The sequence below is a fragment of the Myotis nattereri genome (genome assembly GCF_964212035.1).
Source record: "Myotis nattereri genome assembly, chromosome: 3".
NCBI classification, from domain to species: domain Eukaryota; kingdom Metazoa; phylum Chordata; class Mammalia; order Chiroptera; family Vespertilionidae; genus Myotis; species Myotis nattereri.
This window is the reverse complement of record NC_138077.1, coordinates 131,134,554-131,256,377: the sequence shown is the minus strand read 5'-3', so window position 1 is coordinate 131,256,377 and position 121,824 is coordinate 131,134,554. Positions and strand designations below refer to the sequence as shown.

Genomic DNA, 121,824 nt, shown 5'->3' with positions numbered 1-121,824 from the left:
TGCCAGCCTCTCAGCTTCACTCTAAGCAACTATGTTACAAAAATAGAAGCTAAACAAAACCCCGGGCTTCAGCCAGCAGGACCGCAACATTGTTTCAAATACAGAAGGGTAAACAAAGGCCAGAAACCTGCTTTCAGCAGTGGAAGTCTCATAGCTGGAGCCGAGCCTCAGAGTTAAAGCTGGCCCAGAATGAAAAAAAAAAAGGAAAAAAGGAGAGGTTGGGAGCTTCAGTCACCCATCAGCCTGAAAACGGCCCTCAGCCCCTCACCCAGGCTGGCCAGGCACCCCAGTGGGGACCCCCACCCTGAAGGGTGTGTGACCAGCTGCAAACAGCCATCATCCCCTCACCCAGGCTGGCCAGGCACCCCAGTGGAGACCCCCACCCTGATCCAGGACACCCTTCAGGGCAAACCAGCCGGCCCCCACCCGTGCACCAGGCTTCTATCCTATATAGTAAAAGGGTAATATGCCTCCCAGCACTGGGATCAGCGGAGCCGCGAGGCCTCCCAGCACCAGGATCAGTGGTGCAGCGAGGCCTCCTGGCACCGGGATCAGTCTGACAGGGGCAGCGACCAAACCCCCCTGATCGCCCTGCTCTGTGTGTGACAAGGTGCAGCGCCCCAATCCCTCCCCGCCCCCCACGGGCCCTGCTCTGTGACGGGGTAGAGCCATAACCTCCCCATCGGCCCTGCCCTGAGTGTGACAGTGGCGGCGCCCCAACCCCCTGATCCGCCCTGCTCTGTGACAGGGGGCGGTGTCCCAACTCCCCTATCGGCCCTACTCTGTGAGTGACAGGCAGGAGCTCCCCAACCCCCTGATCGACCCTGCTCTGTGCGTGACAGGGGGCGGTGTCCCAACTCCCCAATCGGCCCTGCTCTGAGCCTGACCAGGGGCTGCACCTAGGGATTGGGCCTGCCCTCTGCCACCCGGGAGCGGGCCTAAGCCAGCAGGTCGTTATCTCCCGAGGGGTCCCAGACTGCGAGAGGGCACAGGCCGGGCTGAGGGACCCCCCCCCCCCCGCCCCGAGTGCACAAATTTTTGTGCACCGGGCCTCTAGTAAATAATAATTGTGCATTATGTGTAACCATGATAAATATGTAAGTATACATTTTTAAATCACTTCTAAAACAGAATTAAATTTTGTGATAAGTAAACAAATATAAACTGATAAAACAGAGAAATAAAATTTGGAAATGTATCCACCACAATGTCAACACTTGTGAACTCTTGCAAGAGGGACTACTCTAAGTGACTGGCTCTTCCCTTTTTGCTCAGTCTATTTTCTGGTTTTTGTACGAGGATCATATATTCATTACCAGATATTTCAAGACTAACTATTTATATAGAAGACTCTTTAAGAGTTTTTTAATTATCTCACCAATATTGTCTTTCTAAATTTTCCCCACTGCTGTTTGAGATCTTGAAATGATCTCATCAAAAGCAAAAACTAACTTAATGAGCTACATTCTACTTCCCTCAGTGTTTAGTTTGATTTGCTGAGCACTGAGAGCCACTAGGCTGGCTAATAATATTTAAAATCACTAGGGATAGAAAGAGCATTGCTTTGGTTGTAACCGAAATAATGCAAAAGAACTCTCTCCATTGAACACTTACTTAATCGTTTTATGTTTCCTTCTTGAGCCCAGAATTGAACATACCAGTCAAATTCAACTGAGGAACAGGCAATGGTTGCACTGGGACAGGATGGTATGAAAACAAGTAAAACCTTCTTAGTCCTACCTGAAGGGCCACAGTTCACTGACATAACTGAAACAACCTATAATTAAAATTAAACCCAACATGTCAATAATTTTTAAGCCAAAATAAAAAAATGGGAATGTGATCTGTAGCAAATATTTCACAAAGAAAGCTTGCTGTGTAAGATGAAGTCACATCACGTCAATCCATACAAACATGTGGCTGAATCGCCCATAGGCGGTCATTCTCATGTTAATACTCTTGCTCTGAGGGGAGACACATTTTCTTTTTTTCTTTTTTTTTTCTTTTTATTTATTGCTTAAAGTATTACAAAGGGTATTACATATGTGTCCATTTTATCCCCCCGCCCTAGACAGTCCCCTAGCCTCCCACATTTTCTAACTTTTGATTTCTATTTGGTTCGAATGAAAACCAGCTGGTCTATAAACCAAGCCAACACTCCCCAGGTATCCACCAAGGGAAACCTAAAGGTCAACACTAACTGAATTTTAAGTTTTACTTCATTTTAGTTCATGTAAATTTAATTTTAAGAAGTTTTATGTAGCTAGTGGTAATCATATTGGAGAGAGTAAAGATACTAGCAAATAGGCTGAAAATAGGCATCCCTGAATGTCAGGATACCTTTCCTCCACAAGTCCACACAGAAGACATTTACAGGACCATAGCGCCCATCGTATAAACAGGAGGACCACTTTCCCACGGCCATTCCCTGACTCATCCTCGTGGGCAGAGGCGGCCTCCTTTAGTAGCAGTTTGGTGCTCAACTGACCATGTCGCTCACAGTTGGGACACTTGTGGTCATGGGCTTGTGAACGTCTCAGAGATGATTTCCAAGACAATATTTTCCTCCCTGAGAAAAAGAACAATAATAAAGAGAAGACTTATTTCCTTTCTTTGATGCTGGGTGCTGTGCCACCTTTCTGTTGCTGGCAGCTATATTGTGACCATGAGTGAATAGTGAAGAGAATGAGCAGCTGAATTCAATCCTAGATCCACCCACCTATGGGTTTGTTACTTTGTAAGAAAAACAAATCCCTCCTGTGAAAACACTTTCATCAGGATTCCCTTGCTTAAAATCCTCAGCTTCCACAATGAATGAGATACTTACAACTCCTGAATGTGGGCAAGGTTGTATCATTTCTTGGTATTGCAAGAAACGGGTAAGTGTGGGAGCAGAGAGGACAAGGAAAGATGGGAGATGTTAAAAAGAAGTATCTACAGTCTTCCAACTATTCCAGAGGGCAACTCTGGGCGCAAGGCATGACACAGCTCTAAGCTGTGGTAGGAAAGTATGATGCCAATGAGGATCGCAAAGTGTGACCAGAGGAAAGGAGTGAAGGAGCAACAAGACTGGAAAAATAAGCAAAGGTCAGCATATGGAGGGCCTGGAGGGATATGCTAAGGATTTTAGACTTACTTCTAAAGGCCACAGAAAACCACTGTCAGTTTTAAATAAAACACATGATCATATTTACATTTTCAAATATCTTTCGGGCAATATTAGAGGTTGACAGACCAGACAGAACACATCCTATCAAGAGACCATGATGTCAACATGGCTTAAGACTCTCAATGCTAACTTCGACATGTGGGAAAGAGAAGTGCACTCCCACTCTAGCAGCAATTCCTGCCCCTTTCCTTAGCACAGAGACACCCTAATCAGAATCAAGTCAACACCTGTGGGAACCAGCCACCTCACATTCACTCCAGGGTCAAACCTGCACTGACCTTGATTTGTTTGCCTGAGAAACCAACAGGCTTCAGAGAGCTTGCCTTGGGGAGCCGGCCACAGTAAACACACACACACACACACACACACACACACACACACACACACAGATGAGGATTACAATTCTGTAGAGACCTCACTCTATAAGTTGGCTCCTCCCTCCCAGCTAAGCAGAGTAAACAAAGCTAGCGTAACCCCCAAAGGTGACTTAAAAGACTAAAAAAATTCCTCTCAGGGAAGAGAAGGAACACAGATGGCCTCAGGCAAGGAGCCCCTCTTCCCAGTTCCATACTGATGGAGACAAACCCGCCAAGTGCAAAACCTGTGCCCCACTCCCACCCCCTCTCCTACCTACCCACACCCACTGTACCATACAAAACTTCCCGAGACAGCTCAAGAACATACCTATTCACTGCACAGTATGGACAATTGGAGAACTACTTCCAGTTCCCGGCAGTTGGTCTTTCTGCCTGAAAAGGGGAGGATTTGTTTATTATTAAACAAATTTAATAATACCGTCTTTTATTCCTTCAGCCAGCTTCCTAGGTTAGGTCAAGTGTAATGATGTTAAAACACACTATATGCCCGTAGTCTGACTTTTTCAATGTTCTGGTACATGGGGAGAAGGGAACATAGAAGGAAGCAAGACGGTGGAATTGAGGACAAGGACCAGTCTCTTGTCAATGGATCCTCCCCACCTGGCTGAGTATCTAGTTTACAATAAATGCTCCTGATGTGTCACATGAAGGTCAGGATAAAGGCACGTGAGGGCCACTGTCACAAGAGCAGACGAGATCTTCAGAAGACAATAATGCACCACTTAGGATGCAGATAGAGGGGACAAGATAAGGGCAACTGCTGTCATCTGGCCCTGGGCAGAGCCTAAATGGGGCAAGCTGGCAGGTCAAAGGGAAGGGTCAGCTCTAAGAACATTCCAAAGGTGGAACCAACAAGACTTAGCACATAACCTACCCCGATAATCTTATACAAGTGCGTAAAGGAATCCAACTCACAAAGTGCTAGAGGACAACATGGCCTTAGATGGAGCAAGGGATACCCCCCGGAGAGAGCAATTAAGTACATAGATATGTTCAATAAATGTGTGGATTTTAATTTGTTATCTCACTTGCAAAGCATCTGGGACCAGACTCTCCTCCTCCCCGCTCTAGCCACGTTTCTGGTGACCCTACCAACCGTCTGACATTGCTGGGCACTCAATAAATACCTGGAAAACAAATTAAATGAATAAATCAATGTTGAAGAACAGAAAATGCAAAATTCAAGTAGTGTTGGCATCTCAGGAAAGAATGTTGGTAGGGAAAATGGGTGCCACTGAGATTGATAACCCTAAAAAGCCAATGGAGATCTCCACAGGATCACCTGGTAACTTCTTGGAATAATGTAGCTGGAATCGGATGGTTTGGGGCTTTAGCCTGAGGGGAGGGCTTGCAGATTTTTACTTAAGCAAATATATAATTATAAAACAAAGGTCAGGGAGACATGTGCACTAAATATTAATGTAAACAGGTTAATACGAATACTAAGATATGGTCCTTTTCTTTATTTTACTTGTCCATTAGCTATCCACTTTATCCAGGTATTTTGAAATCTCAGTTTATTGTCCCAATTTTTCAGCTGAGGCACTGAATCCTAAAAGTAGAGCCAGATTACACAGTTTGCATTAACTCTGTGAATTCCCATAGAAAATCCTATTGCTAATCAGACTTGGAATACGTGACACCAGGACAGGGTAGCCCTGGAACAGGTGGAAGGGTAGGAACAAGAGTCACTTGGCTTCTGTTCTGGAGGATCCTTGACTATTCCTTCTACAGAACATACTGAGCCACTGTCACACACTGGCCCCTCCCACTTATCCAGTCTGTAGGGATCAACATCATCTACCTACGGAAAATAACTTGGTAAGCTAATGCATTATCAAATACAAAGAATTATCATTACAGGATACCTTTTTTTTTTTAAGTAGAAAAGAAAGACAAAAAGCCAATAAAGCCAAAGAAACTCCACCTAAGGGCAGAGATACCCCACTTGGCTCCCAAAATACTATAATTAAGATCATTAACTTGCTTGGCAACAGCAAATCCACTCAGGTCAAAAGACTCCACTAACAACAGCATCACACTCTCCGTTTAACAGACAAGTGGGTCCACGATCTCCCCACTAGCAGCTGAGCATCTCCGGGTGTCCACGGGGCCATCGAGAGCTCAGGTCTTCCCCTCTGACTCTCTCCCCGGCCCTCGGGCGAGCACACCCAGGAGCGGGCGCGCCAAGCTAAAACTACTTGGAGTGAAATTTCAAAGCAGTTTTCAAAGCCAGCTCTCCACCGGCTTCCCAGGAAAGTAAAGAGAAGACCTCTCTGCAGCCCAGAACTCACCAGCTTCCCTTTGTTGGTAAGGAGACAGGGGGCAAGTCCCTTCCAGCCCCACCCCACTTCAGACACACCACCTGGCTCCACCACATTGCAACTCTTGTGGAGCAGGCCAGGGGTCTTTAGAAAGCTGGCCCCAAGGAGCTCCCAAATCAAAACGGCCCTGACGGAGCAGAAAGGTAACCCAGGGAAAATGTTCGCCCTCTCCCCTCTCACGCAGCCCGCGCCCCTCCAGACACCAGGGCGCCCCGGCGGAGCCCGCCACGAGCCCATCGCCCAGCCCGGAGTTGCTCACCCTCACGTGAATCTCCCCCGCCGCGTGGCTGCAACCTTCTCGGCCTCCTCACCTTGCACATCGCGGAGGGGCCGGGAAGACGCGGTTGGCTTCCGCGCCGCTGGTCCCGGTCTGCGAACCAGGTGAGAACCCAGGACATCCCAACTGTTCCCGCCTCTTCCAGAGGCCGCGCCCCCACCGTCACGGTAGTGGAGCCGGGACCCGCCCATAGAGGGTGCAGAAGAGCACAGGGCGCTACACCCTGACGCTAGGACCCAGCCTCCGCCAACGGTCCCGCCCCGGGTACTTCGGAAGTCTGGTCTTCAAACACAGCGCTCGCCCCCGTCGCGGTCCTTCCTGGGAAATGTAGTTCTGTGGCTCCCGTAGCCTGACGCCAGCGCCCTGGCCTGGACTACCAGCCCCACAATGCTCCGCGACGGGAGTGCACATCCCGGCTTTGTAGCCTGGTCCGGTTGTGTGGAGTAACTGCGGTTGGCGGAATCCTACAGATTTTTCTGCCTTCCCCTGCTTGGGAGGAGGGGGTGTTCGACCTGACCTGTTGTTTTTCCCAGCAGTGACAGTGTGGCCGTGGATGAGATCTTAGGGCAGGGCAGTCGCTCTTCTGGAGACGTCCGCTTGGGAGTGACTTCTCTAGCCTCAGTCCCAAGAGAAACGCACACGGGACCCCGGCGCCCGTGGAGTCTCCCTAGACCTGCGGAGGCCCAGGACTAACAAGTTTAGAACCCCCTGCCCTAATGTCTTGCACTTTGCCTTCCTCCGGATGGAGCCTGGTCCCACACCTATCAGCGTGCACTGCAGAGACCCTACAATTCTTGTCGACTGCAAGAACTTTTCACTGAACTTAAGAGCTTTCTCTTTTCTTCTCCATCTGTAAGGTGTCTTACTGTAGGGCAGTGATTTTCAACCGGTGTGCTGCAAGAACTTTTAAAACATGCAGCACCTATTGAGTCAGGGGCACTGACCACTTTCCCCTTAGATTGTCAAATAAATAAAAAATCACAACAACTGCCTGGCCTGTGTTGGTCCATGGTTAGAGCAGTCATCCTGTGCATCAAAGGGTCCTGGGTTTGATTCCTGCTCAGAGCCCATACAGGAGGCAACCAATTGATGTTCCTCCCTCTCCTTTCCTACCTATGCTCTCCACCTCCCTACCCATAATCACCACACTGCTGTCCATGTTCATGAGTTTTGGTTTTTTAACCCTCCCCACTCCCCCACCTCCACCAGAACTGCTTTCTAGCTAAGAGTCTGTCTCTGTTTCACTTGGTAGTTCAGTTTGTACCCTCTCCGTCACAATTCATCTCACTCTATTCACTTGACTGTCTCATTCAAAAGACTACAAGCCCTTGACGGCAGAGACCATCTTTTTCTTATAGAATGCACGAGAGGACCAGTGCACAAAATTCATGCACAGGTAGGGTCCCTAGCGGCTGCCAGCTGGGAGCACCTCCCTTCCCCTGCTGCCTGCTCTGCTGCCGCCGGCCCCACCCCCTGGTCAAATTCCTGGTCGAACTCCCTGTGGAGGGAACAATTTGCATATTAGGCTTTTATTATATAGGATAGCACCTGGCTCAATATTTGGGGAGTTAGCACTGTTCTACAGAATTCTACCTGTCTGTGCCTGTTTTCTTTTCATTCTATCCATCTAGTAATCATTTCTCATTCCAGCCCCTACTTAACCCTTCTCCTTAGGTCTGCCAATGATGCCCAGTGACTCTCATGGATGTTCTGAAATCCCACTGGCAACTCTTGGGGCTGAGGACTATGTTGAATGGTATGAGCATCATGTTCCTATGACACTTTTTATTTGCATATTTATTAATAATAGTGCCAAGCACCATGCTAAATGCTTTGCAGATGCTGTCATATTTAATTCTAACAACTCCAAGAAGAGGGTACTATTATCCCCATTACACAGATGAGGCATGAAAGAAGTCCTCACTTAGCTACGGTCCCACTGCTCATACGTGAAGCTGGGATGCAAACTTTCAGTGACTCCAGGACCAAACTTTGATCTCATAGAATCACCCAGATGCAGATTTATTAACACACCCAATGCTACCACCAATATAGTCCTAAACTTTGACTTCTATACATCTTTCTCTTCCAAGTCACAAGTAATAGCAATGAACCTTAAGACAAAATGGATAACAAGGGAAAAAATGATGAAAAAAACTATAAATGAGGAAGTACCAAATAAAGGGAAATATAGTTTCTTTTAGGTTTTTTAAAAATACGTTTTTTAAAATGATTTTAGAGGGAGAGAAACATTGACCATCTGCCTCCTCCATACCCGCTACTGGGGATTGAGACTGCAACCCAGGTATGTGCACTGACAGGGAATGGAACCAGCAACCTTTTGGTGCATGGGACAACTCTCAACCAACTGAGCCCCACTGGCCAGTGCTAAACAGAAGTATCGTTTTTGAATGCTGGACCACTTTCAGGGTCTCACAAAGGTGAGATCAATCTACTTTGCAATCTTAATAACCCGCCCAGTTTTTAAATTTTTTTCTAGATTACTCACACTGGGACAAACCACACTGGGCTCATTTTTTCCTCTTTCATGAAAACTAATATCCTTGGAAAAGAGATTTCAGGGCCAGAATGATGGGTCACAGGGGACAGAGCCCATCATCCTGCACTGTAACTGGTGGTGAGGGCCTTAGGCACCTCACCCCCTTGACGGCTCCTGCATAGTGCAGTCTGAGAGAAACAAGGCAACAGGGCACAATGGCACTTCCCTTAATCCTGGGGTATAGGCTCCCCTAGGGAGATACACAGCACCATTGTGTGCCTGGCTGGGCTTCAGTGAAGCAGGAAAAGCTCTCCACTTCCACCTCCCTTCCCTCTCCCTCTTCCTCTCTTTTGCTTCGGTGTGGTCATTTGGAAGGGGACTCCCAGGGCTGGCTGTATAGAACTACAAATCAAACACTGGAATAGATTTGGGGATCCTGCCAGTGGATATCAGCAAGTGGTACTGGCTCAAATGCACCTTAGGCTAGGGTTTGGATTGCCCTTGTTTTATCCAGCAGTTAAGACTAATTTAGAAACATATACTTTAGGTAATTTGGAAACAAGTATGGTAGCTAATATTGTGTTCCTATGACACTTTATTTGTATATCCTATATAATAAAAGCCTATTATGCTAAGTGTCTGGTCGTCCAGTCGTCCATTCAACCTATCAAAGCATAATATGCTAATGATATGCTATGGCCACTCTACCACTCGCTATGACATGCACTGACCACCAGAGGCAGATAGCCAACCAGTCGAACAGTCGTTATGATGTGCACTGACCACCAGAGGGCAGATGCTTCGACTGGTAGGTTAGCTTGCTGCTGGGGTCCGGCCATTCAAGACTGAGCAAGACTGGCCAGACACGCCCTGAAGCCCTCCTGCAGTCCCTCCCTGGCTGGCCAACCTCCCGCGTCCCTCCCCAGCCTGATCATCCACCGGTGGGGTCCTTCACCCTGGCCTGTGCCCTCTCGCAATCCAGGACCCCTCGGGGGATGTTGGAGAGCCGGTTTTGACCCGATCCCGGTCAATGCAGAAGCCTTCCCTGGTGGTCAGTGCGCTCAGTGAGAAGCCGAGCTCATGGCTGGCAAACACAGCAGCAGTGGCAGGAGCCTCTCCTGCTTCCATGGCAGCGCTAAGGATGTCCAACTGCCATCAGTTGGAGATTCTCCAAGAGCTCCAGGACTGTGAGAGGATGCAGGCCAGGCTGAGGCACCACCTCCCCGAGTGCACAAATTTCATGCACCGGGCCTCTATTTTATTGATAATAGTGGCAGGCTCCATGCTAAATGCTTTGCAGATGTTATCACACTTAATCCTAACAAGTGCAAGAAGTGGGTACTATTATTCCCATTATACACCCTCAGAATGGTCTTTGGAGCCTTAGCTTGTGGCCTGCATTGCTTCATCCCCTTTCCATGAGGGCAGGTTTATTATCTACTAATAATTTTGACTGACTGGTAGGGCCTTGGAAGACCTTATTATTTCTGGTAATCAATTAAAGTGAGTCATGGTTAATACATCAGTATTACTACCCTGCTATGCATTTAACACTGGAAGGTGAGCCAGCAATCTATTTACTGAAATCAAATCTTTCTGCTGATTGATTACATGGTTCTGAAAAAAAAATGTATAGAACAATTCCTTACTGCGGTTCTTGCATAAGGATCAAGCTGTCTTTTAAAATCTTTACAGAAGTGTCTGTCAACTTGGAGTGTTTTGCTCCCAAAGGATATTTGGCAATGTCTAGAAACATTGTCATGACTGGGGGATGCTCCTGGCATCTAGTGGGTAGAGGCCAGGGATTCTGCTAACCATCCTATGTGCACAGACAGCCACACACAATTTGCCCACCCAAAGTATCAATAGTGCCGAGACTGAGAAACCAGACTTAAAGAATCCTCGAGTTGGGATTTGTGGGTAGCTTGTTTTTTTCCAAAACTACACAAGCCTCACCTTATGATCAACAATCATGCTTCTAATATGAAAAATTCTGAAGTCAGTATTAACTCCATGCGTTTCTTAATTACTCTTGCACAATGATTAATAGCAGTTTTAGAGACCTTGAGTACTTTGAGGCAAGGGGCTAGTGAGGCTGGAGGGGATAAAGATTGATAAAAGATTGATAAAGTAACTCCTGTATCGAATAGAGCCTTAGTCACCTCATTCCCTCTAGTTAAGTCAATTTTTCCCAAGGTATTAGTTTGGAGAAAAGGAAAGATCTTGGTCCCCTTAAGTTTTCTCAGCTGCTCCACTGTTAGGTTTGGCCAAAGGGAGCCTTTAGTTGACATGTTTGGGGTTGAAATTGATTATTGCTGGTTTGGAGTAATTTTTGTAATTTTAGACATTCCTTTTTGAAATGCTCCAGTTTCTCACAATAGTAGCAGGCCTTTCTATGGGAGATGAAGTTTCATTATTTGGGTGGATGGGGTGCGGGGCTCCTGCTGGCTTCTAGCCCCATAGCTTAGACATTCTGGGAGTAGGCAATGGGGAACTAGATTCTCATCCCTAGGCTAGGGTGATCATGCCTCTCTCACTGGCTGCTCTTCTTTAGGAAAATATATCATCCATTCATTGTTTCCTTTGCTCAAAATACATTTATTGTAAACAGTGTCCCAGTCAATAGGCGCTGGGGATATAGTGAGGGTCTGACACTGCTCTTGGTCTCAGAAAGAATAGATGCACTTTGTCTGGATGCATCAAGTTAATGAGAATGCCCTCACCCTTGTACTAGTGGCGAATCAGATACCTTTTGGCCTAATTCAGGCAAGTGCCAGTCTTCCCTCCATTCTTTCACACAAAGCCATATTTCTCCATTTCAGATTCCAGTGGTCTGTGTGGGATATCAGTCAAAGCCACTGGCCTAAAGGAGATTCAGTCTTCACCAAGTGGGCCTGGGCTCTGGACCAGACAAGCAGTTTGGGGAGCATCGCAAGATATGGACCTTTTTTAATTAGTATTACAATATGGCTTTCATATGTTTAAAAGAACAATGGCTCTAGAATTGTTTTCTGTAATGTTTACTGCAATTTATAAATATTTCAGTTGTATCATAGAGGTCATTGACTCCTAGGGGCTGTTCTGAAAACAAAACCATTATTTGTACCACTATATCTAAGACCAATTTCTGAGAGTTCCAGATATCTAGCTCACTGTTACATATAATATATCTATATCTATATATCTATATCTATATCATCTATATCTATATCATCTATATCTATATCTATATCTATATCTATATCTATATCTATATCTATCAGGCAGTGTTTGAAGGGCATAGTACTTTGAGGAGCCATGAAGGTATGACTGATTGCTTGAACAGTAAATTGTCGTAAACTGTTCTGCCTTTTGAGTTCTTGTGCCAATGTTTTAAAGCAGTTTTATGTAGTTCTTCACTTTCAGCTGCCTCCTTTTTACCCCTAAATTCAGAGTTTCCATCTCTGGCAGCATTGTTTTTCTTTTAAATATCCATTCACCCAGGCAGTCTGCTTTCTGGTTGGGATACAGATGTGGTCCAGCCTCTATTTCTCGTGTAGTGAATCTTACATTCAGGTGGATAAATTGAACCAGAGAATATAACATACTCAATAGATAAAGTGATGCCTGAAGACCTCACAGAGGAGTAAAACTGGTCTGACTCAACCCCAGAAGCCCATGACTATAAGAGGCTGAATATATCTTAGTGTCCCCTGCCCTTGGGTCAGAGCACTCCCTACCCAGAAGAAAGTCATAAGACCATTTCCTATAATGAATTCACCAGTACCAATCAACCTGAACAGCACTAAAGCTATTCTTTAAACAAACAGTAGAACTCCTCTGTGCTGCAATCTGGACCATACATGTTTGTAGGGTAGTTCTTTATCAACTTTATTTCTTCTATGAATATTTGCCTATTATTCCATGTATTCAGGAGTCTCTTTCGTTAAATTATATTTTCCTGGAAAGTTGTCCATTATTCCAGGTTCTCATCAAAACTTGGATTGCATAGACATCTGAAAGTTAAAATGTTAACAAATTAACTCTAGTTTCTGCTCCACCCACTCATTCCTCCCACCCAAAATCTTCCCTATCGGTCTAACTGGCACCACCACCCATCCAACTGCTAAAAGACAAAAATCTAGGAGTCATCCTTATTTCTGCTTCCTTTGCCTATTCCTTCCATCTATCAGTAATTTATTAATTCTAGCTCCGAAACGGATCTGGAATCTCCATTTTTGTCCACCTCCAACGCCTTCTTCTTCTATTCTTCCCCTCACCTCCTATTCTTTACTTCCCCAATCAATTCTCAACACAGTAGCTAGAATGTTTTTCTTAAAATATAAATCAAATTATATTACCCTCACCCTCAATGCCTTTACTCAAAACCCATCCAAATTTTCCTTCACCCTTAGTGAAGGAAAAAAATTCAAACTCCTCAACAAGGGCAATGAGGCCTTACCTCATTGAGAGTCAGCCATGTTCCCAACTTCATTTCAAATAACTGTCCCTATACCACTGTAAGCCAAGAACTTGAGTTCCTCAAAGATGTCAGGTTCTTCCCCACCCAATTTGGTTGCTGTAAACTGTTCCCAAGTTTATTCACCTTAAATGTCACTTCCTTAGAGAAACCTTTGATGAGCATCCTATCTGAAATTGATACTTTACACCAGTGGTCGGCAAACTCATTAGTCAACAGAGCCAAATATCAACAGTACAACGATTGAAATTTCTTTTGAGAGCCAAATTTTTTAAACTTAAACTACATAGGTAGGTACATTGTTATTAACTTAATTAGGGTACTCCTAAGGCTTAGGAAGAGCCACACTCAAGGGGCCAAAGAGCCGCATGTGGCTCGTGAGCCGCAGTTTGCTGACCATGGCTTTACACTATTACTCTCTGCCAAAACACCTTGTTAATATCCCTCAAAGCATTTAGTAAACTTGCAATTATTTTTGTTTATTTGCCTTTTTTTTCCTGTTTTCCTTCAGGGAATTTATTTTTAATGGGGGTGGGAGAATGTCTGTGTGATAACCATTGTATTTCCACATTTTGCATAGTGCTTGGCAGCAGAGCAAGCACTCAATTGTAAATGTTTAGTGAATTAATTACCCAGATCCAAGAGGATAATAGCTAAATGGGAGGTACTGTGAAAGAGGAGAACGCTCAGTGAAGAGCTGTAATGTGGACAACATATCTGTTAGTGCTTGCTTCTCCCACTCCAGTACACATCATCTGAACAAAGCTAGTCTTGTACCTACCCCAGGAATGTGATAATAAAACTGGACTTTGGCTTTCTTCAGGAAGGCTGAATTGCATTAAGCCTGGAAGAAATTAGTCCATCTCATTATATTCACATTAGGCAATTAAAAATAGGAATATACATATTATGTATATACATAAACAGAGTTATTTCATAGATTGTTATCTATGTGAGCTGAGAGAGTCAATGGCCAATCTAGGATATTGACATAAGAAATTAATATTTTACTTGATTCTATTTTATGCATCATCTGCCAATACCACTAGCTCACACATATGCAGAGGTATTTCATGACCACAACTCAAATCACTGAATCCCAATCTCTTTGTAGCCCTGTGCTAGGGACTGAAATAATCTAGTCTGAGAAATGTCCTCATCTCCCTAGAAAATTACATAAGGCCAACACTAATGTGGCAACATGACAAAGGGATGACACTGGATACTGACCAGATCCAGATACTGGATATCAACCCAGCTAATTAACTTCTCTAAAGCTCGTGGCACTTCCAGCGCTTAGCCTAGAGCCTGGGCCCAGTCCGCATTCAGCATGAGCTAAGAGCATCACCATCCTCTCTCATATGTAAGCCACAGGGTGGTTTCCTTGGGTATTTGGAAGAAAGGAGAGCGAGTGCAAAACCCAGAGGGATGTATATTGAAGCAGTCTGTTCTTTGAGGTATTCTAAATCCACACAGGGGCCTATTAACAAGGAAGATGAATGCAAATAGTAATTAGTATCCTACAATGTAATCTGTGTGAACTAGAGAGACAGTCATCTAAAATCTGGGCTTCAGTCAAAATAAGTGACTTCTCCAGGTTTCAGAAGACTAGGGGGCATATTCTTCTCTAATGCTTATTATAGTGTTGCTTTATAACAGCATTTCTCAAAGTGTGAATCTTTGGAACTCTCAAGGGACCCACCTCCTTTCCTTGGGGACCTCTAAGGAAACTAAGCTTCCAAAGGTTCTGTGAGGTCAAAATGTATTTTGGCAAATGGTAATAATAATAAGACATTACATGCTTTTTAAATTCTTACTCGCTCATGAGTATACAGTTGAATTTTTTGGAGGCTGCAGGATGTGATATCACAACAGATTGAATTCAGAAGCAGACATGAGAATGCATCTGTCTTCTATTAGGCCAGACATTAAAGAAATTTGCAAAAACATAAAAAAGCGCTACTCTTCTCACATTTCCTGCTTTCAAAAATCTGCTTATTTTTCATAAAAATCTGTTACTTACATAAATATGTACAGATTTGTTATTTTTAATATATGTTTTTTAAATCCAAGTGTCAGTGTTTTAAAAATATATTTATTTGATTGATTTCAGAGAGAAAGGGAGAGGGAGAGAAAGATAAAAACATCAATGATGAGGGAGAAGCATTGATTGGCTGCCTCCTGAAGCTGGGAAGGACTGAATACCCCCACCCGAATTTAGACCTTTGGGTGCTGCCCCATGACCTCCACCAAAGCCCATGTAAGGAGCTAAGTCCTTAAGGACTAAAGTAAAGTTCTCTGAAAAAAAAAAATACAATGGAAATTATCTTTAAAAAAATTTTTAAGTTTAAGAGGTCCTAATTCCGAGAAGTTTGAGAACCATTCGAAACTTGGGGCACTCAGTAAAGAGGTTCTAAAAGCATATCCCCTTTGAGAACACATGGAGGGCGATGGGCGTGTGAAAGAATTTTGAAAATCCATGGTCTGTACTGTCATTATTACTGTGCTCAATGGAGTAACAGAGGAGGAATAACTCAGATTTCTAAAGTGTTGTTTGGAATACATGGTGCAAGCAGAATACTGTCCATCCTAAAACCACCTGACTTAGATTTCTGTGACAGAGGTGGTTCTCAACTGGCAGATACAGCGTTAGCCACTGCAAGTTTACACTGGGATCCCTCTGAGTGTTCAAGCGGAAGAAAACGCTAGGCTTCCTCCCAGGCAGAAGCACTGCCCCTCGCTCCACGCAGCGGGAGGGGACTCCGGAGGGACTGACGCAGCAGCGCAGAACGTGAGGAGGATAAAGCCGCTTGCTGTCTTATATGTGTGTGCTCTTGATCGAGTCGATTGTACCAGGAACACAATTCCGTATACAACTGAAAACGAACTGTTTACTCACAAATCTAAATGTTTTGCTCAAAATCTACTCACTTTTCATTTTTTAAAATAAATCAACTTGGATCAAAAACACTGCAATTTAGATGACCCTGTTCCGGCTTTTCAAACTTTACACTTCTAGGTGGATGTCCGAAGCCACACTCTGCTCAGAGCGCCACAGAAGTGGCCGGTTTAACAAGCAGCAGCGACGGGGCTCCTCTGTGGAGTTTTACCAACATCAGCCCTCTCTACCTCACACTTCAAGTAAGATACTTCTAGAAAGAATATTTTTTAAAAAAAATACCTCAGCATTTGCAGATCGCAGAATGATTTCATATCAGCAGCCTGTTTCCCCCAAAACTCCTACAATTGAACAAAAGTTGCCTTTAAGCAGTAAGCTGTTATTCCACCCTGGAACAGATTCTCATAAGTCACAGAGAACGTTGTAAACACAAAGAACTTACCAGAACATCCTTCTCAAGGTGTTTCAGAGCTTGCATATCCTTCTCAAGGCTGGTCAGCTCTCGAAGAACAATATTGTTAAACTGTTCTAGTTTATTCAGCCTGATAAAGGTAAAAGAAACAGATCTCATGGGACTGCTTGGCTGTGGCAAAGACCCTCTTAATCCTCTTCCTGCAGGGATATGTCACATTCATTTTAAGAATACATGTCTCTCTTCCCTCCCCCCACTGTCTGCCCATCCTCACCCCGAAACGTACTATGCAAACTTTGATTTAGCCTTTCAACAGGAGCCGGAGGAAGCTGGTATTTCAAATCATACTTTGCAGAGCAAAGGAGAGAGGACTCAGGGAATGGGGGCGGACGCCAGGCCTGGGCCAGCAGCAGCCACGGTCCCACTAACCATGGCTCCCGAGCTTCCTACCTCTGCTGGCTCCCCTTTTTCTTGCATAAGCAGGCTCTGAAAACTAAAATTGGCTAACTTTTTTTTCCATTTCTACGTTTTCATTTTGAAATTTCTAACAGTCACTATTCTGTGTCCAACCACCATATAAACTGCTTATTTGTTCACTTGCTTCTTGTTTGTCTTCTCCGTTAGGTGGGAGGCTCTGCGAAGGCAAGCCGCCCTAAAGTTTGCTCCCCTGCACTTGTGCATGGAGCGCAGAACAGGCACCCAGGGAGCGCCGCTGTGTGCATTTGCTGAACAAAAGGATGAGTAAAGCCCTGACTGGGTGGCTCAGTTGGTTGGGCATCATCCTATGCACCAAAAAGGTCCCAATTCTATTCCCCCTCAGGGCACGTTCCCAGCTTGCGGGGCTCCATCCCCAGCAGGGGGCGTGTAGGAGGCAGCTGACCCATGTTCTGCTCTCACTTGGTTGTTTGTCTTTCTCTCTCCCTCTCCTTCCTTTCTCTCTAAAAATCAATAAAACTATTTTTTTTAAAATGAATTCATGCACGCCCCTTAAAAGATGATGGAAGTTCCACGAGTCCGAAGTCCCTCACGGGCTTGTTTTGAGACTCAAATGACAGTACATGCATGTATAAATGTTTGAAAAAAAATTGTAAATTTCTATTCATGTTATATATTCTGCCCTAAGAAGCTTTCTACTTCGGTTAAGCAAATCGGCCTGCCATCACCTTCTTCCCCACCTTCCCTTACAGGCCATTCTCTCCAACAGGAACCATCTCTATACTCACCTTCCCTATTCCATTCAAATCTCTGTTTCCAAAACCTCACTCCAGAAGCACTTCCACTGTAATCACTCTGGATCAACTCCAGTCACTACAGAAACCCATCTCCCCGTTCACACTTCTTGTCCTTCACATCTGTCTGAAATCTCAGCTCCTTTTTACTTCTTGCTACATGGTGACAAGGGTCTGTGTGTGCATGAGTGTGTAGTATTATTTTTTATTGTTGCAAAATATACATAACATAAAACTGACCCTTTTGATCATTTTAAGTGTACAATTCAGTAGTGGTAGGACATTCACAACGTTGTGTGACCACCACCACTCTCCATTTCCAGAATTTTCCCATCATCCCAGATAGGAACTCTTTATTGACTAAACAATAACTACCCATTTCCCACTCCCCCAACTGCTGGTAACCTCTATTTCACTTTATGTCTCTATGAATTTGCCTATTCTAGGTACTTCATATAAGTGGAGTCACATAATAATTGTCCTTTTATATATTTCACTTAAAATAATGTCCTCAAGATTTATCTATGTTGTAGCTTATATTAGAATTCCATTCCTTTTTTAAGTTGAATATCCCACTGTATGTCTATACCACATATCACTTATCCAGCATTTTTACACGCTTGCCCTGTCTTCACAGTTGGATTATGAACTTATTAAGAATACAGGCAGTCCTCGGGTTACGTCAGACTCGACATATGTCGTTTTGTGATTATGTCGCCATCTCCCATTTATTTATAAAAAAAAGTTCCATCGTTTCAACGTATGTACATATGTGCTTTATGTTTTTTATTATTTGTTTACCACAAGTAAAGCTCAGGAATTGTTATCTTCCTTTTACATTTTTTTTTACTGTTTCACTTCATTACTGCTGTGTATGTGCTCCATGTGAATGACGTAGGTGCTTATGTAGGTGGGTTCCGACTTACGGCGAAAATCACATTATGTCGCACCGCAGTAGGAACGGATCTCCGACGTAACCCAAGAACCTACTGTGGTCGTTTAGAACCATATAACGGTATGCCATAAAGAGGCTTAAGAAGGGCCTTCCGTTCAGTCCCTCATCTTATGAAGAACCAGACACCTGGAAGGGTTAAGCAATGTATCAAACCTCACATCTTCCCGAGCTCCAACTCCTCACGACCCAGCACAGTGGTCATGAGACAAACATTTGTGAGCAACCACACTTTTATAAACTTATTTTGAAAGCCAATACTTACCTACAGTGATGTATCTGGTTTAAAAGTTTTATTAGGCAGCTCGGTGCTTGCTTTGCATATTCTGAATAAAGTGCACTCCTTCTGTACCTAAGCTAAACCATAATAACAATACAAGATCACATTTGGGTCAACCATAACCACACAAAATGAGTGCAGGCTTTGTATTAAAAAGATTTTGACAGCACACAACATACTTAGCAAACATTACTGCTAACGAACAGTGAAAAGGTGCAATGCTACACACCTCCCGTGTACTACCTCAGGGCCAGTACCAATACAGAATAAGCTAAAATAGGAAAACTTGGGTTCATACTATTGCAACACATATTGAATATCATGTACAACTTTCCATTGTAAATTAGCTTATAGAGTATTGTAGAAAATAAGACTTTGGAGATCTTCCAACTTAGTTAAATGAATGTGTATTAGTGTAAGATAGTTCTCTCAAATGTGCTATTAAATAACTCTAGGGATATACAAAAATAGGACAAAAAAGAGGAGACTGAAATGGTTCCAAAGTTCATCTGGCAGGTACAGTTTTGGGACAGCCTACAGGTGCAGTGTCAGGTAAGCCACCACTTTGCTGGGCACCCTCCCACAGCCTAACCCCATCTTTGTCCCAGACACCTCTCTTAGCCACATGCCTTCTTCTCCCGAATCCTCCTTGTCCATCACTGTGACAAAATCATTGCTTCCTGCTAGTTTAGTTGTCTGAGAATGCCATCAGTCCTAACCATGAGTCCAATTTGCACACAGTCCTTCTGGTCCCATGGCAGCAAATGAACATGAAGTAGCTCTCTTATAAATACAAACCACAATTCACCAAGACTCTGAAGTCAGGGGCCACAGCTAAGACAGACTCAGGAATACTTGCACATATGAAAGATAACGGTATTAATAAATAATATGAACCTGTTACTTTAAACTCATAACAAGCTAGCTTTTCATTGTCAGTGAACCATTACCTCACATTTTCTTTCCAGTTCTCTAGTGAAGTTCTCAAAGGTTGTGATAACAGCAGAGCTATTCAAGTTCTCCGGCACAACGGCCAGGGGTGGAGTAGAAATGTTTTCTGAACAATAAAAACAGAACATTAAGTAAAATTAACAAAGTGCGAAGTAGATGTGCTTAGTCCATCAGCTGACGGGAGGATGGAGTGAGGCAGAAGCACACATCCAATCCATGAAGCCCTTGGGTGCCTGGCTTGACTGCAGAGGGCTGACTCTGGCTGATGCCGACAAGGCCAACTCAGGCCAAGAGTCCCCACGGCAGGCGCTTCATGCTGCTTCTTACCAAACCTCCTTCTCCAGCAAGTGCCTGCTTCATCCAAACTTTCCCAGCACTTTACATCAGTGCGACCGATATGATGTCTAAGAAGCAGGCTGAGGTGCAGTAGGTTTTAAGGAGGATGTGATGGGTAGGGCATTTCTATGAGGGAAACACTGGCATAACAACTCCAGATGCCAGACGTTTCCTGAGAGCACATGAGGGGTCTGGCATCGTTCACAGTGGTCAGCAAACTGCGGCTCGCGAGCCACATGTGGCTCTTTGGCCCCTTCAGTGTGGCTCTTCCACAAAATACCATGTGCGGGCGCGCACGTACAGTGTGATTGAAACTTCATGGCCCATGTGCAGAAGTCGGTATTTTGTGGAAGAGCCACACTCAACGGGCCAAAGAGCCGCATGTGGCTCACGAGCCGCAGTTTGCCGAGCCGCAGTTTGCCGACCACTGTTCTAAGAGATTTGCATGTGTCGACTCCTTTAATCTTCATAAAAACAGAGAGAGCAGATAACTTGTGGAAGCTCACATCAACTGCTTCAGGACTGGAAGCCAGGCTGCCTGGCTCTTCACCACCCTCCAGGACCTCTGGGCTTCCAAATCTGCCTTCTTGGAGACTTGTGTTTCAAAATATAGTGGCGCCACTCATCCAGAAGGCCATCCCCCAAAATGCAGACATTTCAGATGCTCCTCCTTCACTGGTATAGAGTGAATGTATCCACCACAGAAATTTAGTTAATGACTATCAACTAAAGCAGAGACCTATACGTTCAGGAATGCCCAGGCCCTGAAAACTGCCATAAAGACGAGTTAAGAGGCAGAAATCTAAAGGCTAGGGAGGAGATGTGCTGGCTTTTATTGTAATTTGTGCAGCAATTTATGTACCTCTGAAAGGACAGAACACTTAGTTTTTAGGGCTCTGCAGCTGCTATGATCTTCAAACTGTAACCCCCTGGTAATTCGTGTTGGTACATTCAGTGCTCACACTTTCTCACAGTCTTGCCTGACTGGCTGGCTAGATGCATAACGTTACCTGCCAAGTCTGCTTCTTCTGTCACGGAGGAAAGTGATCCTGGAGCATCATCCTCTTCCACTTTTGACTGTTTCCACTTAGCAAAACTCCCATCCGACATGTCTAAAGGCAAGCACAGCACATTCATAACCACACACACATTATTTTTATCCCAAGTTTAGTTAGTCCTCTTTTCGACAGTTAATATCTAACCTTGACGAGCAGTAAGTGAAAGTTCTTCCCTGTTACTAATTACTCACCATTTGGCACATTCAACAAGTATCAAAGCACTAAGTCTACTGATGCCTAAAAAGGACACATGGGAACAGGCCTCCCTTTGAGGAGCTCTGAACCATTAGGAAAGCACAGACTGACTCAGACAAAAAGCAGTAATCATTGGCATCGAAAATACTGCTCCCCTCCATGTCCTGCAAAACAAACAAACAAAACAAAAGAACAACTAAAACAACAAACATTTCGCAGGCTCAAGGCTAAATGGCCAGGTAGCAAGGTTTCCAGGCAAATGGGCTTTGGAAGCTTTTCTATCACCCTGCGGAATGCGCCACCTGCTGGTAACACTGGAGCTTTAGAGTTGTACTGAGGGCTACCTTATAAATGAGGTCATTTTGGCTCCTCACCAGCTTGAGACTTTGAGAGCCTCAGCTTATGAGACTTAAATATAGGTTCTCTTTTTAGGCATTTAGTAAATATTTTTTATTCTAATATTCATTTGCGCCCCATCCATGCCTTCCTGATCTTATCAAAGGCACCACCATTGTCAAGAGTACACTAGCATTCAGCCTGACTCCTGCTTCTCTTTACTGTCTGCTTCTCTTCCATCATCAGGGTCTGAGTTCCTGCCTGTAGAATGAATCCATATCTCTTTCTACATTCCCACACCGTGACCCTGGAGGATCTCATCAATCCCATAACGTCGTCATCTCCCAAATACCTTTCTTGTCTGAGCTCTCTTAAGCAGCAAACGTGTGTTTCCAATTGCCTACTCAACAGCTTCACCTTGAACCCACTCCTTCCTATCCCTCCTCACCCTAACCACTTTCTTCTCCACCATATACTTAGCCCCTACACACACACTTACCTACAAAGTCATCTGCTTTCCCCCTTGTCCTCACATATCCAGCTTAATCACTATTGGTTTTCCCTTTGAAAGCTCTAGAATCTAATTTAATTAATTTGCTTAATAAATAATTGAATGTTACTGTGTGCAAAGAGTTGGTACAGTGTGGTAGGAAGACAGTAGAGAAGCGAAGAGGCAAGTTTCTCCTTCTCCACTCTGCTCCTCTACCCTGGTCTCCTTGCAGTTCCTCAGACACCCCAGACACACTCTCACCTAAAGACCTTGGCACTTACTCCTCTAACCTGAGTCCTGCCCCCCACGTATCTGCACTGAGGTTTCCTCTGGCCATTCAACCGAAAATTGCAATACCACCCCCAACTTCTAAACCTCTTTCCCAATTAAGTTTTTCTTAGCCTTTATCAATATAATATACTACATGTTTTGCTTTTCTTGTGTATTATGTCTCCCCCACTAGAAGGTAAGCTCAATGAGGTCAGGCATTATTTCTGTTTTGTTCTGTAGAATATCTAACATGTAGCAAAGTGTCTCACACATAACAGACATTCAGTAGACATTCAGAGAGTAAAGGAATGATTGCTGCAGAACATCCAAGCCACTATGAAATAAGATCTTGAATAAGAAATGACATCTTGACTTCTGGTCAAGATGGTGATATAGGTTAACATGGTACTCACATCCTCCCACACCACATCAAAATTACAACTAAACTACAAAATCATCATTCAAAACACGCTGAAAACGGACTGAATGGAAGTCCTACAACTAGGGAATTAAACAAAAAGCCACATAGAGATTGGTAGGAGGGGCGAAGACGCAGAATGGGCTGGTCCTAAACCCACTTGTGTTGGATAAAAATCGGGAGGGATATCTTGGCTGTGGATGACCACCCTGAGGAGCAAGGGTCACAACCCCACACAAGGCCTCCCAGGTCAGGGTTCCAGTACCAGAAAGAGTTCTCATAACTTCTGGCTGTGAAAAACAGCAGGGATTAAGGCTGAGTGAGATGGAGGCTGCTGGAGTCCCAGGCAGTACCTCTTAACAGGGCCCACCCATAGACTTACTCAGACTTACGCCCTCTGAGCTCCAGTGCTGAAGTGGCAGCTTTCTCCCAGACAGAAGTGCTGGCAGAGGCCATTGTTCCTTTGGTGAGCCCACCTCCCATTGATGTGCCAACAGCACTCAAGGCTCAATTACAAGAGAAGGGTGTACACAGCCTACACAGGGGGCACACCTCAGCTTGGTAACCAAAGAGACTGTGCTACTGGACCCTACAGAACACCTACTACATTGGGCCACTTTAACAAGCCTGGGAGACATAGCAGCTCTACCTAGTACACAGAAACAAACACAGGGAGGCTGAAAAAGTGAGAATACAAAGAAACATATCCCAAATGAAAAAACAGAATAAAACTCCAGAAAAAGAACTAAACAAAATGGAGACAGGCAATCTACTACATGCAGAGTTTAAAACACTGGTTATGAGAATGCTCAATAAGCTTTAAGAGCATATGCCCTAACTGGTTTGGCTCAGTGGATAGAGCATCGGCCTACAGACCCAAGGGTCCCAGGTTCGATTCCAGCCAAGGGCATGTACCTTGGTTGCGGGCACGTACCCAGTGGGGAGTGCAGGAGGCAGCTGATCAATGTTTCTTTCTCATCGATGTTTCTAACTCTCTGTCCCTATCCCTTCCTCTCTGTAAAAAATCAATAAAGTATATTTTTTAAAAAAAGAGCATAAAGAAGAACCAGTCAGAAATGAAAAACACACTAATTGAAATAAAAGTAATTTACAGGGAATCAACAGTAGAGTATATGAAGCCAAGAATCAAATCAGCAATTTGGAATATAAGGAAGCAAAGAATACCCAAAGAAGAAGAAAAAATGAGGATAGTGTAAGGAACCTCCGAGACAACCTCAAGCATACCAATACTCACATCATGGGGGTGCCAGAAGGAAAAGAGAGGGAACAAGAAATTGAAAACCTATTTGAAAAAGTGATAGGAACCTTCCCTAACCTGGTAAAGGGAAGAGACATTAAAGTTCAGGAAGCACAGAGAGTTCCAAACAAGATGAACTCAAACAGGCCCACACCAAGACACATCATAATTAAAATACAAAAGGTCAAAGACAAAGAGAATTTTAAAAGCAACAAGAGAAAAGCAGTTAGTTACTTATAAGGGAGCTCCCGTAAAACTGTCAGCTGACTAACCAGTTTGGCTCAGTGGATAGAGCATCAGCATGTGGACTGAAGGGTCCTGGGTTCGATTCCAATCAAGGGCACATGCCCAGGTTGTGGGCTTGATCCCCACTGGGTGGCATGCAGGAGGCAACTGATTGATAATTTTCTCTCATCATTGATGTTTCTATCTCTCCCACCCTTCCTCTCTGAAATAAAAATACATATTTAAAAAAGAATAATTGTAATATAGAATATTCTAGATATTTGACTTTAAAAAAAAAAGAAAAAAAGACTGTGAGCTGATTTCTCAACAGAAACTTTACAGGCCAGAAAGGAGTGGCATGAAATATTCAAAGTGTTGAAAAGCAAGAACCTACAACCAAGATTATTCTACCTAACAAAGTTATCATTTAGAATTGAAGGACTGATGAAGGGCTTCCCATATAAAAGAAGCTAAAAGAGTTCATGACCACCAAACCAGTATTACAAGAAAGGTTTAAAGGATCTTACAGTGGTTCTCAACCATCCTAATGCTGCGACCCTTTAATACAGTTACAGTTCCTGATGTTGTGGTGACCCCAACCATAAAATTATTTTCATTGCTACTTCATAACTGTAATTTTGCTACTGTTATGAATCGTAATGTAAATATCTGATATGCAGAATGTATTTTCAGGGGTTGCGGCCCACAGGTTGAGAACTAGGAGAAGGAGGAAAATTTTGAACAATAAAATGGAAATAAATGCATATCTATCACTGATTGCATGTAAAAATAAATAAAAATATGAACAAGCAGAACAGAAACCGACTCATAAAAACATAGAACATTATGACGGTTGCCAGGGGAGGGGGATAGGGAGGTGGTTAAAAAAGGTGAAGGGATTAAGAAGTGCAAATTGGTAGTTACAGAATAGTCACAGGAGGTAAAATACAGCATAGGGAATCCTATCTAATAAAAGAGAAACATAGTAATTAGCTGTACATCCGCTACCCTTCCCATAGGCTAATCAGGGTGATATGCAAATTAACTGGCAGCCAAGATGGCGGCTGACAGCCAGGCAGCTTGAAGCGAACATGAGGCTTGCTTGCTTCAGTGACAGAGAAAACCAACGTTCCCCGACTGCCTTGCTGGCCTCTGAGCTTGCAGTTTGAAACATTGTTACAAATATAGAAGCTAAACAAAACCCCAGAAACCTGCTTTCAGCTAGCTAGGATCTCAGAGCTGGAGTTGATACAGTGTTTCGATTACAGAACCCAAACAAACCAGATACCTGCTTTCAGCAGCAGAGACCTCAGAGCTGGAGCCAGAGCTAAAGCTGGCCCGGATTAAAAAAAAAAAGAAAAAGAAAAAAAGGAGCAGTTGGGAGCTTCAGTCACCCACCAGCCTGAAAACAGCCATCATCCCCTCATCCAGGCTGGCCAGGCACCCCAGTGGGGACCCCCACCTTGATCCAGGACACCCTTCAGGGCAAACTAGCCGGCCCCCACCAGTGCACCAGGCCTCTATCCTATATAGTAAAAGGGTAATATGCCTCCCAGCACCGGGATCAGCGGAGCCGCGAGGCCTCCCAGTACCGGGATCAGCGGAGCTGAGAGGCCTCCCGGCACCGGGATGAGTGTGACAGGGGGCAGCGCCCAAACCCCCTGATCACCCTGCAGCTTTGTGTGTTACAGGGGGCAGGGCCACAACCTCCCTATCCGCCCTGCTCTGCTCGTGACAGGGGAAGGCGCCCCAACCCCCTGATCGGCCCTGCTCTGTGTGTGACAGGGTGCAGCACCCCAACCCCCCAACCCCCACAGGCCCTACTCTGTGTGTGACGGAGTAGAGCCATAACCTCCCCATTGGCCCTGCCCTGAGTGTGACAATGGCGGCGCCCCAACCCCCTATCAGCCCTGCTCTGTGGGTGATAGAGGGCAGCGCCCCAACCCCCCTCCATGGGCCCTGCTCTGTGTGTGATGGGATAGAGTCATAATCTCCCTATCGGCCCTGCCCTGAGTGTGACAGTGGCGGCGCCCCAACCCCCTGATCCGCCCTGCTGTGTGTGTGACAGGGGGCGGTGCCCCAACTCTCCTATCGGCCCTGCTCTGTGACAGGGGGCAGCGCCCCAACCCCCTGATTGTGCCTGCTCTGTGCGTGACGGGGTGGCGCTGCAACCTCCCCATGGACCCTGCCTTGAGTGTGACAGGGGCAGTGCCCCAACCCCCCAATTGGCCCTACCCTGAGCGTGACTGAGGGTGGCATCGCAACCTCCCAATCTGCCCTGCTCTGTGCATGACAGGGCGTGGCGCCCCAACTCCCCAGTTGGCCCTGCTCTGAGCCCGACCAGGGGCTGCACCTAGGGATTGGGCCTGCCTTCTGCCACCCGGGAGCAGGCCTAAGCCAGCAGGGCATTATCTCCCAAGGGGTCCCAGACTGCGAGAGGGTACAGGCCGGGCTGAGGGACCCCCCTCCTCCCCCGAGTGCACAAATTGTTGTGCACCAGGCCTCTAGTCTATATATATAAAAGCCTAAGTGACTGTTACAACTGGTCAACCAAACGACTGGTTGACCAGTCATTCTGACGCACATGCTCAATGCAGGAGCTGCCCTCTGGTGGTCAGTGTGCTCCCACGGCCAACCTCCCCCCATGGTCCCTCCCCCTGGCCAACTGGCCCCAATGGGCCCTGATCGCCAGCCAGGCCAAGGGACCCCACCCATGCACAAATTCGTGCATCAGTCCTCTAGTATAGTCAATAATATTCTAATAACTTTTCATGGTGTCAGATGGGTGTGAGATCTATCAGGATGATCACTTAGTAAGTTATGTAATATCTAATCACTGAAGGTGTACACCTGAAACATACATAATATAATAATGTATATAAAATGTAATTAAAAAATAAAAATGATTTAATAAAAGGACATCTTATATCCTAGAACAGAATCTTGATAAAAGAGATCATTTATTCTAGTTGCCTTATATTACTAATAAAGAAATAGAGGAATATCAAAAACTTTAGAGACCCAAATACCTGCTACATAAGTTATAAATAGAAATTAATAAAGTTTAGCATTTTAAGATCTGCTAAAACTACTTTTTGGGAGGAATTGTAAATACACAAATTTTTAGAAATAGCACCACAGTAGGAAATACCAGTCATAGACTTCAAGATGACAAAAGGAAAATAATTTTGCTGTTATAATTATTTTAGAGAATAGTCAATGTTAAAATAATTATATACCAGGTATATAAATAAAATGATCAATGAATGATGAAGTTCATGGCTTGCTATAATAAAATCTTCATAAACTGAAAACTTCATTAAAGATCACATTCCCACTCTGCAGAACTTGGAAAAGAAAGAGCCCATGTCCAGCTTCTCTGTAATAAAAAATTAATTAAAGCATAACAGCCGAAGCCGGTTTGGCTCAGTGGATGGAGCGTTGGCTTGCGGACTGAGGGGTCCCAGGTTCGATTCCGGTTCAAGGGCATGTGCCTGGGTTGCGGGCACATCCCCAGTGGGAGATGTGCAGGAGGCAGCTGATCGATGTTTCTCTCTCATCGATGTTTCTAGCTCTCTATCTCTCTCCCTTCCTCTCTGTGAAAAATCAATAAAATATATTTTTAAAAAATAATAATAAAATAAATTAAAGCATAACAAATACTCTCAATTTTCAACTCTCAAATACTCTCAACTCCCATAGGAGCCACTATCTCTTCTCTTTGCGCTTAGATTTACAAGAAATGTTCCCATAAAAAAATAAAAAATAAAAACAAAGCTAAAAGAGTTCATCACCAAGCTGAGAGGTTGTCAGTCGCATGCTTACTTGGTTCCATTATGTGCCTGACAATGCGGCAAGCTGCAGAATGATAAAGGTGAGAAATACAAAACCCCCGGGGTAAATATTCATTTGTTTGAAAAGTATAGATGGATATTTTCTAGAGGGTTGCATTGTTTCAAGGGTAAATGATGTTTGAAAGAAAATAATTCAGCCCTAGCCAGGTGGCTCAGTTGGTTGGAGTATCTTCCTGGACACCAAAAGGTTCAATTCCCTCTCAGGGCATATACCTAGGTTGTGGGTTCAATCCCCAGTCAGGAGGCAATCGATCAATGTTTCTCTCTCACAACAATGTTTATCTGATGCAATTTTAATAATAGCACAGCCCCCCCCCCCAAATCTGATTAATTTTTCTTTGTCTAACTCTGCAAAAAGAGTTTAGTATTCTCTCACCTCTGTCTTCCAGGTTTTCCAGTTTATGTTTGAGGTTAGCACTTTTCATCAATGAGTCCTCGTTTACAGTCTTGAAAAAAAGGCAAACAGACCACAAATACATATACATACTTGTTTCCAAATAAAACACAAATGATGTTACGTTATCTTTTAAGAAGGAATAAGCCAGTACATTATGCAAATATAATATAATATTAATTCTGGAAAACCCAACAATTAAATAGTACCTTAGATACATTCTGTTCTTCTGAGTGCTCCAGTGAAGAGACACTGCTCGGTGGGCGGGGGCTCTCAAGTTCTGAGTATTAGAGAGAACAGTTTCAAGGGAATGACACACTACGAAGCAACTTCAGGTGCTAACACTTCACTGTCCCTCTACATAGGAAATCTCACCGTCAAAAACAATGGGACACAGTACTAACTGAAAGAAAGGAAACCCTAAACTTCGTATCTTTCATGGCAAGTATGGTTACTGGGTCAGCAGTTCACCTGAGAGGCCCTAAGATGCACTGTAGATAAAATGAATAGCCACTTCCTTCAATTAGATCAGCACTTTTAATAGATGTGATCTGGCCCCAAATTCATGGGCCAGGATTCTACTGCCTCAACACTGTGGTCCCTCTCCTTCTCTCTCTTAGTTCCACTCCCCTGTATGTTTCCTCTTAGTCTATGCTGCTAATTTTCCTCTCTCCTTGTTTCTTTTCCTTCCTTCTTTTCTGCCAGTGGCAGCCAAGCCGAAAGGTTGTCAGTTGCCTTTCTTGGTGGCATTATGTGCCTGGCAGGATGGTAAGTAAGCTGCAGAATGATAAAGGTGAGAGAAACAAAACCCCCACTCTTACAAGTTTAAAAGATGCAAATAGTTTCAATAAAATACAGTGGTGGTTAAGATAAACCCTATAGGTCAAGGGCTGGCAAACTCTGGCCCCTTATGCCGCTTCTGCTGCCTGGTTTTATAAATAAAGTTTTATAAAATCACAGCTAATGCCCATTAACTTACATCTTATCTGTGGCTGATTTTGTGCTGCAACTGCAGAATTAAATAGTTGCAGCAGAAACTATAGGGTCCAAAAAGCAAAAAATATTTACCATCCAGTTCTTTACCAAAAAAAGTTTACCACTCCCTGCTAGCAAGTCATCGTTTGAGTTTCTTATTTCTTTAAAAGAGAACAAAGCAGTCATTTATACACAAGCTGATCTCAGCTGTTAAAGTAAAATTACAACTTAATCATCCTCTATCTTTTGCCAATGAGAATATTAAAGAGGAGAACAGGATATTTTCACATTTTCTTTAACAGACAGTAAAAGGAAAACATTTTATTTATTTCAAACTACCTTTCCCAAAATACAACTATTTTCTATGTAAATCAACAGAAATCAGATACCTGTTTTCTGGGCAGAGGTTTCAGGAATTAAATGGGCAGAACTACCCTGAAATTTTGTTTCAGAAATTTTTGGATGTGTGGCGTCATTTTGCCTGGAGGCACCTTTCCATAATGGTGTTAAAAGTTTAGCCTAAAATATAGTACATTTTAGAAGTGTTAACATTCATAACCACTCAAGACAAGTCATCAAAAAGTTCTAAGGCATTTCCAATATCCTTTTTAAAAGTTTAAGTGTTGGATTTGCTCCATTTGAAATGGCAAGACTCTAAGATCCCAGAGTTGGAGCACATTAGGTCATATATCAATTGATAATTCTAAATAAAAAATAACTCAAAGTCAAAATGTGGTCCCAGCCCACGGCATCAGCAACACCTGGGAACCTGATGGAAATGCAAATTCTCAAGCCTCATCTACTCAATCAGAAACTCTGGGAAGGAAACCCAGCAACCTGCATGTTAACAAACCCTCCTGGCCATTCTGATGACGGCTAGAGTTAACCACTGCTCTAAATCAGGTTTTGGTAAATAACATTTTATTTGAATACAACACACCCATTTGTTTCGGTTTTGTCCAGGGCAGCCTTCGAGTTACAATGGCAGAGTTGAACAGTTGCCACAGAAACCATATGGCCCACAGAGTTGAAAATATTTACTCTCTGGCTGTTTGCAGAAAAAGTTTGCTGGCCCCTGCTCTAAATTATTCTCTTATCCTCCAACACAGAGAAGTGGATTTTGAATACCACTATTTGTACAAAGTCAGCAATGCCCTCCATAGACTTCTCATCACTTGCACAGCTTAAATTTATGGGTTCTCGGAGCTTTGACGTTTCTTTGGTGCTTATTTAAAACATAAGGTGTATTTACTAAACACTGTTCCCTAGGTCTATTTCTAACTGATAACTCATTGTTTCAGGTTGAATAAATATGCGGGTACTTACTCTGGCTCACAGGTTTAATCTGCAAACGTCCTCTGCCACAGAGGACCGGAGAGGCCCTGAGATGCACTGTGGGCAGCACTGCCCTGGCTGAAGGAGGCAGGCGGGTGGGGCAGACCTCTAGCTATGACTGGAGCACTAACCACATTGCTGGGGATGCCCTCAGAATCCCAGCAGCCAGACCGGATGGTTCTCATTTAACAAGAAACAAAAGCCAACTGCTGAGAGAGGTAATTCAGCTAAAATTAGGCTTTGAATTGGTCTGGAGGACACTGGTGTTCCTACTCTTAATTACTTTTCTATAAAACAAGGATAATTGAAGGAAATTAAGAAAGTTTGAGGGTTTATTCAATATTTACATAACCCTGAAGGCATTTCAACCACTTGCAAAATAAAGGTTTAAATGTCTAAATCATTAAAAGCTTTGGAAGCAACATATCAACAAACTGAACACTAAGGGAAAATTAAACCAAGAAGTTTGTTTTTAAAAGTAAACCCAAAAGAGCACACATTTGTAGTAAATCAGAACAGCCCAGATTTTAAGCACTATTATAATCTTGCAGCAACATCTGGGAACAATGGAGAAAGATCCTAAGTCTTTACCCAAGGTCATACTAAATGTTTAGAAGTCCTTGCAGTTTCTACTGACAGTGGGTTACAACCACTGCTTTTTCTTTTTAAGAAATAAATACAGTCTAACCCTAAGCAGATCTGCCTGTGCCATGCTGATGCCACAGGGCACAAGGCAGCCCAGGTAAAATTGACTTACTTGGTCTTTATAACGGTCACTGGCAGGACTGGGAGGGAAAAGCGGCAAGACTGAAAGGAAAGGAAAAAGTGTTCAGTGGATAACTTTACTTATGACAAATATAAAAACTCATGTATCCCTCTGCCAACTATTCACATCCAGGCGAGAAGCAACTCCTGTTTCCTACAACGGGTTCAGATGTCTGTCTCTTAAGATCCCTTTCTAGTGATTCAACATTGTTCCTCACCAGCCGGCACGAAGTCTCAGCTCCAGATCATGTCCCTGAATGTGGTCCTGGGTCCTCCGTCTGTCCTTGGAGATTTACCTAACTTAGAATGCTCCCCCTTCTGCACACCTATTCTTTTTCCAAGGATGAGCTCAGGCCCCACCCACCTCTTCCCTGAAGCTTTTCCTGAAGATTCCAGCTCATATCAGATTCCTCTTATCTGAACTTTCACTCCACGTATCTACAGCTCGGACTTAATGGTTATGGCCCCTTCCATGTTTCTGTACTGTTTCACATATGTACATTTTGCCTTTTCCATGTAACTGTAGCAGGAAAGGAGAATCCCAGGATCGCACATCTCTTTGGCACCCTCTCTCATCACATACTGAGAAATAAACACCTGCTGATTTACTTGAAAAATGACTCGAAAGAAGACATGCACCAAACTTACTGTTTAAGCTACTTCTGGTTCTTGTCTTTCTTCTACCAGGATATGGTTTTAGGGATTTCCTGTCTTGGTTAATGTCCCAAGATAGTACAGTAGCACTAGAACTTGAATCTTGATTACTCTCCGAGAAGAGGTGTCTCCTGTAATTGAACTTCTACAAACACAGATAGTAAATGAACCCTACTAAAGGGGTGTCAGTGCCCATTATGTACAATTAAGCATATCACTACAAAGTTAGACAAAAGAGGAGTAACAAGGTCTCTTACATAATAAAAAGGCACCAAAGTAACGAGGGGAAGAAGAAACAGATGATTTCCTTAGTCAGTTCCCAGCCAAGAGGCTGTTGTAAAGGATGACAAAACCCTCTCTAGTTAGATACTTGCATCTGAAGAGATGCGAAGTAGCTGTTTAAAAGCTGGTGCACCTCACTATCGCGCCAACACTGTAACTTCAAAACACTACCAGAAACAACTAAAGAAAGTATAACAATGATTTTTTCAGAGACATGCCTGTCTACATTTTAGAGGAACCAAAATAAAAATAAGAGGGTCCTTTTCATTTAAACCTTAAAGCCTTTTGAAATTGAGCAGGCCCTGACTGGTGTGGCTCAGTAATTAGCGTGTCGTCCCATGCACTGAAGGACCACAGGTTTGATTCCGTGAGGCAACTGATCAATGTTTCTCTCTCACATGGATGTTTCCCTCTCCCTCTCTCTCCAATCAATAAAAAATAAATCCTTGGTGGGGATCTTAAAAAAAGAAAGAAACTGAGCCTGCACTGTAAAGGTTAGAGATTTAAGGACAATTTAATCTGTTCTGGTGGATTACTCAACTCTATAATGATATATATATTTTTTTAATTTTCTATTTTTGGATTCATTTCTAGAAATGCTGAAACAAAGAAACGTTAACATGAAGTGTGCTTTGACTTTAATAAAGCACCTCTCTATTTCAGCCCCGTCTCCTGTGCCCTCCGGAGCCCCGGTCCTGGTGCTGCCATGCCTCTCTCAACAGGGGCTCCACCACGCAGCTCCTAACAGCTCGTTACCATTTCAGGTCAGGGAGGATCCCCAGGAATCCCAAAGTGGTGATGGTACCTCCCATGCTCTTCTCAACCCAACACATGTCGGCTGGAGGATCCACCCTGTGCCTGAAAGGGCAAAGCGTAGAAGCAGCTTAGGGTGGGAAGCAGCGTCACCCTTGTTGATGGTAACACAATCCACAACCTTTAAGGTGGGTGATGGTGAACTATTTTCCAAATGAGTTTATTTTAAATGTTTAGCAGTTCACCTTTTTGTAGAGAAGCTCATGTGTGAAAGGCACTCTGTGAGCCAGGCCTATCTTCATCTTCCTTTTGTGAAAAAAAATAAAAAAGGTTGGCGGAACCCCCACATTCGTTCCAGAGTTGCCCAGCCAGTGTCTTGTAAAGGAGCAAGCATCACTTCACTGAATGCACCCAATTAAAAAAATCTCACAGCGAGGCTTTCCCACTTTCTTTAGTCTTATAAAAGGGGCTGAAGCCCTAGCCGGTTTGCTCAGTGGACAGAGCATTGGCCTACAGACTGAAGGGTCCAGGGTTCAATTCCAGTCAAGGGCACATGCCCGGGTTGGGGGCTCGATACCCAATAGGGGGTGTGCAGGAGGCAGCCAATCGATGATTCTCATCATTGACGTTTCTATCTTTCTCCCTCTCCCTCTCCCTTTCTGGAATCAATTTTTAAAAAAGTTGTGTGTATGTGTGTGTATACATATATACATAACTTTCAGGGGCTGAAAGTTATTTTAAAAAGTGCAAGTACCCAGAGCAGCTGTTTTTCAAGTTGGCTCATATCAGGAGGGGGCTTTGAAACAGATCCCGATGCCTGAGTTCTCTCCTGGACCAACTAAGTCAGAACCATCGGGCTGCGGTTTTGTATCAGCTCCCCTGATGATTCCAACTAGAAGATGGGCAGTGGAAAGTGAGAGCCATTGCTAAAAGCAAGCCAAGAAGAGCCTTAACTCATTTCTTTGAAGCTCATGATCTCAAGTTTGTAGAAAATTTCATTTAATATTCATTATAGAGATTTTTTTAAATGCTCTGACTATAGTTTTAGAGCACTGACCACCCCAAAGTGGCAGACAAGCTGGAGAGGTGTAAGTTGGTGCCCAGAGAAACAAAACCATGCCACTGACTCAGAGCAAAACATTTCTTTCACTTCATTACCACGTCTGCTTCCATTCAAGATAAATCTCAAGTGTCAGTAGGTCTTGAACCCTTCTCTTCTACTTATCTTTTCTTTAAAAGCAAGAACAGGCTTTAGCCTCAAAGCCTGGTACAAGTAAAAGTACAGTTTGATATGATAGCTGTTATTTCTATTGTGTTATTTGGGTCCTTATTATTTGTTACAACTCATGCTGCTTTTCCATTTGGAAGTGAAATAATTCCCTTTAAAATAAGTTTAAGATCAATTTAAAAGGAGAAAAATAGAGATAAAGAGCAGAGCCATAGCAGATTTTGAAGATGGTATGCAAATAACTAAAATTTGGGAAGTAATGCCTCCAAACAAGAAAAGTTACTTCATTACCGACATCCTTCTTTCTTGCTTTCTGGCACCCTTGAAAGTAGATTCTTTCCTAAAACAAAATATATCAAATCGGTGGAACTATACAATCATCACCTCCTCCTTCCCTCCCTTCACAGCCCTAACTATTTTCCCCTTCATATACCCTTTGTCTGATGTGAGCCCCGTGCATGGGAAGCACCATAACCTGTGCAGAACTTAACTTGCAACCCATTTCCATAGATTCTCTGCCTGACAACAACTAGTTATTTAAAACAAAACAAACCTTTGTGGAACCCTTCTCTGTCAGGCATACAAAGAGGAAGGCAGGGTAGGACCCGCAGATGAGCAGCCAGCTTTGGCAAAGCTGCAGAGCAGTGCTTCCTGTCTGGCTCTGCTTTAGAATCCCCTCAGGTGCTAAAAAGATAGCTTTCGTCATGGCCAGTGTGGGTCAGTGGTTAGAGCACTGATTCATAGACCAAAGGGTCTTCGGTTCAACTCCCAATCCAGGACACGTACTTGGGTTAGAGGTTCAATCCCTGGCCCTGGTTGGGGTGCATGTGAGAGGCAACCAAGCAATGTGTCTCTCCTACATTGACGTTTCTCTTTCTCTCTTTCATTCTATCTCCCTTCCTCCCTCCATCCATCCATCCCTTCCTTCCTCCCTTCCACTCTCTCTAAAAAAAAAAAAAATCAATTGAAAAAATATCCTCGGGTGAGGATTAACAACAATAAAATCTAAGTGTTGTTGAAGATGTGGAAAAATTGGGACCCTTGCATAATTCATGGGAATGTAAAATAGTGTAGTTGCTATAGAAAACAGTATGGAATTTCTTCAAACAAATTAAAAATAGAACTATTGCCGAAACCGGTTTGGCTCAGTGGATAGAGCATCGGCCTGCGGACTGAGGGGTCCTGGGTTCGATTCCGGTCAAGGGCATGTACCTGGGTTGCGGGCATATCCCCAGTAGGAGATGTGCAGGAGGCAGCTGATCGGTGTTTCTCTCTCATCGATGTTTCTAACTCTCTATCTCTCTCCCTTCCTCTCTTTAAAAAATCAATAAAATATATTTTAAAAAAATAGAACTATTATATGATCTAGCAATCTCATATATCCAATGGAATTGAAATCAGGATATTGAAGAAATATCTTCACTCCCATGTTCACTGCAGCATTATTTACAACTAGAGGCCTGATGCATGAAATTCGTGCACAGGAGGGGGGAGGTCCCTCAGCCCGGCCTGCACCCTCTCCAATCCAGGACCGCTGGCTCCTAACTGCTCGCCTGCCTGCCTGCCTGATTGCCCCTAACCTCTCTGCCTGCCTGCCTGATTGCTCCTACCACCTCTGCCTGCCTGCCTAATTGCTCCTAACTGCCTCTGCCTGCCAGCCTAGTCGCCCCTAATTGCCCTCTCCTGTCAGCCTGGTCGCCCCCAATTGCCCTCCCCTGCTGACCTGGTCACCCCTAACTGCCTCTGCCTTGGCCCTCGCCACAATGGCTTTGTCCAGAAGGATGTCCCGAAGATATCCAGTCTAATTAGCATATTACCCTTTTATTAGTATAGATAGCCAAGATACAGAAACAATCTAAATGTCCATAGATGAATGAGTGGATAAACAAAATGTGATACATACATACAGTGGAATACTCATCAGCCTTAAAAAAGAAGCAAATTCTGCAATGTGCAACAACATGGATGAACTTGAATGACATTATGCTAAGTGAAATAAGCCAGTCACAGGACAAATACTGCACAATTCCACTTACACAAGGTATCTAAAAGAGTCAAACTCACCCCTGGATGGTTGGCTCAGTTGGTTGGAGCATAATCCCATACACCAAAGGGTTGTGGGTTTGATTTCTGGTCGGGGCACATACCTAGGTTGCAAGTTTGATGCCCAGCTGGGGTGTGTATGGGAGGCAACTGATCTGTTTCTCTCTCACATCAATGTTTCTCTTTCTCCCACCCCCCTTTCCCTCTCTCTCTAAAATCAATAAAACATATTCTTGGGTGAGGAAATGAATGAGTGAATGAGTCAAACTCACAGAAAGGGTATATAGGATGGTGATTACCAGGGGCTGAAGGGAAGAGGAAATGCAAAGTTGCTATTCAACAAGTATAGTTTCAATTACACAAGATAAATGAGTCCTAGAAATTTGTTGTATAATAATGTGCCTATAGTTAACAATATTGTTTGGGCACATACAATTTTATTAAGAGGGCAAAGCTCATGTTAAGTGTTCTTATCACAATATAAAAAAGGGCCAATGAACCCCCATTTCCAGGCAATCACTGATCTTTCTGTTTCTAGAGATTAGTTTGCATTTTCTAGTATTTTATGTAAGTGGAATCATACAATACATACTCTTTTTTTTGTCTGGCTTCTTTGACTTGGTATTATGTAGAGAGTCATTCATGTTGTCTATATCAATAGTTAATTTATTTTTATTTCTGAGCACTATTCCACTGTATGTATATAACAAAATTTGTTTATCCATTCATCTATTGATGGACATTTGGGTTGTTTCTAGTTTGGGTCTGTTACAAATAAAGGAAATGCAAATTAAAGCCACATGAAATACCACTAAACTTCCATTGCAATAGCAAGATAAGGAAGACATTACCAACTACTGGCAAGAATGTCTAGCATCTAGAACTCTCAAAAGTTGTTGGTGGGAATGTAAAATGATGCAACCACTTTGGAAAGCAAGTTGACAGTATTTTTTTAAAAAATTAACATACACCAACAATGATCCAACCATTCAACTCCATCCCAAGAGAAAAGAAAACATGTGTCCCTGCAAAGACTTACACATGAATCCTAAGGACTTTACTTATAACAACAAAAAGCTGGAAACGACTCAAATGTCAATCAACAGGTGAATGATAAACAGCTTGCAGTGTATCCATCCGTACAATGGAACACCACTGGGCAATATAGATGAACAGCTGATACATACAACGTGAATGAACCTCAAAATAATTACACACAAAAAAGAAGCTAGAAAAACAGCTTCTCTTTGATTCCATTTCTATATGATTTTTAAAACGGCAAACTTATCTGTCACAGAAAATAGATCAGTGATTGCAGTGGGGGCGGGAGGGGTATAAAGAAGGGCGGGAGGGAGTTCAAAGGGGCAGGAAGATATTCTTGGCGATGACTGGTCATTATCTGCTTGTGGTCATGGTTCCTGGGTGTAGACATATGTCAAAACTCATTAAATTATACACTTAACATATGTACAGTTTAATTCATTTTAATTATGTCTCAAACCATAAAAATATCACGTGTCTTATGATCTGTTCTTCAGAGGCCTATATGGAAAAGCGGCCAATTAATTAATGCCAGTTATACATATTTTCTTATTGGGGATATTCAATGTTTTGCTACAGAAAAATACATCACAAAGAAAGCACTGGGGGTACAATGGTAGAGACCTACAGGCCAGGAGAACATTCCACCTCTGCTCCGATCCTACAGAAAACTGCACACAGTGCTCTCGCCTTCTGTGGGGCGGCCAGGCCCAGGAAAGAGGGATAATCTGTGGTCGGCAAACTGCGGCTCTATGGCCCCTTGAGTGTGGCTCTTCCTAAGCCTTAGGAGTACCCTAATTAAGTTAATAACAATGTACCTACCTATATAGTTTACGTTTAAAAAATTTGGCTCTCAAAAGAAATTTCAATCGTTGTACTGTTGATATTTGGCTCTGTTGACTAATGAGTTTGCCGACCACAGACCTAGCCTGTTGGCTTGTGCATTAACTAGTCACATTAACAGCAATCTACATAATTGGTTAGTTTTGAAAATCATTTACCTGGATTTATCTTTTAATTTAGGAACCAGGATTTTTCCTGATTGCTCTTGTAAATCTGAAGAATACTCATGTTTTGAAGGAACTTCTAATGGGCATTAAAAACAAAAAAAACAGTTTCTCAATTAAATATTTAAATATAAAATACCATTCAAGACTTATTTATGATAGATGAAAAACATCTGACCTTGTTGTATATCACCCAGTTTCCATTTTTCAGGCGAACTATCAGCTATCTTTGTTTGCTGCAGAAAAAAATATGTGTTTAGTGTCTTTGAAGCCCTCTTTTATCATTCTTTTGGAGCCACCTCCAAAGAAAAGCATTTCTATTGAATACTAAGATACAAGGCTCTTTATTTATTAGAGTTGGCTATCCTAATAAATTGATATTCATTCTCAGGTGAAAATTTTCCACTATCAAAGACAATCACAGCATTCCAAAGTTACTAAGGGAAACATCAAAGGAAGACTTACAAAAACTGTCTTTAATAGCATCAAAATTGTTGGGATAAATGCATAACCTGACAAGGAGACCGACTATCTAAAGGAGTAATCTTTGGTATGTTTGTTTTTAAAAAACCATTACAATGCCATCACACTTCTGTATGATGTGTCCAGATAATCAAATATAAGCAAAGGAGAAGGGGCAGAATACCTATCCATGCTAAGCAGTGTGTTAGGTGCTGTACACACATTCTGTTTTTGATCGCAGAGATCCACATTGAGAACCAGCTATCACCTCTGTTTTAGAGATGGGAATCTTCAGGCTCAGTGATGTTAGGAAACTTGTCCAAGTTCCCACAGGTAATAAGTAAAAAACAGGTATATCCCCGAAGATTAGGCTCCTTTCCCTACATCTCAGTCACCAGATCCCAAATGAGGGAATGAGGCAGAGCCCACCAAGTCACTCATTCCATGAGAGATCCAAGTTGAGAGAAAGGAGAGATCACAAAATCATGACAGGCAAAAATAATTTAAAGGAGGGGATGGTCAAACCAGAGACGGATGGTTAGCCTGGAGAAAATGGACTACAAGCCAGGAGAGTGCTTCCACCTGTTGGCATCCTAGTGGACACAGTTCAGAATCTTGTCCCCCACACCCCATACTCACAGAAAGCTCAGACTGGTCGTTTAAGGGGATAGTTATTAGGCAGTAGTCAGCTTCGGCAGGCGTTAACGCTGCCAGCTTGGTGGATTCTTCTGCCTGGTCTATCACATTAAGAAAAGAGCATATAAGGTGATCACAATATCCACGCACGACAGCGGGCACTCTCTCCAAGTGCTCTTCGTGGGACCCTCAGTGTGGGGACATCACCATATTTTGGTGAGAGCTGGTAAATCTACAGGGGCTATAGGAAGCAGCCTGGGGCTGTAACTCATAAAGGGTATGTGATGTGTGGGGGTCAGCTGTGTAGGTAGGTGCTCCTGCACACCCTGTCTCCTGCTGCCTGCCACCCACATCATGTTTTCTCCTTTATTTCCAACTGACCCAGAACAGAGACTGTATCAGGTGGGCAAAATGATTCAAGGCTCTTAGCAGTTTTCTTTCTCCAAAGGCACAATAATACATTTATTACTCTTATGTGATCATAGGTTTTCAGTGACCTCTTCCAAGTAAGGTTTTATCATTATTTTTATAGAGTATTCAGAGTATGAAAACTTGTTATTTCCCAATATACCTGTCTCTCTTTTGTGGTTGATAGGACTCTCAGGTTCTTCCTTTACAAACTTATCAAGAAGTTGTGAGGAGATTTTTATCTGGTCAAACAATATCTGAAATGCAAGCCAAAAGCCACATGACTTTTAAAACCAGCAATCTTTTTTTTTTAATTTAAGGAAAATTTAAAGCTCAGAAATAGCAGATAAAAAATTAGAAGTTGGTCATTTTGAAGGATCATTTCACTGTTTCCAGCGTCTCTGCCTACTTCCTCCTTTCAGAACCAGCTCTGGTTGAGCACTTTCCCGCTCTCAGTCACTCCTACTCTGAAGTTGTACCAGCCTTTGCTTCCTCTGTCCCAAGTCTGACCCCTTGAGCTTTACTCAGGGACTGAAGCTCTCAGGATGAGTCTGCTGAGTCCCCACCTGCAGGCTCTCATCATCCCCACCCCTTCCTCACAGGGTCTTGTGATCAAGGAACCGTGGCTTAGTAGTGTGCAAAGCCCAATTTTCTCCCAAAATATTTTATTCATTTTGTGAAATGTGGAAATACATATAATTCTGATGTTTTTCATGAATGAAGGCAAACCTACAGTGTCAGGCCAACTCATATGAAGTATGATGGAGGAGGTGTTTTTTTTATTAATTAATTGATTCTACTTTTATTTCTCATCTTCAGCCATGAAATGGTCTTCTCATAGGTAAGTCTTTGGAAACTATATTTGCAGAGCACTTTAGCATGTATAGAATGATTCTATATACAACTCAAAGCCAAAAAGAAACCAGCCTAATACATACTCCCTGAGTCTCTGACATTTTAATTGCACCCTACTGACCATATAGTGTTTTGTATCTTCTTGCCACAAATTTCTTTGCCTTGCCTACTGTCTATGATAGAGAAAGGCTCCTTGTTCTTGTGGATAAACAGGAAATATTATACTCAGCAAGACAGAGACCATAGCAGTCTACACAAGGCTCATCTCATTTCCACAATATAAGACCAGTAGATAGAACTGCTGAAAAACTTCCAAAGAGACCCTATTCCTAGTGATTCCCCTCATCCTCAAGGAGCTCAGTGATAAGAAAGTGCCAAGAAGTCCACAGCAAGTATCCTCAGAATTTCTGGAAGAATATGGTTAAGGAGGTGTTATCCTAGAAAAATTTTCAACTGTTCAAAATAAATAAAATTAAGACACAAAGAGGCTATTTGAGACACAAAGAGGCTTTGTGTCCTATGTAGTTAAGACAATGATAACTGAAAAGGAAGAATTGGGATTAGAACTCACAACTATTATGATCTGCAGAAGATCAATCCTTCTGCTTAATCAAATATTCACATCAAAACTCAACAAGGAGTTCTGGTTCAAGATGGCAATGTAGGAAGATCCTAAACTCACCCGCTCCCACAGAAACACTTATCTTCAGCTACACGTAGTGCAATTTCCTCTGGGGAAAAAAATCTAGCTGAATGATTCCCATAGATTAGGTGAACAAGAAAAACCCACATTGAAGCAGGCAGGAGCTGTTGAGACACAATCTCACCATACACCCTACCACTTGGCAACCCACAATCAGGAAGGAACTCAAAACCCCAATTTCTCCTTGAAAAAGAGAAGAAACTCTGGTACCCCAACTTTTAAGACCTGCATCTAAGAGACAAGCGCCCCCCCCCCCCCAAGTATCTAGCTTTGAAAGCCAACAGGACTGAAGTCCATGAGACCTATAGGCTGTAACAAACTGAGACATAGTTCTTAAAGCACTTGCTCATGCAGGCTCACCTTCCCTAGGGCCCAGGCTGGAGGCAACCCTTGAAAAAAACACAGATTTTCTGTGAAAGAAACTTATTTGCTTGAAACATCAGACTGAGGGGCAGGCATCTAATTTAACATGCATCTAGGGGCCTACTGAAATATTCTCCAGGGTCAGAAGCCAAAATGCACCATCTTTGCATTCTAGAGTCCCTTTCTCTTGCTTGCCAATGTCTCCTGGAAAGGAGCTTGTACTCTCATCTAGTGCCCTGATTTTTGCAGCTGCCATGCAGGGGACACCTCTAAATTCCCTGGCTCTAGTGGCCAGCAGGGCTTAATCTCATGGGTCCCTCCGGACTGCAGCCACTGAAGAGAGAGTTCTTAACCAGCTACCAACCCAGGACACAGCAGCGACACAAAAGACTGAGATGTCCAGTCCTTCTGTGAAAGAGGCCTGTTACTTATCTCCATAGCTGCTGCCTGAGAGGCAGGTTTCTAATTAAACACACACCTTAGGGCTGACTGTACATCAACCTCTCCAGAGAACGTGGAGGGCAGATGCTATCCTCATACTCTCCCTCCACCTGCCCCAGAGCACCAGGATCTCCCAGAAGGCAGCTTGTGCATGCATCTGGTACCCCAGGTTTGGAGGTTGCCACTCAGGGTATGCCACTGGATTGCCTGGTTCTGATGGCCAGCAGGGTTTGCATTCCTGTGTCCCATAGGACTATAACAACTGGGGAGACCATCCCTAGAGCACAGCACATTCCGCAGACTAAGGTGTACCCCAAGTCTTTCTTTAAAAAAGGCCTATTTGCTTTCCTGAAGTGCTGACAAGAGAGGCAGATTTTCTGGATAGGCACATGTACAGAGGCTACTGAGGTACTCTCCAAAACAGAGGCCCAGAGATGCTACCTTTGCACTCTTTCTCTGCTTCACTACAGACCACCAGTATCTGCCAGAAAGGAGATTGTGCCATCACTTAGCACCCCAATTATTGTGGCTGCTACCCAGGGGACACCTCTAGATCACCTGGCTCTAGTGGATAGTGGGGCTTACACTCACAGTCCCACAGGGGTGGGGTGTGTGTGTGTGTGTGTGTGTGTGTGTGTGTGTGTATATATATATATATATATATATATATATATATATATATATATTTGCATACTTAAAAAACTGCTTGTTAGTGGTCTGTTTTCCAATCAGCCTAAATCTAGGTGTTGATTGAAATCTTCCCCTTTGGGATACAGACAACTCTTGACACAACCTCAAATACTAGGAGCCACTGAAAATAAAAAAGGCTGCTTTGGGCAACCACAGGATTGAGAGACAACTAAAAGCTAGGGCAAGGTTGAGCAACAAGGCTAATCTCCTCATGAGGCCACTCCTTCAGGTTGGGAGAGGCGGCTGTTTGATCTAATGCATAGAAAGCAGCACAGAGAGTTAAGGAAAATGAAGAAACAAAGGAATATGTTCCAAATGAAAACAAAATACACCTTAGAAGAAGACCTTAATGAAAAGAAAGTAAGTGATTTACCCGATAAGCAGTTCAAAATAATGGTCATAAGAATGCTCACCAAATGTGGGAGAATAATGGAGGAACATAGTGAGACCTTAAAAAAAGACGTAAAAAATATAAGGGAGTACAGAAAAGAACTTACAGACCTTAATACAGTAACTAAACTGAAAAATACACTACAGAGGTCCAACAGCAGATTAGATGAAACAGAAGAAAGGATCAGTGAACAGGGCAAGGCAGTCAAACTCACCCAACCAGAGCAGCAAAAAGAAAAAGAATGAAAAAAGTGAGGATAGTGTAAGGGACTTATGGAGCAACAACATCAAGCAGACAGACATTCATATTATAGGGGTTCCAGAAGGAGAAGAAAGAGAGAAAGGGATAGAAAGATTATCTGAAGAAATAATGGCTGAAAACTTCTCTAACCTGGAGTAAGAAACAGACATCCAGATTCAGAAAACCAAAGAAGTTAAAAAGAAAAGAGAGAGAGAGTGAGCGAGAGAGAGAGACACACACCATGACACATTATAACTAAAGTGTCAAAAATTAAAGACAAAAAGAGAATCATAAAAGCAGCAAGAGAAAAATAATTTGTTACATACAAGGGAACCTCTCTAAGACTCAGTTTTCTCAATTAAACTTTGCAGGTCAAGGGTGTGTGGCACAATATATTAAAAGTGCTGAAAGACAAAAATTTCCAACCAAGAATACCCTACTGACAATGCTGTCATTCAGAATTGGAGATAAAGTGTTCCAGACAAGCTAAAGGAGTTCATCATTATTAAACCATCTTTACAAGAAACGTCAAAGGGACTCTCTGAGCTTAAATGAAAGGGTGTTAATTAGTAACAGGAAAATATACAGCCCGGCTGGCATTGCTCAGTGGGTAAGCATCAACCTATGAACTAGGAAGTCACGGTTCAATCCCTGGTCAGGGCATATGCTCAAGTTGAGAACTCAATCCCCAGTGTGAGGCATTCAGGAGGCAGCTGATCAATGATTCTCTGATCATTGATGTTTCTATCTATCTCTTTCCCTCTCCCTTTCTCTCTGAAATCAATAAAAATATTTTTTTTAAATGGTGGTGGATTCAATTCCTGGCCAGGGCACATACCGTGGTTGCAAGTTTGATCCCAGTCAGGGTATGTGGGAGGTAACTGATCGATGTTTCTCTCTCACATTGATGTTTCTCTCTCTCTCTCTCTCTACCTTCTTCTCTCTAAAATCAATTGTAAAAATATATAAAACTATCAATTATTGATAAAAGTAAATATATAGTAAAATTCAGAATAATCTAATATTATAATTATGTATAAAATTAATATGAAAGCTAAAAGACAAAAGTAGTAAAAATAACTCTAATACTTTTTTAAGGGAACACAAAATAAAAAGTTGTAAATTTTAACATCAAAAAAATAAAATGTGCCGAAACCGGTTTGGCTCAGTGGATAGAGCGTCGGCCTGCAGACTGAAAGGTCCCAGGTTCGATTCCGGTCAAGGGCATGTACCTGGGTTGCGGGCATATCCCCAGTAGGAGATGTGCAGGAGGCAGCTGATCAATGTTTCTCTCTCATCGATGTTTCTAACTCTCTATCTCTCTCCCTTCCTCTCTGTAAAAAATCAATAAAATATATTTAAAAAAAATAAAATAAAATAAAATGTGGGGAAAGAGTAAAAATGCAGAGCATTAGAATATAATCAAACTTAAACTGTTATCAACTTAAAAATAGGCTGTTATAAGTTGTTTTATATAAGCCTCATGGTAACAAAGCAAAAACGTATAGTAGACACAAAAAGGAAAAAGGAAACTAAGCATAATACTACAGAAAATCATCAAATCACACAGGAATAGAGCAAGAGAAGAAAGGAACGGAGGGTATACAAAGCAATTTACAAAATGGCAATCAGTGTGTACCTATCGATAACTTTAAATATAAATGAATTCAATTCTCCAATCGATAGACATAAAGTGACTGAATAGATTAAGAAACAGAGAGAGATCCATCTATATGGGCACACACAGACTGACAGTGAAGGAATGGAAAAAAAAATATTCCATGAAAATGGAAACCAAACAAAAGTTGGGATAGCTATACTTATATCAGACAAAATAGATTTTAAAACAAAGACTATCATAAGAGACAAAGAAGGTCATTATATAATGATAAAGGGATCAATCCTACAACACAATATAATATTTTAAAATATTTATGCACCTAACATAGGAACCTACCTATATAAAACAAATATTAACAAACCTAAAGGAGAAATAGACAAAAACTACATATTTGAAAATTACTAAGAAAGTAAATTAAAAGTTCTCACAAGAAAAAAAAATCTTTATGGCAACGGCTGTTAACTAGATTTGTTGTGGTCATTTTGCTATATATTCAAATGCTGAATCATTATGTGTACACCTGAAACTAGTACAGTCATGCACCAGTAATGATGGGGATATGTTCTGAGAAATACATTATCAGGTGATGTCGTTGTTATGCGGACATCATCGAGTGCACTTACACAAACCTAGACGGTATAGCCTACTGCACACCTATGCTATATTATAGAGTCTATTGTTCTTAGGCTACAATCCTGTGTAGCATGTTACTGTATAAAACAACATGAGATTAAAACAAACACAACATGAAATGATTCAAGCAAAAGACACAATAAGCCTCAGATGTATGAGGCTGCTGCCAATGTAACACAGCATACTGTCTAACAGCAAACTTTTTTCTTAATAAAGAGAAAGAATACTCTATGACAAAAAAATATATAGTATAGTAAATTTATAAATCAATAATATTGTTGTTTATTATCATTATCAAGGATTATGTGCTACACTTTTATGCAACTGGCTGTAGGTTTGCTTACATCAACATCATTAAAAATGCATTGCACTATGATGATGTTATGAGTGCTATGCTGTCACTAGGTGATAGGAATTTTTCAACTCCATTATAATCTTATGGGACCACCTTCATCTATGTAGTCTGTCACTGACTGAAAAATTATTATGCAACACATGACTGTATAATATTATGTCGATTATATTTCAATTTTAAAAAAACCCAACATGGAAATTTAAGAGACATGAAAACATACTAAAACACAGTCAAATAATTAAAGAGAATTAAACCTGCCACCTGTTTGTCTTCTCCTAAAGCTTTAACGGAAGCTTGTGATATGTTGAATTGCAAATCAAAATGAATTTCTACTTTCCTCACTTCCTTGTTTCCAATATTAATAGGCTTCAAGTAAATGATGAACATCTTTTTCTTTTCAGTTTCTAGCAAAAAATAAAATATACCAATGTATATCAACACATTGAAAGTTTGTATTTTATAATTTTAAATAAGTACACTGAGATATTTTTCAACAGTCTAGATTTTTCTGCAATGAGTAGTTGAAAAGAAATCATATTTTTAGAAGTTACATAAGCCAAAACTCAACCCCCTATATCTGTGGTCGGCAAACTGCAGCTCGTGAGCCACATGTGGCTCTCTGGCCCCTTGAGTGTGGCTCTTCCTAAGCCTTAGGAGTACCCTAATTAAGTTAATAACAATGTACCTACCTATGTAGTTTAAGTTTAAAAAATTTGGCTCTGTTGACTAATGAGTTTGCCGACCACTGCCCTATATCATCTCTGATATTCTTTCTTAATATGAACAATGATTTTGTTTGTTACAACCACATTAGAAAGATTAAAGTACTGATTTTGTTTCTCCCTCACCCCCATGTTTTTCTTTTCCTTAAGGATTCTAGTTCTAGGATCCATTTTCTTTAGTCAAAATTTCACAGTTAAAAACAAACAAACCTGAGAAACTAACCCATAGGCAAAAGAGTTGTTCACTTTTTTAAATTGTCGTTCACTTCATTAAATTATAGAACTTTTACTCACAGACGATTTCAATTGCAGGTTAAACGAATAATATTTTCTTCCTGCTACCCCCAAATTATACTCAACATTAAAGCTGTTTATAGCTTGCCACCAGCATTATTCTGGTAGGCTTGTCAGTGTTAAATCTGTCTGTGGTTTTTTGTTTTTTTGTTTTTATTTTAAAGTCTAATTTTAGGATAGATTAAATCAGATGTGTACCAGTGTGCATTTTGCAAAATGTTCTTCATTAAAAAAATTTGTTTGTAAATTATCCATTGTTTTTGAGTATGCCCAGTTGATGCGATAAAATTTTCATTGTCTTATAAAATCTTGATGATCAAACAGATATTGTGAATGAAGCTCTGTGAATTTTAAAAGTGCAAAATAAAGCAACCAAGTTTAAATAATTTTTAAAAAGTTACTTAGTTATTTTTATTAGATTCACATGTGTGTTTATAGACACACAAATGAAGTGGTTAATCTGACAGAAATAAAAAGTAGCAATGGAGATGTCCTTATCTACTGAAACCATTTTTCAAAGAGCATTCTGTGAATACAAAGCTATCATGTGCAACAGGTATTTAACTTCCCAATATATTAAGCACAACATTCATTCTCATTCTTTCTCTCTCCCAGATCCCACTTATTTCTAAAATTCAAATTCAATGTCACTGTTTGCAATGTGCAAAGTGGAATAATCTACCTTCCTTTCAATAGCCTCCATTTAAAAAGGAGAAATGGAAACATCACAGAAACAGGCCTGTTTCTTAGACAACAGTCTCCAAGAGAGCCCCCTTCCAGGACACCAGCCCTTTACTGACAAATAATAATTGATTTAGAATAAAAAATAGCTTAGGCAAGCGATTTTCAAATGGTGTGCTGCAAGAATTTTTAAAACATGCAATACCTGACTATTTAGTCAGAGGTACTGACTTATTTTCCCTTAGATCGTCAAATAAAAAAATGACCACAGCCAACACAACAATAGCTGTCCAGTGTGAATGCCCTGTCTTTTATGTAGATCATATAAAAGAGTTGCATCTTATTGGTTACCTAGAATAATAAGGTTTCATCTAATTGGTTAATTCTTGGTACCAGAAATCCTTATATACAAATATAGGCACCTGATTTTTTTAAAAATCACTTTGGAGCAGAACCGGTTTGGCTCAATGGATAGAGCGTCGGCCTGCGGACTGAAGGGTCCCAGGTTCAATTCCGGTCAAGGGCATGTACCTTGGTTGCGGGCACATCCCCCGTAAGGGGCGAGCCAGAGGCAGCTGATCGATTTCTCTCATTGATGTTTCTAACTCTCTATCCCTCTCCCTTCTTCTCTGTAAAAAATCAATAAAATATATTTTTTAAAAAATCACTTTGGAACAAAAGTTATAGGTAATTACTATGAGTTTTTTTATTAATCAGTCAAAATTATACCTATTTTTTATTGAATCAACAAAAAATATCATGTATTTTTGTGTATGCTGCAGAATTTTAGTAATTAGTTTAGTTCATTTCCATGAAATGAAAAAAGGTTGAAAATTACTGGCTAATAATTCAAGGAGAGTCCAAGAATAAACCACAGTAAGTACATGCTGAGTTGGAAGCAGCAGGAGAGAAAAGAGGAAAGTCTATGAAAGAATAGGCAAAGCTAACAGTCACAAATTGATGAGGACAGAAAGAGGAAAAAAGAATGAGACACACCTAGGTCTAGATTTATGGGTACTGAGTACTTATAATATGGCTAGTACAAATCGAAGTGCACCATAAGCATAAAATACACATCAGTTTGTGAAGACTTAGTACAAAAAAAAAAGAGAAAGTAAAATATCTCATCAATTTTTCATTTTAATTACATATTGAAATGTTAATATTTTGGATATATTGGGTTAAATGTGTATTATTAAAATAACTTCTTAATGTGGCGATGTGAAAATTTAATATTAAATATGTGGCTCATACTGTGTTTCTATAGGACAATGTTGGCATAGAGACAACCTCAGCAATCCCCCAAACACCAATCTTACTGGACATCTAGTCACTACAGGAAAAGTCTATGAAACACTGCAACAAAAGTAGTTCAAACTATATCTAAAAATACAAACAGCTATTTGGGATATAGAGCTCAATGCAAACATACAAGGGCATACAAGGTTCAGAAGAAACTATCTCAGGACTGCACCAAGCACTCAACATACTACTAAAACATTGCCAACTGCTTAGCAAGAAGTTGCATATAAAACTAAGGTGTTGCTTGGAGAGTTTGCTAAACAATCTTTAGTTTCCTTGGTTATAAAAATAGAAAATAACTCTAGCTGGTTTGGCTCAGTGGATAGAGCACCAGCCTACGGGCTGAAGGTCCCGAGTTCGGTTCTGATCAAGAGCACATGCCCAAATTGTGGGCTCATGCCCAGTGGGGGGTGGGGGGGGGGAATGCAGGAGGCAGCCCATCAATGATTCTCTCTCATCATTGATGTTTCTATGAAACTCTCTCTCCCTCTCCCTTCCTCTTTGAAATCAATAAAAATATATTTTTAAAAAAGTAAAAATAGAAAATAATACCTACCTCCTTCAAACACTGTGAGGCACTTTGTAAATTATGGAGTCTCACGGAAATGTGATATATTAGTGAAGTATAGAATATTAACTTGGCAAGTTAGTTCCTGGAAACCATTACAGTAGCAAGGTTTGGAGTTCGGAACTTAAACTAAGAAAAACAATGTTAGGGCTACCACAGTCAGAAAATCCATGGAAGTCCTTCCAAATAATGACTTAGAGTAAATATCAACAATATTTTATGTATCTGAAATTAACAGTAACAGGTAATGACAACATAAATTAAGTTATTCTTAATTTATATTTATGATTATACTTAATTCACATTTCTAGTAAGTTATTTATAAACCCCTTCTGTTTCCTACAGGTAGGTGATACTGCCAACTAATGTATCCTATCCTTCCAATTCTGTGATTGCGTAACTCTAGCTCTTCTCATCTGTGACACAGTAAGAACTGTATATTTGGCCTCTGCCCAGATTCCTGACACGGGGCTCCTAAAAATCTTTGTAATTCGCTAGAAGCATCTTTTCTTCTAATATTTGGTCTCTGACCCCTATTCCTAACACAAGAGCTAAGACCCTTAGGATCCCTGGAGTGAAGAGTGTCTTCTGTATGCTAATGAGGTGACTGGTGGCTCCTAGGGCAGCAGGATGGTGGCCGGTCCCAGAAAGACTAAGTCACCATGTGAGGGTTGGAACTTTCAGACCCACTCCTCAACCTCCAGGGAGGGGACAGGGGCCAGAGACTGAGTTAATAATCTATCGTGCCTTTGTGACAAAGCCTCCATAAAAATTCCTCAAGGAGGGCTTAAAGAGCTTTCAGGTTAACACCTCCTTGGATCAGGAGGGCAGAGCAACCCAATTTCTCGGGGACAGGAGCTCCTATGCTCAGGACACTTCTGGATCTCGCCCTATGTGCCTCTTCACCCGGTTCTTCATCTGTATCCTTGATTGTATTCTTTATAATAAACCTGTAATTTAAATAAGTGTTTCCCTGAGTTCTGTGAGCCAACATAGCAAATTATCAAACCTGAGGAGGTTGTGAGAACCCACGATTTGTAGCAAACGGGTCAGAAGTTGACAGGCGGCCATCTGGTGTGCCAGCCTAGTCAGAAGCTAGGGAAATCCCTGGGCAAGTGGAATGGGGAAACCGAGACAACAAAATTAAACAAGACCAAACGCTTTGGGCAGCTTGCAGCCAGCTCCTGAACTGCAGGATCTTATCTTCCCCAACTGAGGACACTTGAGAGCAAATGGTTTATACCGCTCCTCCTTAACCAGAGAATACACAGCCTGAGTCACCTGGCCTGGGAAAACAGAGGACCCAGACCCAGTTAATGCCATTCGTGCCAGCTAAGCCCACGGACAGATGAAGTCTCGGAGACGAATAACAAAAATCCAAAAGCATTTGGATAATATTACTTGAGGGGGAATGTCAGGCAGGATAAACAGCTGTCAGGGCAGGAGGAGGGGAAGGGATGAAAAGGGGGAGGTCATCTCACCCACTGAACAAAGAAGTCAGCCCTCTTGGGACTTGCGAAGACAACATGGCCAGATGTTCTCATAAATTCTGGGGAAAGCTGCAACAATGTAAAAGGGGAACCTTGAAATCTAGTCTATCTGACAGGAGAACCTTGAAACCTGGGGGGGGGGGTATAAAACCCTTGAACCCCCACCAAGTGGGGCACTCAGACTAGCTGAGTTGCCTGCTTGTGCCTTATGCCATGTGTATTCTTTTTTTGTTGTTGTCTCACTCCTGGATATTTTTCCATTTATTTTTAGAGAGTGGAAGAGAGAGGGAAAGACAGAGAGAAACATCGATATGAGAGAAACACATCAATTAGTTGCCTCCTGCACACACCCCAACCAGGGCCCAGGCCAGGGAGGAGCTCACAACCAAGGTGCATGCCCTTGACTGGAATTGAACCCGGGACCCTTTGGTCTGAAGGCCGATGCTCTATCCACTGAGACAAACCAGCTAGGGCTGCCAAGTGTATTCTTAATAAATCTCCTTGCTTTATTTCAATACTGCTTTCTGTCACTCATCTGAATTCTTTCTTGTGAGTGTAATAAAAACGGAGGAGGAGAGAGCCACCTTTGACTCGGGTGGCTCTCTGGTAATACTGGGACTTATGATTAGTAGGGGAAATCTTATGGGACTGAGCCCTCAAGGTGTGAGGTCTGTACTAACTCCAGGTAGGTAGCATCAGAATTGCTTAATGTGAGGGGAAAAAAAACTATATATTTGGTGTCAGAAGTGTTATGAGTGTTCAGTTTTCCATACTCTCTTTGTTCTTCCAACTCCAGGCTCCTCAGGTGTCAAGTAATATACCTCTAATTCCAAATTCTAGGCTCCCTTCTCTTCATCTTTCACTTCTTTCTCCCAAGGCTTCACTGGGAAAGTCTCTCCTCCTCTTCTGCCATTTGCTTTACTGTCTCGTCTATCCTTGTCCTAAAATTTCCCTTTTTTCCTAATAGTATCCAACAGGAGAAAGTAAAAATCCCTGCACATTAGAAGAAATTCTCACAAGCACTGAAAAGAACTAATACAGAAAACTGTAAAACATTTTGAAATGGGCCAAAAAGTTTCTGGGTGCCTCTCTCAAATCCCTTTTGGGTTATCTGAGCTTTTCATTGTCTTTGAGCTATTCTACAAATCTGTGAGTTGTGGAAAACTGATCATAATAATAATGATAATGATTCTTATCTCTAGAAATTCAAATTAATTTTATCTGTGAAATAATTTGCCTAGTCTAAAACTCTTTGTATGTTCATTTCAGCATAGCTTACATATGTATGATTTTAAATTCTCCTTTGAACTGGCTATTACATCTCATTAATTTCCTCATTAATTCATGAATTAAATAAAATCTTCAACTCACATTCATTTAATATTTGTATGAGGGTCATGATTTCATCTTTTCAAAAATTATTGTTTAATAGAACAATGAAGTTAGCTGGCATTGGTTAATAAAACTATACAGGCCCAGCCGGTGTGGCTCAGTGGTTGAGTGGTTGACCCATGAACCAGGAGATCACAGTTGGATTCCTGGTCAGGACACATGCCCAGGTTGTGGGCTCAATCCCCAGTGGGGGGCGTGCAGGAGGCAGCTGGACGATTCTCTCTGATGTTTCTATCTCTTTCTCCTCCCTTTCTCTCTCTGAAATCAATAAAAACATATTTAAAAAAAATAAACATACAGGCTTCAAGTGTACAACTCAAAACAGCATCTGCACACTGCACTGTGTGCTCACTACCCAAAGTCAAGTCTCTTTTTGTCCCCAATTATCCCCCTTTGCCAACTTCTACCTCCTCCACACCCCAACATCCCTTTTTAAAAATATTTTTTTTAATTTCAGAGAGGAAGGGAGAGAGAGAGAAAAAAAATCAATGATGAGAATCATCAATTGGCTGCCTCCTGAACACCCCCTACTGGAGATCAAGCCCAGAACCCAGGCATGTGCCCTTGACCAGAATCGAACCCAGGACCCTTCAGTCTGCAGGCCAAAGCTCTATGCACAGAGCCAAACCAACTAGGACCCCCCAACATCCCTTTATTTTTAAAGACCCAATTTGGGAACCCTGATAGATGTTTAAGTATGATTAGAGTTGAAATGCCTAACTGGACTAAGGTTACTGCAGACATCCAGAAAAGCATCACTCCTGATTTTATGTCCCTCATTCCTGTCTACCAATGTGAGAAGGAAGGTGAATGATCAAGTTTAAGAAGCGGGTCAGAGGGATGCTATTTAGACAGAGGTGGCACATACCCACACAAACTCATTGATAATTGCCACAAATCTGTGGGAAGGGAAGGACAGGTACTACAGCCATTTTTTTTTTTAAATTATGGTACAAAAAATAACACTTACCATGTCTAAGTGTATAGTTCAGTTAGTATATATTGTTGTAAAACAGATCTTCCAGAACATTTTCATTTTGTAAATCTGAAACTGTACGCATTAAACAAGTCCCCATTTTCCCCTCCCCACAGATCCTGAAAACCACCATTCTACTACCTCTACCAATTTGATACCTCATATAAGTAGAATCATTCAGTATTTGTCCTTTTGTGACTAGCTTATTTCACTTAGCAAAATGTCCCCAAGGTTCATCCATGTTGTCAGAGTTTCTTTCCTTTTCAAGCTGAATAATATTCCACTGTATGTATACACCCCATTTTGTTTATTTATCCACTGATAGGCACTTAGGCTGCTTCCACCTCTTGGCTATTGAGAACAATGCTACAATGAACAGGGGTGTATAAATATCTCTTCGAGTCCTGTGTACAATCCTCCCAGATATATACCCAGAAGTGATATTGCTAGATCACATAGTAATTTAATTTTTAATTTTTTAAAAAACTAAACCATGTCTACAATGAGAAAACCAGGCAAGTAATTGAACCCCAAAGTCACAAAGCAAAGAAGTCACCAGTTCCATTCCCTTGCATCCTGGTCCTAAGCACAGTGCTCCTTCCACTACACTTCCACCCTAAGGCACTAAATCTGCTCTGTAATTAACTAAACACATACTGCAACTATAAACAGAAATAATACTCTGATAGTTTATCATCTTACCTATTATGCTGAAATTAATCACTGCTTCCTTCAAAAGTCTTACTGAGTCCCACAGAGCACTCTTAGGGGGAAAAAATACGTGAAATTCATGAGCATATAATACATACATAGAGCAATCTCTAAGCGCTTAAGTTTAAACAGAAATCAAACGTGATTACCTCTGTACTATCTATATAAAAAGTTACACTCTGACTTCCTAGGTTGAAATCAATCCAAAATTTCTCTAATTTTTCATCTGCTGGTTTTCTCATCTGTAAGATATAATTTCAGCATAAATTATACACATCAGTACCATGTCAAAGGGTCAAATGAAAAAATTTCCATTAAAAACAGAAGTGCTTAATACCACCCTAATATTACAGGGTATCTCTTTATTGCCTTACTCATTTCTGCAAATAAAAGGAAGGTCACAATTTTATACAACTAAACTATTTATGGGAAAAAACACCACTATCCTTAACTATTTAATATATGTGTCAGAGGATTCTGTCCACACAAACTTTTTTTCCTGGTGAAATCACAGAGACAACCGTTCTATGTCTAAACAGTAACAATTCACACTGCATATGGATGGAAACTTCTATCAAAGGAAGTACTGTGATCAAATATAAGTGGTTATTCACTCTAACTTACCATCTACAGTGGGGCCTTGACTTACGAGTTTAATTCGTTCCGAGACCGAGCTCGTTAAGGAGCTCGTTAACTCAAATTACTCTATCAACTCAATGCAAAAAAACAGCCGAGAGACAGCTGGTATCTCAAAAAATTCGTTAGTCGGGACACACATAAGTCAAGGCCCCACTGTATTAGAATAGAGCTAAGACCTAAAGATTTCAAATTATCTTCATTTTAGTTATTATAAAGTAAATATATGCTTATAGTAAAAAGAGTCAACAGGAGAACCAAGATGGCAGCATAGGTAAATGCCTGTACTTGCTGACTCTCACAACCACATCAAAACTACAACTAAAATACAGAACAAAATTATAACTATCATCCAGAACCATGGGAAAGCTGGCTGAGTGGAAGTACTACAATGAGAGAAGTAAAGAAGAAAGCACACTGAGACTGGTGGAAGGTGCAGAGGCCCAGAACGGGCTGGTCCGGCACCTGGGTGTGCCGCTTTTATAATCCGGAGGGAGAGTGCCTCTGCAGAGGCTGCACGGAGAAGCGAGGGGTCCCAGCCCCACACCAGACCCCTAGCCAGGGTCTCAGAGCTGGGGAAATAAGTCACTACGGGCAATAAGAACTACGAACTGTAAAAACCAGTGTGGATTGGGCTGAGTGACACACAGGCTGCTGGAGACCAAGCTGCTCCTCTTAAAAGACCAGCACCATGAACTGAATTTACAAGCTCCCACTCCCTCTGAGCTCCAGTGCTGGGGGAGGCTCTGAGGGACCCAAACACATACGGGGAGAAACTGGACTGTCTGCAGAAACTCAGGGGAGGCTTTCTTCCAGACGGAGGTGGTCCCAGAGGTCATTATTCCTGTGCTGGGACCTCCCTGGTGCAGGGCTGACTGGCAGCCATTTCTATTTACTCTGACCTGGTGATTCCCTGAGACCCCGCCCTACCCAATTTACAACCCCACCCAAGCTGTGCACAGCGGCCTCTGCATATGAATGGTCTGTCCTTTCTGAGGCTAAAACTCTGTCAAACAAGCTGCAGCTGGGTCCGGGAGCTCCAAGGCTATCAATAAAAGGTCAAAGACCCAGCACCAGCCTGCCTTGCTTCACAGCTGGGCCTCGTCTGGGAACTTTCAAACCTAATACAAACAGGAGGAATCTGTAGATCTCTCTGTAGCTCCTGCTGGACGGCCCCGGGCAGTGGCTGACTTTGCACCTCCCTGGAGACCCAAGAGCCAGTGTACTAGTGGTCAGTGTGAGACCATACCAGATTATAACACTTCACATCCATAAGCGACACACTGAAGGGGCAGACTCAGTGAGCACCAAAGCCCCACTGAAGCAAGTCCTGCTCCATAAGGGTGTCTCCTGCACAGCAACTCTCCCACTGTAGTCGCAGCTGGTCCTCACAGCCAATTGGCCTGGAGGTCAATTCCTCCCAGTGACACCAACAGCAATCAAGGCTCAACTACAACAAAACTGTGCACACAGCCCACAAAGGGGTGCACCAAGAGTGTCCACCTCAGGTGACTGGGGAGGCTGAGCCACTGGGCCCTATAGGACACCTACCACACAAGGGCACTCTATAAACTCAAGGAGACTTAGCAGCTACCCAATACATAGAAACAAACACAGGGAAGCAGCCAAAATGTGGAGACAAAGAAACATGTCACAAATGAAAGAAATGGAAGAAAGCAAACTACTGGATATAGAGTTCAAAACCACAGTTATATGGTTACTCAAGAATCTTCTAGAAACCTCAGAGGAACTTAGTGAGACTTTCAAGGATCTTAATGAGAATGCCAACAAAATGGAAAAGGACCAGTCAGAAATTAAGCATACACTGACCGAAATAAATAATAATATAGAGATCCAACAGTAGATTAGAGGATCCCGAGAATCAAATCAATGATTTGAAATATGAGGGAGCAAAAAACACCCAACCAGAAGAGCAAAAGGAAAAAAGAATCCAAAAATATGAAGATAGTGTAAGCAGCCTCTGGGACAACTTCAAGCGTACCACTATCCGAATTATGGGAGTGCCAGAAGAAGGCAGAGAGCAAGATACTGAGAACCTATTTGAAGAAATAATAACAGAAAACTTTCCCCTACCTGGTAAAAGAAATAGAGTTACAAGTCCAGGAGCGTAGAGAACCCCAAACAAGAGGAATCCAAAGAGGACCACACCAAGACACATCATAATTAAAATGCCAAGGGCAAAAGACAAAGAGAGAATCTTAAAAGCAGCAAGAGAAAAACAGTTAGTTACTGTGCCAAGCCAGCTCAGCCAAGGGTTCAAAAGCCTGAGTGAGGGTGGCGAATGGATGAAGAAAAGACAGACAAAGAGAATAAGCTGGGTCTAGGTCAGTGATGGCAAACCTATGACATGCGTGTCAGAGGTGACACGCGAACTCATTTTTTTGGTTGATTTTTGTTAAATGGCACTTAAATATATAAAATAAATATCAAAAACATAAATCTTTGTTTTTCTATGGTTGCAAATATCAAAAAAAATTCTATATGTGACACGGCACCAGAGTTAAGTTAGGGTTTTTCAAAATGCTGACACACTGAGCTCAAAAGGTTCGCCATCACTGGTCTAGGTGGATCTTCCTGTGCCTGGCTGAGGCCACAGAGAGAGATCCAGAGGCAAGCTGAGCCTTTATTTTATAGTCAGAGGTAAACAAGGTAGTGGTTACCGTAGTTACACTATTGTTATGAGTTTCACTTGTTTTGGCAGCACTTGCTGCACCTTCCATAGCCCATTAGCTACCTACGAAGGATCTAGGGAGCATCATAAGGTCAAGCCTAATTATGCTAAGAGGACTGTGCCCTCTAAGCTGGGACTTGTTTGTGGCTTTGCCAACAGGTCAGTCCGAGGCTTAACCCTATTATAGCCGCACTCTACAAATTACCTAGAAGGGAGTGCCCATATGATTGTCAGCTGATTTCTCAACAGAAACTATGCAAGCCAGAAGGGAATGGCAAGAAATATTCAAAGTGATGAATAGCAAGAACCTACAACCAAGATTACTCTACCCAGCAAAGCTATCATTTAGAATTGAAGGTCAGATAAAGAGCTTCACAAACAAGAAAAAGCTAAAGGAGATCACCAAACCAGTATTATATGAAATGCTGAAGGGTACTCTTTAAAAAGAGGAAGAAGAAGAAAAAGATTAAAAATATGAACAACAAAGTGATAACAAATACATATCTATCAACAACTGAATCTAAAAATCAAATGAATAAAAAATCTGATGAATAGAATAAAGTGGGGAATGGAATAGAATCAAGGGCATGGAAATGGAACAGACTGATGATACTCAGAGGGGAGAGGGTGTGTGTGTAGGGGGGGGGGGGATGCGGGAAGAGATTAGAAAAAGATCTTATAAGCATGTAAGCATTACATATGGATATCGACAATAGGGTGGCAATAGCCTGGTGCGGGGTGGGAACCAGGTGGAGGAAAGCTATGGGGGGTGGGGGGGAGATGGACATCTGTAATAATATCAAAAATAAAGATTAAAAATAAAAATCTATGAAGACCAAAAGGAAACAACACAAAAGGGGAAAAAAGAGTCAAACAGTATGGTGTTTATACAGAAACAGCAAATATCTCCTTCTCTGCCACCCCCAACTTCCCAGAGGTACCTTCACTTAGGCACCATTAATAATGCCTTTGTTTTCTCCCAGACGTCTTGTAGACAAATATCAGGAAATATAATTTTTATTCCACAACAATGAAGCACATATTAGACTTACCACTGTACCACCTGGTTTTCCAATAAACAGTATTTCTTGGACACCCTTTCATCACATATACCTACTTTCTGATAGCTATAGTTAAAATAAAGGTTTTAACCCACAATGTATATTACTAGAAGTCAGTGTAAGAGCCCTGATTATAGTTGATGGAAATTCTGAAGTCCAAGAAAGAAGAACCAAACAGAAATTAGATTCCCCAGACAATTAAAAGGAAAAATAGAATTTAGATACAGAAGTCAGGCTACCAAAACTAGTTCCAGAGAGAAATTTGTAGTGTAGTCATGAGTTACAGATGCAGTTCACAGAGGCCAAGAAAGGGGTTCTGAACCCAAAACAAAGAAATGGTTAATTAGGACATTCTGAAGACATGGTCCAAGAAACCCCCGATAGAGTCAAGGGTCAGATACCTTTAAAGATTTTATGCCAAAATTGAGATGTTGCGGGGTGGGGCACCTATGAAGGACCTTGGAAATCAAAGGAAGGAGTAAAAAGAGGCTACTCAATTTTGGACTGTAAAGTACAAAATAAAATTATTTAGAAAAAAAGAAAAGTGTCCCCAATTTGCTGGAGATGGAGTAAGAAGCATCAACTGTGTGAAGAAGCAAAATAGTTGCTCTTTTCTCTTTTATCCAGACATGAATAATGTTAACTACTAACAGAGTAAAATAAGGCTAGGTTCATGTAATGGAGCTCATGAACACATATACACCCTAAAATGTCTTGATCTAATAACAGCAGGACACTTAAACTTACCGGTAATGCACCGCAGTTACAATATGAGAGAAGACAGGGAAAAGGGGCAATAAGCTTCAGAGTTGAGACCTCGCTACAAGAAGTGAGCTTCCTTTTTAAAGAGCCCTCCTGAGTACTAAGAGCAGCGTGACTAAGTAAACCAAATCATGGGTTTCATTACACACCACCCTCACAGCCCCCAAGAAATACAAACATACCTCATGCCAATCAGCAAAAGCGGCAATACATGGGAATGAATAGACCCTGTAAAACACTTCACAATTAAAAAGGTAATAATATGGATGCAACCCATGCACCACCTACAGATGTTCTGCAAACAAGCATTTATAACTAGGGGATGCCATCAAGTCTCTTGGTACAAAGTATGGAAGAGGACCTTAAACCTCCAAGTGGAGATCCATTGTGGCTGGATTTCAAGTCTCCATCTGTTAGACTACAAGCCAGGTTTACCAATACTATATCTCTGCTCAGTCACTTGGCAAAATCCCCAATGAAAGGAGTGAATTTAGCAAATATCTTTTCATCACGTACTTTACTGTCCATAATACACCTCTCCCTAGTGGCCTCAAGTCTGTAGGGGATCACTCTTCATAAAATCTTCCCAGAGAACGTAATGTTAAAAATACTCCAAATCATAAATATGCTAAAAGACTGACAGAGATTATTTTTCAAAACACAAATGAATCAATAGGGAGAATGTGTCTAATCTTCTGAGGTTTCCACTCAATAACTCTGTAGTACTCAATAAATTATGTATCCTATATTCTGTCCTAAAATAAAATAAAATAAATCCTAGATTTTTTTACATTAGACATTTTCAAATACATCTAGCCAATAAAATAATGCTCAGAGAAACATCTTACCTTCTTTGGTCACCAAGTCTGTTGTTTAGGTAATTGAGAAACAGCCTACTGTCCTTCAAAGTAAATAATGCAAGTTTTTTAACAGAACACCAAGATGTCTTAGTTAAATAGTACTACTCTCACCAGCACGTAAGGGCCAGTGTGTGCCTCTAAATTTCCAGGATCTAGTACTATCACAAGGCTTCACAAGGATTCATTATTATGTGCTAACTAAAATAATACTTTGTGTCACAAAGAGGAAGCTCCAGACATATGTTCTAGAAGGAGTCCCCCAGCCAGGAGATTTTCAGCTGAGGAATGTGTAGGTCTCCGAAAGTTATATGCGCAATTACATTTCTCCTGGTTAGAAGAGTAGCAATAGAAATACATCTTACTGATGAGCTGTATTACAATATGTGATTAACCCACTGGGCATCCATTTCCCTAACATCTGCCCAGCACAAGCCAACCACAAACCCATAAAACTTACTGACTTTGGGTTTACCTGGTTATATTATCACCTGCCAATTTTCCTTATCCAGAATACTCTTTCCTGCTACTTCTGAGTTTTCTCTCCCAGTATATGTTCTAAGAATAAAGAATATTTTTTAGAGTTCTCCTATCCAACAGCTATTAGGAAGGTAAATGTGTTGCCTCCAAAATTCAAAAGCCAAAGAGACTCTGATCCAGGCATTTTGTCCCTTTTGTCAAAGTGAAGACTGGCTGTTGTCTTCAGTCCTTACCCTCTGTCTATATTCAGCACGAAATAGACAACGGTAATCTAAACCTTCATATAAAAACAGTTCAGCCGAAACCGGTTTGGCTCAGTGGATAGAGCGTCTGCCTGCGGACTGAAGGGTCCCGGGTTCGATTCCGGTCAAGGGCATGTACCTGGGTTGCGGGCACATCCCCAGTAGGAGGTGTGCAGGAGGCAGCTGATCGATGTTTCTCTCTCATCAATGTTTCTAACTCTCTATCTCTCTCCCTTCCTCTCTGTGAAAAAATCAATAAAATATATTTAAAAAAAAAAAAAAAAAAAAAAAAAAAAAAAAAAAGCCGAAACCGGTTTGGCTCAGTGGATAGAGCGTCGGCCTGCGGACAGAAAGGTCCCAGGTTCGATTCCGGTCAAGGGCATGTACCTGGGTTGCGGGCACATCCCCAGTAGGAGATGTGCAGGAGGCAGCTGATGGATGTTTCTCCCTCATCGATGTTTCTAACTCTCTATCTCTCTCCCTTCCTCTCTGTAAAAAATCAATAAAATATATTAAAAAAAAAAAAAAAAAAAAAAAAAACAGTTCAATTAAGAAGTTGATGGCTCTGGAGTGGGGGGTATAACTTGAAAACCAGGATAATTACTTTTGTCTTATTTTCATCTAATTTCCATGCAGATGAGGGCATGACACAGAGGAGAAAAGAAACTAACATCTGAGTGTCCTAGCACTTTCATTTTCTCTCATTTAATCCTCTAAATATTGAGATCAGTTTCATTTTCATTTTACAGATGAAGACACTCAGGTTTCTCCTAAATCAACTTGCCGAAATGCAAGCATCAAAATACATATAATCAGGAAGGTGGGACTCCAGGGGCTCATGGTGTTTCTATACAGATCAAACTAAATCCTGACTATTGCAGATCTGGCCATAGGCTCAAAGTCAAATATAATATATTTAATTATATATTTAAAGGTTTAGATTTAACAGAATCCTAATTGCATAGCCATTTACCAAAAAGCTTTTGTTCAACATGAATACAGCTATAAAGAATTTTACCTTTTCTGCCCTGGCTGGTGTGGCCAGTGGTTAGAATGCCAGCCCAGGAACTGAAAGGTCTCGGTTTCAATCCCAGGTCGAGGATACGTACCTGGGTTGTCATTCGCTTCCCGCACCCCCACCCCTGGTCAGGGCACATGAGGGAGGGAGGCAACTAACCAATTTGTCTTTCTCACATTTCTTTCTTTCTCTCTCTCTCTCTCTCTCTCCCCCCTCCCTTCCACTCTCTCTAAAAATCAATGGATAACGTATCTTCAGGTGAGAATTCACAACAACAAAAATAAATATAGATTAAACAGAATTTTGAGGACCAGGAATCGCACCGTTTCAAATTCGTGATCCTTAATTTTTTTGAAAGCTTCAGCAATGACGTCATCCTCAAACCACTGATGGACAAGGTCATCCCTTGATTGTTTAGTTGTCAGTCTACACAATGCTTCAGAAAGAGCAACCTGCTGGCCATAATCTAGAGATTAAAAACATGGCAGACATGGGTAATTCTAGGCTCAAAGCAAAAGAAGAAATGAGTTCCAAAGATTAGCACTTGCTCTAAGAAATTCCATCTTAGAAGCCTAGCATCGTCTTATAAGCAGCAAGATGTATCCAGGAGTAATTACAATCATTTAAATTCAATATTTAAGAAATAGGAAAAAATCTAAACAGTAGGTCAGCATATAACAATTTTAAATAAATATCTTTGCATTTTATATTACATATATTAAACATTCATCAAAAGCAGCTCATCAAATAGCCTTTAAAAATAATTCTACTACAAAGATTAAATTTCAAGACTGATTGTGGAATTTCACAGAAGATTAATAAAAACTACATATATCAGCATGTTTAAATCTCAAATAATTCTAAGGATAAAAAGAAAGTTGCAGCTGTATATGTACCTCAGGATGAGATTTAGAAAATGCTTTTAAAATCGCAAAACAATAATGTATGTTGCTTTTGAATACATAATGAAAAAGTAAAACAATATACTTAAGAATGAAAAACAAATCCAAGTCAAGGATTACCTCCACCAATAAAGAGGGGATTGGGAACAGTGACATGGACCCAGATTTAGTTTTAAAAATATTTGAAACGAATGTGGCAAAATGATAATATTTGATAAAGCTGGTTGGTGAATAAATGAGCATTCTTTAATTATTCTTTATGGTTTTTAGCATGCTGAAGTTTCTAATAGCAAATGAAAAACAAAATCCTAATTCTTATTTTCAATTTGGCCATAATTTATTCCCCATAGTTTCAAGATGCTTAAAAACAAACAATCTAATGTCCAATATTTAATATTCTCATATTTAAAATTCTAAACATTTCTTACCACCCACAGTCAAGATTGTTCTTGCAAAATCTTTCCTGAAAAACATTTAGATAAACTGCATTTTACAGATATGATCCTAAGTAGGCAAAACTTCACTCTATTGACATTAGAATTTAAAACCAAGATTTATGTTTTTGAAATTATTTATTTCAATTTAGCATCATCATTTTCTCAATGTCAAAAATAGATTTTTATGGCAATCTTTCTCAAGTTTGTATATTAATAACTTAAATGTACATTTTTTAAGACAGACAGACACACACACACACCGCTGTCGTTCTAGTTCTCCTTCTGATCTCTGAGGATTCATCAAATGTTAAGATTATGGAATTTTATAATCATCTCACCAACCTGTGAGGATGTGTACCCTTTTTTTAACACAGTTTAACATCTGGAAGAAATATTAACAACGGGTGCTGTGAGTCTTGCCAGTGAGTTTTTGAACTTATTTTTAAAACTGGTTATATTACAGGTATAGTGGGATTAAGTTATTACATTACTGTAACTAACACAGACTCCCATATTATACACAGAGTGCCCCCAACTTATAATGGTTTGACTTATATATTTTCGACCCACAATGGTGCAAAAACCATATGCATGATAAATAACATGATATAGTCAACATTTTATTATAAAATAGGCTCTGTGTTAGATGACTGTTCCCAACTTTAGACTACATAAGTGTTCTAAGCACACCTAAGGTCGGCTAGGCTCAGCTATGATGATAGTAGGTTAGGTATAGTCAATTCATTTTCAACTAATAATATTTCCAATTTATGATGTGCTTACTGGGACATAACCCCATTGCAAGTAGAAGAGCATCTGTATTTAACAATTTTAATTAAATGCTAATAAGTGTGATGAAGACTTTTTTTAATGTTTGAAATAACTCTCGTTTTAAAGAACAGATTTGTTAAGAAATCTTGGAGTACTTTGGTTTCTCATAATAAATGATTGATTTGTTACTATTAAATAGAAGCCTTAAAACAGCACCACTGAGAGTTCTGCATAATTTTATACTTGCATATTTTACTTGTAACCTAGAATACTCCAAACTTTCTGGAACACACAAACAATAAGGTAGGAAGGACCATAGGATTAGACTGAAAGCTTAGGAGAAAAATTCAGTCAGCTCCGAACCCAGAACCTCCTGATCAGTTTGATGGACATTAATAAACTGTGATTTTACAATAACATCGTCATCTGCAGTTATTGTTTACAAAACTGCTTTTACCTTAAACTTTGTAGATGCTTACATTTTTTATTTGTTTGTTTTAAGATAATGTTGGTAATTTGTGCATTTAACTCTGTGCAGAACAGAGCTAAAAGCATCGTTGTCTTCTTTCGGATTATACTCAGGGGTCTGACAGGCGGTTTTATTTATTTATTTTTTTAATACACTTGAAAAAAGGTTGGAGTAACCAGACTTTCATATATAACTTGGTGATTATCAAAGTCTAAATACACTACTAAGAATAATGATTGTGTCCCAGCCGGGTGGCTCAGTTGGCTGGAGCACTGCTCCCTGCACCTGACGGTTTCGGGTTCCATCCTCAATCAGCATGCTTAAGGGAGGCAACCATCAATGTTTCTCTCTTGCATCGAAGTTTCTCTCCCTCTCTTTCTCCCCCTTCCTCTCTCTCTAAATATATTTTTTATTTATTTCAGAAAGGGAGAGAGAGAGAGAAACATCAATGATGAGAGAGAATCATTGATCGGCTGCCTCCTGCACGCCCCCTACTGGGGATCGAGCCCACAACCTCAGCATGTGCCCTTGGCCGGAATCAAACTTGGGACCCTTTAGTCTGCAGGCTGACACTCTATCCACTGAGCCAAACTGGCGAGGGTTCTCTCTAAAAAATCAATTAGAATGTATCCTTGGGTGAGGATTTTTAAAAAAGAATGATTTCCCTAATAAAGTGGTTCTCAACCTTCCTAATGCCGTGACCCTTTAATACAGTTCCTCATGTTGTGGTGACCCCCACTTTCATTATTACAAATTGAACATAATTAAAGCATAGTGATTAATCACAAAAACAATATGTAATTATATATGTGTTTTCCGATGGTCTTAGGCGACCCCTGTGAAAGGGTCGTTCGACCCCCAAAGGGGTCACTACCCACAGGTTGAGAACCGCTGCCCTAATATATTCAATAAATATTTTTTAGGAAAACCTTAGTGGAAAAACTGCATCCTGCAAAGACTAGCTAAATGGACAAACATTATAGCCACGAGCTCGTGCTGACCAGCCACCTCTTCCAGGCCTACACTATGGTAAACCTGGTCACCTTCCTCACGCAGGCATGGCTGCTTCTCACATGAAGGACTGCGTGCCACTCTGACGCCACCAATGCTAGTGAGTGGTTAGCTCACAGTCATAGGTCTAAGTTCAACTTCAAAACGGGGGCAGGTTTTTCTCTTTCCATGGTCACACATTACAACCTTCACTCCAAATTTCAACATCCCCAAACCCATAATTGTGAGTGAGGCACCAAAATGCAAATACAAATTCCATGCCCTACTGGTATGTTAATAGTTGGTAACCTTTGGATATTTGCTCTCTACTAGGTAATGTGCTCATCACTTTCAATGGATTGCCTGATTCAACCAGTACATAACTATCAATCAGGTATTAATGTTGGCTCCATTTTATTGGCAAGCAAACCAAGGTACAGTGAGGTTAAGACTGTGCTCTAGATAATGCAATGAGCATAAATGGCAAAATCAGGATCTGAAGCCAAGCAGTTTACCAGCAGGATCTATACTCAACAGTGTCCCATGAGTAACTAGCAATTTAGTTCACAGTGACAGTGAAAAAATTATCTATAACCCAAGAAAGCATTTTACCTCACAAACTTGATGGGAAAAAAATTATAAACCCATACTACTAAAAAACAAACACACACAAAAACAAAAAAATACTACAAAAAACCCCCAAAAAATCCATACTTTGAAAAACAAACAAATAAAAACAAAACAGCCCTAGCTGGCTTGGCTCAGTGAATAGAGCGTCAGCCTGGGGACTGAGGGTACCAGGTTTGATTCCTGTCAAGGGTACATGCCCAGGTTGTGGGCTTGATGATCCCTAGTGGGAGGTGTGCAGAAGGCAGCTGATCAATGGTTCTCTCTCACTATTAATGTTTCTATCTCTCTCTCCCTCTCCCTTCTTCTCTGAAATCAATAAAAATACATTTTTTTAAAAACCCGAGGTTTTAAAAATAAAAAACAACACACACATCCCCCATACTACTAAAAAAGAAAAGCTTAAAAAAGGCTAGTTTTTCCCTCAGTCCTACTTCACTGCTTAGCATAGTGCCAGACTCATTGTAAGTGCAAAGCATTTGCTGAAGGAAGGAATGAAGCGATCAGGCCTGAGGAGAACAAAGAGAGATTTTGCCTGACATCATCACAGAGTTGAGTACAAGGTCACTTACATGAGATGACACCGGTCTTCTGATGAGGGGAGTTTTCTCTCTTCCCAAGGTACAGCATGCAAAATGCTGTTCAAAGTCATCAAAGCCTGTTCAGAGTTGGAGAAAAGCATCCATAGGGAAGAAACAAAACAGGGACCAGTGCACAACCTTCTCCCAGGTTTCTACTTTGTTATCTGCTTTGTTATTTGCAACTTACCTCTTGTTGAATCAAATGATTGACTGTCTTTTCTGTCACCAGAAATCCTAAGGTAAACATGAAGGAATACAACGTCTGAATTTTCCCTGAAAATATAATTTTAAAACAATCAAATGGATGCCGGAAAGAATAAGGAAATGCCTCCTACACTGCAGGAAGAGGCAAAGCCTGGAAATTACATAGTCTGCGCAAGACACCTGCTTTGAGGTCTAGAAACCACCAGGCCACAATACGCTTCCACTGTGCAGACACCCACCAAGGGAAACAAGAGCAGCACATGCAAAGTGGGACTGTTGTGATATCACAGCTCAAACAAAGCCACTTTGGTCCAGACTGAGCCATGTGCAAAGGGCAGCTCCTACACACAGTGTCCTCCTGCTTCTATGTGTTTCTTACATTTACATATTTTATAAAAGTTAAAATTTTATTTTTTATTTTATTTTTTATTGATTTCAGAGAAGAAGTGAGGGGGACAGATGGAAACATTAATGATGAGAGAAATCATTGATCAGCTGCCTCCTGTACGCCCCACACTGGAGATTGAGCCTGCAACCCATGCATATACCCAGAACCATGACCTCCTGGTTCATAGGTCAACACTCAACCACTAAGCCACACCACCTGGGCTAAAAATTAAAAATTTTAAAGGTCTTATGTTAACAGAAGCAGGAATTCTTTTTAAGTAAAGTGTTGACCTTTATTAAGTAGCATAATCACAGAAACGTCAACAACTATTTAGATGTCGGTACATAGCTTATAAATGGTATATGGTAATACTCGATGTTTATTAAACAACTAGAGGCCCGGTGCACAGATTCATGCGCTGGTGGGGTCCCTCAGCCTGGCCTGCAGGGATCAGGCCTAAACTGGCTCTCCAACATCCCCCAAGGGGTCCCAGATTGCAAGAGGGTGCAGGCCAGGCCGAGAGACCCCTAGTATGCATATGAGATCTTTAGTTAACCTTTTGTCACCCTCCCCCCTTCCCTCCGAGATTCATCAGTCTGTTCCATGTTTCCATGCCTGTGCATTGAGCATCTGCCCCCTGGTGGTCAGTGCACGTAATAGCTACCAGTTGAACAGTCAAACAGTTGCTTAGGCTTTTATATAGAGAGATTATTTTTTATTTTATTTAAGCACATTCTGATAAGATACGAAATGACAGCAGTAGTGTACATTGCAAAAATATATAGTAAGATCACAGTATTATTTTGATAGGTTCAGATGTGCAATTTTGATATACAAATTATTCATCACATATCATATACTATTAAACTCCTATGTAACTTATGAAATTGTAGGAAACAAACCAGAAAGCAGTACTTTAAAAGGTCCCTCTTCAGCTCTGGCTAGTGTGGCTCAGTTGTTTGGACACTGTCCCATGCACCAAAAGGCTGCTGGTTCAATTCCCAGTTGTAAGTAATTGCAGTTTTGCTCTCACATCAATTTTCTCTCTCTCCCCCTCTCCCTTCCTCTCTCTCTAAAAATCAATAGAAATGTTTGTGTGTTTTTTTAAAGATCCCTCTCCAGTCCCAAAAGAGCCAGATTAACACTGCTAGATAATCTCTGGAAACCAGATATATGGCTAGGGACTGTGGCAACAACTTGCCTGTCAGCTTATAACTTGAGACGAAGATTCTAACAGAGCCCAGGTGGACAGCAGGGGACCTTAAAGATATTAATGCACCCTATTAGCAAATATCAGCTGTCATTAGATCTTTTCATTTAAAGGGTAATAAAGAAAAACTAACAAATATAATGTTAGGGTTGCCAAGGAGGAACGCATGAGGCCAAAAGGGGTAAAGAATTTTGAATTTATTAGGTCATCTGGATACCAGATGGGCTGAGCCCCAAAATGGCGCCAGCACCCAGGGACTGGGAATCAGAGGTTTTAAAGGACTCTAGGCGGGCTTTTTCTGGGAGGAGAATTATCTGGGTGGGTTCTGAGGGAAAGATAATGGTCTTAGCAAGTGGAATGTGGTCTTAGCAACTGAAATTCGGTCTAAGCAAAAGGTAATGTCAGTTGTGAAGGGGTCTAAAGGTCAGTTCCCAGGGGAGTGGATGTTGATTCAGTTATTTGATCAGACCTATTATACTGCCCACTGAAAAAGGAGAGAGGAGCATGGCAAGTCAAGAGGTAGCAGAAAAGTGACTTTTGAAAATATGCTTACTTCAGGAAACAAATTTTTTTTTTGAAGCATCTGAGTTATCATCTCAAATGAACACAGAATTCTATGAAATAAAAAATTAGATCTGCAAGAAAAGGCAACAGTCTAAGATGAACACAGAGAATACAGAAGTAAATGAGAAAGAAACATGCAATATGAAAATTGAAGTTATTCTAGATATTTCAATCTGAGGGAACTTAATACAGGAAATTAATTACAAAAACAATGAAAGAAGCTAAGAAGTCAAATTGGAAACAGTGAGGTGGCCCAGAAATTAACATCATTAACATAATTACTAGCCCCTTCCCAGCAGCTGCACCCTCCCCCAAAGTCACCTGGAGGAATGGGAGGTATTACCAGATCCCAAGAATCAAGGTCACCTAGCAAAAGCTCTAGTAACATGAGAGGGCCAGAGCCACAGAGACTATGCAGACACTCCTGGAGGTGGCACTGCGGAAGGGAGGGGAGAAATGCCTTCTCTGCTCCTTCCTGCTGCTAATGTCTTCCCTTTGGCTAAACCTAGCAGGCAGCCAGTGGATAAGAAAACCTAGAAAAAGTAGTTCTCTGTAATACAAAGTGTACTACAAAGGACACACACACACAGAGAGAGAGAGAGAGAGAGAGAGAGAGAGAGAGAGAGAGAGAGAGAGAGAGAGAGAGGGAGGAATGGATATAAAAGTAGAGGCAGATCACACCCACCACAGGAAGAAAGCTGTGATAGCAGAATTCAAGTCTGCACTGGAAGCAATGAGCAGAATTAGTTAAAGCGATGGCTTCCAAGAAAAACTTAAGAACTGCTTTCAAAATACACAGGGGGAAATGACAAAAAATGATGCATATGAAGACAAAAAAGATGTAAAGGATGAATAACACATAATCTTACAAAGAGACTAGAATGGAAGGAGTAACTGTAATGGACTTTTTGGTGCCTTCCCATCATCCTTTCCCCTTCCTCTGTTATGCAGCAGTCTTTCTATGGGATGGGCGGACTTGCTTCAGGGGTGGATCCTGATTGGCTTAAGCTATGCTGGGACATCCCATTCATCTTTTCATAGTGATTGGTTCATTAAAAGGGCATCCCGTTAGAGCAAAGCTAGGGCTTCCTTTTGATGGTTGAAGAAAGAGAACGTTTCTTTCCCTGGACATGAACCTAGAAACACAAAGTGCTGGTTACTGGCCACCATCTAACAACCATCAAGGGAGACCAACTTGAAAGCAGACTCGAGACTCTGAGGAAGGCGGAATTGAAAGAACTGCAGTGAATGGCACATAGCCACAACCAAACTTCTCCTGAAACTCCTGTCTCTGGACTTTTTAGCTCCTGTGCCTGTAATTTATCTTTATCAGTCAAGCCTACTTGAACTAGATATTGTGACATATACCAAAAAACACTTTAACTCAGTGGTTTTCAACTAGAGATGATTTTTACCCCCACCTTCACCCAGGGAGGCACTTAGCAATTTTTGGAGATTTTTTTTAGCTTGTTACAACTGGGGAAGTGGGAGGGGCTGCTATTGGCATCTAGTGGATAAAGACTATGGAAGCTGCCAAACATGCTAGATGTACAGGACAGCAATCACCCCAAAACAAAGAATTATCTGGCCCCAAATGGCAATACTGTCAGAGTTGAGAAACACTGCTCTAACTGATAAAGTTATCAAAGAATAAAATGTCCCAAAAGGAACAAGTAAGATTTGATTCAACATAACTCAAGAACCAGCTAAAACAAACTTGTTGCATGTGCAATGCTCTCAACATTTAATATTAGAAGTCAATGAGAATCTGCAAAGCAAGAATGTATAAAAGCCACAAAGGCATTCTTAAACAATAAGAAGCTCTGACTAGCCCTAACCGGTTTGGCTCCTATGGATAGAGTGTCAGCCTGCGGAACTGAAGGGTCCCGGGTTCGATTCCAGTCAAGGGCATGTACCTACATCCCCAGTAGGAGGTCTGCAGGAAACAGCTGATCGATGTTTCTCATTGATGTTTCTAACTCTCTCTCTCTCCCTCTTCCTCTCTGTAAAATATCAATAAAATATATTTTTTTAAAAAAAATAAAGAAGCTCTGACTATATCCAACCCACACACGCCAATAACACTCTTCCAAATATTTTATAGCAGATGGAGATAACACAGAACAATGAGGACATCACAGTATAAACAGGTTGGTAGTGACCTTAAGTAATTACTGTAAATAGAACTGCAGCACAAGGCAAAGAGTAAATACTGTTTACAAAGATATGTCCATTATCCAAGCCTATAACTAAGATTAATCTAAATAAGTCCAGGTGAAAGATGGAGGAGGAATAAAAATTAAATTCTTTACTATATAGTAGAAAGAAAAAATGCGGTGCTATAATTTTGATGCTGATAATTAGATTGAGTAATTAGATTAAGAGTAAAATAAAACTCGAACATAAGCTATTCAAACCACTAGAGAGAAGCAAATTGTGAAAGAAAATATAACCCATATAGCAAAGCACAAAACAAAGGAATTATAAAATGGAACAATCCAGAAAGATGACATAAGTCTTGAAACAAAATGGAAAGAATAATTCTATCAATGGCAGGAGGATATGGGAATGTCAGTGAAAACTTCTTTGTACTTCAAAGAAAAAGATTAGTTCCCAATTTTGTAGAGCCTGGACATAACAATTCCCCCAGCAAAATGACTGTCAGAGTTCACATGTGAAAATCTGACACTTGCAGATTTTCACATGTGGCCAGAATGGGCTCCAAGCACAAACTGTCATTGCTATGGGTTTACGTGTTTTCCCCCAAAATTAACAGGTTGAAGCTCTAACCTGAATGTGATGGCATTTGAAATGGGCTCCTTAGAAAAGGAAATTAGAACTAGATGAGGTCATGAGGGTGAGGTCCTCATGGTGAAAGTAGGGCCTTTATAAGACAAGACACCAGAGAGGTGACTTGCTCTCTGCCATGTGAGGACACAGCAAGAAGGCGGCCATCTGCATGCCAGGAATAGAGTTCTCACCAGAACCCAACATCCTGGCACCCTGATCTCAAACTTCCAGCTTCCAGAACTGTGAGAAGATAAATTTCTGTTGGGTGAGCCAATAAGCCTATGGTATTTTGTGATGGCAGACGGGGATTATTAAAACAGTTAGTACATCTAGAGCAGTGTACTAACTAGATCTCTCTCATATGTATTTTTTTCCAAATATGCAATGATATCCACTGCTGTAATAAAAGACAAATTTATTTTTAAATGTTACAAAATTCAAAGTAGTTTTACTGTTGTGTATTTCATTAATCAATTTTAGAGACAGTAACTATCCCTTATGAAGTTCATAAAAAATTGGCTTGAAAGTATTTGGATCCACTGACTAGGATAGGGGGACCTTTTTATTGTTTTAATCAAGTAAACACCATATAACTAATCTTCTAGCATTGAATTTCTTCTCTTATGAGATACCATCCATTGTAGAATATAATATCAATTTAATAACAGCTTCTCAAAAGAAAAATAAGGAGTTAGACAATAGGAAGAGAACATATCCATTTTAAGATGGCCTCAATTTCTGAAATATTCAAATATTTTCAGTGTGTTTGAATCCATAGTATCATAATTCAAGATATCCAATTACCTTTGAGTAAATGGAACAAAATTATCAGTATAACTTCCAAATATTCTAAAAATTTGCCTTTTACACTCTTGAAAGACAGAAGGTATCTGAATCAGCTCCAAGTCAAATCAGTAAGAGCTAAACTTTGCTGGTTCCTCGTGACAAAAGTGGCTCTCCAGTCTGAATAGAGCAGGTAGCCAATGGGATAGGAGCAGCTAAATTAAGGTAGTCCTCAGGCTGAGGCAAACTTTACAACAAAGCTCACTTCAACATCACATATGATGGTCAATAAATGCAAATATAACAGTTAAACCCACTTTACTTTTATATATCATTTAGATAAATATTCTCCCTGTAACAGAATATTCTATTAATAAAAAGTAAATAGGCAATTAGTGGTAAATAATTCACTTACCTTTACTACTCCTCCTGGAAATAATCTAGTAAAACGAGAAAAAGTAAAGCTTGTACTTAAAAAAACATTATAAACTATAATGTTAATACATTAATGCTGACATTTCTTTAACAGGCAGAACTGACTTTAAATACAGTAGAAAAAATTTAGAGAAATCCTATTTGATCTTCACTTTATTAAAAACAGCATATCACTGTCAATCAGGTGAATAATATACTAGTATGTGCGAAAATAAAACACCTCATCTTTTTATAACATTATATTAATGCTTGCTTCTATTTAACATAATATTCTAATAGTAACATTTTTAGTAAAACCCACATCTTAGAAAAATGTAAGTTTTAGAAATAACTCAAAGATTCCTGCAAATTACCAATGTTATCTATTCAGCAAAGCACCCACCCCCCTTCCTTACCAGCACTGTGTCAAAGAAGTCTTCCGTGACATTAGTCAGGGATGTGTCTGAAGCGAGATCTTCCATGGTCAGAAATTCTACTGTTCTTTCAAACCAGGTAGCCATGTGCATGAGAAGAAGAAACACAGATGGAACTCCCATGACTGCATAACTACTCCCTATTCAATAAAATTTCGTAAAATAATTCTTTCACTAGAGCAAATAATTTTAAAGACCTTTTCCCATTCCATCAGTTCCACTGGGCCTGGCTCTGAGGCCTCCATTTAGAACACTCCAGGATGGTATCATACTGCTACCGAGTTGCAGTAAGTTCTCAGATACCAGCAAGAAATGGTTAGACTTGGCCAGTAGCAATGCCAGAGAGGCACGTGAAGGGACCAGTGAGGAAGGGTGAAGAGGTAAATGAGCTCCCAGCACAGGAGGAGTTCCTGTCCTCTGGGAAGCTGTAGAAGACAAGCTATCCAAAGAGATGCAGAATTTGGAACGTGCTCCAGAAGTACACATAGTATAGTACATATGCCTACATCTGGCTACATTTCTTTTGCCTTTCTTTTCCAGCTACTTGGAGATTTTTCTTTTCTACAGGCATATATATCTAAATTCATATTACATTGCTAAGATTGGGATGATTTAAAATAAACTTCTATAAACCCTCCTACCACATATTTATTCAATTAAGCAAAGGCCATTTTCACTCTTACGGGAAAAAAAAAAAAAAAGAAAAAGGGAAAACCCCGCGCGCATAGTTAGAAGCTATCAGTTGAACACAAAGTCGGTGACATGAGCTCATGATGAACAATTCTTATCGGAGTGGGGCTTGGAAGCTGTCCAATTTGGAGCCAAGAACACAAGGCGCACCCGCTGAAGATCATGAGCAAATCAATCAGCTCTCACCGTTGGCTGCACATTCGGGGAACCCTGGGAGCTCTGAAACACCGAAGGCCTGGGACCCATCACAGACCCAGTAAACCCGAATCTCATCATGAAAAGGGAACTCTGCTTTGCTTCCAGATGCCATAATAAGGCACCCACAATGTTACCTTCTAGTTAATTAAAAAGCAGAATAGAATTTCATAATTGGGATGACCTAAAATAAACATAAAATGTTTTTGCCATTTTTTTTTCTGCTTTAACTGGGATTTTTATAAAGTTGGAAAAGTGGACTATGGCAAGGGGAAGTATTTGATAACTTATCTAGGTCCAATCTTGTTACTAACGTCTATTAAAATACTTTTAGAGCCTTTGATGGGGAGGAAGTGTGGAACAGTCTACTCCTCTCATCCTATATTCCTGAGTCAAATTCACTAAAATAATTAAAACACGTAATCACTGCATTGGTTTGTCAAGGGGAGAAGGAGGTGGTGTCTGACTCCTTGCTGTAGGCTCCCAAAGTGCCCTGTCCAGCACCTCCATCAGGAAACATGTTGACCTCAAGTTTTGATTGGATATCTATAATAATAAAAGAATATGCTAATTAGACCAGATGTCCTTCCGGACAACCTTCTGGATGAAGCCGGGGCTGCGAGTGAAGCCCAGGTCCTGGGTGCTAGAGGGAAGCCGGTGCCGGCAGCTGGGGGAAAAAGGCCTACTCTTGTATGAATTTCGTGCATCGGGCCTCTAGTGGGCAATAAACTTTGTTACCAATTTGTTTTCATATTTGATTTTAAAGGACCAGAAAATACCAAACTTCATGAGATAACTGAATCCACTCTAGTTCTTTAAGTTACCCAAAGCCATACAAAATTAAAACAGGACACTTATCTTTGGGATCAGTCCCTGCTGAATTAGCAAAGGCTCATCTTCTTTGAGGCCATCAATGAAGAACCGCTGAATGCATTTCAGCAACAGTGAAACATACTGAAATTCATTTTTATCCAGTTCCTAGGTATGAGACCACACTAAGTTAGAAGTCTTACAGTGAAAGTTAAGAGGGTAGATTCTAAGTGTTCTCATCACAAGGAAAAATATATATTTTTTAAATTTTCTTTTATTTTGTATTATATGAGATGACAGATGATAACTAAACGTACCGTGGCAATCATTTCCCATCCATATGTAAGTCAAATCACTATACCATATCCCTTAAACTTATACAGTGCTGCATGCTAATTACATTTAAATAAAACTGGAGGGAACGCCTGACAAAGTATCATTACACACTGGGATTCTGGTCAGATAACAAAACAAAACAACTTACTTGCCTTATTTATAGATTTGTCAAGATGGTATAATTCAAGATGATTATATTTTTGAGGAATGTGGCTCCCTCTCTGTTGAAAATATTCTTTTATTTTCTGAAATCCTTTACCGTGGAATGCATCAATAATAAGTGACTGAAGCTGGAAAGTTGATAGTTTGCAAATTACTTTTTTCCCAAAAACATTAATTTTGTAGTAACATTTGTAACTACTATTCTCAACAATAATTCAATGTGGAAATAATAAAAGGTAACTATAAAACAGAGAGTTATATCTTGAGCAGTAAATAGTCATGTAGCCAGTGAGCAAGTTCATTGGCTTAAGACAGTACAGGCCCATCTCGGAGATATTGCAGGCTCAGTTCCAGACCACCCCAATGAAGCAAGTATCACAACAAAGCCAGTCATAACCTTTCTCCTGGTAGAAGGTTTTCCCTTCAGTTTGTAAAAAAAAAAAAAAGCAACACCTGTGAAGTGCAATAAAGCAAAGCACAATAAAATGAGGTATGCCTGCAGTTTCCAAATGTGGTTCCTGGACCACCAGTAGCATGGGCATCACCTGAGACTTATTAGGAAGCAGGAACGTTGAGGGTGGTGTTCAGGTGATTAGCATCATGCTAAAGTTTGAGAACCACTGACTTAAGAGAAATTGCACTTGAGTTACAGATATCTGAGGGTGAAGAGTGTTAATTATCACTAATGTTAGAAATTCTAAAACACTAAAAACTTCAAGCCTAATATCACCCAAGAAACATGAATGATCATAAAAGGAAGAAAATTACTCCACTAATAATGACAGATAATAAAAGCTGATAAATATGTACATTGCCAGGATAAAACTGATTTTTTCTGAACATTTGCCAAGACATCCTTCTAAGTATATACTTGAATAATACAATTCCTTAATTATCTGCGCTACAGATATGTGATTTTTTTATTTATAAAAATCCAATCCAATCCTACAGACTAAATTATAACATGTAAGGTTATTTTAATAAGGAGATATTTTACCTTATACTGACCAAAACTCCACTTATCCTCAGTATAGATTTCTCATTTGAAATTAAATATTTAAACATTATTTTCTTTATTAAGTTACCACATAGTGAACCTTTTTGTGCCAAGTGAGTTAAGTGTTCTGCAGATGTTCTCATTTAACCCTCTCCACCACTCTGAGAGGTTCGATTCTCTTTCTGGGGATAATAATAGCAAGGCTGGGGAAGGTTAAGAACTTGCACAAGATCACCCAGCTGAGATTCACACTCAGGTTCCTTGACTCAGAACCTCAGCCTTCCACCTGCGTAACACTCTGCCTGGCTTCTCTGCGCTTGGAAGTAACCCAAACCTTTTGCCTTGCTCTGCAGGGCTCCGCCTGGTTCGTTCTCTATCAGCTTCCTCTGCTTGCCCTCCCAGGCATTGAATCTCAAATGAGTCAAACTTTTCCTTGCCTCAGGGCCTCTGCACTGGCTACTGGGGGCCTGGAACTCTTCTCCCCACAACTTTCCACCCTCCTGGCTCCTTGTCATCCCTCAAACCTCAGCTTCAGTATCCCATTTTTAGGTCTGTCTTCCAGAACCTTATCTAAAATAAGCCAAGTACCTCCCTCCACCCTTAGTCTCCATCACATACCCTGTTCCTTTCCCCCCACTACCTTCCTTTGGTAACCTGTTTCTTTGGCTCTCTGCAAGGCTGTAAGCTCCATGAGGACACACTATGTTTGCTTTGTTCCGCACTGCCTACCTACATCTAGAATAGTGCCTCGCACAAGATGGCTTGACTACCTTAGACTTATCACAAGACCCCATGATAACTGGTTGTCAGAGATTAGGGAAGGAGAAGCAGCAAAAGGTGATTTGTCTGTCTTTGGTGTGAGCAACTGGAGGAACAGTTGTGCTGAAAGCCCAGGGAACAGAGAACTAGGAAGACCACACACACATACATACACATACAAAAAACACACACCACACCACACCTCCCCCCCACCATGCCCCCCCCACACACACACACACAAAATTAACTTAATCTTTACATAGAAAGCATCCTGGGCCATTCCACTCCCATCATCTTCCTTAATAGACTGCAAAGGGCTTTCCTTTTCCTGTGAACAATAAAAAAAAAAAAATTTAATTTAAATTTTTAAAAATTCAGTTCAAGTTTTTAAAATAAAACAAAAGAAATAAAGGTTCATATTATTTTATTGAACAAAAAATTTTTGTTTGCTCATGCCCCTGATTTTAAGTCTAAGTAAGATACTACTTATCAGATATGGGCTCTCTAGGAACAACTAGCCAACCTCTTTAGCACTATCTATGAGAAATTCAGCTATCACAAGAAGCAAAGCAAACATCATTGTAATAAACACACACAAGATAGGTAAATTTAAACTCTATAGTGAGAACTATAAAATAGAAGAAAGGCTGTCAAGAATTTGTAAAATAAGGTTTTAAAAGATGCATTTCAACAACTACTACAGCAGGAATTTACAAAACAGCAGCACATTGTTACACATTTTCTTCAAAAAGTGGTCCCTGGGTCTGCCCTCATGGTTTTAACAGCACACTGTACTATGATAAGTAACAGCATCGCATCTCATCTGCTCACTTCTTCCTAATTAAATTAATTCAATGTAAAAGTATAACACAAAAAGAAATTTTTAAAAATCTCTTCTTCTAAAGTTTTTTTAAAATCTAGCTTGGGCGGACAACCCTACTTCCCTATGTACTTGCCCATATCCTTAAACGTCAGTATATTTTACAATGTTGTCATTATTTATAAATATGAAAAACAGGGAGAATTTAAAAAAACCAAACCTAAACTTTTTTTTCTCACCAGCCGTGCATTCCGTTCAGTAAATGCTGAAAAGTATTGGCTCTGGTAGTGCCAATCCACACCCCACCCGGGTTGCGTTTTCGGGATTATCACTTCCCCGGGGCTGGCTGAACTCCCAGCGCTCGGAACCACACTCCCGGGCCGCTGGGTTAACGTCACTGCGCTGCGTACGCAGCAAGGTGGGGAACGGGCTAGGCAAACAGCCGAAGCAACTTGAAAAGAAACATCTCCTTGCCTTCCAAGCGTTGATTATCCACTTTCTCCTCCCCCCAGCGCTCTATTAGCAAAGGACCAGAGGTTTCTTTTCGCACTGCAAGCTGCCAATAAACTCCACGCAGATCTAAAGCGGTGGAAGCGCTCAAAGGTTCCCCGAAGGGCTCCTCCCGCGGCGGCTGGGGCTCGGCGTCCGGAGCCAGTGAATGGGCGTGCACGCGAGGCTCTGCGCCCGGAGGCAGGCGGACCGCGCGCCCTGGCGCCCCTCTTGAACCGCGGGGAGGAGGCCGGGGCTAAAAGGCGCCGGGGTTCCCCGCTGTCACTCACCGCCTGCATCCCGAGGCTCCCGGCCCGCGCCGCCCTCAAGTTCACGCGATTCTGCCTCCTGAGACCCGCGCGCTGGGATGCTGCGGGGAGAGCCCGGGTAGACCACGGCTCTAGGATTCCAGTCTTGGCCAGGAAGGCTAATTGCTGAACCCGCCCCTGAAGCGCGCTGGAATCCAGTGTTAGAGATGCGAGGGACGCTTGCAGGGAACTAGCGATCCTGGCCAGGCCACCTGGGCGCACGCGCGCACACGCTTTAAGTGGTTACTCAAAGAATGTGAACAACGTCATTTAAACATTCTATATTTGCAAAATTCTACACTGATAGGTGCCCCTTTGCCTCAGCGAGCAGTTTCCTCTCCATTTTTAACAGCTTTTCAGCTGTTTGGGGTCCATTAATATTGATATGAATTAAGGCTGAACTTTCACCATAGGAACCAAATTTGAGTATATTTCTCATATCACAAAAAAAGGGTTATTTAAAAAAAAATACCTCGGTGTATTCAGTCAAAATAAAACAAAACCAAAAAAGCAAGCAAATATTTTCATCCAGTTTGTTTTCTGCCGACTTCTTTAGCCGGACAAGTATGTGTACTAATGGCCAGGTTTAGGCCAGTAGGTGGCCTGGTATGTGAACACGGTGGCAAAAATAAATTGGACTGGTGTTTTCTTAAAAAAAAAAAATACCCCTCAATTCCAAACATTCTTTAGATGTAAATCAACTTGAATTATAACTAGATGTTAAGGGTATTTCATGTTATGACATTTACGGAAGGTATTTGTTTATATCCAAGCAAAACATCCTATAACCGGAATCTCAGCTGTCAGCCCAGGACTGTGCCTCCCACCTCCAGTTCATTTGAAATGATACTTATTTAAAAGCTCATTATATCCCTTTCCGGGGAAAGATGATGTAAATATACTTACGTTAATTTATCAATTTTAATCTCAACCTAGCAAATTCAAAGCCTTCTTCCTTGCTTTTGAATTAATGGGCTTTTAAAATATCAAAATAGTAATTAAGGAAGAGCCAGCTTTGAAAATAAAGTGTTCTGAATCAGGGCAAACACTAACTGCAGGAAAGAATTGAAGAAGAATAAACAATAATCAAAATACAGTTTAAATATATTTTACTTTAGGAAATAAAACAATATAGTAATATAATAACAATATAACATAATATAATAAAATTGTTAAAATTAGACTTTAAAACTTCATAATCCATTATTTTCAGACTTTTCAGGAAAAATACGCCTTTCAAGCCATATGGTTGTTAATGCATTCAGTCTTTCAGGAGAAATGAAAGATAATAAAATAGAGAACACATCAACTTGTATATTTTCATTTTGTTATATCATCACTTTGATTCGTTTTACTAACATATTTTACCCAGACACATTTTTAGGGGAGTTGAAATATGTGTATTCTAATTCTGTAAATGGAATTCTGTAAATGGAATATGGCAGAGACTCTGACATTTATGTGGATACCAGAATCCATTTAGAAAATAAGTACATGAGTAATGGATTTGCTTTAACATTAAAACTTGTATTTATGTTTTTTGAAAGATATGGGCTCTCTAGGAACATCCCAAAATTAGAGAGACAATAAATATTCTAACAATGTTTACAGGAAGACCAGAAATTAATTCCTGTGCATTCTCAGAGGTGATTGTAAATATTTTTGAAGTTATATTAAAAACATTTTAAAGTATACATTAGGTTAAACTATCAAATTAACAAAATAACGATTTGTAAAAAAATAAAGTGTCCATTGTTTTAACCTCTGAAAGACAAAGCAATATAAAAAGCAACTGGATGACAGGATTGCGATGAAAGCTGAGGATAAAACCAGGGGGTGAAGAGTGGACCCTCTGTACGTTTCCTGATGATTATCTGAGAGTGATTTTAATCACAAACCCAGACCGACTCGACCTTTCAGGAGACAACTTTGGGGCAAGGGAGGCTGGGGGGATGAACAAGTCACTTTCTACCGCGTGGATATTTCGCCTCTGATTGGGAGGAGTATCCGAACTGGAATCTAGAGAAAGATAAGTCATAGAACTGCCCAAAGATGGCATTTCCAGTCACAAGAGTTCTCCGCTGATCACCTGCCAATGGGATTGACTTTGCTAACACGCCTGACTGTGCCCTTAACTGGAGAGGTGAGAGAATCAGGATTGTAGATGTTGTTCAGGTGATGGGTTTAAGGTTCATCAAAGGAAAAGACAAATCCTGCAAGAGGCGCTGGCCTGGGCACCCTACCAGCCGGGTCCCACCTGGCATTAGTCTGTGCGCCAGCGTGCGCTCGGAGAGACCAAGCTCTTGGGCGCCAGCTCCCTGATGTAGACTCTAGAGCAGCGGTTCTCAACCTGTGGGTCGCAACCCCTTTGGGGGTCGAATGACCATTTCACAGGGGTCGCCTAACACCATCGGAAAATACATATAATTACATATTGTTTCTGTGATTAATCACTATGTTTTATGTTCAATTTGTAACAACGAAAATACATCCTGCATATCAGATATTTACATTATGATTCATAACAGTAGCAAAATTACAGTTATGAAGTAGCAACGAAAATAATTTTATGGTTGGGGGTCACCACAACATGAGGAACTGTATTAAAGGGTCGTGGCATTAGGAAGGTTGAGAACCACTGCTCTAGAAGGATGTAGGTTCGGAACATCCTCCTCTAACAGTGACCACCACCCTTCCCCCCCACCCCACCCCACCCCTTCAGGGTGGCTCTTCTCTGGCTAGGGCTGGCAACCCTCCCGCAAAACAAAATAAATTCCAGAAACCCATCTTCTCTCTCGCCCAGCATGGGTAATGAGCGACTTAAGTCATTTCAATCCTTTTCTTGGGTGCTACCGGGTTCCTCGGGGAGCCCACAGCGTCCTATGCCCCCTCGCCTAGCTGTTGGAGTCTCCAGAAAAGCCTCCCCAGATGGACTGGGGGTAAATACATTTTGCCGTGGTATTTCCACAACAATATCAATAAAGATGACTTTTAAGTGATTCTTTATTGTTGAAAGTATTACATATGCCACCCTTCCCCCGCCCCCCATTGACTCCCTCCAGCCCGCCCCCCCAGGCCATCAGCACCCCATTGTCTGTGTCCATGGGCTATGCATATATGCATACAAGGTAATAAAGATGATTGTTTAAAAGGGTTGTCAGGTGGATGGCGACTGAGAACTCACCCGAGCCCCAATCCCTCCTGTAAGCAGATAGGGAAACTGGCTCAGACAGAGAGAGCTGCGGGTTCTGCGGGAGCTCCCCACCCCCCACCCCCACTCTCTCCACCTGCCCCTATGGTCTTCCCCACTTTCTCCAGGTTCACTTTCCAGGACTCTCTTCCCACTGGGCAGGGTCCCCCGCAGCCCCGGGGTGGGTGCACCCAGGCTCACGAGCACACAGCGACCTTCGGCACTCCCCTGGACATCTGCTTCGGCGCCCCTCCCGCTCCCCCCTCACACACTCACCCAGAAGAGCACACAGTCCACAGTCCGGGACCCGTATAACAGCAGCCACGGCAAAGGCCCGGGGAAGGCCCAAAGAAGGCCACAGATCCTGCGGCGTGGGCGCAGTTGCTCAGCCTGCGGCGCGCAGCGGCCTAAGGTTCCCCAGCCGCAGGAGAATTGAGTAGCGGCTCGAAAGCCACTGTCTCCAAAGCTTCCGGAAACCCCAGAGGCCGGGCGGGGTTCGAAAGAAAGAAAGACAAAAAAAAAAATAAAAAAAAATCATCAATATAAAGGAGGCAGTCCAACCTCCACACCTCCAGCCTCGCCCCTTAACATCTTGGCTTCAGTTTCCTGTCACCTAAGGGCTCAGGTCAACCTCCCCCTCCTGTTCCTATTCTGTCCGGGAGGGGGTGACCGGCCCTGCTGGTGCGGGACCTGAGAGTTGGAGAAAGAGAGAGTACAGGCGGAGCTGCCTGGCACCTTCAGGACTGAGGCCCAGATCTGGGCTCCCCCCGGGTCCTTAACCCCCGTGGATGGACTTCCAATCTCTCTCTCTCTCTCTCTCTCTCTCTCTCTCTCTCTCTCTCTCTCTCTCTCCTTCTTCTCTCTCCCTCTCCCTCTCCTTCCCACTCCCTCTCTCCCAATCTCCACTTTTTTTTCTTTCTTTATTTATTTTTTTATTGGGGAAAATTCACCTGGCGCGCCTCTAGATTTGTTTTCGTCTTCTATCTTTCAGGATCCTTGCGGGACTTGGCGGGCAAGGTGGGCAGATGCCAACGGAAGCCGGGCAGAAGGCGGACTGTGTGCGCTCCTACGGGATGAAGCTCAGTTGGGACATCAACGACCCGCAGATGCCTCAGGTATGTGACACGGCGTGAGCGCACAGTCCTTCCAAAGAAGGAGGTGGCATTCAGGTCCTTGTGGAGAGCAGCTACAGCGTTTCGACAGGTTCAAGCCTCGGACTAATGCAGTGGTTCTCAACCTTGGCTGCACATTAGAATCACCTGGGAATCTTTTAAAATCCTGATTTCTGGGCCTCATCCTCTGGAAATTGTTTCTTTGTTACTAATGTTGTGGCCCCACCCCGTAACAAAGAAACAGAATTTCTTTGGCCATGTGTCTGAGTGATGTGGGCTTGATAGAGTTCAGATGCATGTAATTGAGTAGATTAGAACAATGTAAACATCTTGACCACGTCCTTACTTTACCTCGTGGACTCTGGCTATAAAATAAAGACTTGGCTCTCGGGCGCTGTCGCTAGCTCCCCATCAGAGAGGACAGCGTCCCACCCAGACCCAGCTTTCCTTCTCTTGTCTGTCTTTTCTCAATCCTTCACCACCCCCTCTCAGGCTCACCGAACCTGGCTGAGCTGGCTGGGCACATAAGGCGCCCAAAGTGGGGCTGAGTATGCCTTGGCCCTGCCAGCTCGCCACAAGTCCTTGCAGAGACTGTGGACAGAGCATACGCAAACACACATGCCAACAAGCACAGGAGAGTCCTCATATGTAGATGGACTCTACAAAGGGCAGAGTTGGGTATCTAGATGTATCTTTGCCTAGCTCTTTCTTATGGCCTGTCCAAGAACATTGAAACTGTCCATCAGGCTCCACCTTTCCAGTCCTCTTGGGGGCGGGGGTGGGATGCCTTGCTCCTCACTTTCCTTTAACCAAGGTAGAAATCAAGTGAATCTCTCCTTTTCCATTCTTTGAAATCCATGAGAAAGGTAGGGGAGAATCTCATAGCATTGCTTCACATGCACCAAACATGTGAGACAGGACTGCAATCCCTGTGAGGGGAATGGTGAACAAACAGCATGCCTTAGGCAATTTATTCAGATTCCCGGGGGTGCTGTCTGCATGAAGTATGGCTCCTAGGAAACTCCAGTCATGCTAACCAGGCCCTGGATGCCCACAGGGCCCCTGAAATCCAGAGTTTGGACATAACTTCTGGGTTTACTTTAATGACAAGAATATCTATGTCCTTTTAGGGTGGATTTGTGGTGTGTGTTTTTTTTTGTTTTAATGAAACAAAGTGGTTTGGAGCCGAGTCCAGGGAATTTATGCTTTGTCATACTGGTGTGGGGCAAAAGCTGAGGAGTGACTTTAAAGTCCCAGGTGGAGGTGGAGGGAGAGTGGGCGTGGCCTCCCAAGCATTTGCAAAAGTGGCCTTTCCACACTGTTGTGGCGTGGGAATGAGAGGCTTGGTTTTTACTAAGTATCTAGCATGTGCCATATAGTTGTTCAGATGGATAGCAATTCCGTAGCAAAGTTGCGTAGCCTCTCAAAGAGATCAGCAATTTTTGGATGTGTTTTTTGTAGAAAGTTTGTTCTTTTTATTTGTTTTAAAGTCTGCCTACTCTACCGTCACACTGTATCATTTTTGTGAGAGTAGACCACAGGACAGTAAGGGCATCTCATTCTCGCTGACTTCAGTCCATCTAAATTTTCATAGGAAAAAAGCTCATCTTGCATTTTAGAGCCACAACCAAATAATTAAAATATGGCTCCCCTCACAAGCCATATTTTCTGGACTTCCATAAATGTGGGTAATTTTTCCTTTGGAGACTGGCTCTTAAGCAAGGGAGTGTGTGTGACATCTCCAAGGGGACAGGTGCACTGGGCTCTATAAAGAGAACTGGGAAAATGTAGGCTTCTAGCCCTGTTTTGGCTAATTGAAGGAGCAAGAGCTAAACTGGCTATATGACCTTGAGGTAGTTATTGAATTTGCCTTAGTCTCAGGCTGCTCACCTGTCATCACGGGGCAAAATAGATAACAATCTTAAGCTCTCGGCCAGGTCGGCTGTGGTGTTCAGCGTGTGCATGTTTGTCTGTGTCTGAGTGCATGCACTCGCACGTGCCAACACATTAGAGCAAATGAAACCCAATCCTGGAGTCCTCCATTCTTGTTTTGACTTAAAAATACCGTCTCTGTGGCTTCATTTTCAGTGTCACTATTTTAGTTGCTGGTGTGAGACATGGGAGTCTAGTCTGTATACAGGGCAGCACTAAAAAAATAGCCTGTTCTGGAAAACTTTCAGTTTGTTAGTAAAATGAAATTGAAATGTTCACTTTAACAAGATACTAGCATTTAGTATGAACTTAGAGTTGATAGCACATCATTATATATTTCATTTGTCACTAACCTTAAGTCAATCTATTAATTTATTTCAATTATAATATTTCTAGAAAAGATAAGAATGCCTATTAGTAATAATAATGATTTCAACAATATCTCTGTGGCTTTGGAAACAAAATTGCCTATTTACTTATTACTGTTAGAATGTACAAAACTAACAATGTGTGCAAGTCTGAATTGTCCAACTGAGAATACTTTTGCTCTGCAAATGTTGGATCTAATTCTCTGGGGTGGTGGGAGGGAGAGATGTTGCAAATGTCTTATTACTGTGGTAATACTCTTCTGAGCCTCTGTCATACCAGTAAAGCTAGTGGGGTCTGGCAACTCAGACTTCTGTTTAAATCCCAGCTATGCCACTGTAGAAGGTTCTCTCTCTCTCACTTCCACATCCTTATCTAATACATAAGAGTAACCGTGCACCTCATGCAACCTTGCTGTGAGGATTATAGATACTGCATTAATGTGGCTTTGTGGGCCATACTGTCTCTACCCTAAATACTCAATTCTGCATCGTAGTGTGAAAACAGCCATAGACAATACATAGACTCATGGACATGGACATACCCAATACAACTTTACTTATGGATACTGAAATTTGATTTTCATATCATTTTCATGTATCAAATCATATAATTTTTAAAAAATTTCCCCCAACCATTAAAAAATATTTAAAACCATCCTTAGCGTGTGCTAAAACCTGTGGCAGGCTGGACTTGGCCCACCGTCCCTTGTCTACTGGCCTCTGTCTGTACCAGGTGCCTTTAGGGCAGTGGTCAGTAAGTGCTCATTGAAGGGTAATTTTATATGAAACTGATATATAAGAAAGACATTGCGGCTTAATAATGCAGAACGTGATATAACATGATTGCAGCCATGTGGCTCTTTGTTGAGAATGACATTCCCGGTTGCTCTGGGGAGAGGCCCAGTTCTTAGCAGGCTTCTTCCCAGTGCCGGGGTTTCCCTTGATGTCAGGCCCTTCATCACAACGTCCTTGAAAACTTGGAGAGCTAAACTGGGAGGAACGTCGGAAGTTGTTCCTGCCTCTCTGATCTTGCTCTGAGTGTCACTGCTAATGTGACTGACAGGTTTGGAATAGAGCCAGGAGTTTTGAAGAAAAAGTGCTGAATTGAAGTAAAGCTATTTACAGTCTCAATTGCAGGCCAGGAAGAGACCATCCCAATCACTTTTTGCCCTGGTTCTTTAATACTTAATCTGGAAATGTTTCCAACATTTAAATATACAAGAAGTGGTATGACATGGTGATAAGGAGAAAAGGCTCTGGAGTCCAACTGCTAGGGCTCAAATCCTAGACCTAGAGCCAGGTCTTACTAGCTGGGTGACTTTGGGCAAGTCAGTTAACCTCTCTGGCCCCCAATTATTATTAGGTAACACTGGGAGAATAATATTATCTGTTGCCTGTGTGTTATGAAGTGTAGATGAATTGATACATGTACAGCATTGAGAAGAACAGCACAATATTAACATCAACTAGCCAATTGTCAGTAAGCTATTATAGACAAGATGAGTAGCATTTGTGATGACGTCGCTTCCGAGTTTTACAACATTTCCGGATCTAAAAGGGACCAATTTTTATTCTGATATGCTTGGAGAAAATTAAAAGCGCAGTGTGTTGGGTTTGGTCTTGGTAGACTTGACCGCCCTTCCTTTTGTGCGCCTGTCCAGGAGCCAGCCCACTTCGACCCCTTCTGCGAGTGGCCTGATGGCTTCGTGCGCTTCATCTACCGCAGCGACGAGAAGAAGGCGCAGCGCCACCTGAGCGGCTGGGCCATGCGCAACACCAACAACCACAACGGCCACATCCTCAAGAAGTCCTGCCTGGGCGTGGTGGTGTGTGCGCAGGCCTGCGCCCTGCCCGATGGCTCCCGCCTGCAGCTGAGGCCTGCCATCTGCGACAAGGCGCGGCTGAAGCAGCAGAGTGAGGCCCCGAGGCCTGGGGTGGGGGCGGCCTTGCAGTCCTGAGTTCCCTCCACCCAGTAATTTCCCTTTTGTTCTTTTGGAAGGGTCTGGAGTCGAGCTGTTATTAATATTCTCCCCTCTGGCTTTGCAGAGAAAGCATGCCCCAACTGTCATTCCGCTTTGGAATTGGTTCCCTGTCGAGGGCACAGCGGATACCCAGTAACCAACTTCTGGAGGCTTGATGGCAACGCCATATTTTTCCAGGTGGTTGGGGGGACACCACCGTTTCGGATGCGTATTTTCATTGTATAGTAGAGACCAAACCACCTGCCACGTGCCTTAGGAACTCTGGACCAAACCAAATACAGCTCCGTGGCCAGAAGCAGGTGCTGGGTCTCCCAGGGCCTTTCAGGCTCCTTGAGTAATTAGTGTGCTCCTTCCTACTGTGTGCTCTGCAAGGGCAAGAGATCGTGAGCATGTTGCAGTTAGAGTTGATTTAATATGGTGAAAGGACTGTTGGTAATCTTTTAAAATGTCTACTCTTATTTTTTTTAAAATACATTTTCATTGATTTCAGAGAGGAAGGGAGAGGGAGAGAAAGATAGAAACATCAATGATGGGAGAGAATCATTGACTGGTTGCCTCCTGCACGCCCCCTACTGGGGACTGATTCCACAACCCAGACATGTGCCCTGACCAGGAATCGAAACTGACCTCCTGGTTCATAGGTTGGCACTCAACCACTAAGCCACGCCAGCTGGCAGATGTCTATTATTGATGCTGTTTTATTAGCTCAAGAATTTTTTCCTGTCAGTTTGAAAAAACAGACATCAACTTGGGATCTTGGGAAAGACATAATTTTTACTAACATTGCCAGTTTCCTTCCCTATTAATGCAGGCTAAGGGGGTTCATGATCACCCAAGACCAGAGAGTAAATCAGAGACAGAAGCTAGAAGAAGTGCCATCAAGAGACAAATGGCCTGTTTTTATCAACCCCGGGAAAAGAGAATTCGAGAACTGGAGGTAATGGGGAGCTGACGTTACATTGTGGTCTGTGTTTATTTTCATCACAACGTATACTGGTAATTATGTAAAATGTTAAGTGTGGTATTAAATGTTGGGTGTGGTATTCACACCCAAGCAAGGTCAGACAATAATTTAAAAGGTTTGATTATCTGTGAAAATTGTGTATCTCCAACAAAATGTCATTGAATTAACATTTTGGATAGTGTTTCCAATTTCATCTCTTCTCTTTAAAAAAAAAAGTCAACTATCTACACAGTCAATAATACAGTGAGTATGCTGACTTGCTGATACAAGGGCAGTTATATGATGGTACTAAAGAAAGATATATTTGCATACCAACAGTGAGTTCACATGCATCCTTGAGAGAGCCCTTTACATTATTTACATAGAACAGATAGCATTTGTTTGGCCAACTAGATCCAGTTTGGCTTTTCAACCAAAGCATGCCAAGCGGGCAGACTGTTAGTCTGAGGATAAGAGAAACAGGCATTGTTTGAGCTCTTTCTATGTTCTAGGCACATAAGGTCTAAAGTTTCACACATGAGACGTTCACAAAAGCCTGAAGAGGAGGCTACTATTATTGAGCCCCATTTTTAAAATTGGGAATCTGAGACTCAGAGAGACTAAGTAACTTGTTCAATTAATGAGGAACAGGGTCAGGATTTGAACCCTGATCTGTGTCAGGCTCTAGAATCTCCACTCTTGCAAACTTAGGGGAGGACAGGACCATCTGCCACCCAGACCCACTCTTGCCTGGCTACTGTGGACCCGCATGCAGCCATGTGGTATTCACACCCAAGCAAGCTCCAGCTATGCAACCCCTGGACCAGAAGCCCAATTCATGTCCTGAGCTGTGTAGTGCTCACAACACAGAACCCACTGATTGGAAGTTTTTTTAAATATATATATATATATATTTGATTTTAGAGAGCGAGAGAGAAGGAGAGAGATAGAAACATCAATGATGAAAGAGAATCATTGATTGGCTGCCTCCTGCATGCCCCTTACTGGGGATTGAGCCCACAACCTAGGCATGTGCCCTGGTTGGGAATCAAACCATGACCTCCTGGTTCATAGGTCGATGCTCCACCACTGAGCACACGGGCTGGGTGGAAGTTGGTTGGAAGTTGATTTTTGGTTGGTTGGCTACTATTACAGGTGAGAGTTGCATTTTATTTACAAATAAAAATATATATCTTTTTAGGCAGGAGAGGATCAAGACAACAGTGGACACTTCAACAACATACCTACCCTGGAAAATCCAGAAGAATTTGATATAACTGCTGACGCTGGCTTTCCTATTCTAGGGCAGTCTTGCTTTTCCTTCCAAAACTCTGATGCTTATAAGGCTACCTGTGACCTAGCCACCTTTCAAGGAGACATAATGCCACCCTTTCAGAAATATCCAAACCCAAGAATCTATTTGCCTAGGTCTCCTTGCAGCTATGAATTGGCAGGTCCTGGTTATATAAATTCGAGTGCATATTCCACCCTGTATAAGGATTCCAACAGCAATGCTAATGACACAGACTGGATCCACCTGAATGCACTACAGTATAATGTCAAGTCATACAGCAGCTTCCAGAGCAGCTGTGATTTCGCCAGTAAACAACATGGCTGGAAACCAGCTCTTGGAAAACCTGGCCTTGGGGAGAGGACTGACCCTGGACAGTTCCAGGCCATGGCCACTCGCCCCTCTTATAACACAGAGCTTCCCGGTAGGTACCTCACCCCTCCCCCACCAGGTGCCCCAACCCTACAGACGGTGATCACTACCACCACCAAAGTGTCCTACCAGGCTTACCAGCCGCCAGCTCTGAAATACTGTGACAACGTGCGGGAAGCTAGGAGCCTTTTGGGCTGTAACTATACTTCTGAAAACACCCTGATGCCCATCTATCCAGAAGCCTTGGACCTTCCAGCTACAGTCACCAGGGCAGCCTCTCCATCAATGTCACTTCCCTTGAAAATTCCAGGAGACTGCAGGGCCATCAGACCCACTGTGGCATTTCCTCAGGAGTCAGCTCCTTCCAGGACAGACCGAGCAGAGACCTGGGATGTGTGTGCATCCGGACTGGGGTCTAGAATCAGTTATTCAGACAGAGTTAGTCCATTCTTGAGCTATGACGATGAGGACTTTTAAACAGCAAACCTGGTCACAACATAATATTGGTGTCCATGCCGGCAGTGGAACATGAAATGGCCACTCTCATGTTGAGTTGGGAAATGTATGTAGCACAACATTTTTAAACCCACTATACTACACAGAATAAGGTCTGGAATGTGTCTTTGTTAAATGAACAAATGAGAAAACTGGAGACCACGAAGATGGAATACAAGTTAAACCTGGTTCTCATTCTAAGCCTTTTCCCATTAGACCGTATTAGAGCATCTTTACTTGGCACTTTGAGGTTCTCAAACAGCTTCAGGAGGAAATCTTTACAATCTTATCTCTGGAGTCGTTTCTCAGGATTTTTATTTAGCATTTAAAACCTGTTAAAATAGTTTCAGGTAGTAATTTTGATCACTTTACCTCCAAATTTTTTGTCTACAGCTTTTAAAATATTCACACTATTTTAAAATATTTACACTATTGCAGTGATAAAATGCAGTTATTTTTAAGATAATTTGTTTTCCTTTGTCAGCTGAATAGCTTTTATTAGCATTGGCAAATGTCTTCATAACAGAGATAGCCTAATGATGATGTGTACTTAATGGATTATTATACTATTTAGCTAATATACTAATTACTATTATACTATTTATAGTCTTTCTGATTAGGTTTTAAAATTAGAATTGAGATATTTTAGTCAAAAACAGCTTACCATTTCTTTGTTACTTCTCATAAATGTAATTGATAATGTTCAATTAAATGTAATAAAGAAGCTTTAGAGTAATGTAGCTGATGCTTAAGTTATTTAAAAACAAATAGAAAAAATATTGTTCATATTATGACCTGAAAAACAGTTGTTATAATAGATGAGAACATATTACCCTCTTTAACAGTGTTGTTTCAGCTCCCTCGTTTACATATTGGAACTAACCAATCCCTGTTAACCTAGCCTACAATACTTTATTTGCATGAAAGAATTACATTTTCCGGGTTCTACTTTTATAAACCCTGCCTTTGTTTGTTCTCGCTGGAGCACAGTTTAGGTTGTTACCTGACTCTGTGTCTCTGGAGCTACAGCTCCTTTCACTCAAGTATTCTTTATTACAATCTAAATTTAATTTTGGTTTACACCCCCTTCATCCATTTTGCCCACCACCACCCCCTACCTCTGACAACTACCAATCTGTTCTCTGTATACTAGTATATGAGCTCAATTCTATTGTTAGTTTTATTTTTTAAATTGCACATATAGGTGAAATCATATGATATTTGTCTTTTCCTGTCTGAATTCACTTAGCATAATGTCTCCAAGGCTCATCCATATTGTCACATGTAGCAAAATTTCATTCTTTTATATAGCTGAATAATATTCTATTACATGATATAGTTATATATACTTTATATATGTGTATATGTGTATATATGTGTGTATGTATATATGTGTGTGTGTGTGTGTGTGTGTGTGTGTGTGTGTGTGTGTGTGTATAATGTGGCATAGATAGATAGGCCACATTTTCTTTATCCATTCATCTGTTGGTGAATGCTTAGGTTATTTCCATATCTTGGCTATTGTAAATAATGCTATAATGAACATGGGATGCATATATGCTTTCAAATTAGTGTTTTCATTTTCTTTAAATAAATAGCCAGAAGTAAAATTGCTGTATCATGTAGTACTTCTATTTTAAATTTTTTGAAGAACCTGTGTACTGTTTCCATAGTGGTTTTACCAATTTTCATTCCCACCAATGCACAAGTGTTCTCTTTTCTCCACATCCTCACCCACATTTGTTATATTGCTTTTTTGTTGTTGTTAATTCAATAACCCAAGGATATTTTTTTCCATTGATTTTTAGAGAGAGTAGAAGAAAGGGGGGAGAGGGAGAGAGAGAGAGAAAGAGAGAAAGAGAGTGAGAGACATCAATTTGTAGCCTCCTGAAGGCTCCCTGACTGAGGCAGGATTGAACCTGCAGTGACCTTTTGATGCTCAGGCTGGCACTCTAACCACTGAGCAACACCAGCCAGGGACGTTATATTGTTTTTATTTTTATTTATTTTTTTTTAAATATATTTTATTGATTTTTTACAGAGAGGAAGGGAGAGAGATAGAGAGTTAGAAACATCGATGAGAGAGAAACATTGATCAGCTGCCTCCTGCACATCTCCTACTGGGGATATGCCCGCAACCCAGGTACATGCCCTTGACCGGAATCGAACCTGGGACCTTTCAGTCCACAGGCCGACGCTCTGTCCACTGAGCCAAACTGGTTTCGGCTATTGTTTTTATTTTTAATTGAATCTTTATTGTTGAAAGAATTACATATGTCCTCCTTTCCTCCCCCATTGGCCCCTTCTAGCCTGCCCCCACCCCTCAACCCAGGCCTTCACCACCCTATTGTCTGTGTCCATGGGTTCTGCATATATGCATACAAGTTCTTTGGTTTATCCCTTCCCACCCACCCACCCACCCTCCCCTGCCTTCCCTCTGAGATTCCACAGTCTGTTCTGTATATTGTGTTTTTATAATGGCCATTCTAACAGGTGTGAAGTGACACCTGCCTTAGTGATACAGTTGCCAGAGTTAGCAAATAAATAGACAGGATGTCCTGTTAAATTAGAATTAAGATGAATAATTTTTGAGTGTAAGTAGATCCCAAATATTGCATGGACATACAAAAACTATTCATTGTTTATCTGAAATTCAAATTTAATTGGATGACCTGTATTTTACCTGGCACTTTCACTTGGTAAAAATATTATAATTCAATTTCATTCTTGTTCAAAATATGGTGAGTGACATTTGATGAACTAAGACTATGAAATGTCTTTTCATGAAACAATTTGGGAGAAACCAAGATGGTGACATAGGTAAACACCGGAGATTGCTGCCTCGCACAACCACTTCAAAAATACAACTAAAAGACGGAACGGACATCACCCAGAACCACAGGAAGGCTGGCTGAGGGGAAATTCTACAACTAGAAGGAAAGAGAAAAACGTACCGAGACTCAGAGGAAGTGCGGTGTGGAAGTAAAATACTAAGGTGTGGAGGTGCATGCGGAGCGGGCTGGCGGCTGAGGGCGCGGTTGTCTTTTTCAATCGGGAGGGAGTCTCAGGCTCTGAGCTCCAGCTCTGGGCGAATCTCTGGGGACCCAGACTCAAACGGGAGAAGCGGGACTGTCTGGCATCAGTCGGAACTTGAGGGCAGCTTTCTATCCAAGGTACTTGCAGCAATTGCTGGGACACTGAGAAGCAGAGCCTCTGAAGGCAGGACTGAGAGCAGCCATAACTGCTCGCTCGGCCCGCCCTGTTGATCCCCTGGGACCCACCCCGCCCAAGCCTTGCATGCAGGCATTTGCTGGATAGCCTCAGGCAGAGGCTAGATTAGCACCTCCCTAGAGATCAGGACAGAAGTTCTCCCACTGCAGACACAGCTGATTCTCACAGCCAATTGGCCTGGAGGTCAAATCCCCCCCCCCCCCAGTGTTACCTACAACAGGACTGTGCACAAAGACCACAAGGGGGTGCACCAAGAAAGCATAAAAAATGCGGGGACAAAGAAACAGGACACAAATGACAGAAATGGAGGAAAGCAAACTGCTGGATATAGAGTTCAAAACCACACTTTTAAGGTGTTTCAAGAACTGTCTAGAAGCCGCCGATAAATTTAGTAAGGCCCTCAAAAAGACTGGTGAGACCGCCGATAAATGTAGTGAGATCCTCAAGAAATCTAGTGAGACCCTTGATGTTGTGATAAAGGACCAACTAGAAATTAAGCATACACTGACTTAAATAAAGAATATTATACAGACTCCCAACAGCAGACCAGAGGATCGCAAGAATCAAGTCAAAGATTTGAAATATGAAGAAGCAAAAACACCCAACCGGAAAAGCAAAATGAAAAAAGAATCCAAAAATATGAAGATAGTGTAAGGAGCCTCTGGGACAGCTTCAAGCGTACCAATATCCGAATTATAGGGGTGCCAGAAGAAGAGAGAGAGCAAGATATTGAAAACCTATTTGAAGAAATAATGACAGAAAACTTCCCCTACCTGGTGAAAGAAACAGACTTACAGGTCCAGGAAGCGCAGAGAACCCCAAACAAAAGGAATCCAAAGAGGACCACACCAAGACACATCATAATTAAAATGCCAAGAGCAAAAGGCAGAGAAGCTTAAAAGCAGCAAGATAAAGACAGTCAGTTACCTACAAGGGAATACCCATACGAATGTCAGAGGATTTCTCAACAGAAAGTATGCAGGCCAGAAGGGAGTGGCAAGAAATATTCAAAGTGATGAATACCAAGAACCTACAACCAAGATTACTTTATCCAGCAAAGCTATCATTCAGAATTGAAGGTCAGCTAAAGAGCTTCACAGATAAGAAAAAGCTAAAGGAGTTCATCACCATCAAACCAGTATTGTATGAAATGCTGAAAGGTATCCTTTAAGAAGAGGAAGAAGCCGATACCGGTTTGACTCAGTGGATAGAGTGTCGGCTTGCAGACTGGGGGGTCCCGGGTTCGATTCCAGTCCAGGGCATGTGCCTGGGTTGCGGGCACATCCCCAATGGGAGGTGTGTAGGAGGTGGCTGATCGATGTTTCTCTCTCATTGATGTTTCTGACTCTCTATCTCTCTCCCTTCCTCTCTGTAAAAAATCAATAAAATATATTTAAAAAAAATAAAGAAGAGGAGGAAGAAGAAAAAGGTAAAGATACAAATTATGAACAACAAATACACATCCATCAACAAGTGAATCTAAAAATCAAGGGAATACATAATCTGATGAACAGAATGAATTGGTGATTATAGAATCAGGGGCATAGAAAGGGAATGGACTGACTATTCTTGGGGGGGAAAGGGGTGTGGGGGATGCGGGGAAGAGACTGGACCTATGGATGAAGACCGTGGGTGGGGAGTAAGGGCGGAGGGTGGGGTGGGAACTGGGTGGAGGGGAGCTATGGGGGAGGGGGGGAAGAGGAACAAATGTAATAATCTGAACAATAAAGATTTAATTAAAAAAATAATAAATAAAATAATTTTGTTGTTGAACTTTCTCAAGGAAATAGTATTTATTTTAACTGTATAGTCTACTTAACAAGAGAGAATATATTTTATCATCCTTTAAAGTATAAACATCATAAACTTAATAAAGATTTTTTTAAAAATATATTTTTTTAATTGATTTTTTACAGAGAGGAAGGGAGAGAGAGAGTTAGAAACATCGACGAGAGAGAAACATCACATCGATCAGCTGCCTCCTGCACACCTCCTATTGGGGATGTGCCCTCAACCAAGGTACATGCCCTTGACCAGAATCGAACCTAGGACCTTTCAGTCCGCAGGCTGACGCTCTATCCACTGAGCCAAACCGGTTACGGCAATAAAGATTTTTAACAGCCAAAAATCACCCTTTAATATTTCTACCCACAAACCACACTGACAGTCAACCAGATTCTCTAACACTAACCTGTTCAGCTAATAGTCACTCTATTTATTTATATTTCTATACCACTTGGTTAAAGCAAAAGAGAGTTCTTTGTATCATATATCAGTAATGGATTGTCCATTAATTAGTCCATTAGAGCTTGGTCTTCTGATCCTCTCATAGCTAAGCTACCCACATAACATTGCATTTTACAGTTTGATAAATCTTTTTAAAGATGAGTTCTTCTGGGGCTGGGGCATGGAGAGAAGAGATTTAAGAAGCTACTCTCAGACCTTAGCCACCTGTGGCTGTCCTGACTCATGTACCAGAAAGACATTACTGAATAAAAATGCCACTGGCTGCCTATGGAGGTTTCTGCCTATGGATGACAAATGTTCGCTTGTCTAATGTGTGTGTGTGTGTGTGTGTGTGTGTGTGTGTGTGTGTGTGTGTATATATATATATATATATATATATATATTTCGAAGGGAGAGGGATAGAGAATAGAGAGAGAGAAACACCAATGATGAGAGAGAATCATTGATCGGCTGCCTCCTGCACACCCCACACTGGGGATTGAACCCACAACCCAGGCATGTGCCCTGACCTGGAATCGAACCGTGACCTCCTGGTTCATAGGTTGATGCTCAACCACTAAGCCCCATCGGCTGGGCTAAAGAGCCAATTTTTAAAGATAGGCTTTATATATGTCCATATTCATAATGAACATATGTATGATCATTTATTCAAGCAAATATTTGAACACTTACAATGTGCAGGACACTGTTCTAGGTCCTACGATAAAGTGATGGGCACCATGCCTGGTCCTTGTTCCCATGGAGTTTACATTTTTTGTGACAAATATCCTATATAATAAAATCCTAATATGCAAATTGACTGAACAGCAGAATGACCAGTGGAATGACCAGTTGCTATGATGTGCACTGACCGACTGGGGACAGCTCCTGGGTTGGACATCTGCCCCCCGCCAGAGGGAGGTGACCAGTGGTGGCAATGGGGGGGTGGGGCAGGGCCAGCCAGCAGGCGGCCCCAGGCCACCAGCTAAGGTGGGTGCCCACCAGTCACCCCACAGATGGCCCTGATTGCCGGCCAGGCCTAGGGATCCTACCCTATATATTGGGAACAGTCTCTTAGATGTAAAAATTAAAACCTGGCAAGGCTACTCTAACACTGAAAAAACAGGATGATGCCGCGATGACACGCATGGACTCTGGCTTGCACATTTTGTGGTCAGCCCTGATTCTGACACTTATAACTGTCTGACAAAGCCAATTGCTTAACTTCTCTCTGCTTTAGTTTTTCTACCCATAAGATGGGGAAAATGGCACTACTGCCTCAGAAGGATCATGTTATGTACTACTTTTTATAATCAGGGCAAAAAAATGTAGCTGCCCATACAACAGCAAGATGCCTTTCACCTATATGAAAAGTATGGTCACTGGTGCATGCAGCGTCCAGGATTGTGAGAGGGATGTCTGACTGCCGGTTTAGGCCCGACATCCCTGGAGAGGTCCCGGATTGTGAAAGGATGCAGGCCGGGCTGAGGGACACCCATGCACCAGACCTCTAGTGTTCTCAATAAAGAGGGAAATATTATGTATATTTTTTCATTGTTGTTAATCCTCACCCAAGGACATTTTTTTAAAAAATATTTTTTATCGATTTCAGAGAGGAAGATGGAGAGAGATAGAAACATCAGTAATGAGAGAGAATCATTAATTGGCTGCCTCCTGCATGCCCCACACTGGGGATTGAGCCCACAACCCAGGCATGTTCCTGACCTGCAATTGAACCATGACCTCCTGGTTCATAGGTCAATGCTCAACTAATGAGCCACACCAGCCAGGCCTGAGGACATTTTTTTCCATTGATTTTTAGAGAGAGTGGAAGTGTGAGTGGAAGGGGAGAAAAAGAGAGATGGGGGAGAGAAAGAGAGCGAAATATCATTATGAGAGAGACACATTGACACATTGATTGATTGGTTGTCTCCTGCACAAGTCCCGACAGGGGTCAGGGATCAAACCTGCAACCCAAGTACATGCCCTTGACTGGGAATCAAACCTGAGACCTTTCAGTGTGCAGGCCAATCCTCTAACCTCTTAGCCACACCAGCCAGGACATTATGTATATTTTTATAACTAAGAAATATTAGTAAGGAATGTAATTTAATGTCCTAATTTTCTCCACCTCTGCTCCCTGTCCTTCCCCGAGCAAATAATCTCCTTTCTGCCTAACTCCCTCTAACACAGCAGTAGACATTTGAGGCAGAAACAAATTAAATATTCTTCAAGATGCTGTTAGAAACCCAAAATTTTGCAGAAGTCTTCGAAACTTAAAAAAACAAACCCATCCCATCCAATAGTAATTGCTATAAACTTTATAAGTTGTTTTAGGGTTTTTTGTTTGTTTGTTCATTTAAAGTCGGAGAAATGGCTGCTTGGAAAATTGGCTTCCAATAAATGTCTTGCATCAAGAAATTCACTCCTATTATCCTGCTGTCTTGCACTGGCTACCCACTGAGCACCCCCTGCCAGATGGTTTACACCATCCTCTGCTGAAGCTGAGAGACTTGAGACTTTGTGTTGAAATGGAGGAGAGAGCCCTGAAGGCTGCCCGGATTCAGTCTGGAAGTAGAGGAGAGCCTCCAGTGTGGGAGCTGGTAAGATAGACATCACCGAGCCTGCTCCTGTGTGTCGGTGCCTTACCTGGCTTCAGTGAAACAGCTCTCCCCTACTTCCAGGTGAACAGGATGAGTCCAGAGCATCTTGTAGCTGCAAAGGAAGGGAGTGCTAAACAAACAAACAAACCCCCACAATGACAGAGGTCATGTCAAAAGGACACAGAAGTTATATGAAAGAGCCCCCAATGGCCAAAGCTGGAACAAGTTAAGAAAAAAAATAGTATTGGATTATAAACCAAGATATTTAAAAAAATCCATGAGTCCATCCTGATATAAATACATGATTAAACAAATGAGGGAGAATAGAAAAATATTCTGTATAGAATAATTCCAAATAATTGATGTGGAATACCACACCTTCAAGGGGATGGAGCATAATTCCCCACTGAATGCCGGTGGTCTTGATCTAGCATCTAGAAGGGTTCAGGAATCTGGAGAAGGCGCTGTGTGTAAATTAATAAAGAGTCCAGAGGCAAAACATAATTTTGAAAGGCATTTTGGGGAGTCAGAGAAGACTTAGCTAAAGGAACTAAGTTCTCCTTGTCTCGGGGTCCCTTGCTATTTATTAACACAAATTGTCCTAAGGCAAAGTGGATATACATCAGTGGCCAGGGTTTAGTATACAGAATCCATTGTCAAATTGGGAGATTGCCTACAGCTGTTCAGGTGTTTGGTCGGTAGGAGGTAATAACATGTAGATTAAGATGCCCTCAGCTGTCTGGCAGCAAGCAATCATTTTATGCTTCCTTTTCAGGTTTGGGGAAATGCCCTCAGCCATTTCCAGATGATTCAGCCCTGCTGACATGCTGGAATTGGCTTCCGGCACCCACTCCTTACGCTGGGCTGTGCACAGCGACTTCCTTCCAGAGTACTGTATGGAAAGGGAAAAAAGAGTAACTTTGTAGCAGTAGAAAATCTGACAAACCCTACCTCAGCCAGGTGATCAAGGTCAACATCAACAGTGGTAAGTCACACTGATAGCATGTACCCTTGATATCATGTGATGAAAATGGCACTTCGCCTCTGTGCTTTTCCTCCCCCCAAAACCAGAATCCCAACCTAAGCAAGAGTAAAACAACAGATGACTTCTAGTTGAGGACCATTCTACAAAAGAGTACTCCTCAAAACTGTGAAGGTCATCAAAACAAGGAAAACCTGGGAGGCTCATAGTGGAGAGGACCCTAAAGAGGCTTACCTGACAACCACATGTACTGTGGTATCCTGAGTGGAATCCTGGGAAAGAAAAAGGACAGTAGGTAAAAACTGAAGCAGTCAGAATAAAATAAGAACTTTAACAATAATGTATCAATTAATTATAACAAACGTACCACACATCACATTATTAAGACGTTAATAACAGGAACCTGAGTGTAGAACACAGGTGAACTCTGTACTATTTTCTCAATTATTTTGTAAATCTAAAACTGTTCAAAGAAATGAAAAGTATATTTAAAGTACAAAATATGCCGAAACCAGTTTGGCTCAGTGGATAGAGCGACGGCCTGCGGACTGAAAGGTCCCAGGTTTGATTCCGGTCAAGGGCATGTACCTGGGTTGCGGGCACATCCCCAGTAGGAGATGTGCAGGAGGCAGCTGATCGATGTTTCTCTTTCATCGATGTTTCTAACTCTCTATCTCTCTCCCTTCCTCTCTGTAAAAAATCAATAAAATATATTAAAAAATAAATAAATAAATAAATAAATAAATAAATAAATATTCTATCTTCCTGGGTCCCATCTTTGTCAGCAGGATCCCATACACAAAAGAATAATAGAGCAGAGCCTTTCACTAGAAGGGCAAACATGTCCTTGTCTATGTGTCTAAAATCTTGTTATATCTTGCATCCACATATGTTTGAAGGCATTTTCTTATATTGGATTTTAATCATATTAGTGCATTGAACCAAATTTAGCAAGATGAAATTTAATGGGATAAGTGTCCCATCCAAAGAACTCTGGGATTTAGCTGACACTGGGATTCAACAGTGTAATAGGATTACTCTTAGACAGCAGCTCAGGAAGCAGACAGGAGCATGGCTGGACAAGAGGTGGCCATGGTCACAAGCCTTCCCAGTAAACTGCTATTGTCTTGATCATCCTCCCTGATCGGCCATTCCTTGGTCTAGTCACCTCTAGGCCCAATATGATGTTGGCTTCATGCCCATTTTGTGTGTGGGTCTTTACCTCACCCTCGTCCCCAGGCTGACAGCCTTTGCTGGCAAAAAAGCCAAAGTAACTATAGAGGACAGCAACAGGATTATATGTGAAGAGAGTAGCTAACATGTATTGAGTGATTATTCTATGCCAGGGATTATACTAAATATTTTTCTTATATGATCTGTTTTCTTTTCTGTCAAAAGATGCGGCCGCCGCTAAATGCCTGGAACAAGAAGCTGGAAGCGTTGCTAAGTGAGGGAGAGCTGTGCTTATAAGCAGCAGCGTCTCTGAGCAGAGCAAAGAGCTGCACTGACATAGGGTTTAGGCCAGCGTGGAGTTCAGGGACTGCTGCTTTTTCAGATGTAGAGGTATTGGGGATGTGTTGTTTGGTATTTAGCTCTGGAAACATAGTGATTTGAGTAAGACAGTTGTTGATAGGCTGCCCTTTAGAAGTATAGTGAGGCTACTGCTAATCAATCAACTGTTTTTAAATGTGAGCTGCCACTGGTTGGCTTAATGGTTACTGTGGCAGGGTGTCATTGATCAATCCAGGTGGGTTTAAACCTGATTCTGATGATTACTTCTTGCTAAAGCCAAAGAACTGGTTCTTGCCTTGGAGTGGAGTATCTTTTTATTATCACTTCCTGAAACCCTATAATGTAGTTACTGTTATTATCCTCACGTAGAGATTTAAAGAAACTGAGATTGAATTAAGTAACTGGTTTAAGTCACAAATTAGTAATATGGGACTTAAATGTGGCTCTCTTTCTATACAAGCCTTTTTTCTTAAGCCCTAAATTATATGGGGCTAGTCGGCAAACTCATTAGTCAACAGAGCCAAATATCAACAGTACAATGATTGAAATTTCTTTTGAGAGCCAAATTTTTTAAACTTAAACTATGTAGGTAGGTACATTGTTATTAACTTAATTAGGGTACTCCTAAGGCTTAGGAAGAGCCACACTCAAGGGGCCAAAGAGCCGCATGTGGCTCGCGAGCCGCAGTTTGCCGATCACGGGGCTAGGATAAGATGGGAATAATATCACCCGACCTTGTACTTATCATACCTTGTGTATAGGTGAGGTATTAGTAAGCTAGGACGTATTCAGAAAACAATAAGGAGGTTGAAAAAATGAAAAAAAATTGTTGCTTTATGTTTTGGTTAGAGTTTGCCAGAGGAAGAGATATGGAGGTAAATAGATAAAGAAATTAAGAGATATAGAGAGATAGAGATAGAGATAGAGATAGAGATTTAAGGAATTGGCTCATACAATTGTGGGACCAATTAAGTTAGGAATCTGTAGGGAAGGCCCATAGGCTGGACATTCTGGCCAAAGTTGATTTGCAGTCGTGAGTCCACGTTCTGCAGGGGAGCAGGCTGAAAACTCAGGCAGCATTTCTTTGTTGCAGTCTTGAGGTAAAATTGTTTTTTATTTGGACAACCTGTCTTTCCCCTTAAGGCCTTCAACTTATTGAATGAGGCCCATCCACTTAGCAGTGGTTCTCAACCTTCCGGCCCTTTAAATACAGCTCCTCATGTTGTGACCCAACCATAAAATTATTTTCGTTGCTACTTCATCACTGTAATGTTGCTACTGTTATGAGTCATAATGTAAATATCTGATATGCAGGATGGTCTTAGGTGACCCCTGTGAAAGGGTCGTTCGACCGCCAAAGGGGTCGCGACCCATAGATTGAGAACCGCTGACTTAATGGAAGGATAGAGGGTAATCTGCTGATTTAAATGTTTATTCCTATCTACAAATACCTTCACAAACTTCTAGAATAATGCTTGACCAAACAACTATAATGCGTGACCTAGCCATTTGACCTTATAAAATTAACCATTATACTTTGTAAAGGTGAATTTAAGGGATCGGGGATATTTAGCTAGAAGGAAAGACACAGATGGTTCATGATAAAGTCTAGAAATATTTGCAGTAACCTTGTACAGAGATGGAGTTAAGTAGTATAATGTACAGTTTAGGGACATGGTCTTCAGACAAAACTGAAAATAGTGAGCATGAGAATGGATTTTGCAGAACTCACACAGCTGTTTAGTGAGAGTGGGGGTTTGAACTCAGAGATTTTGTGCTCTGTGAAGATCAGGTAAGCAGTTCCTTTTGGAGATGGTTTACAGGCTGTATTTCTTCTCCTCAGAGTACCTGAAATGCCTCCTTCTTATCCAGGGGTTCTAAATAACTTGAAAGACTTGCATGGGAACATGGGAAATACGTGCTTTGCAACCTGAGATAATTAGGAATGACGGTGAACCAGAAAACAGGATGTGAAGAAGTTTCCTTAAAATCAACCCATTAAGGTGCAAAGGAGAAGACTGGGAAAAATAATGCATCCAGTTAGTCAAAAGCATTTTGTTATCATAGAACTTTTTCCCTGGACTTTGGAATTCTTGAATCAAGCTAAGCCCTCTCAAAGTGGGACTAGTACATCCTTAGGAGGAAGATAAAAGGTGACACTCCAACACTTCAAATACCGACTTCCATCACACATCTCTTGTTTTGTATTCTTTCAGAATTTATTCAGGACAAAAGTTAAAATCAGGCTTACAAACTGCCTATCCATAAACACACAGCTTAGAATACTGACTTAATTTATTTTGAAAAATTTTAACTAGCACAATTTAATATTAGACAAGATTATTCATTAAAAAATGAAATGTATTTTGTATGGAGAAGAACAGAGAACTAATAACATGCCAAGCTAATATATGTATAATTTTTTGTTTACCATAGTAATCTGTAATTTTTCTCTGCTATCAGCTATTTGGTAGGTAATGACATTCTTCTACACTTTGCACTGCTGGTGGAAAATATTGAAGATATACCCATGATTATCAGCCATGGCCAGGAGACCCTGGAGATTCAGTTCTCTGATGAGGACAAGTTGCCTTGAGTCTGTGAAATGTTATACCAGGCATTTGCTAAATTTGAAGGGAGTAGCAAGTGGTGACGGAATAACAAATGTTTATCAGTGACCTGTAGCAGTTGTGCAAATGCCATGAAAATAATTTCCAGGTGATTTCACAGGTATTTGTAATAGATCATAAATCAAAATGGTTGCTGGCTTCTATCATCATGTATTCCACCTTGAATTTCTAGAGTATCCCCTGGACTGTAAATATAAAAGTTGTTCTCAAAAATATAATTATGTCTACTTTAAATGATCCAGCAAAGAATAGACACATCTAATTCGAACTCCCACAATTACCTCTTACTCTCTGAATGTTCCCTGAGGTAAATTCTTAAGTAGAAATCACTTTTAAATTGTAGAAATGGAGCCCTAGCTGGTTTGGCTCAGTGGATAGAACGTTGGCCAACAGAATGAAGGGACCCAGCTCGAGTCTGGTCAGGGGCACATGCCTAGGTTGCAGGCCTGATCCCCAGTAGGGGGCGTGCAGGAGACAGCCAATCAATGATTCTCTCTCATCATTGATGTTTCTATCTCTCTCTCTTCCTCTCCCTTCTCTCTGAAATCAAGAAAATATATATATTTTTAAATGCAGAAATGGAGTAAGGGATGAATTCTCCATTTTTGTTAAACATTTGCTCTGGTAGGCTACCCCACTACACTGTAGGATTCAATAGACTGCAGAAATGCTTGTGACGTGTTTTCTGAAAGTCTCACCCACAGCTTTTTTGGTCCCTAAATAATTCTGGCACCATAACCCATTAGTGTCTACTCTCTATACTCACTCAATTGGCTGTGAACTCATAGACACTTCATTCCAGGTAGTACAGAAACTCCCCAGAAGATATAGGTATCAGTCAGAGTTCTCCAGAGATACAGACTAAATAGGACACACACTCATACACACGCACAGATACTATAACATGTATGTGTGTGCATATATGTATGTATTTGTGTCTATATATGTATAGTATATATATAAACACAATATATAAGATTTATTTTCAGGAATTGCCTCTGATAGTTGTAGAGACTGGTAAATCTGCAATCTGCAGAGCAGGCTGGCAGAGTGGCAATTCAGCAGGATTTGATGCTGCAATCTTGAGGCAAAATTATTTTTTCCCTGAGAAACCTCAGTTTTTCCTCTTAAGGCCTTCAACTGACTAGAGGAGACCCACCCACAGTATGGAGGGTAAGCTCCTTTACTTAAAACCAGTGGGTTGTAAATGTTAATCACATCTACAAACTATTGTCATAGCACATCTAGGTTAGTGTTTGACCAAACAACTGGGCGTCAGATTGAAACCCTCAGGTTCATTGGCTGAGGGCCCTCCAACATCTACCCTTACTGCACTGACTGCCTGGAATGCCTTTCCCTGAGATATTACATGGCTAGTTCTTCTGGTCATTTAGGTATCAGCTCAAATGTCATCCTCACAGGCGCTTTCCCTGGCCACTTGTCTATGCTTGCTCAGCAACCCTTTCCACCCCGTTTTCTCTTTCACAGTTCTCTGTTTTATTTTTGTTGTGGAAATTTTATTCACTTTGTGGAAAAAAACACATACATATTTATCTCTCCTACTAGAACGTAAGTTCTATTACAGCAGGTCCATGTCTATCATTACTTGTTCACATCAAAAGCAGTGTCTGGCAGATAGTAGGCATTTAATAAATATTTGTACAATTAATAGATCCAATGAGGCAGGTAGCTCATTCTACTTTTATTTTATTTTAAATATATTTTTATTCATTTCAGAGAGGAAGGAAGAGGGAGAGAGAGATAGAAACATCAATGATGAGAGAGAATCTCCCCACACTGGGGATGGAGCCTGCAACCCGGGCATGTGCCCTGACTAGGAATCAAACTGTGACCTCCTGGTTCATAGGTCGATGCTCAACCACTGGGCCACACCAGCTGGGCACGGCTGATTCTATTTTTAAATAGCTCAAATTATGATAAAGTTGTTACTATGCTAGGCTGAAATAATCCTGTATGAAAGACCATCAATTTGTCCTAGATTTATCTTCTAGACCTCCCGGAATAATTGTTTCTCATTCTATATCTGTAAACATTTGAATACAGTGTTCTTGTCTCCTATTAATCATTTCTTATCCAGGCTAAATACCGTTAGTGGTTTCCAGAGCCTACCCAACTTGGTATCCAATTGGAAGATCTCTACCCTAACGTGGGCCTGCCAGAGTGGAACACATCATCCTGTGTGTTGTAACCAGCACAAGTAGCAAGACTGACACTTCCAAGACCTGAACACTATAAGTCTATTAATTTGATCTAACACATCATAATCATTTCTAAAAGTCTTATCACACTTCTATACACACATAAATGTGCATGCTTATAGTGGCTAATCATTTACTAAACACCTGACTATGCTAAACAGAGACTTTATGGGATTAAAAAAGTTTATGTATCTATCCTCATAGCACATCTAGGTTAGTATTTCTCTCAAGAAGTCTAAAATCCAAGAAGAAAAAAACTATTATACATAATGAGAATTTTCAGCAAAGGAAGAAACTTTAAAGGGCATCTAGTTTCATCTTTTCAGTTTATGGAAAATGCAATGGGGCCCAGAGTAGCAAGTGATGAAATGATAATGAACAAGACAGGACACAATGTAATGGAGTGATTATCATGGGTGCAGACAATAAGAGCAAAAGAAGAAATTCAGAGGGGGAAGAAAACCAGTGACACTTTGAGGTGCTGGTGAGAACCTCACAGAAACGGCCTGAGTTTTTGGGTGTGGAGAGAATTTGGTATGTTGAGAACAAAGATGGCATTTGGGAAAAGTGAACCCACTGAGAGGACACAAGACAGGACAGAGCCTGGTATGTTCTTGAGACAAACTCACAAGAATAAATGGCAATAAGTTATATAATATGTAGTTACTAAAATAATAGTAAATAGCACTAGCCGGTTTGGCTCAGAGGATAGAGCGAAGGCCTGTGGACTGAAGGGTCCCAGGTTCGATTCCAGTCAAGGGCACATGCCCGGGTTGTAGACATGCAGAAAGAATGCAGGAGGCAGCCGATCAATGATTCTCTCTCATCATTGATGTGTTTCTCTCTCTCTCTCTCTCTCTCTCTCTCTCTCTCTCTCTCTCTCTCTCTCCCTCTCTCTCTCTCTCCCTTACTCTCTGAAATCAATAAAAATATATTTAAAAATAAAATAATAATAAATAGACTTTGTAAATGTAAAACTACAGTTTTACAGAAAGCATACAGACAAAGGTGAGCTCTTAACAGACACCAGATAATTTATGGATAATGCTCATGTAAGTATCAAGGACATGCTGTGACTAGTAATAACTAACCAGACATCAAAAGGATGCATATATCACCATACTATTTATAAGCTATTTTTCTTCCAAAGTCCTCTGAGTACTTCCAAAGTATTAAAGTCTAGAAATAGTCCAATGACATAGTAGAAAAAATATCAGTGTTTAGAAAAGAAGGAACTGATTCACGAAAAGGAATATGAATTCTCTAAGTTTTCTTCTGACCTGTTCTCTATATTTATCATAGCATGATTTGAAGAAAACAAAAAAGGAAGAGAGAGAAAGAAGGAAAGAAAAAAGGAAGAAAAGAGGGAAGAAAGAAGGGAAACCTATCATTAAAATTCTGTATTTCTAGAGGTGTTCCTTGCACAACATTGTGAATGTATTAAAAGCCACTGAATTGTTCACTTCCAAATAGTTAAATTTATATTATATAAATCCCACCTCAATTTAAAAAATCTTATTACAATTTAAAAAATCTTATTAGTTTGGAGGAAGTATTATAATAATATAGAAATAGCAACACCTGAAAAGTCCCTTCTTCTTGGTTTATAAAAACATTTGCTTTTACTCTTTGGTTTCAGATGATTCACAAGCTACACTGATCTCGACTTTAAGGCGGAGCAGTGTAGCCCTGGCTGGTTGACTCAGTCAGTTGGAGCATTGTCTGTACACCAAAACCCAAAAATAGTTGAGGGTTTAATTCTCCATCAGAACACATACCTAGGTTGTGGGTTCAATCTAATTAATGGGCTAAAAAAACAATAAAAGACATAGCCTCAGGTGAGTATTAAAAGAAGAAGGAGGAGGAGGAGGAGAAGGGAAGGGGGAGGAGGGGAAGGGAAGGGGAGAGGGAGGGGGAGGGGAAGGGAAGGGGGAGGAGGGGAAGGGAAGGGGAGAGGGAGGGGGAGGGGAAAGGAAGGGGGAGAGGGAGAGGGAGAGGGAGAGAGAGAAAGGTGGAGTCATTCAACAAATGTGTTTGGAGCTTCTACTGTGTACTAGACCCTGACTAGGCACTGGAGATAGAGCAGAGACCAACCAACTCAAGTCCCTGCCCTCATTGAGTTTACATTCTAGTTATGGAGATTGACAACACACAAGACCTCAATGAGGACATATATAGTATGGCATATAGTGATAAGTGCTAAGAAAGAAAATAAAGAAGACAAAAGGAATTGGGAAGCATATGTTGCAAGGTGGTATTCAAATTTAGAGAGTCACTAAGAATGTGGCCTTGGGTAACAATCCAAAGAAAATGCCAGAGCTGGCCCTGTGGCTACATGGTGTAAGAGTATTCCAGGCAGAGGATACATCAAATGTTCAGCATGTTTGGGAAGCTCCAGTTTCTGTAGCTGAGTAAGCAAGGGGAGATGAGTGGACAGAAGGGAGGGCCTTGTAAGTCTTAATAAGCACTATGTCTTTTATTGGAGTGACACAGGAAAACATTGGAGGGTTTTGAGAAAAAGGTTTTGATCTGATGTGTGAGTGTTGTAACAGAATCACTCTGGTTTGTTGGAAATAGACTGAGGAAGGGTAAGTGTGGAAGTGGGGAGGCTAGTTAGAAAGTTATTACAATAATGCACATGATATATGATGGCAGCTTGAGCCAGAGTAGTGAGCAGCAGGGATGGTGAGACATGGTCAAGTTCAGGATATTATAAAGGCAAATTTATGGATTCTGTTAATGTGGAGAATAAGAGAGAGAAGATTCAAGAATGACACACCAAATATTTGATCTGACAGCTGAAATCATGGAGTTGCCATCAGCTGAGATGGGGAAGGCTGAGGAGAAGCACTTTGGGAAAGTGGAGGAAGAAGAGAGTATTAAGAGCTCAGTTTTTAACATGTTAAGTTAAAACTATTAGATTTCTAAGTGAAGTGTTGAGTAGGCAGTTGGATTTATGAGTTTAGCATAGAGACACAGACTTGAAGATACAAATTTGGAAATTATCATATAATATTTGGCATTTGTAGATTGTAAAATGCTATTCAAATATAAAGTATCTTACCTAGTAATTATTCATGCATATAACACAGCAACACCCATTGGCTTACTAACAACTCTAGAACACCAAAGATACTTAAAAAATATATCCATAATAGTACACAATTGTTTTTAGAAAATAGGACATATGCAAGTGTTAACTTTTTCTTATTCTACTCCTTGACTATTTTATTGCTGATCTTAAATACTAAGAAGTTCAGAGGTTCTTAACTGATTTTACTAGGCTTACAAGGTATTATCAATTTGAAAGTTCTGAGAAGGCCCTGTAATGACATCTTCTTTGAGAATGCTTATCTTCCTCGAAATAGAAAAGCTTGAATGTGAAATGCACAGTCTTAAAGAAGCATGAAGCTGCTAGGTCAGCCATTGTCTTGATAACAATCAAGTACTGAATGATATTTGGCCAATCTTTGATAAGAAATATGCTGGTAGTTTAAAAATATACATACTAGTACTTTTGAACATTCCATCCTGTTAGGAGAATTTAAAGTAGCCTCTATTAAGATTAACCATGTCAACCCAGAGTCCCATACCCAGCAGAAGTGTTTTTCAAAAATGAAGGCACAATGAAGACACATCCTACAGGCATCAAAAGGACAATAAGGAAATGTTATGAATAACTGGAAGCCAGTGAATTAGACAACTGAGACGAAATAAGAAAATTCCTTGAAAAAAGACTTACCAAGACTGACACAAAATAAAAATTATGAATAAATCTATGATTATTAAAGAAGATGAATTTATAATTAAAAACTTTTCTACAAAGAAAATACTTGGCTTAGATTATTTCACTGTTGAATGCTACCAAACATTTAAAGGAGAAGTAATATTAATCTACCCAAATTCTTTCAGGAAGTAAAAGAGAAGGAAATACTTTCTAGATGTGTTCATGAGTCTAGCACAGTGCTAAAAGGAAAATTTGACAAAATATAGTAAGAAAACAAATTTCAAATCAATGTCCCTCATGAACACAATTGAAAAATCCCTACCAAAATAATATTAAATTAAATTCAAACAACACACTTAAAAAGATACATCATTTTCATATGAAGTTTATCCCAAGTTTTTGATTTAACATTTAAGAAGTTAATATACTACACTAGCTATCCACCTGGGGGGCGAGGGGGAATGAACCTCAACCCCTATATCACACTTCACACGAAAATTAGTTTGTGATAGACCATAGACCTAATTGTAAAAGCTAAAACTATAAAGCTTCAAGAAAACATAGGAGAATATCTTTGCAATCTTGTGGTAGGTAAAGATTTCTTACAGAGAACACAGAAGCACTAACTGTTAAAGAAAAGTAGGACATTATCAAAATGTAAAACTTCTGCTTAGCAAATGAGACCACTAAGAAAGAAAAAAAGCAAGCTACAAAAAGGAAATATTTGCAAAATATGTATCTGACCAAAAAAAACCCTCTATACAGAATATATTAAAACTCAAGCTAATCAGTAACAAGAAAACAAAAAACCCAATAAACAATTGCCAAAGCACTTGCACAGGTTCTTCACAAAAGAAAACGTATGAATAGCTAGTATATACATGAAAAAAATGCTCTATGTTGTTAGTCATCAGGGAAATGAAAATTAAAACTAAATGAAGATCTTTATATATTTTGGAAATTAACATCTTATCAGATATATCCTTGGCAAATATGTTCTCCCATACAGTGGGATCCCTTTTCATTTTGTTGATCGTTTCTTTTGCTGTGCAGAAGCATTTATTTTGATGTAGCCCTATTTGTTTATTTTTTCCTTTGTTTCCCTTGCTCTAGGCAAACTCATTAGTCAACAGAGCCAAATATCAACAGTACAACGATTGAAATTTCTTTTGAGAGCCAAATTTTTTAAACTTAAACTATATAGGTAGGTACATTGTTATTAACTTAATTAGGGTACTCCTAAGGCTTAGGAAGAGCCACACTCAAAGTGCCAAAGAGCCGCATGTGGCTCGCGAGCCGCAGTTTGCCGACCACGGCTCTAGGGGATGTACCGGCAACCATATTGCTACAAGAGATGTCTGAGATTTTGCTGCCTATGGTTTCTTCTAGGACTTTCATGGTTTCGTGACTTATATCTAAGCCTTTTATCCATTTTGAGTTTATTTTTGTGTATGGTGTAAATTGGTGGTCTAGTTTCATTTTTTTGCATGTACCTATCCAATTTTCCCAACACCATTTATTGAAAAGACTGTCTTTACTCCATTGTATGCTCTTGTCTCTTTGTCAAATATTAAGTGAACATAATGGCTTGGGTAGATTTCTGGGTTCTCTGTTCCATTCCATTGATCTATATGCCTGCTCTTATGCCAATACCAGGCTGTTTTAATTACAATGACTTTGTAGTATAATTTGGTATCCAGTATTGTGAATCCTTCTACTTTGCTCTTCTTTCTCAAGATTGCTGTGGCTATTCAGAGTCTTTTTTGATTCCATATAAATTTTTGAGATATTTGTTCTAGAGCCATGAAATATGCTATTGGTATTTTAGTAGGGATAGTGTTGTATTTATAGATTGCTTTGGGTAGTATGGACATTTTAATGATGTTAATTCTTCCAATCCATGAACATGGTATATGCTTCCATTTGTTTGTGTCATCCTCTATTTCTTTTTTCAATGTCCTACTAGTATAGTTTTCTGACTATAGTCTTTTACTCATATAACTAACAAAAGGGAGACAAACAATCCAATTTAAAAATGGGCAAAGGACCTGAATAGACACTTCTCCAAAAAGGACATACAGATGGCCGAGAGAAAAAATGCTCAAAGTCCCTAATCATCAGAGAAATGCAAATTAAGCTGACAATGAGGTATCACGTTATACTTGCCAGAATGGCTACCATCAATAAATCAACAAATGACAAGTGTTGGCGAGGATTTGGAGAAAAGGAGAAAAGGGAACACTAGTACACTGTTGGTGGGAATGCAGACTGGTGCAGCCATTATGAAAAACAGTATGGAGTTTCCTCAAAAACTTAAAAATAAAACTGCCATTTGACCCAGTAGCCCCACTTCTAGGACTATATCTGAAGAAACCCGAAACACCAATCAGAAAGAATGTATGCACTCCTATGTTCATAGCAGCACAATTTATAATGGCTAAGCTCTGGAAACAGCCCAAGTGCCCATCAGTAGATGAGTAAATAAAAATGCTGTGATACATTTACACCATGGAATATTACGCAGCAGTAAAAAAGAAGGATCTCTTACTCTTTGAGACAGCATGTAAAGACCTGGAGAGTATTATGCTAAGGGAAATAAGCCAGTCAGAGAAAGATAAGTATCACATGATCTCACTTATATGTGGAATCTAATGAACAAAATAAACTGATGGACAAAATATATCCAGAGACATGGAAGCATGGAACATACTGATGAATCTAGAGGGAAGAGATTTACCAAAGAACTTATATGTATACTAGAGGTCCAGTGCACAAAATTCGTGCACTCGGGGGTCACTCAGCCCAACCTGCACCTCTCAAAGTCAGGGAGCCCTTGGGAGATGTCTGACTGATGGCTTAGTGGGCTTAAGCTGTCAGTCGGACATCCTTAGCGCTGCTGCAGAGGCGGGAGAGTCTCCCACCACTGCCGCTGCACTTGCCAACCTTGAGACTGGCTTCTGGCAGAGCAGCGCTCCCCCTGTGAGAGCACACTGACCACCACAGGGCAGCTCCTGCATTGAGTGTCTGCCTCCAGGTGGTCAGTGTATGGCACAGTGGCTGGCTGTTCTGCCATTCTGTCTATTTGCATATTAGCCTTTTATTATATAGGATATGTATAACCCATGGACAGAGGCCACAGTGCAGTAGGCCTGGGGGCGGGGGGGGGGGGCGGAGGGAAAGGATGGAAGGGGTCAATGGGAGGAAAAAAGGGACATCTGTAATACTTCCAAAAATAAAGATAATTTTAAAAAACTATAAAAGAGATTGTGCAATTAGTAGAATGGCTAATTTTCTTTTTTAAAGCACAATGCCAAATGTTAGCAAGGATGTGGAGCAAACTTGAATTGTCATACATGGCTGGTAGAATCATTAAATGGTACAACTACTTTAGAAAACTATTTGGCAGTTTCTTTTAAAGTTAAATGTACAATTCACAGCAATTTCACTCCTAGATATTGGCTCCAAAGAAATGAAAGCATATTTTCACAAAAAAGATTGGTACAAGAATTATTAAAGCAGTTTTCTCTATATTAACTAAATGTCAATGAACAGGAAGGTCAATAAACAAATTATGGTAAATTCATACAATGGAATGCTGTTCTGTAATTTCAAAAATGAACTTCAGATAAACACAACAAAACAGATGAATTTCAAAACATTATGTTGAACAAAAGCAGCAGGGCACAAAAAGAGTACATCCTCTTTGATTCCATTTGAATGAAGTCCAAGAACAGACAAAACTAATCCTATCTAATAAAAGAGAAACATGGTAATTAGCGTACATACGCTACCCTTCTCATTGGCTAATCAGGGCGATATGCAAATTAACTGCCAGCCAAGATGGCAGCCGGCAGCTGGCAGCCAGGCAGCTTGAAACTAACATGAGGCTTGCTTGCTTCAGTGACAGAGGAAACCAACATTCCCCGCCTGCCTTGCCGGCCTCTGAGCTTGCAGATTGAAACATAGTTACAAATATAGAAGCTAAACAAAACCCCAGAAACCTGCTTTCAGCGAGCCAGGATCTCAGAGCTGGAGTTAATAAAGAGTTTCAATTATAGAACACAAACAAACCAGATACCTGCTTTCAGCAGCAGAGGCCTCAGAGCTGGAGTCAGAGCTAAAGCTGGCCCAGAATAAAAAAACAAACAAAAAAAAAGGAGCAGTTGGGAGCTTCAGTCACCCGCCAGCCTGAAAACAGCCCTCAGCCCCTCACCCAGAATGGCCAGGCACCCCAGTGGGGACCCCCACCCTGATCCAAGACACCCTTCAGGGCAAACCAGCCGGCCCCCACCTGTGCACCAGGCCTCTATCCTATATAGTAAAAGGGTAATATGCCTCCCAGCACCAGGATCAGCAGAGCTGAGAGGCCTCCCGACACCGGGATCAGTGTGACAGGGGGCAGTGCCCAAACCCCCTGATCGTACTGCAGCTCTGTGTGTGACAGGGGGCGGGGCCACAACCTCCCTATCCGCCCTGCTCTGTTTGTGACAGGGGAAGGCGCCCCAACCCCCTGATCAGCCCTGCTCTGTGCCTGATGCGGGGAGCTCCCCAACCCCCTGATCGCCCTGCGGCTCTGTGTGTGACAGCGTGCGGCGCCCCAAACCCCTGATCGGCCCTGCTCTGTGTGTGACAGGGTGCAGCGCCCCAAGCCCCCCCGCCCCCCCCCCCCCCACACACACACACACACGGGCCCTGCTCTGTATGTGATAGGGTAGAGCCATAACCTCCCCATCGGCCCTGCCCTGAGTGTGACAGTGGCGGCGCCCCAACCCCCTGATCCGCCCTGCTCTGTGTGTGACAGGGGGCGGTGCCCCAACTCCCCTATCGACCCTACTCTGTGAGTGACAGGGGGGAGCTCCCTAACCCCCTGATTGGCCCTGCTCTATGCGTGACAGGGGGTGGCACCGCAACCTCCCAATCCGCCCTGCTCTGTGAATGACAGGGGGCGGCGCCCCAACTCCCCAATCGGCCCTGCTCTGAGCCCGACCAGGGGCTGCACCTAGGGATTGGGCCTGCCCTCTGCCACCCGGGAGCAGGCCTAAGCCAGCAGGTCATTATCTCCCGAGGGGTCCCAGACTGTGAGAGGGCACAGGCCGGGCTGAGGGACCCCCCCTCTCCCCTGAGTGCACAAATTTTTATGCACCAGGCCTCTAGTCTATAATAATAAAAATTAATGAAGATGACCCATAGGGAAGAAGCACAAGGATTGGTGGGTTAGGGACATGAGGGATCTTTCTGGAGTAAAGGAAATATTCTATCTCTTAATCAGGGTGGTGATAACACAGGGATATCTATAATAATAAAAGTGTAATATGCTAATTAGACCAGATAGCCGAACAACCTTTCAGATGTCCTTTCGGATGACCTTCCAGACAAAGCCGCTGCTGCGAGGGCCGAGACAAGCCACCACAGCTGCTGGGGCTGAGCCCCTTGCACGGATTTCATGCATCGAGCCTCTAGTATATTTATAAAAACCCAATGAATTGTACACTTAAGGTCTGGTATATAAATCTTACCTCAAATTTTTATAAAGTGAAATCCTTGCATTTCCCAAATTAAAATAGAAGCCTCTATATAAATATTCCTCACCAAGGAAATAACTTCAGAAAGAGAAGAATAGTCTAAAGGAAGTCCTTTATTTCTACTGTGTTTTCATGAGAAACTGCTATGTTCTTGAAGATGTGTATCCACTCTGGAGTTACTCCAGGACACTTAAACATTTTTTAGATTTATGGGAGGAGTATTCATGAGGTTTACACATTGTGGCTCACTTAGCATCCCAGCACATCTTGCTGAGGCAAAGAGAAGGGAGGGATGTAGAGATCCTGCACATGTTGATGTTGCAACTTTCTCTGGAAATGATCAGCAAGACAGTGAAACCCACTGATCAAATTCAATGTTCCTCCTCCAGCATTTATCACTTGGCTTCAACATCAGTTAAATCCATACCTATAAAGTGAACATGAAAGTTGAGGCAATTCAGATGGCTAAAAAATTAAAAGTCTGGAATTATGTTTGTTGAGGTGGGGAAGTGGAAAGCTGTTGAATTTTCTAGCCTCCTCATTTCTAATAAAAAAAAAAAAAAGCAGCAAATTTCCAGAACTGTCATTTTTTTCATAAATAATTGTGGACTATTTTTGCTCTACTGTATAAATCATCTTTTGCCAGCAGAAGCGATTTAAGCTGGAGTCATCTCAGCTGCAAATATTTACCATATTCAAATTTTAAATATATTTAAGCTCTAAGATGATTCACTAAAAAGCCAGACAACAAAGAATTTCCAGAATCAGTAACCTACATAATAAAAGCCTAATAAGATAAGCATCCAACTGTTCATTCGACCACTTGACCAGTCTCTATGACATGCACTGACCACCAAGGGGCAGATGCTCTGACCAGTAGGTTAGCTTGCTGCTGGGGTCCATCGGGACTGGGCAAGAAGGGCCAGACACATCCTGAAGCCCTCCTTTGGTCCCTCCCCAGCCTCTAAAATATGTCTTCTAATTAATTTCCTTTCAATGAGCACAAATCCGTGTACCGGGCCACTAGTTTTGATATAACAGAATTCTCATTGACATAGGCAATAGATATGATCAGGGAGCCATTACATGCTAATTTTATTTTTTCCTAAAACTACTATTTTTTAAAATATATATATATTTTTATCATTTTCAGAGAGGGAGGGAGAGGGAGAGAGAGATAGAAACATCAATGTGGAGAGAGAATTATCAATCGGCTGCCTCCTACATCCCCCACTTTGGGGATCAAGCCAGAAACCTGGGCATGTTCCCTGACCAGGAATCGAACCATGACTTCCTGGTTTATAGATCAATGCTCAACCACTGAGCACACTGGCCGGGCAAAAGAAAAATGTCTTTTTATTAAAAAAAAAAAAAAAGAAAACCTATACATCTTGACATTATAAAATCATATCTAAGTAAATATCTCTAAAATCTCTGTATGAAGGCGATTAAAAAACCACACTGAAAGACTTGTATGGTGTTTGAAAAATCGGAAGCTGACATGTCCCTCCTGACATGTACCTCCTATTCTTAAAAAGCTTCCTTGATTTCCTGAAGTGGTTTCTTTTTTAACATAACTTCCCGCAAATGTTCCATTTTGACTCTAATCAAGAAATATGCATTTTAAGAAATCAAAAAAGCTGGGAATGAAAATTGGAATTTCAATAGTCACTTGTCTTTATGATGTCCCTCTAGTATTTTTAAAATTTTATTTCAGCTTTTGAGCTTCATTTTGGGCAGGAACTTGATGATATATCATATTACAATAAAATCTCCTAAGTCAGTGAATATAACATATAAACAAAGTTGCTGGACCTAGAAACATATAGATAAAGATCAGTTCCACAAATTCATTTGACAGAAGCGAACATTCTCGCAGTGATATAATTTATTACTTCCTCCTGAGCAGGACAGGCTTTCGACTTATTTGTGACAGGAATGAAGTCAACTGAATAGTCTGTTTAAACATAATGCAGCAAAGTAGCTGCTTCTTGACAGATAAGCCTGATCTCAGGTTCCCAACCTTGCCCCTTCCAGATGGTCATGGTCCTCCACAGGGATGTTTTGTGCCTAAAGTTCCAATCAAGTGTTTTGGGTTTAATGCCTTTGGATGTGAGCCCCTCCCTGGCTTCTGCCTACAGCTTCTGGGACAGTCTCTGATGTAGGTCTAGAGGGCTTCAGCACTTAGCCAAGATAATGTTGTGTATCATTGAGTGGCACTGACGTACTTGCCCTGGTAGAAAGCTACAAGCTGTGAACATGGTAAAACCAACACATCCTCACATATTCTTGCTTTAGTGGAAAATCTACTTATATGGTGATAAATGGTTTTCCTTGTTTAGTGTGAAAATCAGTTGTTTGTTTAGAGGACTGGCTTCTTAAGTGATAACAGCTTTTATGTTTAATAAAATTCGTGGTTCAAAAATAAACTGGGGAAAATACAGCAAAATATTGGAGATAATGTTCATTTTCTCATTTTAAATTTGCCTGTTTTTATTTTTTCCAATTAATTTATATTTTAAAAAATGAAAATAAATTGTTCCGTGTTTAAAACAAAATTTTAAATGCTTCTAATGCAAAGCAGTGGCTCAGTAAAACAAATCCAAGGAATAATTTGATAAGAATATCTCTGTAAAAACAAAAGTCAACCAAGCCTAAAAGACAGCTCCTACCAGACTGTAAAATGCAAATTCCTGTTCTAGAACATGAACGGCTAAAGGAAATAATCTGTATCATTATTCATCAAATGTTTATTGAGCACCTTTATACCAGGCACTCTTCCACATGTTATAGAGACAACACTCTTCTGCTTGCAACCTCTGGAGGTGTCTGAGGTAGGTTCAGAGGGCTTCAGTACTGGGGTAGCTCTTAGCTAAGATGATGCTGTATATCGTTAAGTGGCACCGACTTCCTCGCTCTGGTAGAAAGCTATAAGCTGTGAACATGATAAAAACCATGTTCCATTTGGATTTTTCTCAAACTCAAAATTTTTGAAACTAGGCCTATTATCTCCCCTGCCCTTTCTCTTCAAATTTGCTTGTCTTCCAATATTTTCCAACTTAGTTGTGGATACCACTATCTACCACTCATCTAAGCAATATAGTCTAGTCCAGTCAATTTTAACTCCTAAATATCCCTTGAAATCTGTCCTTCTCAGTCCTATTTCCATCATCACTGTTATAGTTGGATCCTCATAATTTCTCTTGATAAACTATAGTAGCTTCTTTGTCTTTCTCTTGCCTCCAGACTCACTGCTCAAATCCACCTATCCACCACTGCTCTTGTGATCTTTCTAAAAGGCGAATGTGAACGTGTCACTCCTCTGTGGAAAATTCTTCAGAGGTCCACTATTGCCGAATGGTTTGGCTTAGTCTTCATAATGGTGCATATAAGATCTCCATAATCTGATTTATGCTTTTTACTTTGCCTGTCTATGTCACTTTAAGCTGTGAGAGGGCCATGAGCATTTGTCTTGCTACCTTGGTATTATTCTTAGTGTCAAGCCTAGAGCCTGACACCTAATAGATAACTACTAAATAGATACATCACTGCCTCATGTGTCGTGCTTCTGCTTTATAGACCCTTTTAGCAAGCCAGTCTGAAGGGTGTTTTTTGTTTTTTTGGCAATAACGTAAGTGTATCCTCCTCTTGAACTCTAGGCTAGTTACTACTATTTACTCATTTATTCACCCATTCATTCATCTTGTAAATACCACCATCTAACACTGTGACTGCAACTGAGTAGGTTCTCTGAATGAATAAATAAAAACAAACTCAGAAGTGTGGCCTAAGCGATAACACATACTTAAGGAATTGACCAATATAAGAGGAAATGCAATAGAAGAGGCCAAGATATGCTATATCTAGCCCTTCCCAAGTCTGGGTACCAGATTTAGTGAATCAAGCAAGACTTGGTAGAATGAATTGGAGCAAAAACCAAACAAAATAAAAGGCAAACCAATCAACTTTCTATAGAGAACTGAAAAGGTAATCAAGACTCCCCCAAACCCCAAATCTGAAAGGCAGAGACCCAAAAGGCAGAAGTGTAAATGAGCTCAAAAGACGCCCAGGTGTCCCCGGAAGCCCCGCCCTTCAGGGAGCCGAGCGGCTCAGGATGGGGCGGGGTTGGCCTGGTGGGAGGGGCCTGTCGTGTAGGCCACGCCCCTCTGTGGGCGGGTGCAATCCGGCCGGATGCGCACCAGCTGGCGCACCCCTGCGGTTTCCTAGGAGATGAAACACACAAGACGCCGAGGCCTCACACCCGAGCCGAAGAGGTAAGCGGCCGGCGCGGGCAGGTATTCCTGAGCCGGCTGCGGGGCCTCCACCCTCCGCCCAGCCCAGTTCAAATCTGTCGTGCGAGGCCGGCCCGACATGTCCCCTCGACGCCCAATCCTACCAGGGCCAACCTCCAAGGAGAGAAGGGGCCTGGACGCCGGTAGCGGAGGAGGCCGGGAGGGGCGGGGCGGGGCGGGCGGAGCGGGCGGCCTGCGCCGACGCGTCCTGCTCTCCGAGCTCCCCGACCACTTTCCTGCGCTCCTAGCCAGCGAGGTTTGGTCCAGGTGGGAGGGTGACGGCGGGACACCCATGATCTGAGGGACCCCTCCCTCGAACCCCTTCCTTAGTCCCCCCTCGCCCCCCACACACACTCACATCTCCGCCTACTGCTTGGCTGGGGGGGAAATTACTTTCAGGAGTGAAGGCGGGCGGGGTGTCGCGAAGGCAGCGCATTGAGTTCAGTTTACATACTACAAAATTAAAAAGGGAGAAGTCTTTTAAGGTTTGCAGAAAAAGGCTCAGAGCATCGGTGTAACGAAAACCGTTTCTTTACCGCAAACAAGATGGGTTGGAAGGTGGGGGGAGCAATAAAACTGGTTTTTAGTGGTTTGTAACCTCAATTCTAAAAGGAAAGGTTCATGTCATTGTGTTTAGGTACTTTTTTTAAATGAGCGAACATTTGTTCTAATGATAACGGAATTCCATGGAGTCAAAGTTATCAGACTTATTGTAATCAGACAGACAACCCATTGAGTCAAAATAGTGGTGGAGACAAAAGTGGCTTTTCAGTCTTTGGGCCTTCCTTTATCTCCCCACCCCCAGCTCACCGCTGCTTGACGGGGAAGGGAGATACTTTCTCTGAAGGAGGCTGGTCTTGGGCAAGGATGTTTGATCTCTTCGTCGGGGTTCTGGTTTTGTTTAGTTTTAAAATGATTTGTGAATATTAGCACAAAGCACTCATGCTTTTATATTTTAATACGGAATCTTTGTTTTCCCATTGTAAAAGCTGCCCTTTTAATTTCTGTAAACATATTAGTTTGAAATCATTTTTGTTTTGCTTTTTAAACAACTTAGTGTCTTTTAAGACATTACTTTTAAAATAATAAACGTTAATGCCAGCCTTGGAGTGATATCATCACAATAGGTTCTGCATAGACCAGTTGAAGATATCCAAACGGTATCTGTTAAGTGACTGGCAGACACAAGTCTTACCCTCCTTTTGCCCTCTGTGTTAATCTTCTTTAATCCTATCTCAATCCCAACTTAACTGGCAGAAGCTATTCAGAATAAAGCTAAGTTTACAGTAATTGTGCACTTAGATAAAAATATGAAAAATAGAACAGGAGAGAGATTATATGGGTATTTATTTCATGTAGATCTATAATTAAGCCTCTAAATAAATGTCTTTTTCATGAAATCAGAACATAAGGTTTGTTTAACCCATAGGAAAGTAAGTAAATATTGTAGCTTGATTGTAGATAATTCCAAGTTCCTAACAGTTCTGTTAAATTGAGGATCATAGTTACATTGCATGTACTTGTGTTTTGCCTTGTTGCATATATATGGAAATAAATATGTATGAAAATATTCATGTACATAAGAAATCATGTTATTACCTGCCTATTTTCCAGAATTAGCTTTCCATAGGTCAACA

The 121,824-nt window shown here is 41.5% G+C and overlaps 2 protein-coding genes across 2 annotated transcripts; one reads left to right on the top strand and one right to left on the bottom strand.

Annotated features, from left to right (window-relative positions):
* Window positions 1-8,218: 8,218 nt before the first annotated feature.
* On the bottom strand, window positions 8,219-74,079 carry SYCP2L (synaptonemal complex protein 2 like; the record flags this gene model as incomplete). The annotated part of the gene is made up of 23 exons (XM_081086044.1): window positions 8,219-8,261; window positions 16,288-16,346; window positions 16,448-16,547; window positions 18,864-18,955; window positions 19,829-19,935; window positions 21,176-21,277; window positions 28,646-28,715; window positions 31,731-31,758; window positions 33,431-33,532; window positions 38,741-38,825; window positions 39,844-39,945; window positions 40,416-40,509; window positions 46,806-46,948; window positions 54,672-54,732; window positions 54,830-54,922; window positions 60,014-60,059; window positions 60,680-60,732; window positions 62,752-62,894; window positions 63,759-63,793; window positions 67,197-67,282; window positions 67,393-67,478; window positions 73,560-73,584; window positions 73,975-74,079. The coding sequence occupies 23 exons, from the start codon at window positions 74,077-74,079 to the stop codon at window positions 8,219-8,221; spliced, it is 1,860 nt and encodes a 619-aa protein (XP_080942170.1).
* A 9,585-nt stretch (window positions 74,080-83,664) lies between these two features.
* Window positions 83,665-91,225, top strand: GCM2 (glial cells missing transcription factor 2; the record flags this gene model as incomplete). The annotated part of the gene is made up of 5 exons (XM_081087004.1): window positions 83,665-83,863; window positions 87,822-88,074; window positions 88,207-88,319; window positions 88,954-89,079; window positions 90,287-91,225. Exons 1-5 carry the CDS (start codon window positions 83,774-83,776, stop codon window positions 91,223-91,225), a joined length of 1,521 nt encoding a protein of 506 aa, XP_080943130.1. The 5' UTR covers window positions 83,665-83,773.
* Window positions 91,226-121,824: the final 30,599 nt, after the last annotated feature.